Below are 143,022 nucleotides of genomic sequence, written 5' to 3' on the forward strand. Positions count from 1 at the left end.
ATAATGAAAACCTGCTAGACTTAAACAGTAAGAAGAGAATCCAGCAAACTGTGTAGCACTGTTTCAAAAGAAGTGGAGAAGCTGTGGGTACCTGAGGCACTCTTGAGAAATGAAGTGTGCTACAACCTAGCAGTTATGTTGAACACGGTTGATGTGTAGAGATCCTTCATCACAGGTTTTTCAATTATTGTCACTTTATACAAATAAGTGAGTGGGGTTATCAAGTCCATTCCATGCAGAACTCTCCATGCTGAACCGCAGTCTTGAAACACCATATACGTTCAAACTGCAGCTATTACAAATGAAAGTAACTTATCCAAATATGGATGCTCTTGTCATTCCTTGGATACAGTGGAAACAGCAGCAAAATAAGCTGTTTTGGGTGCCTTTGACAGTGTTTCAGCAGCGTATGTTGAGCCATGATGTCACCTGGCTCTTGAGTCCCTCATCCCTTCTCTTGCAGTTGTGGTATAGGTTTGATCACATGAGACCTCATTAGGAATCCAGGAAATTCCTGCTGAGCAGTAATCCTGTAATTGATTTCCCCTTCCCTTAAAATCATGTAAGAAAACAGATTTCCACCTTTGCTCTACTGTATATCCTCTTAGTATGATTTGCTGTAATTGCCATCAGTCTGATTTCTCCAGTAAATGAGTTTGTAACATGCTGCCTCTCATCAGTAACTCTAAGCCACTAAGAGAGTGTACTGCTGAAAGCACAGTTGCTCAACCAATAAACATAAGACTGACATTACACAGGAATGCGTATAAAAAAAAAAAAGGCATTCAAGCCTCTTTATACCTGACTTTGCAGCAATACAGGATTCTCTATATTGATCATAATGTGAGTTGTAGACAACAAAATGGCAGATTACTGCATGCTTGCTTGGCGGGGAAAAAAAAAGAAAGAAAAAAAGCCAAACACGATAAAGGACAGTGTCTGAAAATATTTACAAGCTGCAGACTTAACACAACAACTGTGTTGACAGTTGATAACGGCTGTCACAGCTTCCCAAAGAGCAGCACTGAATCAATTCACAATTTGGAGAATTCCTTCAACACTGAAAAGAGTTCAGTGTTGAATTAATTTTTTATAGTGAGGGTGGTGAGACACTGGCCCAGGTTGCTCAGAGAGGTAGTCGATGCCCCATCCCTGGAAACATTCAGGCCAGGTTGGATGGGGGTCCGAGCAACCTGATCTAGTTGAAAATGTCCCTGCTCACTGCAGAGGGGTTGGACTAGATGGCCTCTAAAGGTCCCTTCCAACCCAAACTATACTATGATTCTGATTTTCCATGACAGTTCACCTGTCTTTGATGTAGGATGCTAAGAGACATTTCTAATTGAGATAGTCAGGTCTTTATAAAAGATGTCTTGTCATTGGCTGCACTATGGTTTGGAAGGCTAAGCCCCCAGAGTATCAACACTGGTATCACAAATGCTCTCCCAGGTTTTGTTCCGTCTCTGGTTTTATCAACCCAGCCTGCTGTGCTGTAGACCAGTAGCATTTGTGAGTTTCTACACGCAATTATTGCATGAATCTTGTACTCCTTCATCTGCGTATGAAATTCCAAAAGTATGGGGCCATGTTTATCAGGGTCCAGATACATAACTGAAAATGTTCAAAAGTTCATTCTCAGCCTTTCTGTAGGTGGGTGACAACTGTGAACATGACTTCAACAAAAAGAGTTATAATTTAACTCTTGCCTGGAAGCATGCAAATTGTGGCAAATGTCACTGAAAATCAAGTAGCCCTTGCATCTCACTCAAGGCAGAAGCGTTTCAGGCTAATATTTGTCTCATCTGTTCTCTGGCACATCCAGAGGTGACAATTCCTTATACCTTCACGCAGTCAGTCCTGTACTTCATTTCTGGCCATTCAGGGTGTCCTTATCATATGATATTAATCTCTTTAGATTGTGTGAAACTATGCTTGGGCTTTATCATAAATATTTCTCTGTTGCTGGAGGTAACAGGGAATTGGGATGCCAGTTACCACAAGAACGGCTAAGACTACTGTTGTTCTGCATCCTTGTTTTTAAACATGGTATGAACATCTGTAAGTGGAATGAAGTTTGAGTGCTGCAGAGGGATTCTCAGAGATTGGGTTTGTGTAGCTATGGTTGGAGGTGGAGCTTTATCTTGCCAAATAAGTGCACAGTTAATACAAGAATTGAAATATGGCAATAATTCTCTTTCTGAGAATGCACGTTTCCAGGTTTTTCTTATTTTATAATCATAAAACCACACATTCTCATTAAATTAATTTCTTTAAATACTTCACTGCTTCCCAGTAGGTCATTGGTCACGTCAACGTGTCACATAGGCATAACAATAACGTGCAGGGAGAGAAATTATGTACACCTTTAAAATTTAAGTTACAGGCTTGGGTTTGTAGCTCTAAGTCTGGAATTCCAGATTCTTCAGTTAACAGCGTGATCAAGGTCAAGTGTGAATGCATCAAACTCATTTTCACTCTTCCACCCTCCCTTTTGAGACCTTTTTTAATGAACAGGCAAGAAATGTCAGTAATAAAACAGATCAGTGTCATGAAGGGTGAACCGGTAGTCTGGCTTCAGTCTTGGGAGCACAAAATAAAAATCAGCTGAAGGGATAAATGTGAAATAGATCGCATCAATATCTGCAAGACTAAATAAACCCTTCCCCCATAATGAATAGCTAAATGTTTATTAATAGAAATTTTCATCAAGGTCCATAGAGCTTTTAATGACAGCTGTTTGTCCCTCAGATTGGGTGTTACAGGTAGTCGTACCTTGTTCTTGGCAAGAATGTGCTTTAAGGTGTAGTCAGAGGAACTTCTAAGAGGGCTGGATATGGAAGAAATGTCAGCTCCAAAGATTGCTTTAAGAAGAAAGTTGTCAGTTTCAGAGCTCTTTGAAGGCATGCCAAGTCTTAGGCATGTTTGGAATTACCATATGCATTTATGAGACACTTTCAAACTTACTTGCAGTTTTGTTTTGTCAGTGGTAAAATAATGGCCGTCTCAATTAACCTGGAAATCCTGGATGAGCAGCAGCTTCATTTTGCCCTAGTTGCATTGTGTCACGTATGGTAAAGGTAAACAGCGCTTCTAAAGCAGATTTGTTATTTTTTTCCATTGCTTTAAGGCCACCAAAGAGCACAGGTGAGATTCAGCTCCAATTCTGTGTTTTTCTGTGCTTAAGAATACTGTGTGTTTCACTGATCTCCCTCCATCTCTCCTGTGATGACTGGCAGGTGCTGCCGCTGCTGTGTCAGATGCCTACATGATGGCACTATAAGTATTCCTTCATTGCCTCCCCCTGCTCCAGAACAAGTTGTCGTTATTTGGAGGACACGGGACAGTCAGGAGCCTGCCTTCTCCTTGACCTTTCAGATAACTGGCGATTCACGCAAATATTGCAAATATCTTGTTCTGGAGAGAGCAAAACAGTGTCACTGGAATATTGCTGTCCCATACTATGCCCACCTACCAGAGGGGGCCAAAAAGTGGCATACCAGTGATTATCAGGAATGGTCTCTGTCTCACTGCCTTCCACTTCACACAGGCTGGCACCATCATACCAGAAAGCATATCTTGCCTAGGTTTGGTTATTTCCACTGACGCTGTTTTACCATAACGCATTTTCTCTAGAGATCTGCTGCCCTTCTGTGCTGTTTACATGGAGGAAGCAAATGTCACGTCTGCTTTTTTGATTAAAGGACTAACTGCATGAGGGAAGGCAAGGGTGAAGGTGTGCCCTCTAGGATTTGGAAGAAACTAAGCTGAAAAACCGTAATGGTATTTGTTTTGAAACAGTTTCTGTGGTGGATAACAGCTGTTCTTCCAAAGGAAACAATGAGAGAAACTGCAGCTTTATTCAGTGTGCAGTGACTGAAACACCCATCACAGGTCTCAAGCTCCACTGTGTACTTCTAGAGACCAATGTTCCCCAACGCACAGAAAATATGAGCTTAAGGTTATTTTGGGGCTCCTTGCTAAAACACAGCCTCAGAGATTTTTTTTTTTAATGATTATTATTGCCTTCTATCATGTGGGAAAAGACTTGCTCCTTTGTCAAGTCCCCGTTGCCAAAATACTAGCTTGAGAGAATTTCCAAATTTTAATTATAAGCCACATGAACATTTTTACTTATATACGTATATTGACATTTGCAACCCCATCACTCTAATATAGCTCATAAGTAATGAGCTGTAAAATACCATTTTAATGCAAAAATACATACATCGAGATTCTACTCTTGTGTAGACGAACGTTCCAAAATACTTCAGAACGGATTGTTTTTTGCAGTGAAAATAATTCGGCAGTTATTAAAAACACACTAAAGGTCTTAGAAATTTATCTAGCAACATGAAGAACAAGTATTTCTACCAGGAGTTCATGAAGATGATTAATTATATAAGATTAATATCAATATGGATAATTAGTAAAACTGGAAGAAAGTTTTGAAAGGTCTTTTTCAGTTTCTTGGTAGTTGGACAAAACATTTCAATTTAAAAGAAACCTACAAGATTTTGACAGTAAACTGGTAGGTGTGAGGGAAATTATTTTGTTGTGGAAGAGAGCAACATGTGTAAAAACTGTGTGAAAAATGTTTTCCTTTTGTAGAATGGCAAGCAAAGATTGCTTGATGGCAGTGTGAAAACTTTAGAATTGTAGGGCTGAATGAGAGACTAAGGTGAACATCTTTTGAAGGGTTCTGCCAGTAAATAAACTGCAAAACGCGAAAGGTTTCCAAAAGAGTTTAATAAATAATGAGGTTCTTTCTGTACTGTATAAACTATAAATATACCATGCAGTCCTTTATAACTTAAAATAATTTACAGACTGAGGTAGGGGGGTAGGAGGATGTTGCCATGGGATTTAGATCCATCTCAGGGTCTCCCTGACTTCCTGCTGAGCACACACACACAGGCTGTGTCAATTCGAATAAATCGCCAGGCTGCTTGCTTGCCCTCCATTGTCAGTGCTTTGACAAAGGTGTGTGTTGTGGTGCAGTAAGAGTTCCAGTGCTTTGCGTCGATCCCTCGGCACCCACTGGAGACTGGCTTAGGGTCCCTGCACTTGGTCTCAAAAAAGTACTGCTTAAAAATGTTGTTGTTAATGTTGACTTCTCCCAACACTGTCACCTCTTTGCCTTTAATGTCAGTGGCTGTGGTTTTGTCCCCAACCCACATGCTGACGCTGTCACACACTGAGAACTCTCCCCGGTGTAATACGGGATGCGTGGTCCTCTTGGTCCTGGCAGTCCTGTTGAGAGAACCTGCGCTGCTGAGAAATCCCATGTTCTGTCCTTGCCCTGACACTGGGGGGGGCTGTGTGCTGAACAGCACCCGAGGAGACCGGAGACGCCTCTTCTTAAAAAGTTTTGGGTCCATGGTGATATTTATAGCTTCTCTTCTACCTATCGTCCAAGTAGAGTGGCTGTGGGATGTCTGTGGAGCTGCCTTGGGAATGTGGTGTCTGTTACTCCGGTGGGTATTGAGCAGGGAGTGTTCTGCAGGATACTCCAGTGGAGCATTGTCCTCTGACTTTGGAGCTGCCTGTGTGCCGATCAAAAAAGCTATAATCAGAGTGTAGTTCAGCATGGACATTACGCTATGCACCTAGAACAAAAGAAAAATGTAATGTTACTGTAAGCCGTGCTGGCACAAATGGATGCTGTTGCTGACAATAAATTTATAAGATACCCAGGATCATACAGATTTCATCTGGCATTCATGTGGGTGCCAGATGCTATTCTTCCGGAAGAGTCCATTCAGACAGCATAAATGTTCTTAATAAAGCGAGAACATTAGAAAATAATAGCTAGATTATTATTAATTCCTCTGGTATTTGTTATTAGAGCACTGTTTATGAAGCACTTGTTTGGTGTTATTAATGTGGAGAACATATGGCGACAGCATGTTCCCAGGAGTAAAATCTCTAGTGATTTTTGCAGCAATCTTTTTGGCCAGGGCTGGTCTCTTGGCTGCAAATACCCTGCAGAGTAGTGAGAGCAGAAGCAGTCGCTTGGCTAAAATAGCTGTCCATTCAGTTAATATGTCTGCAGAGGTGTCTTTGGGGCTGGGATGGGGACCACCAAGCTGGTATTTGTGGAAGGGGGGGAGCCCCACTGAATTGTGCTGTTGTCACACACTCAACACCCACGCTTACCTGCCGTGTGGACAGGCCCCACCACTCTGGCTGTCTCAGCAGCCTCCAGCAGCCTCCATCTATCCCATCTGCCCTTTTGGGACACACCTCATTTCTGATTTGGAGCAGATAAACCCCAGGCTCCTTCCCAGAAGAGCTCGGGCATCACATGTCACAAGGACAGATGGGAATTTTCCATGTTCAAGCTTCCTGTTAGAACAAACATGGGTATTACATAGGAGCTCTGTGGGTGGTGGGCTACTTTGGGGTTGGCATCTTAGGTGTAGCAGGGATACAACTGTTGTGGCCATAGTACTGGGAATTATGTACAGGGACACACCTTCCTTTTTTTCAGTGTGCCATGAGCAAGAAGCTCCACAATTGACACTGCATAGCAGATCCAGTGCCAATGCTAGTCTGCCTTCAATCTGGACAATATGCACATCTGTTTGGGTGTGGAGAATGTCTAAAACTTTACTAAGAACAATTTTATGCCAGAAGACCAGCAGCAGTAATACCTTGTTAGGTAACTACCACATGTTGACTAACTCAGCCACATGTTGGGTTAACAAAGCAGCAGCAGGCATCCTGGAAATAAGAGACGTTCAGAAATGATCTGAAATTGCAGTTAGGGGCAGACATTGTATTTCCTCTCTGAAGACTTAATAAGCAGAGACAGGGTATAAACAGAAAAAAACTACCAAGCAAGGCTCCTCCCCTGTCTCTTTGCCTTGTTTTGCCTGACATGTCTCAGCTGGCCCCGAATTACGCTGTGTCCAGCCAGCGGGCAGGCAGCCGCACATAGACTGGACAAACAGGGTTTTGTAAAAGAGGAATCGGGCTCTGCAGTTCCACTGTGATTTCCCAGCATGTCTTCGTGTTTTTTCTGGGTGTGGGTCAATTACTGCTGAAGTTCCCCCTCTCTGTTCAGCTTTCTCAGGGTAGAATCCCAAGCAGTACTAAAGCCCTCATTGAGTGCTTTAGCTTTGCTAGAGCACAATCTTGTAGAAAATGCAGAACCCTGACATGTCACATAGGATCTTGTGTGGATAGTCTTATCTCAGACAAGAGCTGAAATGAAATAAACAGCAGTGTTTGTGCAGGGCTGGGGAAGCATTTAAGAAATCAGCAGGATATGCCAAGTGAAGGTAGTGACTGAAGAGGGTGAAGATGCTGCAATCCTGCATCAAGGGGAGAAGAGAAAGGCCAAAAGCCACGTTAGCAGTTGTCTGTGCAACAGTTGGACTGGAAGAGGGGTGTACAAAATGATGATGAGGACAGTTAAATCTCTCTCACAGAGAAAATCCTTACTGTTCTAAAGCTACTTTAATCTGCTGAAAACAAGGCTGAGGGTTGCTGCTTTCCCACATGCTGCTCGTGCTTGAGCAGTCACCATCATCTGTATAAGGAAACAGAGCTGGGTGTAGCTCAATAGCTTGGCTATGCACAATTCTGTGTAACCCCTTGTTCTACAACCAAATTAAAATCAGATGGTTCATTACATCTCTAAAGAGTTAGCTTTCCTAACAGAAATGTTAATGGAAAAGGTTTGCAGAACAAAATCCAGGCACAATTTAGACATGCCAATAGCAGCCTCAACCTATTGTGTTTATACATCAACCCTTTTTTTATTATTTCCTTCTATAGGAAAGAGACATTGCAATGTCAGCAAAGAGCTTTTTCTGGTTTTGTGCTATACAAGATTCACTGCTGGAAAATGCAGCTACATTTATCTCCCTTCTCTGAGTTTCTTATGTTGCATATTCTAAGATTATTGCTTGAAGGCCACTAACACAAAATCAGAAAGATCTCACCTGTGTGCTTTTTTTTTTTTTTTTTTAAAATACTTGCCTTGTATTTCCTCTCCTTGTGGTAAAGCATTCTCTGGGGAGTGTGGCCCAAACACAGACAAAATGTATTTGGAATACCTGGTAGTTTTCCTGAAGAGTCAAAATTGAATCTTTTAATCAATTATTAAATTAGTGGAGAATAGAAACAGGTTAAGAAAGTGGACTAGGCTTGATGACAACACAAGCAAAAGAAGTTAACATTTAAAGAATCGGTATGCCTTAGACTGTGAGGATTGTGGACTTTTTTGCTGACATGCATAAATATTTTATAGGGTATTTTGGGGGTTATTTCTAAACTTTGTCACATAATTACTAGGTCCTTTCATGGCGCTTTCTAGAAGCATTCACAGTGCATGCCAAGTGCAGCCAGTTGAACTTCCAGGGAGCTGCACAGCTGCCAATTCTAGTGCTGGTAGTACATGGGTGTCTGTAACATTGGCCACAAAGGTTATCACAGGCATTTCAACGCCAAAAATACAAAAACTCTACTAAAACAGAGGGTGTTTAATGAGAACTGTGACTTCTAAGTGGACCATCTCTCATTATAAGTAAACATTCCCCACAAAAGATACGATGCCTGGAGACAGAATAAAAGATGACAGAATAAGTGGAAACTCCCATTTTAGCCAGACAATAGCTAGTTAGCAGGTTATCAGTGAAGCAACTTGTTAAACAAGTCAAAGAGCTAAGCTTTTCCAAAAATAAGAGTATTAAATGCAAGCTATTGTTTGCATACTTTTGTTTGCATAATAATGTTTGCATGTAACGTTTATTAAATGCAAGTTTAAAGTTTATTAAAGTTTATTAAACTATTTATTTATTTACTTATTTATTACTTAACTAAGTAATAAATGCCCTCATCATTCTTTAGAAGACAGACCAATGATTTGTTCAGGATGACAACTCTGCCCCACTTGTATGCTGGTCAGGTGACACTTAAACACTTCTTCTGGTGCAGGTGTTCAGGCTACTTTGTGATACTGGTATTAGACGATTTCAGTCTGCCCTGAGGAGAGCGTGTACGTTGTGCTTACCTCTGAGTATACTGCACAAGCAACTGCTCCCCCAGCAAGGTCTTTATTTCATCCAGACACGGAGCTGGGGTTGGCTGCAGCATGCCATCGGGCCAGTTTGACTGCGTAGCTGAGTCTGGGAGTTGCTTATTCTGTGTTCCACTAGAAGTAGAAATATTTGTTTCAATAATTAGCCAGCAAATAAATGTTTTCAGTACCATTCCCCACTTGATAGCAGGAGTACAGGGGCAAATCCACTTGCTTGGCTTTCTGAACTGTGCCTTTTTTACTGTTGCAGTGTAGAAATTGTCTAAAGTGCAGTTCTCGACTTTGAAGAGCCGCACGTTTGTAAGACAGAGCTACCTTTATTCAGCACCTTTACCAGACCGTGGTTAACAATCCACTGCTCCTGATCCCTCTCTGCATCTTCCAGGCTCACCAGAAACAGGAGTGATGCGGCATAGGGAAGCAATACCTGCTGCTGTCACTATCTGAGCTCAGTTTGCTCAGTAGTGATAGACAAATCAGGGCTCAGACCTCACATCATCTTTGGACAGCAAGTCTGGTTACAAGTAAAGGCACCGCAAGTTGTGTGCCAGCAAATGCAGCCGATGTAAAACTCAGCGGCTACTCTGCTTGCTTGTCCAGGCTGGTCTAAATAGCACCATCACCAGCCCCGTGTCCTTTTTCTGTCACAGTACTTCAGAATGGAGTGCACCTATTAGCACTACTCAAACATTCAAAACCAGAGATGTTTGTAGTACCTGCAGGACACGAGCCTATCTATGCCCTATCCACAAATGTGCTATGCATGCATCTTAGTGCAGTTCATGCCCCAAACGCTGGAAGTCCTTTAGACACCCTGAAGGAGGGTTGCCGACATGCATACTGCTGTACATTCTGAGCAGCCAGTGGAAGGTAACTTTTGTTCCTCTTTTTTGTTTTTTGTCAACGCGTACAGTAACATTGCCAGTGACTGTAATGTTCTACATGGAATACCAGTTACCTGCAGGACAGTCCTAGCCTCCCCCATCCCCCCAGCACTGTTTGAGCTAGGTGTGAAGATGTGTGGTTGCAGCGTTGGCTGGGCTGTTTTGTACTAGTGTCACATTTAGTGAAAGCGAGTGGAGTTAAAAAGCGGACTGGAGTGATGAAACATCTCGCAGGTTGTCCAGCGACAGTGACTGGGCTCTGCTGATCATTTGGAACATGAGTTCCACTCGAGCAATTTCATAAGAGGCTGCTGAGGGTCTTTTCAGTGAAGAGATGATGCCTGAGATGTTTCATTCATGCATGGAAAAAGGAAAGAAAAAAATTAATTCTAAGGCTCTTATACTACCAGAACAAAAAGGCACTGTACTAGAAGCTAGCAAATTGGTATGTCTCAGTGCCGAATGTCTGCAATTTTAGGAGAAAAACAGAACATTAGTGTGCTGTACGAAATGAAACTGGGAGGCAGGCTTGGGATGACATTTTAGGGGGTGAACCAAGTGTGTCCTTATCTACCTGATGGAATCTCTTAAGACCTTTGGCAAACTAGGACTGGTGAGGTGAAAAGACAATGACTTACACTCTTTCTGTTCTAGGCAGGCTTCCTTTTTTTTACTAGTATTCAGGCAGGAATCAGGTGAGGGCCAGAAACATACTTGAGTCTTCCTGGCTTAGGAGAGAATCTGAAGACCTTTCACAGGTCAAAGGCCTTAAACTTTGGGTTGGTTTTTTTTTTTTTTGGTATGTAACTCAAAGTGGGTCCAAATGAGCTGTTTGGCTGGGATACTCTTTTCATTGAGGCAATATAAACTGTAGAGCTGCTCCCAGATTTAGGAGAAATTGGCCAGAAGATGGGGGTAACTGTTGAAGCCTAGCGAAGAAGCGGAGAGCAATGGGCTGAAAGCAACAGCTACAATAACAGGGAAATCTCTTCGTCAGTTCAGCAGAGAATCAGGACAATAACAGATCACCATTTGTTGGCAGAGAATTATCTGATCATAGTTGATATTTGAGAAGTGATGATACAAAACTTGGAGGCACATGAAAGCACATACTTAAATGCTTGTCCTCTGGCTACTGTAAAGGCAGAAATAACTCCAGTCTTAATTACTACACTATGAATGGTCATATAGACCCCAAATCAAAGGAAAACCATTGGTTTTTTTCACCGGTTAAGTCCAGCATGCTGACACCTTCTCAGCAGAGAACATTTCTGATTGTAAATTCATGAGTGCCATTGAAAGTGATAGAAATAGTACTTTATTAATCTTAAATATTTAGATAGCTTATCTGTTCCATTTAATAAGGTAAATAAGGGTTGTGTAATGTACTTCTGTACTGCAAAAGATCCTGCTGGATTCCGTGTGGAGATTGAAGTGCATTTACTAAGGAGAACATGCTGCTAATGACAAAGCATGAACTGGATTCATTTTACACCTGCACAATTTCTGTCCACAGGAGACCTGGCTGCCAGTAACTATAGCTACTGGGTTTGTCTCCTACCAAGATCCAAACACAAGCTACTTAATTTTAAAAAATCTAACTGAAATCTTCCAACCCCATTTTCAAGCAGTGCAGGGCACAGGCGTCGATCTGTTATGTGCTCATTGTATGGTGCTGCGCAATGCTTCTGCAATGATTTGGGCACTCTTTGGATTTGCTGCTGTCTGTAGATCGGGGCTCATGTTCTACTGTACCTGTGTGGTTGAAGTATTTAGGGGCTAGGCTAGTTACGGTGGTATGAATGTGTCAGAAAGGTCGAACAAAGTTCTAAAACCCAGAGCTTCATGCTACCAGACTGAGTATGCTATATTTTTGCAAGAATGTACTAGTAAAGTAATAACCCTTTCAGTGGACTCTTGTCAGTTTAGTAACTGTAATGATAGAGCTACAATATGCTGGTCACTGCCAAAAATAATCCAACAACTTTTCCGACTGTTCTGCCACCCTAAGAAAACACTGCTTCAGTTCCAACTGGCTAGTTTTTAACCACAAAAGAATTTATTTTCAGCAGGGTTGTTTTTTTTTTTTTAAAGTTCTTTTACTGTCTTCTTCCCGGATTCCCGGTTGTGGTAGAATCCAGTAAATGATGCAGTGTAATTTAAATGATGCTGAAGACAGCATCTATATACTATTCCTTTCTACCTACTGTTCCCAGGGATTAATAAAATACCCTACCGGAGTATTTCTTCAGAATTTACATGCATTCAGGATTACAGACCTGGGGGGGTAAAAAACCCCCACTTCATTTTTATTTCTTAGTCTTGGCACATACTGTAGGAGTGGTGGCACATTATAAATATATAAAATGCTAATTGCACATGAATGCTTCATAGGGGTTTACAGTAAAGCATGCAGTATTTACCAACTGATCTAAGGGCTGTCTGAAAAAGGAAATAATTGAAATATAAATGATCAGTCTCCTTATTTCTTTGCTTGTTTGGCAATCACGCAATAAAGACCACTAGTAAAACCTGAACAGTCTAAAGCAATGTTACAAGGGGCATAATGTAAGAGTGGAGAAATGGATCACATCAAAAAGCAAGTGGTTCTGTGTTTTGAAAAAATTTTTGCTTGCAGGCACCTCTAAGTGAAACAAGTGCCAAACAAAACAAGTATATATAGGGAATTCCCATTTTTTAAACAGTTATGCCACAGAATCTGAGGAAGAATGGACAAGAAGGGTATGTTGCCTGGAAACTTATTTAGAACTGAAAATTTAGTAGATTTACTAAATTAATTGCTTCCAATAATAGCAGTGCTTAAAATTATTGCCAAATCTCTGTGTAGATCTCTGTTCTATGTAAAGTGCACAAACTTCTAAATCTTGATTCCAGTGCAGATGAATTTCAATTCAGACTGCAGTACTTGGACAGTTAACAACTGGGTTATAAAGCATGTAAAGATATTTGCAAGACTTTTAGAATTCTAAGAGCAATTTATAGATTTGACACTTCTCTGTGAAAACTGGGGTTGAATTCTGGCCTCTGTGTTTTTGCTAGGGTACAGAAATATAGTTCTTTTAAACCTGGAAGCATTGATAACGTTATCATTACGGTGGGGAGAAAAAATGGTGTACTACGTTGAAGTAGTTCCATTTCATGACTGCCACTTGTATAACTGGAAGTACAGCATAGAAGATTGGACCCCAGGACATCACCACTCTTTCTCCCCAGGACACTGAATAGTGCAGCTTCTTCTCGTTCAAGAATGTTAATGTCTTATTTTAAACTTTCTGGAGGAGAGGAAATGGAAGCTTGATTTAGTGCAGCTCCAGCAGACCAGTAGTGGTGATGTCTAACCAGCATAGACTCCTCCCTCAGGTATTCAGCTCTGTCAGGACAAATCAGAAACACTTCTTTTGCACATCTTTCACAATCCTAATGTTTTAAATAGCTTTTCTGGGGGGTGTATTTTAAACAGAAGTGACAGGACTTAACCAACCCTGGAGGTTCCCTTCCAGTTATGTATTCTTCTAAAATCAGCTGTTTTCTCAGAATAATATTATATATACTTGATGGTAACTGGCAAAACATCAACACCATGTTTTGCTCTATTTCAGGGGTATTTTTATGTTTGTGTTTAAAATGGATTGACTTTGCTCTTTCATTGACTCAGTAGGAAAGGCTGGGGGAGACAGAAGAAAACCTGCTACTTCAAATTTACTTGAAAAACATATAATTACATTGCAGAAGGTTCATGGTCTTCTAATGTTTCTTATTTCTGGTTACACTTGACCATGATGTCATGAACCATGGACAGCTTTCTGGTAGGGAAGTTTGCTTTGGGGCTTATAAGAGCTTCCCAGTATCCATTAGTCCCAGGGCATTCAGATCACTGAGAAGAATCATGCTTGAGGTTAAGAACAGTTTTCTTTTTTCTTATACCTATAGAACGAAGAGAAGCAGCTGCTTTCTTCTTTGTAGTGCAGTTAAGATATATTTACATCTTAAAGGAACATGATTTCTAATAATTAAGTTTCCTGCAGAAATTGTAGTCTCACTGCACTGCCTTGTTTCTACTAGAAACCGAACTCAGAAACCGGTCATCCAGGTTTTTTTGTAGGATCAACAATAATGCTGTTCTTTTATACAGTGTGGTACCTCTAGAACAGTCATTGTGAGGTGAAGCAAAATCACAGAATCCCAGACTGGCGGGGGCTGGAAGGGCCCTCTGGAGCTCATCCCACCCACCCCCTGCGTGAGCAGGCACCCCCAGAGCAGGGGGCACAGGAACACATCCAGGCGGGGTGTGAATGTCTCCAGGGAAGGGACCCCACAGCCTCTCTGGGCAGCCTGTGCCCCTGCTCTGGCACCCGCACAGGGAAGGGGCTTGTCCTCATGTTCAGGTGGAACTTCCCGTGTTCCAGCTTGTGCCCGTTGCCCCTTGGCCTGGCGTTGGGCACCACTGAAAAGTCAAGTCTCATCCTCTTGACACCCGCCCTTCAGATATTTATAATCATTGATGAGATCCCCCCTCAGTCTTCTCTCCTCCAGGCTGAACATACTCCTTTTTGTTATGACCAAGCACAACAGAAGCTTTAGCCACAAGCGTATACAAAGCTTCCCTGCTAGGCCAGCTGACAGTCAGCCAGCACTTCAGTAGTGATAACCTCTAAAGTTTAGTTTACAAATATTGCACTAATACGATGAAGGACTCCTACTGTCAGATCACAGACTTGTCCTTTAGGGCAAATCCCTACCTTGCAGTGTCTCTTACACTTCTACAAATATGATTTATCCCTTCCTGGTGTTGGTATATTGGCGGAGTCCCCAGATGCCGTAAGTTAAAAAAAGGGATTCAGTCATTAACAGTCAGACTACACTAGGGCAGAATTTAACACATTTTCTTGAGACAAATAGGAGTGATCATTTTCACTTTTACTTTTTTTTTTTGAAGTTGCAAGTGGTTTAGATCCAGCCACCAAACTTTACAGGTTAAAAAAAAATTAGTTTGGTAGAGATTAATATACGCTCTGTGTATTAAAAGTGTGTAATTCCATCATATCTGGTTGGAATGTATTCTTGCTTTCCTTGAAGAATGCCATTTTTTTTCCTTTGAAGTTTTTGTTTAGCATTATACAGTTCTGTAAATATGGTGAGTGTATTACTTTGTGAAATCTCATTATGTGAGACTTAGAAGACCAGGAAAATAAATAAAAACCTGGTGGAGAAATCAGGAATTAAAGCCATACCGCTGTGGTACAGTTCTATCAGCGTGAAGTGGAAACTTAGACCAAGCCTTGATTTTATACCAGGATACCTCTGACACCTCACGCAATTACTGTCAGAGTACTACACAGGTGGGAGAACCCTCATCTTGCGTGAAGTGTGCTCCTGCTTGAATTGAAGGAACAAAATTTTCCAAAATGCTTTGGCAATTCTTTTTGTTGTTTGTTGTCCATAATGCACCAGTAAAGCTTTAATTATGTCTCATTTTTTATTCTGGATACCTACTATATACAGCACACAGAGCACAGAAACCAATGATAATACATAAGACCTGTCTGTCTTGTAGGTCTTGAGGTTCTTGGGTGTCCTGCTGCTCCCAGTAATGCCTGACTAGGTAAAGTGAAGCACTAGCATTGAATTGGGCTATCAATGTGGTATTGCTATCTGTAAATGTTAGTAAAAATGAAGCATGTTTGTCTGTAATGCAGACTATTTTTAGTGCCTCGTTTTAATAGAGAAGAAATTGCACATTCACCAGATTCCATTAAAGTAGCTCCTACGCTACGAGAGAAAAGATAAATTAATGCTCAGTTTGGCTCAATCAAATACAGCAAGTAAATTATTTTCTAAATAAAAATAAACATAGGCATAGAATGTTGTAATCCAAAGCATGATACAATTTGGAATGTTGCTTTCTGTCATTTGTGAGGTTGTTGGAATATTTTAGAGATGTGCAAAAAATAAACAGAAAGGATATTTGAATCTTTTTGTCTTTGTGATTACAGAAATACCGATATATCTTGAATTTATGAAATGACACATATTTCAGAAGTGAGCTCCATAGTGCAAAAAACCGAGTTACTCTCAAGTCTCATGCAGTTAATGCAGAAGGTCTGGAAGAACAAGGGATTAGGCTTGTGAGAACACACATCTGATTTACCAGTTTTGTAATTCAGAGTACAGGAGATAGAGGAAAACCAACATCATAGTAGTAGGAAATAATATTTTTCAGAGTATTGAGTGAGCCAATAGAGTCCCCAAAGTATTTGATTAGACTTCTCCATTTCAGAGGTGAGAAGTGGTTGGGTTGCTTTATTCAATAATGACAAAAAAAGAAGTTCAGAGTATATAGGGTTTGACCCAGCAGTGAAGTTTGTGCAGTTCTTTCCAGTGACACAGCATGGAGCATGTGTGCTGTGCTAGGACTCCTGGTAGCAGACAGTTTGCAGCCAGTAAACTGCTGCTTGTTTTCTGGTATTATTTGCAATGATGGATGATATGCTTGGCTGTCTCTGCAGCAAATGGGATCATGGAGGTCACCAAAATAAGCAACAAGTAGCATAATAGTTTTATTTTGCCGCCTCTGGTAGTAAGAAATGAAATGATGGAGGCAGTTGCTGCTGAAGTTGCTGTTAAAGAGAAGCTGTCTGCTGGCACATCTTCCTCACTGAAACATTTGAACAGGTATATGAATTAAAATTTAGCAATAGCAATGCAGGGAAAAAATTTCTGAGGCCTGCGAGGCCTTGAAGGGAATCCTTAAGCCATTATGACTAAGCACAGTGTCAGAGGCATTGCGTTTCAGCTTTCCCTTGATCTTAGCTGATGAGCAAGGAAATGGGAATTTCTAATGGACTCAAGTTTTCATTCCTCTATTATATCTACAGTGAGTCATCCTGTAAATAAGAGCTTTATGTATGCCGAAGAGCCAGTGGGAAGCTACCTGTGTCTCATACACTTCCTTTGTTCCAAATGCCTCCAGTACTGAACTGTTCCTTTGAGTATTTCTAGGGAGAGCAGTAGACTGAGAAGAATGCTGCCCTGCAGCAATGAGCATGCATCATGTCACCATGATCATCACCATCACAGGATGTGCAACAAATATCTACCTCTAGATTTCTGACTCAAGTTTAGTCTAGGCAATGGTAATGCTTGATAGCCTGTGACGCATCTGTCCGTTTTGGTTACTTAAGGGGAAATAGCACTATGAGTCTTGACCTGCAGGGTAGGGATTCACCAAATCAGAAATCAATAAGGCTTTAGAAAACACTTCTTAGGGTTTATTTTATGCTTATTGAGCATAAGTATGAATGTAATAAGTATATATACGTAATATACATTTATTACATTTTATACTTCTAGTATATAAATATATACTTATTGGTATATTGTACATAAGTATATATATAAGTAATGTATGTGTAAGTAAGAATGTCTTATTTGCAGGAGCCTAATTTTATCACTTCTATCCTCCTGATCCGCTACATAAATATTTCAATTCCTAGTGCCTCTGCAGAGAAGCCCAAAAAGAGGAAAACAAGTCTATCTCCCACCACCTTCATTGACACTCCATTCCCTCAGGGCACAGGGTGCCAGGTGAAGCTACCTGATGGGACAGGTCCAGCCTGCAGCAACAGGTGGTGATTTCTTGCAGTAGGTGATGGAGACTTGTGACATAGGACAGAGAGAGCTCAGCTTTAAAAGGCTCACTTTGTAACTACTGTGTTGTAAAACATAATTGAGACTTCTATTTCTAAGAATGTAATGTTTGGCATCATGATACTCTCACATGTAGAATACACTCATGGGAATTTAGAGTCATCAACAGTCATCTAAAATGTGGCTTCCTTTGGAAAACATGATCTTCAGGTCGTGATGGCCATACCAGTAAAAACCTGCAATGGGATGCAGCTCTTATTGTGACAGGTTGGTTGTTAGCACAGTACTGAACATGCACAGAGCCACCCTGACAGAAGATAGCAAAGACAAACTGACAATCATTAAATAAAAGATACAGAAACTGTCTCTGTCAGGATAAAAATCTCTTTAAATACCGTGAAGTAAAAAAGGAGTTAAAGGTAACTTATCAAAACTAGTGAGAAATCTCTCTGAAAATAAATGACAGAAAACAGCCTTAGAAGGAGCATGTGAATCTAATTCTCCTGAAGTCAATGGCCTCAGTGGCATAAAGCTGGTAAAATCAAGTGAGCTAGAAATAAAGAATGCTGGCTAGAAATAAGTTATCTGAGCATACTACAGTTGTATATCATCCCTATATTATAATGTATAAAGCAAATCTTAAAATTAATGATTGACATGATGATTACTTTGGAACTTTCAAACCATATATATATTTGATAGGACTCCAGGGTTTCATAAATCCTAACTCACTGGCACAAAGGAGTGACTAAAGATCTCAGGCACTAACTGACAGGAGGACTACTGCAGCGTAAATAGGATAAATCCATCCCACCCGTATACAGCTGGATGCCTTGAGGTCTGGGGAAACAGATTCCTCCATCCTCCCCAACTACCAGCCGACCTGAAAGATTGCTGCTCACCTGCAGTTCCTGTCCAAACATGAGGAGTCGTTCCCTAGTTGCCACTTAAAACAGGAAGTCTGAAAGAACTGCATGAGGGTGGGCACGTGGCCTGTCCTCTCCCTCTACACCTTTCCCAAATTGATCTTGAGCTGGTTCTGCAAAGTGTCTAGCTTGCTGTATTTGGTCCTGAAGTTTCCAATATGAAATGACCAGAAATGAAAGAAGTGGAATTTCAGACTTCATGAAACTACAAAAATCAAACTGGAATTCATCTGGGAAAAGAAAGTATGAGGGCAATCAGACTACGACGTTACTATCCCATCTTACAGCCAAAAGTAGCTAAGACAGAAAAATACACTAACTTTAAGGGCCAGTAAACTTTTCCAACTAGTGATCTTATTCCAGCTATTCAGAAGGGAATATAACTCCTGATTCTTGTCCAAGCCCTGATTAATAACAACCAGCTGAATCCTAACAGCAATGCTAGCATTTAATTTTTATTCAAGATAATAATTTTCATTTTTGTTCTAATTTTTCACTTATTTACCACTGTGCAAAGAATTCTGAAACAAATGAGATTTTTAGCTATTGGACGTGTATTGTAGTGTAATGCATAAAAAGCAGTGACTCCAAAAATGATGTAGAAAATAAAATGAGCTGATATGTCATGATCAGATTCCCAGAGATAGATTCCATCATCTGTAATGTTTCTCTAGACCTTGAATTTGGAAAACAACATTATGTAAGTACAAAGAGCATCCAGAAATTACAGCCAAGGTCCTCATGACATTTGATACTTGATGCCTGTGTATTTCAGGCTTTCCTGTTCTACTCATTCTTCACATCCAACAGGAATTTTATCTTCTTCAAATCTTCGAGTGCTTTTACAACTATTTTAAAAGCCTGAACAGTATTTTAATTGGGCAAGAATTCTGAAAACACAAAAGGGGAGTTGAAGTGTGTCGGTACTTGGCAAGTCAAAATACAGGAAGGATGCAGCAAAGAAGGCTAGAGTTGAGAGAACTTTGAAACGTGTGTTTTACTGAAGCTGAGGATCTGGCTGCACTTGATAAAAAATTTTGTAGCTGGAAGAGTTCAGAATGATGTGTTGGATTTTTTTCCATTAAAAACCCCTTAAGAATATAGACTAAGGATTGCAAAATAAAACTCCCACCTTACGAAATGGAGATGTTTGTGTGTTCATTCAGACATTTCTGAGATAGCAGAGAAGTAGTCAATACTGAAACAGAATATTACTTTGCATTTGTAGGATTTTCCATCCAAAAATATCATTTTGCAAGCACTTAATCAAAAGGGCCTCGCCACTCGCTTATGGTCTATCAGTAGAAGTTAGTTCTGTAGTAAGTGAAGAACCTGAAGAATAGCAGGATTCTTGCCAAGCAGTAGCTATGTTCCTTTTCTCCCTTGTCGTTTTTTTTTCTTTCTTTTTTTTTTTTTAAACTTCTAGGATATTCTTTCCTATTTCTAAATCTGTTTCGCCTTCATGAGACCTATGGAATTCAATTACCTTCTTAGTGATTGAATTCCATTTCTAATGATTTACTTTATGTGACAATATGGATATTGTGACAAGAAAACTCAAATGAGAGCTTTAGAAATTTACTTCCATCTTTTTGTTACAGTTGAAAATGGGTATTGACTCCACGGCAGTCACATTCATTCTGTGCCTGCCTCATTGTAACTACATTTACCTCATTTTGTTGAAACGCCACATAAGGTGTGGGAGTAATACTTTCAATTAACTTAAAATGTTAATATTTTTCTTTAAATCAACGTGCCCCAAATTCAATTGAATATATAAAAAACTAAATAATTGGGCAGTTGCGCAGTAGTGGTTTGACTTCTGTATTCTTTGACATATCCTGTAAATTTGAGAAGTGTATCATTTCTAGGTGACCACTGGACATAAGCAATGGAGAGCAGCGAGCTGTGTCCTGCTATACGTGGGCAGGTATTTGGGCAGGTATTTGTATAGCTTTTCACTGCAAAGCCTGAGCTTGTTCTGAAGATTGTAAGGATGTAGTAATGCTCAAACTCCTGTATTCCACCTGCTCTCCCGTTTAATTTGCATTCAAAACAATTTCCTTAGAAATCTAAGTACTCTACTACAGAGGTGTGGAATACGGTGGGTTTTGCCATCTAAAATAAGCAAATAGTTTAGCTGGGTGCAAGAAAAACTTTCGCCTTTAAAGGCTTTTTAGTACTTTCTGGTGACTTAAAAATTGAAAGTTACTGAAGAGGTGGAAAAAAGGGTTTTCATTCTCTGCACAGCAAGACCCTTTCAAATCTGGTGCAGTTTTGAAATGTGAGGGTAAAATCTCCTAAGCACAGGGACTGTAGTAGAGCTGTCCACAGAAATATCTGAAAACACTGCCAAATAAGACAAAGTAAAGCACAGAAACACTGAAAGAGTTATCAGATTGCAGTATCATCTGTGCAACTGGTGTAATGTTCTCCAGAAGCACAAGTAGTTCCTACAGGAGAGGTAAGAATCTCCTGACATCTAGGGTAGTTTACCAAGAAAAACATGAGGTTCTTACTATTGCTTAGACCTTTAAGCCATTTGTTCTAATATTTTGGCTCATCTAGACATGATCAGAAAAAGGAAAGAAGCAAATAGGATTTAATCTTTGAGTTCTAGCACTTAAAAGCAATGATGCTCCATCATTTTCTATGAAGAGACGGTACTGTTTTGTAACCTGTGGTGCTGCTGGAACTTTTACCCATGTGCTTTTGTACTTCATATGTTTGTACTCGGTACTTAGGATTAAAGTATGGTGTCTGTGTAAATGTGTTGACGTTATGCAAAATGCTCCACACCAACATTTTTTTTTCCTGTATGTTTTCTGTTCTGAACTGTTTTCAGCCTAGAAGATTGTCTTGTTTAATTGGCAGCAGAGTAAACCATTGCAAAGCTGATCTGCATAAGTGTTCAGGATGTTTGGGAAACAAATCCTATTTCTTCCCACTCTTTTATTTGCCTTATTGTCCTTATTTGTTCATTGTATTTGTGTGTGTGTGTGCCTCAAGTAGTAGAAAAACAAGTGTGTGTTTGTCAGTGTTTGTAATCCCTATGAGTACCAGTTCTTTCTCTCTTTACCGTAATCCTTTTCTGCACCTTTCTTTCTGGAATGAGTGGATTAAAAAGCAGTAGAAGAATGGGATTGCTGTCTCCAAGTCCAGCCTGTGTCTGCTACTATGACTAAGTAGTACAGCAGCAAACACAGAGGATATGCACTTGTACTAAAGCACTCCGTCAGGGCCAGGCAGACCCATGCATTCCGTCTAAACAGAACAGCTGTTCTGTGCAGCAGTTGTGCTGATTTGATAATGATTTGCTGGGCAGCACACTCAAGGATCAAGCAATAAATTCCTGCTGGTAAAATCTCATGTTTTCTGGAACTCAGTCCTGCCCCTGGTCATGCCTGTGCCTTGACATATTCTTTTTTGTTTTCTCTCCAGCTCCAAGTGCTGTCTGCTCCACATGCTTTCTGACTGTGTCCACTCCTTTATTTGCAAGTCTCCCTGCCTTCTACTTCCACACATTGAGGCCAGCTGCTTCAGGGTTGCTGCCTTAACCAGTCTTCACTGCAGTGCACATTGGACCTCTTGTCGTCTTAAGCATCCTGGCTTTCATCTTCTGTGGAAGGTATTTACTCATTACTGTATTAACCCGCTCACTGCACAGTGACTTGTGGAGTTGCAATGCTAGACAACTGCTGACAACCATAAAGAGATGTAGTAACAAAATTGAGTGGATTCTGTACATTAGCAACAAAATATATGTTCAGAAAAACTAATTCAAACTGCATTTCCTTGTACTGAATAAGTAAGTACAGTGACTTGATTTCGGAGGTTACTTCATTCCTATGCTCTGAGAGTCTCAGCTCTGCTTTAGTTGAGACCATGACACTAAACCTATGAGGCCAGAAAAATAAAGTCCAAACTAATGCTCTATGCAAAGCTCCCAGCATCCTGAGTGTGTCAGGCAGCTGCTGCACAAAAAATCTGACTAATGCTCCCAGAGAGCAAAGATAGTTTGAACTGGGTTCATATTTTAGCTGTATGGTGTGGGCTTCTGGGCACAGACCCAGTGAGCAGTGGGCGAGTAGGAGTTTTCTGTCTTTGTATTATGTCAGAGTTTGAGGGGAGGCAGCTGCTGTGAATGTTTTAAGATAGGAGGTTTTTCCTCCCCACCCAGACATTTAAGGTGAAATGAAATTTAAGATGAAATTTAAATGTGGGAAGGGGTTTGTCGGGATCTCGAACCAGCAGCCTCTGGAGCCTAACCGCTCTGCAACATCCTTACCTCGCACAAAGCTTCAACAACGATCAGTGTAGTATGCAGAGAATTGCATGATGATGCAGTGTGCAAGATGTCCTCCCTTGCTGGGAGTCCACAGCTGCCTCTGAAATAAATGTCTGTGTCTTTGAACACTTCTGGTCATACAGTTATTCAGTGCAAAAGGTCAGTTAAACAGAGAAGTGTTTGTAAAGAAAAGATGGGATCGTTTCTCGTACTGTTCACTCCCTTATACGTGGGAATCCTTTAAGCAAAGAACAAAGTGCAGAGAAGTTTAAATGAAGTTCAGGCTTCAGCAACCTCTGCTTAAGAAGAGGAAACAGGGAGTTGGACTAACCTGTCAGCCTTAGCAATTCTTGTAAATCTGCATTTGGCAACACACTTGTATTAGGAACATTTGTAGGGTTCTTAACATGTTCGTTTTCGTTTCCTGGCGTCATTGGGTTGCTGAATGCAGTTTTTTTACTACAGTCAAAAAGTACAATGGGGAAGATGTCTCCCTCTCCTTTTAATTGTGCACTTGCATGCTTCTACTGCTTTTTCTAGAACTCTCTTTGGCCTTGTTCTAAGTCTGAATAAATCTGAATGCCTAAATGGCAAAGCGATGCTAATCACTGATGTCATTGCATGTCTTTATGCTGTTCACACTTCAGCTTTCTCTGGGGTTCACTGACTTCCCTGGTATGCAGAGTTTGAAATGTGGGAATTGTAATAAAAGTAGGCCAGGATTAGAAGATTACTGTCACTGCGTTTACCGGCATATTATTTTCCTTGCTGTCTTTTATTGTATTAGGTATGAGCCTTTTTTCCATTTCCATAGTGAGAGCAATCAATTGAATTGTGATTGAATGTGTGAACTCTTGGAACTGGGGATGACTAAACTGCTGTAACAAGCTTTCTCACCCTACATCCATCATAACAATCTTGCAGAAGCTGATTAAACAAGAGCTTATTTTAGTACTATAGCGCATACCTTATGGAAGATACGGAGGAAGGAGCCAGAGTGGGAGGAGATACTTCTGAAAGTTGTGGAATGGCAACTTGCTATAGGAATGAGAAGCTATAGAAATAATAATTGAAGGCTACAGCTGGTAAGTGCAGTACAGCTTGTAGTTCAGATCATGCTTCTTCCAATTTAATAAGGGAAAAATGTTACAGACAAAAGCACGTATGTTCCTAGCATGACAGGATGTGAAGAGCCTTTGGTTGCTTGAACTACTGAGAAGGATGGCAATTCCAAAACCTGTAAAGTCATCAGCTTGAGGTAGTGCTGCAGCTATAGTATGCAAACGCTGTTGATACCACTACTACAAAGTGGAGCATGTTATTCAAACCAGTGTGGATAAAGAGTTACGGCCTCCATGGAAGAGTGCTATCTTTGTGCAAACTTTCATGTTAAAAAATGGTAACTAGAACTCACAGATATACTGATTACCTTTCTAAAAGATTGCCATCTCTTCCCGGAATTACAGCATTTTAATTAGAAGAATGCGAACAAAGTCTTAATCTTATTAATAGGGATAGACACTGATAAGGCAGAGACAAAATCCACAGCAGCATAGCCTAAACATGAAAAACAGTGGCTTAGACCTAGTAACAGCAATGCTACAGCAACAAAACTGCTCCCTGTCCTTACTTTTCATACAAGACAAAGCTTGACAGTGAATAATTTGGATAAAATACCTCTTCTGCCTTGTAACATTTAGCTACATCACACATGGATATTTGAAAATGTATAGCTGAAATGTAGGGAAAAGTATTTTAAATTTACAAACCAAATCCACAGATATATGATTATTTTCTTTAAATTTCCTTTTAGGCATTCTAAATTCTTGTGACATTCAAGGATCAATAAGAATCTCATCTGTAGCTGATTCTGACGGATGTTAATCTTCCCCTTGGATTTGCAGTCTGCTTGAAGTAGTACTTGTTTCTTCATGTCAAGCCTCTGGCAATACTTACTGGAGTTAGGATTACAGTCTCCAGTGAATCCCATTTTTACTGTCATTAACTTTCTAAAGTGTTCCCCGTAGCTGGCAACCTTTCCATGCCTGGAGACCTACTTAGTGGGAGGCTGGGAGAGCGATGTTTTTTGTCTGTCTGGAATCATTGTGCCTTTAATTGAGATTTTTTTAACTTTGTCATTAAGTCCATTTACGTTGTAAGCATTTCATGACAATGATCACATGCTTCACTTCTACACTGCCAGCGTTTCTCTTGTGATTTACCTATTAATTAAAGAAAAAAAAAAGCTTAATGTTTACTTAAGATTTTTACAAGTAGCTTTTTTTTTTCCCCTTCCATTAAGTGGTTAATGAATTCAGAAGATTTTTGGATTGGAAATTAGAAACATGGCTCACCTGCAGATTCTGTGCTATGTTCTAGCTAAGGAAGCAGCTAGATTTATTTAGAAAATTACAGGTGCTCTGTTTTGAGTAGCTACTGTCTAGATAGCAATCGATACCACTGTCAGAACCCATAAACCCTGGGTTTATGGTGATTCCAGATTAGGGACAAATCTTGATCAGAAAGCAACAGGAATGGAAACATTTCTCCCCCAAGTGGCAAGGACTTTATGGTGAATAGAAAGCACTGGGTGCAGTATTGCTAGTTCTGTTTATCGGTCATATAGCAGTGTAACAGCTCGTGGATTACAGGCTACGTTCCTGCTCTAAGAATGTGAGTTATAACATGAGCATGACAATGATCACTTTAGCAGTTGGGGAAGCAAAATACTTGCTTCTTAATAAGAAAAAAACCCAAACTGATTAATCAGCTGAGTCATCCTGCTCTACTGCAGTGTCAGTATGAATGGCATTCCCTATGGATCAGCCTACACAGAGGGGAATTCCAAATCGTAATCAAGAGTGAGTGGCCGAGTTCAACCAAATGTTTCAAAATACCACCTGTGAGTTTTAGATAAAATAAAAAGTAGGGATATTCTCAGTCAAGCAGTTAATTGCTTCCTGAAAACTTATACTGTTCTTTGCAATAATTTGAAGATTTTCACTAGGGTTCCCTCCAAGTAGAACTTTATTTCCATTTTATAGGTTTACATTAGATTGCACTGTAATATACAGATTAACAGACTGGAACGTGGCACCTGCCCTCTCACATTCTTCTTTTTGAATGATGCTGCGATGCTGCAATGCTGCCTTGTTTCTGGGACAGAGAATTTGCAGAGCCTCTAAGAATTAAATCGAGTTTTTAGAAGCTTTTAAAAAGATAAATAACACCAACCTACCCAACCTCTTGCAGATACTACTCCTAGCAGCAAAAATCACACCTGGAAGAGAAATGGGGTATTTTAGAGTTAAGTCAGTAGGTTTTTCAGTTACTATTGTTGGAGAATTAATCCCAAAAGGATATTTCTATGGGTTTTGTTCCTTGCATCTAGCAAAAATGGTTTCAAATAGGAGCTGAAGACAGGTTATGTCAAATTTTTTGCAAGAGTTTGTCCAGTTTAAAATAACGGTGATTGTTTAAATACTTGTCTGGTTCCTTATGTGCCCCAGGTTTTGTGCAACAAGGAAATATTTATCATCATCAGGTCTGTAAATGAATCATCTTTTTCCTGTACCACATGGTTGCACAATTTTACTGACTGCTTGCTTTGATGAATATTTGATGTTTGTCATGTGAAGCTATTCCATCGCATTTTAATATCGGAAATTCCAAGCACACTTAATACCTTAATACGAAGTCACAGTTAATGTATTCATAATAATTTTGTGACCCAATACGACTCAGTAGTCTTCTTTAATTACCAATCATATGGAGATAAAAGTTACAACACAGACATCTGGCTGCAAATCATGCGCCTGGATTAAACATTTTCTCATCTGGCTGTACTATAGTGTGTGGCACAGACTGTGCAAAGCAGGTGGTAGAACCTTAGGTAAGATCCATTATTGCCAAGTAAGCAATTGCTTTTCTTTCTCTCTCTCTTTTTTTCTTTTTTGCTTTTCTTCAGTGGATCAAGATTATAGGTTTATCTCACGCTGATAAGGCTTCACTCAGCACAAATGCTGGAAATGGAAGATTCTTCCTTTTTATTTGATTTGTTGAGTGATGGCATTGCTGGGAGAGACTGAATAAAGCTATAGGAAACAGGAGGAGGAGGTTAAGGGGTTTTGTCAGAGCTCTTGGGAGTTCAGTTCTGTTACTTCCCCTTTGTGCCTTACCATGAGTCCATGCTGCATTGCTTCTAGAACAGGTAATTTGGAGCTCTCCCGTATGAGTGGGGAAGGTAGAAAGGGATATAAATTCTCATTCCAGATTCACACTGGACCTTTTACTAACAAGTAAAACTTGTTACTAACTCATTCACTCAGAGTTTTTAATACTAATTTTCGACCCTGGTTTTCTGTGCTGGGTAATGTAAACCAAAAATTGTTTCTTTTTCTACCTTTATGTTCAACCCTGCAATGAACAGTATTTGTATTTCATAAAGAATTTAGGGACATTTACTCCAAATTTCATATAGTGCACCTACAACTTGTGGTCAGCTGGGATCGTGCCGGTGATACACAAGAGCTATCTGATAGGGTTTTGGTCTTCGTTGTCTAGTCATTAGTCACAATAATAGTCACAATAATAACACATAATAAAATCCATAATCCTTTCTCCACATAATTACGACTCTAGTTTGTTTCAGTTTAGTGCAGATCACTCAGTAGTGTGCAGGACAGAATGAGAATAACTGCCTGAACAGAATATGTAGAAGTATTTTCCCATAGTGAAAAATAGAAATTGCTTCCTTTATGAAATGTGTGCATTTGCACAGTCGATGAAGAGCCACTCTACACATACACAAAGTCTTTGGCACCCCTCTGCAGGCAGGGCAACAAGCATGTCTGGACTGTACACACTCCCTAGCTCCACAAAAAGCATTAAGAAAAGTTGGATTTCAAATGTGTATTTCCATGTTTTGTGTGCCGATATTAACTAGTTCAAATAACCTGACAGGTTTGATATTCACTGTCATTAAATCACTTAACACTGTATGTAACCACGTATTTCCTTTGGATATTTGATGTGCACCTCATCATATTGTGTTAATGCTTTTGTCTGTTGAATCGGTTGTCGGGAACAATCATAACAGCTACAAAGAAGCAATTTTATTCTGAACTGGGAGGAAGGTAGTCTGCATGACCATATAGTGGAAGTAGACAGAAGATAACACTTGTAGCCAGATGGGATCTATAGTATGAAAATCCTAAATGCTGTTGAAGAGTGGGACTCCCCAGACTGTTGTCATAATCATGGCATTAGGAATAGATTTTTCTTTGGTATTTGCCTATTTTTACTATAGTTTTCGTCAGATGATGAATACATGACAATTTTAGACTAACACAAGAAAAATAAGCTTTTTTAAAAATAACATATGCCTAGCAGGTTTCCGACTTAAAAATCTTTTTAAAGAGGCCTACTGTGTTTGCGTTTAGCATATTTCCAGTTTTCTGTGGGGATTTTTGGGATGAATATTAGGTTAAAAGCAGATAATCAAGTTATACACCTTACAAGATCATTTTCTGCCTGCTTAAAATCAAAGCCAGAGGGAAGTACCTAGTTTCTGTGCACAACGTCAGATTTTAAATATATGTCACTTGGAAATGAGCTTTTGCAATTATTTCAGAAGCAGAGAGATGGATTTTAAATCTGGGCAACGGTATTATGTCAGTTTGTCTGTGGTATTGGAAGCGTGTTATTTTCTTAGAAAGTGCTTCCTTTCAAGTGGTGGCATGATCGTGGGTCAAGTGCTGAAGACTGAATTCAAATTACTTGAATTCTTTTAAAAATTGGAAATATTGAAGAAAGGCAAGAAATTCCACCGTTTATTAAATAGTTTTCTAATTTCTTTGCTTTCAAATAGAAAAGGAGAGTGGGAGAAATGAGAAGGAAAGGGCCATGCGCTTTTCTCTCTCAAAACACACAGCGAAAAAAGTGGCCTTTAAGTACAGTCCTTCACAACACTCGTCTCTTTTACAAAGCCAGTTTACAGTGCAGGAATGTGCATCTAGGGAGAGCTCATGGATCAAAGTCCCTCTAGTGCATGTGATTCTTCATGCTTTGGCGAAGCCAGGAACTCACACTTTTGGCGTGTATAACGTGTCCTGGAACGTGAGGCTGAGCAGTGAACCTTTGCACTCTTCTGTTTACAGCATGCGCCTGAGAAAATGATGAGAGGAAGGTTTGGCAAGAATGACTGGGGCAGGGAGGATTTGGATCTAGGCAGAACAGCAACAGAGATGTTGAATATTTTTAGCATTGATAAAACCCACCAATAGGAGAGGAATGGAAAGGGTTCTTGACATGGAAAATAAAAGCTGCCTAGTTTCTGTGGCTTGACAGTTCTGTAAATAAAACATGAACTACTGCACAAATGCAGTGTATAACTGAGTACACAGTTCTTGGTTGCCGTTGCCGCAAAGACTTCAAACTGGGTTCAGCAAAGAGCATCACCTGGTTTTAGTCTGTTTTAATACAGGAAGGACACTTGTGAAATGACACTGTCTGGTGAACCCTTGACCCAATGACGCTTGAGATTGTTGAGGGTTGATCACATCTGACAGAAGGTTAGAGGTTTTATAGCTAATAAGTTTCTACATAAAGATAATATGTTAAAGCTAATATGTTTCTACAGGTTTGATGAAAATGTAGGTAAGTAGAGATCCTGACTACAATGAAAGCTGAGGTGTTAAGAGGTCCATTTGATTAGGGAATTTATGTTAGGGCAAACATGTACCTGTATGTCCTAGTTATTCAAACCTCAGAGGTGCTTGCAAATTTAGTAGACACCAGAATCTCTGACCACCACAGAGAACAAGATTTCAGTATTGAACCTGCTTGTTTCACTGCTTGTTTTAATGTGGTGAAGGGACTGAAGTAAAAATACAAACCCAGAGGAACAGATAAGGGTAGACGCTGAGCTATTGAACATGTGTGTCTGTGACCTACAGCAAGAAATGATATTTGCAATTAATGGAAAAGTATGACAAACAAAGAAGAGGAAAAAGCTTTTCATAGAGCATTATGGATCACTTGGTAAACTGAGCACGAGCAAACACACGTTATGAAACAGCCAGTATGTGGTAGGAATATAGAGGAATGTCATCCACAGATGAACAAAGAATACTAGCCTTGTTTACAGGACTGGAGTCTTTATTATGGGAAGAAGTGAGTATAAAACAACCCTGAATGAATGTTAGATAATTAATTGAAAAATAACTGGCTCCATGCTGTACCCACAGTAAAAAAAGTTAAAACAGGATGAAGAGGCAGTTATCTCTCTGTACTTATTTATTTCTCTTGACACACTTTGTATACTTTTTCCTTCCTGGTAAGAAGTGCAGTTAGTACGATCAGTTTTGCTGAGGGAAATGAAAAGAATTGCGAACACTGTGATCAGAAGAAAGAAAAATGAACTTGTCCTTATTAAAGACAACCCCTTTAACATACTATCAATACATACAAATGACCGTGTTGGACCAGATGAAAGGCACATCTTGTCGTTCGATCTCTGACAGAGGCAAATGGAAGATCCTTAAGGAAGTGTCTAAGAGCAAGGTAAGCATGTAGTGGTACTTTCCCAACCACTCTCCTATCTTTCTGCAGTGTTTGGGTGAGCAGCTTTCTGTGCCAGAGGAGTTTTCTGTGCATTTAAAATCTTCAGTATATTTCCCTTGTGTGTACCTGTCTAGCTATTCCTTGAATCCATTTACATTTCTAGGAGCAAAATACTTTGTGACTAGGAGTTCTGCAGCTTAAATACATGGTGTGCAAAAAAGTGCTTTCTGTTGGTATTGAACATGTCATCAGGTGGTTCCCTTTGATGCACTTAGCTTTTGGAGTGGAAGAGGCACCAAGCATCTGAGCCTGTGGAAGGATATCTTTCTTATAGGTGAAGGAAGGCCTTAACTCGAACTCTTGGTCAAAGGCAATATAAGATAAAAGAGAAGATACCTAAGCTGATGACTGCAAACTGCAGCGAGCTGGAAAGGAAAAGCAAAAGGGAAACCCCTAAACCAAAACCAAACCCCCCCAAACTGACTGAGAGAAAGAATGGTTGGCTTCTCATATGGAAAAACTTGTGGGTGTCAAAACAGTAATAAATACACAACGTTATCACACAGACACCATCCTTCATCAGTGGAGCCAATCTGAATCTCATCTAGGAGACTGAATGTCCCCCATAACGCTGTTCCTTGGTTCTGAGTTCCTTAAAGAGCTGCTGTATGGCTGTACGCTGCTCATCCCCAGAATTCTGCACTGATCACATCTATCCAAGGAAATAATATTGCAGAATGTTTGCTGCTTGCTATTGTCTGCCCAGTCCTTGTCTTCTGGTAAATGGTATGTAGATCCTCCTTTGAGTAGGAAATTGGACAGGTGACCTCCTGAGGTCCTTTCCCATTTGATTTATTCTTTGATTCTACACTTGTCAATATTTGAAGGCCATCTTCCTCTCAGGGAACCCTGTATAACTGACTTGGTTAATGTGTTCTGTATACTGTTTTTTTAAACAAAGCTTTAGTTATGTTGTCACTTTGAAGTATTTTCCGCGTTGGAGGCCCAACACAAACCTTAGTCCTTTTCTAGATGTGTGAAGATGGTAGCAATAGCTTAAAAAAAAAAAAAGGAAGCTGTGACTGTGCATTTTTTTCTCATGTTACTTAAGAATCAGAAACAAACAGAGAAGTACACAAGCGTGACATTTTCTGGTGATCAGCAGTCTGAACAAACTTGTCAAACATGATGCTGTAGGTGGTGTCCATAATTCTACTTGTGTTCATGAAGTGCTAGCACACACACACAAAAATACAGGAAGTCATGGAAAACTTAAGTTACCCTCTACGTTATTAATTTTGGATGCGGATTTCCTGTTCTCTTACTGGTACACAAAGAGCATATATCCATTGACCACAAAAGACTCTTATGAGATTTTCTTAATTCGCACAGAAGGCTGTAACTTCTACAGTTGCAAAGCGTTACCACTGTCAGTGGGCAAGGTAGACAGGAGGGAGTGCTCCCTTCATTGCTGTGGGGCATGTGGCAACATCATTCTCCAGGAAGGCGTCTGGTAGAAAATGGAAGTGAAATAAGCCTGTACTTGGGTTACTGAAGTTATAACCAAGCAAACCTATGGAAGCTTGATCTATTAGCACAAACCAGAATAAAGTCAGTGGTTAGTTGGGAATCCATTGCCTTTCTAGAGAATTCAAAAATCACTCAAATTTAATGAAATGTAGCTATACAAACAATCCCTATATCCACGTGCATATTTAGTTAAAAAGAATTAATGTGTTAATGTAATTCAAAACATTTAAATCCCCCTAAGATTACATGCATGTTTGTCTCTTAAGTTTTGAGCAATCCACACTCATAGTGTACTTGATTCCTTGAGATCTGTAGAATAAACCAGCAGTAAAATTTGAATGGAGTATGAAACTACTTAATGTGAATTATTATAAAGCATTTCTTTTGTTTCTAACTTACTAAAACCTTAGGAACAAATGGATACAAATTAAACACAGAAGCAGCGTGTACAGTTTGTTTCCTAGGGACCTCCAGAAATGCAAGCAGAAGCTGATACGGAATGCAGTGTAAGTAACGTACTTCTCTTAGCAAGTGCCCTACAGAACACATTATTTGTGGGTATCTCAGTTTTTAGATGCCCAGTTTTCAGTTCCTGGGATCAAATTTCCAAAGCTGTTGTGCTCTCAGATTCCATATTGATTTTCAGATGCTTCAGAACCTGCTAAGTGGGTTCTAAATATGACACACAGACACAGTGCAACTGGAAATTAGTAAGTGCTTTGGAAAAAAAACCCAGCCCTTTCTTTTGTAGATCATCCTGCCCTGAAGCAAATTGTCCTATGAAGTCACAAATCTCTGAGCACCTGCTGCCTGCAGACTGTGCAATGTAGCAGTCCATCAATTGCAGTTAGTTTGCTTCATATATCTAAATACAATGAAAAATCTGTAAATTTTCAGAGATGGCTATTCTATGCCCCCTTGCCTGTTATTAATAGGGAAAATGCCATTGTTGAAAGGCTGCTGTCTAGAAGTGTTAATTTTCAGTCTGAAATATGAAAGCACCATAAAATTAAGGATATGTACAGCTGCAGTGACAAAAGACATCCGTTCTTGCACAGCTTGGCAGTTAATTCTTGCCTACTGACCCACTGCAGCTGACGTGCCCTGCTGACGCTCCCTAAAGGCCACAGTGTAATCATTTCCGTGATTAGTGAAAGTACAGTTCCTAAGTAGGACTGAATTTGTAGTTACGTTCATCAGAATTGTGAGTTGTTCTTGAAACATGTTAAGCGGTGAATAGTTCAAATGAACGATTTTTTATGGCTGTGGTAATGCACGCGGCTTAAACACCTCGCTGCTCTGAGGCTGGTACATAGAGCCTCTCAAAAGGATCGCGAAATAATCGGCAGGAAATGATGCATTTTGGAAAATGCAGGCTGTGTCATCCACCACAGGGCAAATCTCTTTGTGAACAAGCACAGGTCTTTTTTCATACCTGAGTCATCCAGCGCATAAAGGCTTCAGAAAATTTAAAGATATGTTTCAAAATAGAAAAACAGCTATTCCGTGAGCCAGAGCGGCTAAACATATCATAACCAAAGTAATACATAGCAGTGAGGTGGCTGGCAGATCTCCATTACAAAAATTTCTGAAGAAGTGTTTTGGTTTTTTTTTTAAAAGCCTGGATCACATATGGTTGTGTAAAGAACAAAATAAAGACAATCAAAGTAAATCAGTGAACCAGACCACAAAAAAAAATCTTTGTCACCTTTATACACACACAATGCAGAGGGAAAAATATGAAACGAAGAAAATCAAAATAGTAGTTTTTAGACTAGCAAAGCCATACTTAACAAATAGAAAGCTGTCAAAGAAATAACCTGCTTCCCAGCAGTATTTATACTGGGCTAATTTACTCATTTTTAAGTCAGAACTGTCAGAAACAGTCTAATCTTTTATTAGATTTCTGAGCAGTTAACAACTAACTGAGGTAAATTAATTTTTGTTGCATACTGTTTCATGCACAACATTTCTCACCAATATGGCAGTTCAAATTAAATGACCAGCCCTGAGTGTAAGAAGCAGATTAATTTTATCAATTATTCATTCATTTCTTTCATTTTATTCCTGGAAGGAGCTTCATATTTACATAACATAAATGGTCATTATGATTTTGTCCATAATATGTAAACTAAGGCCCAAAACAAAGAATTGTCTTACCTTTTATTTGATTTTTTTCTTTGTGCTTGAATCTTTTTCCAGTGAAATCAGTGAGAGTTTTGATACATAACAAGTCAATCGGAGCAGAATCTGATGTTTTATTAGCACATTGTTATGGACCCTATGGGAACAAGAAATTTGATTTTGGAGCCAGGAATGTAAATTAGGGAAAGATTTTTTTGATTCAGTTTAATGATCTCTGTTCCGTGTTCAGCTTTACAAAATCCCTGAACAAAGGAAGTCTTGAACTACATCAAGTGGCCTGGTTACTGCAGGTATGATTTCTGACAGTGATCAGAGTTGTGTTCAGAAAATATTGGTAGGGACTGTCAGACTGAGGGGAGACTGTTAGGGTTTGGGTTGTAAAGTCCAGGCCAGGGAATTCCTCAGGGTTTTTCTTATGCATTGTCACCATCTAACAGTTTCTTCCAGGGAGTACGACTATGAAATGAGGAAGCCATGTTCATGTGATAAAACTGATCCCAGCAACAGAGAATGAGAGCCTGATAGATCTTGATTTGGGTCATCTGATAGTGCCAACTGCTATGCCATAAAATCTCAAAGTATTGTTGTGAATGCAAGAGCCTAGGTAAAAAAGAAGAAAGGCTCTTTACTGGGAAATAAACATTACCTCCAAAATAAGGAAAAGTCAAAAGTGTTTCATTCATTGAACAATGGCACAGGAAATTCGAATGATGCTACAGAAGCCTGGCAGTAAAGCCATCAAGCATGTTATTTCAAACTAAGTTGTGCAGTCGTTTTAATTTTGGATTAGATAAAATGCCAGAGAAGTGTCATTCATGTACATGTGTATATAGGGCCTGATTGCTACAGGCATACAGCAATTTTCATCTTAATAGCTGTATGCAGGCTAAAATATTGAGCAGCGCTTCGCATATTTTCTATTGATGTACAGTTAATGGTGTAATCTAAATGTCTTTCACATGAATCTGGTCACACAGACATTATGCCTGAAGGTGGTCGAGTACTGTATCATTCTGTCTCATTCTTCTAAACACATGGAAGTAACCGTGCCGTGTGGTGTACTTGGGTGTGCTTCATCTGGAGGTAATGCATTCAGAGACGTGCCGACTAGTGAATTGCTGTAGCCAACTCTCTATATCTTTGGTGACTTCCCAACTCTCTGCCAATGCATTCAGCATCTTACAGCTTCATGTGTGTATCCATTAAATTTTATTTCATCCCTTCTCCTCTATCTCTGTAATGGTTTACAAATGCCAGGTGTTAATGTTCCAGTACATTGTAACTCATTTGCAAACACTTCATACTCTCAGAGGATCAAAATTTGTGGGCACAAAATCCCACTTTTACACACAGGAAGTTCTGTATAATTGCAGTGTTTCTTTATACATGCTACAGGCTGAAAAACACATTTAGTGCATCAACAGCAAGTCAGCTAACCTGGGGATAGGTTAGCAAAGTCAGGTTGATCTCTCACTTCTCTGCCTTTCAACCTCACAATATGCCAGCGGTTCTTGGCATTCAGGTTTCACTGATTGCGTTGCCATTCTCTGGACTGTTGCATTTCGCAGGGTGATGCAGTTCTCAGAGTTAAAGATATATTGTCAGTGTAATTAATAATGTAACATTACCATGCTACTTTTTACTTAGATGTATGTATATTTTTAGTGAAAGCAGTTAGAAAAGTATGAGTTCAGTAATGAGTTCCAAATAAGGTATCAGCTCCACAAATAAACAGGCCACAAGGATATGAGATAAAATTGTCTTTTCCCATTTGCAGTATATCGCAGTGAATTTCACAAGATCAACCAGTTGTGTATTTTCATAGGCCTTTCTCCAATATCTCAGTCATAATCTCTTTAGTCATTGATTTACCTGAATAGCTGTAAATCTCAGCATTAATGTCTTTCTGTAGTGGAAACTTACATGAACACATGCCTACACCTAATTCTTCAACAAAAATGAAAATAAAGAATGCTGTCTTTACCTTTTCGTTTTGCCAGAACGCCATTCTTTCATCAGCGAACTAGCAACCCATAATAAATATTACATATTCACGTTTCTTCTTGCTAGGATTAGTCAAGTATTTGCCAGGCTAAAACACTGAGGAGAAGGTTGGGGTGTCTGAACAGAAGTTCATCCAGGCCAGTATTCTGCCTCCTGCAGTAGCTACTAATGTTTAGGGAGTGATGTATGAATAGGGCAACCATATGGTGATCATCTCCTTCGTGTTCTCTCCCACTCAGCAGTCATTTTTGAATCACAGATTTCCTGAACCACAGGTAGTGTCTTTGCTTTTAGTATGTCTGATTACTTCCTGAATCCCTGCGAATTCCGTAGCTCAGTTATGCATGGAGAGAGCAACCGCCTTCTTTTGTTGGCCTTGCACTCGCCACCTGCTAGCTTTATTTCTCGCTCCTCAGCTTTTGAACTGGGAGATGAGACAGCAGCCATTTCCTTTGTAATATGTCGGGGACAATTATGACTCTAAGTATCTTTGTTATAACCCCCCTCGGACATCTCTTTTCCAGACCTAGAAATCATAATCTATATAGTTTCTCTAAATAAGGAAAATGTTCCAGGCCTTTCATCAATCTGCACCTTTTCTTGTTTTACTTTATTCTTTTTCTGAGGTGTAAACGATGACCAGAACTACATGCAATATTCAGGATGTGGGGACAGTATAGGTTTATATCAGGCGCCTGAGATTTTCTTCCCACCAATGAAGTTATACAGCTTTAGTATTAGCGGGACTGGGCAGGTAAGAGTGCACGTAACTCACATTCATAGATACTATGATCTCTTGGCAAGAGCAAAACCGATCTTGCTTTGCTTGGCCACGTAATTTTTGGTATAAATACACATGCAAATATTTAATGAATTTGGCAGATCTGCACAAAGGGTGTTGCGTCAGGAGAACAAGCCACACTCATCCCTTAGGACATCTATCCCAGAGCAGGAGATGCTTCTGTCATAGAAATGCTCTTAAATACATTTGCCTCTGTGAACAGGTTCAAGTCAAATTCAGCATAGGGAGAATTTCCTTCTTACTGTGAAAGAAATGCAGTTGTAGTAGCACTGTTATGTGTGCCTTTCACTTTCTTTACCGTGCACCAAGTTTTGTGGGAAGAGGTGTTAATTTACATTTCTCTAAGTGTATCAGCTGATCTAATAAATGTTGTAGTTCAGGGTCACTTTCTGAGTAAGCCCTTAAACCTTCTTTCCATGAGAGGGCAGGTGCCAGCAGAGGTCACCATTGCTGTAGCCAGTTTCAAAGGAGTTGAGTTTCACTAGCTTTTATTGGACTTCGATTTGAAGGATAGACAAGTATTTCTAAACCCACCAATCCAACATGGCTTTTGGTGTTAGAATACTGAATCTTTTGGAATTAAAACCTTAATTTTATTAGCCCTCTATTTTTTATCAGCAGAGTTTGTTCTTAAAGTATAGACTAAAAAAAGGGCAGAATTACGTTAACTTCTTAAAATTACCAATGTTTTTTCCACATGCCTTTAATTTAAGTCAATTAATGCTAATTAATATGTATTTAATATTCTGTTAGTCCTGAAAGCATTTTGTAAAGAAACAGAAAAGCGATTAATAGAATTTGTATTTAAAGGAACATTTTTACATGGCCAAAGCCATGGGGCAGTTGGGGAACTCATGGAACTTATTCTAGTGATTGAAATAATGTAGTATTTAAATGTGTTCTGTATGACCTTTGTTCTAGGTATCCCATTGAAGAAAGACATTTTATACTTGCAAATGCTAAATCTGGATACATTTTTTAGGTATTTTTCTAACCTGATTTTTAAAATTAACATCTTACGGTGATTACATAGACTGTCTAGTTATTCTACGTAGCAATTGTTTACTTAGCATATGGGTTAGAATGATTCGTTGTGCTCATTGTAATTCTCCACTGAACTTAAATGAAGACATCTGAAAAAATAATTTAAGCTTTTGGTTGAGAAAATAGACACTACTTAGCTACGAGGGTGAGAAAAAGAAAGGCACAGTTACTTTCTTTACTACCTTATCGTGAGACTGACAGACCCCTTTAGGGTGAATGGCTGGGATCGATGAAGATGTGAAGTCACTGTTACTGTGCTGCACAGATTCGTCAGGAGGGCTCCTCTCCCGACCTTGCTGAGATTTGTTAGACAATGATTCATATATATAATTATTAATGTATTTAAAGGCCAAATCTTTTTTATTGTACTCATGTGGATGCTCCAGTTTATTTCGTTCTTCCATCACTCTAATCTCCTTGTGAAAGTGTGGAAAATATTGTAACCTTGTGAGTTTGAGACAGATGTCTGAAATGGTAGTCGCCAGAGTTATTTTTAAAGTCTGTTTTCCATAATATCTGGAACAGCTCAGAAGTGCAAAGAGTATGAACGTACAGGCAAGTTAGCTTCCTCTCTCTTTTTGCAAATAATTGTGACATCTCATTTTGGGTTAGCAAAAAAGTGCCCAAAAGACTTCATTGTGATACTCTAATGCATGAAAACACCCATAAATTATCTGTCTAACAGTTACAATGCAACTTCGAAGTTGTGACAACTTGGAAAAACCAGCCTGACAAGCACGCTCACTTTCGCTGTTTTTCTAAAACTTCTTGAGCATATAAGGAGAATTTAAAGTGAAGAAAGCAACTGAAGCGCAAACACTTTTTGTCCTCAGCACACAAATTCTTTCTGTCTCCCTTACTGGGGTCCCTTTTTTGTGTCTCTGACTAGTGTATCAGATAAAACAGTGTATCACCCGGTATAAATCAATAAGCATTGTTAGTTTCATCGTGTCGCTAACAGGCAGGCAGCAGGGAGTTTGTAAGCTATTCCAAGTGGACATCCTAGAGGGTACAAAGTCTCTACTGAGCTACTGCTCTGCCTGTAGCTAAAAGGTTTCTGCCTTGGGCCAGTCATGTTTTGATTTACTAGAATTCCTATTTATTTATATTAGTAAAGAAAAAAAGGAGTTCTTATCTGGAGTAAAATTATCACAGAAAAAAAAAATTGTTAAGTAAGCCTTAATATTCAGAACAAAGACAGTAAAGAATTTTCATATAGGTGTAACTGCTGTACAATGCGAATAAAACTAAATTCTCATATACCTGGATAAAAAGAATGAGAATAATACTTATGTTTCTCTAAGATTAAGTTGTTCTTACTAAAGATGTTTTCAAGCTTTAAGCTTAAACAGAAATCCTTTATGAACACCTTCCAGATGTGTGTGCAGTTTAACCTGCATTAATAGATGCAATTTTCAGTTTCAATAGACCACACTTTTCTTGCAATTTTCATGTTATTTTTAAGGAACGAGTACTCCGTATTTCAAAGGCATCTGATCTGTTCCTCCTCAAGAGAGCAAAAATCACTGCACAGCAAAAACACACTGGCTAATTTTGAAGATATCAAACTTCCACAACTGGTGCAACAGCCGCGTTACTTGCTTTGTGAAAACTGACTGTAGTGGGGTCACTCACCTCAGAGCAGTATCACTGGACACCAGGGGTACAGGGAATCCACACAGTTGTCCAAGCTGTTTTGTAGTCCGCAGCACCCCAGTCCGTGGACACTTTCCCAAGCCAGAAGAGCCATTCACATTCCCTCTGCCTTTCCAGCCTCATTCACTGCTCTCAGGGCTCAGCTAGCTGCACTGACTCACAGAAATTAAGCTCCCTCTGGGTCCTAGTGCTGTAAATGTGTGGGAGCTGCACGGACTCGTAGGAATTCAGCTTTTGGCTTGGTGCCTAGTCCATGCAGTGATGCACAGATGTGCAGTGAAAGTTTCAAAGCGTGCACTGGTTGTATGACTGTGCATACATAATACAGAGAAAAACCTCCAACTTCCTGGTTCCACTGTCAAGAACTGAAACCCTCTTTAAGGGATGTTTTGTCTTCAGCCTTTCTACTTTCCATCATAATCCTTGTACTCAATTTAAAGATGAGAGCTCACAGAAAGAAACTCCAAGCTCCCCGATGAATGGGTCCTTTTGAAAATCATCTCTAGAGCCCTTTACTCATTTCACGAGTCTATAAACAAACCTGTAGGAACACTAATAGTTAACTGGTGAAGCAGTGGACTGCGTTCCCTGCAAAAATTGTGCATTCCCCATTATCAGCTGTCTTTATCAGGGGTCAGCCAAACACTGATCTAGAGTAGCAAAGAAATATATGACCCTGACTTGGGGCAGAGGAATAGATTATATAAGAACCCTTCCAGACATAATATTTTGTGTTTAACATGCTTACCTTAAGCATCAAAGAGCTATGGAAATTTTTTCCATTATGTTTGTGGAGGAGGATTAAATACTTTACAAAGAAACAACAGTGTGTTTTAAGCACTGATAAATATAGGAAAGAAATGCAAATGTGAAAAATTTTGTAAGGTAGCAAAAAAGAAAAAAGCGCAAGTTGGCTAAATACTCCAAAAAAAGTTGGCTAACTGTTGAGAATTATAAAGCAGCCCCATAGAATTTCTTAGTTCTCATTCTGGCATAGTGTAACCTTTGTGATTACACAGACATGAGGAAAAAATTTAAATCGTCCTCCATTGAAAAGCAGACCACTGCATTTCATCTATGTGGAAATAATCAAACGGGTTTTGATTCCATCCAGAAGAGGGCAGCCATCTGGAGAGACTTGTCCTTAAAATCCTTTGGGGAAGGGAAGGATGTGTCGAAGGTACTATGTAAAGGCGTAGAGCAAGAACGCAAAACAGCTTTGAGGTAATAATGTTTCTTATTTGCCACATGGATATGCTGCTTCCTGAACCTGAAGCAAGCATATCTTCATGTTTTATTAAAACTAGTAGAGAAACGTTAAATTTCTTTCCCACAGTGCCAAAGATAACGGTGGCTTCAATGCTAGACAGCTTCTTGGAGGTGGTGTGCATTTAAAATTGCCTGAAATATCCTTAAGGAAATTGCAGCACAAAATGCTTGATGCAGATGCTAAAATTACCTTCCCAATGTGCCAGGATTTTGCAGATTGCTTTGTTTTTCTAAAACAAAAATGCTTTCAACACACGATAGCGGTCGCAGGCCAAAGTGTGATGTCTTCATTTACACAGCCAGCCATCAGAGTTTCTGAAAGTTTTGCCTGTAAAACTTGACCTCTGGATTTGGCCTTAGCTTCATATTTCATTGCAGAAATGCCTGGCTATTGTGTTGAGCATTTGTCTCGCTTCATTAGAATATCCTCAGATTAGAACTTTGTGCTGGAAAATTTGAAAGACCATTATAGCCCATTGTGACTATAGCAAGCAGCATCAAAATAGATATAAAAAGATAAGCTTTTTTTTCTTTACTTGGAAGTTAGTGCCCACTTCTGCTTAGCATCTCTACAATTGATTTCTCTGCGAGAACTGCCTGTTTTTGCTTAAAATGGTAGTCAGAAAAGGTCATTTGGACAGAAGCACTTATTTCTTTCATGAAGAAATTCTCCTCTTCTACCTTATTCTTGTACTTCTTGAGTTTTTAACACCAGCAGGCTGACAGAAGCGAGCATGTAAGACAGCTGCCACAGTCCCTGGGAAAAAAGCACTAGCTTGTATTCTGTTTTCTTGTGTTCCCACCTAACCCAAGCAAACACTGTTTCTAGCTTTTGGAGTAGGTGTGGCCCTACAGGCACACTAGCAATGCACAGAAGAATGCCTAATCCCAGGTGGACTACTACACCCTGAGCTGAGTGGCTGAAAGCGTTGCACAGAGGTCACATATCTTTCTCTTTTAGCAGAGAATCTGAACCACAGATTTAAAGAGAAAAGTCTTATTACGTGCATGGTTGCTTAACTTTTATCCTCCATGAGCTCAGGATCTTCTTGCTTTGGCAGGTCACTGCATGCAAGGTGAGGGTCTGGTAATGTTAGGGTGAGTAAGGAAAAGATGTACTATGGAATCAGAGGAGCAGCTGCATAAAGAGAAGTTCTGGTAGCACAGAACTAATGAATCCTGGTTTCCTACAGATTTGCATCCAGTTATTTCTCTGCCTCTACTACAGTACTTTCAAGTCTCCCATGATCTCTTGTATGAGCTTCCTTAAACAATATTTCCAGTTCCCCCTAAGAGTAAATCAATCCAGTGTGTGTCTGAGTACTGCCATGTAGTGCACTAATACATTTCATTTCAGGAAAACAAAAGTTCTCAGACCAAAACGAGGAGCAGCACTGTTGAGAGTGATGACTACAGGTGAAATGTTTTGTGCTCTCCTGACTGTAAGGCTGCCTGTTCTGACTCTTAGGCCGAGTTCAGTGTTGCCCAAAGCTCCACAGCAGCAACTGTGGATTGTCACAGCCTCTTCCTTCCCCATCAGCACTTCTGTCCAAGAAAGCTGGAGGCTGGAGGAGGCACAATGTATGAAAAAGTGCCTTATGCTTATGTGGTATGTTTAGGAATGTAAGAGGGCTTGAGGACTGTAGGTGGATTCCTCCTGGAGTCAGTGTCTTTTGTGCTGCCGAAAGTCTCAGGGAAGGTGTTTGAGAAGAAGCAACGCTCCTGAACAGCAGGAAAAAAGCTGCCCAAAATTATAAAAGTCTTAATTTATTTCTGAAATCGTTGTGTGTTTGGAAGTAACACAGGTGAGTACAGCTGCTCTTCGTAAAATCTTGGCACTTTGAGAGGTGTTGTGTCACTGAGAAAGGGGCCCACAGAGCATCAAACAGTTTTCAGAGATCCTGTAAAAGTACAGGGGGATGGAATGAGGTTAACAAGTTTTGTTTTCTTCAGAGACACTTACTTACACATGTGTGTGCAAACAGTTACATTCAATACGTCCTTGTAATACTAAGTCTCTACATGAAAAAAAGATGTATCAGAAATAACCCACCTCCCCTAGCTGTCCTGGAGGTGCTTTGATGTGAATGCAGGAAAACTTCTACGCTTCTCAAATGAGGCATTCAAGGTGTAAGACAGTATCTGTTTTACCTAGAAGAATATTTATCATTTCCAGATTTAAAAATTTCCAGGAAATAAAACATAGTTATCTTGTGTAAACTTGTCTGAAAGCTCTTGTCCTAAGGCTAAATTGAATGTAAAGAGATATTAAATTCTTCCTGTAACGCTCAGCTTGGGGAAGCTGACCCATGTGTGTCTAGGTAGAAGTTAATTAAGAGGTTGAAAGGAATTACCACAATGCAAATTCTCTTCTTGCGTTAGTTACAAAAAATGAAAAAGTTGATACACGATTAAGTGGTCTATTTTGTCTTTGTTAATGTGTATAGCGTTACTTTTTAGTATTATGTGTATGGTGGAAGTTACTAGAAAAAAGCAGAATCTCACTTATGGGTCATGAATAAATAGGTCAGACAAACAAGTTCATTACTGATTTACTGTAGGATTCAGTCTCCTGTAAATATTTTCTTAACTGTTTCTGCCACATGGCTCCACAGTTGAGTCGATAACACATACAGAATGTAGCTTGGGTGCGTTGGAAAATTGATCTGTACATGATGCATTTCCAATAGACTGCAATTCAAACCAAGCAGTGATTAGAAGCATTCATTTATGGTGAATTATGGAAGTGATTGCACTAATCTTTTCTTTCTCTTTTGGTTAGTTATGTAGTGCACAGTAGAAAGAAACCATTTCACATCTCAGAAGCCTGAGCTTACTGAAAGCAAAATGTCTGTTGATTGTTCAAGTGCTGTTACAAAGAATATAATTCTAATGGCAATAACATATAGACAGAGCGGAGCTATGAGAAAAACTTTACATTACTCCAGACTCAGCAGAGATTTTGCCTCATAGTTGTTGGGAAATATACAGTAATACAAATATTTCTGGAATACACGAGGCCTGCACTTCTGTCAGAATGCCTTTTTTATTAATGCTCAGCTATTGGTTGACAGTGAAGGTCAGACGAGAGTGTATATGCTATTTAAAATATTAAAGGAGCTATGGATTTTGAAGATCAGCACCCAGATGTTTATTCCATGCTCTTCTGTGAGAGGATAAAAAGTTCTAAGATGCTGTGCTTTAGCTGCAAAGTTTTTTCGCCAATGTAGCTTTTTGCACGTGGCTGAACCAAATCTGAGTTAAAGTCTGAAGAGTTCGTCAGTCAGAGTTCACTAGTTGTGGACTTTTGTATGAGGTCGCTTTCCGTGGACAAAAGCTCCTTTGATATGGTTTTATAAGGAGCACACATGGTCTGGTGTACCTTTCATATTCATCTCTGTGACAGGAGCATTTCAAGAGCTAGTAAAATGCATGCTTCCCCTGTTTTGGGTTGGGTTTTTTTTACCAGTTATATGCTACTAACACTGTGCTAGCATTAATCTTTCTCAGATCCACAGAGTCTGACAGGGTATCCTTTTTTGGGGGTATTAGCGTTGTCAGTAAAGTTCATAGCTGTTTAAAGTCTTACTCACCCAATGTCAGCACGAAATGAGACCATTCTTCAGGACGCCTGGACATGACACCTGTTGCTGGATAGCGAAGCTATCATTTGCAGATTCCCTGAGAAACCATGGCTTCCAGCGCTGCTGCTCTGCTTGCTGCAGAGGATTTGGGATCAGAGAGGAATATCAACTCAGACGTAGAATGACCCCTCTCTGGACTGATCTATGTAATGGGCCTCATGTTTTCTCTTCTTGCTATCTGCCGCTCTTCTGCCATGCTCTAATAGAAACTGTGTCTCCTTGTCAAAGTCTGGCTTCATCACATGTGCATAATACATGCTGAGATAATAATTCGCCAGTACGGCCATACTTTGCTCATGAACTTTGGAAGTTGGCAGCTGCTTAAGAAATTTTGTATCCACGGGGGATGAGTATTATAATTTGATCCTTTTTCCCATCTTCCAGGGCAAATGACATACGATCATATCAGAATTTTTCCTTCTTTCAGGCTTGCTGTACTGAATTTTCATATATGGCAGCAGGTCTCACCAGAGGCACAGGTGCATTGAACACAACGTGTATCAGAGTCTGACCTCCAGGCAATCTCCACAAGGCAGCGTATGGTACTTGTTCTTAAGGGAGGCTTCAGTAGCCCTGAATAGCAAGCAGCTTCGGAACATCACAGGAACTATGAGAACTGTGCCAAAGATTCTTCCACAGAAGTACCTTCTTTTTTCAGTGTGCCCTAAAACGTTTCAGGGTGCCCCTTGACCTTCTGTCATAAAGTAGACCACAAGAGGAGAACTCGATGTAATCAGGGAAGGTTGCCTTGTTGCTTAAATCTTGTGAAGAAGGTGGGACAAACAATTTGGCGTTTAAGTTGCTGGTGTATAATTTTTTTTCTAAGTGTAAAATTAGGCTTTTAATTAAATATCTTTTGCTGCTCTTTTGTCTGAACACGGTCATGAGAGGTCCAGCTTGCTTGGCCCACCTCTTTTTCTATAAACATGCTGCCTAAAATTTCTTTGTCAGGGGCACCAGTTTTGCTGGAAGTTTTTAAGAGAATATTTGTGCTGCCACAGAGGAGGCTGAAGTACTAACTAGCAAAATTTTGCCAAGCTGTGGAGTTGAGGTGAAAAAAGTAATTTGGTAGAGTTAGCAATTACTCTGTGATAACAGGTTTTACATGGCTGCTTTAAAGTTCATCTGGGATTTGTCCAGGCTCTGGTACCAGGACAGGCTTTACAGTATCAGCGAATTTATTCAAACACTTATGCACTGCAAAAGTTTTCAAGCTACCCGTGCTTTACCATAAATCACGTACCGTGCTAGAGGCCTTACTTTGGGCAGAACCACAGATTGCCTCCCAGTCATTCAAGATCTGATTTCCTTAGGCTGAATTCAGTCTTTGAAAAAAAAATCCCATCTGCAGGATTCTCCCTGACCAGTGCTTCTCTGTGTGTCTGAGGAGGAGCTCACTTAGGAGTTGCTGTAGGACATGGTTCTCTGTTCCTAACACTGGCATGGCAGTAATTAAAACCAGTATTGTTGTTCACCCTTTATATATCAACACCTGAAAGCATTAGATTTTTTAGTCTGTATTCTATGGTAAATGTACTGGTTTTGGTGTTTTGGGTTTTTTTTTTTCCATTGAAGCTTTAGGAACAGAAGAGTGTTTAATGGCTGCAGCAGAACTAGATGAATAAAAACTGCATTTTGTTCCCAGAAGTGGCAGCAGGAGGTAAGATTTACTCACAGTCATCGAAGTAGGGATGTTGAAAGCACACCCCTACCCTAATTCCATTTACATCTGGGTGAACCTTTTGTCTGTGAACCTGTCTGGTTCTTTTTTTCAGCTGACAGGCACTCTTTGCTTCTACAACCTTTTGCAGCAATAGTATCCAGAAGTTCCCTACCATCTCTTTATAGTACTTTTTTGTACGTGTTCTGAACCAGACGTTTCATATGAGTTTCAATGGATGTCCACAAGTTTCAGTAACGTCAGGTTTTGTGAACAGCAGTTCCATATTCACCTTGTCCACCAACTTCATTTTCTAAACCTTCATCCTGCCCCACCTTCTTCCTCCCCAAACCAAGGAGTCACAGTCTTTCTAGTCTCTTTTCATAAGGCAGGTGTTTCATAATCTTAGTCTCTTTACATGCCCTTCTATGAACTTCTTCTAACTCCACTCTGCCGTTCCTGAGACTAGAACTGTACACAGACTCAGCATGTGGATGCAGAGAGGTGCCCCAAGGTTTGTGCAGGTGATTTGAGGCGTACGTATTTTCTGAGGTGTCTGACATTTGCAAGCAGTGGTGACATCTGATAAAACGATTTTTATGTCCACAGTAGCCAAGCCATCTGTTGCACTGAATGTTCATAAAAAACCCAAGGAACCCCTTCGCTCATGTGGAGAAATAATTTTGATATTCTGCAAGAGTGTATTTCAGCTCATTAGTATTGTTTTATGCAAGACCTTACAAGCTAATCGTTGCAGGTGCTGTCCTGTCATTCATGTCACAGGGCGATTTTATTATCAAAATGTTACTTTAATTAAAAAGGAAAATGTGCCTGAAGAGACTGCCATTTTCTGGGGACACATGGGCTTGCATAACCTGATAGAGAGAAACCGTCCAAACCTAGAGACCGGATTCACAACAATGAAGTGTAAAATGTCTCTTTTCTGCAGTGGCTTTTATTCACTGAAAAAAGCAGTCCTATCGCTTTGTCAGGCTGATTCCTAGTTTTTCTGCTGGCTCAAATTCTGCAGATATTGACAAGGCCTTTCTTCTTTCACAGTACTAAGATCAGACCTTGACTGCAGTTCTCCTTCAGGCATGTGAATTATGTCTCAGACTGGACACCAGGCCACCCTACCGAACACCACGCCACATTGCTGAGAGAAGCTAGTTCTGTCTCTTTTGGAGGGAGGCCATTTTTTTAAGGCAGTCGTCACTAATAATTTTTTAAACTGTCTTTCTCTTACTAGATATCAGAATATGAATATTATCTTAAAGCATGAGGGTTATCCCCTGCATTTATGAGTATTCTCTCACTATGTGTTTGTGTACACACACAAAGGAAAAATTTCAGTGTTTAGCTATGACTGACCCTAGCTTCTGCACTTAGTTGTAGTCCCTTCAGTACTATCTGGGGGAGGTACAAAGGATGTAGTAGGAAGTCCTGCTATGCAGTTAGGAGCATAGGCTTAACATCAAACTTGGAGTGAGATGCATTGGACTCTTGAGGGTGGGACATATTTTAAAATAGCCTAAAGAATGTGCTCAGTTGGAGGGACCCTGTCCTGACACCAAAATACTCGAAGGATGGACTTGCTCTTCATCATCTCTGTGTCCAGTATCTTCTTGCCTTTAGTGATAAACCTTAAAGAGTCTTTGGGGGAAGGCTGGAAAGAAGTGCAAATGATTGCATTTAAAGCACTGCTCTAAAAGTATTTCATATGATACTTGTCTTCCAGGACCTGAGCTCTGTATTGTGTAACAACAATGGAACTGGTGGAAGTGTAAAAAGCTGGGACTCCCTGCCAATGTTACAACTTGTCTTTACTACTAAAAAAGGCAGTAAACTGGGAGGGTATATCAAAGAGTGAATTGCTCTGCACTTGCCCTGTTTCTTGCAGTTGTTCTCTACGCATCTTCTGGACACTGTTGGAGACAGAACTGCAGGCCAGAATGACCTTTGGACTGAGCCAGTGTGGGAGTGCTTATGTGTGTTAAGTTGTTCTGCAGTAAAAGGCATAGTTCTGTGTGTGAGAAGTATTCTAAAAACTGAAAAGTATTCTGAAAACTGATTGAAGGCACAGCTTTTCAGTTTTGCTGTGAGGAAAACCGTGCATGGAGTCAACCCCTGTTAGGACTGTAATATTCATGTACCGGGTTTTTCTTTCAATAATACAGACATAGTCTCATCTTCACCATGATTTTTACCTCTGTATTGCTGGGTAAATCTTCTCAGAGTCTGCAAAATTAAAATCCCTCAGCCTTTATCAGCAGTGAAGTTCTCAACTGACTCACTTTTATGTATCCTGGACTTTCTTGCCTTGTGCGCTAATGTGGGACCACAAGTATTAACAGGGAGGTGGGGAGACTGGGGAATACAAAGCTTTAAGGAGAAATAGTGAAACAGCTGTAGTAGAGATGTGGGACGCAGCAGAGGATGAGGTGAAGTAGTAGCGAGAGGCCAGGTGAGATGGGGAGAGAGGCACTCGGGGGAAGCAGAAGGCTGCTAGTAACCACAAGTCTGTGTTGGCACAGGGAGAAATTAAAAATGTGCGTGTGCTGAATTATATTTTTGCATGCTGCACAGATATACTTAAATAACAGTACATTCAGTGGGTTGGCAGGAAGAAGGAGAATCTTGGGGAAACCCCCTTTTTTTTTTTGCCAATCAAGGTAGTGGATCAAGCCTTGAAAACAGGAACAGCTATGCTTTTCAGGCACACTTTCACACACACCCCCTCCTAGGGGTACCATGAAGAGGCTCTGTGGCATTGTCAGTAGACTTGCAATACTGTAAAGTGAAAGTACATCTGTGAAAGTCAACCATACAAAACCAAAATGCAGGTTAAAGACATGCAGCTGTAGCATTATTTGAAAACGCTCTCTGCATGCACAGGAGGAATCCAAACCAATTTGGGTTTGAAGAAAGCAGGGTTTACTCCAGGACACAATGTGCAGTGTTTGCAGATCATTGGACAGCTCAGTCTAGTACAGATCATGCCTTTTTATGGGGACATTCCAGCTCCAAAGAAAGCAAATTCTTCTGAAACACATTGTCTTAGTTAAACTTTTAATATGTTTTGATATTGCTAGCAGCAGCTTTATATGATGCAGTCATGTAGTGCTCAGCAAACAAAAACTTACTTTGCGTGCTGTTGGAGAAATTGGAAACTACAGATGAAGTGGATATATTACCACTATGAGATCTGCACAGTATTTTATACCTGGAATCAATGGGTTAATTACCTTGCCAGCACTACCTCGTGTCTGGTGAAGTACAGAGTGTTTCAATGAGAATGCTGTTCTGGGAGCAGTGGTAGAAGGCACGTGTTTTGGCTAGCTCATCTTGAGCCTGGGTAACGAAACTCATGTGGGGCCTCTTTGGATGGCAGGAAGAACCCCACTAGACCAGACAATCCCCAAATGAGAGATAGTTACTGGTTCTAACCTGGGTATCGACCTTATTCCTCCTTTCCTTAATGCAATGCACATGTCATATCCTCTTTCCAAACATGAAGAGGGTAAGACTAGAGCAGTCATTGCCATAAAAAGGGGGGTTGATTGTCCCTGCTATGATTGCTGTTTAGAAACATGCAGATAATGACTATTGCTGAAGACTCTTGCCTCATTTTGTCTTCATTCTTGTAATCTGAAAAACCATACAGTGTAGTTGGTGACTGGACATGGATGTGTAGCTGCCTTGTAGGTAGCATCATGCCTGGCTTCTGCATGAATATCCAAGATCTGTAGTGTTAAAGGCTTGGCGCTGCATGAGTTCCTGCAATTCTGCTATGTGTCTTGGCACCATTCTCATTGCTATGCTGTGATTCTTTTGAAATCCTGAACCGCATTGTCTTAAAACTATTCTTCATTATACAAGAAGAGAGAATTGATATTTTGGGTTTTCCTCTTCTTACTGTTCTCCTCAGGACATGCAACTACAATTTTATGTTTCATTTGTCATTTGATAGGCCTTTCCAAAATTTGTATCATTCCAAATACAAGCTGTCAGATGGGTGAAGTAATTCTGCTTGGAAATTAACCTAGGAATTGTTACTACATTAAGAGGAGAACTCAAACTTAAAAATCTCATGTAACACATATTCTTAATGTTTCCCTGTAAAGAACAGCTATTAAGGAGTTCTGGAGGTTCAGGGTAACTTACAGGATATTCAGAGAGTGCCTTCCTTATTCTTCAGCTCTAATCTTGATTTTATGCATGCAGCACTTTAGTGGGCTCTTAGTCACTGTGCAACCTTGTGGTCGGTGTGGAAAGTTGTGCGCATGCCTGGGTGGTTTTTTTTGTTTGTTTGTTTTTTTCATTATATATTTTCTGTGTACATATGGTCTATCAGTTCCTTAGGCACTTGAACTTCTTCAAAAGTATACAGCACTGTTCACACACTGTCCTTTTGGAATGAAACCATGCTTTTGTGATGGCTCTGCTAAAGAGGAAAGGGCATTAGTTACCTGCAGTTTGCATGCAATGCGGGAGAATAGGGAGGGATGGATCTTATAATCCATAGTTTTGGTTGTTAGTAAATTGTCAAACAAATAACCATCCCTGTTTGTAAATGTGAACTCCTAGATTCTTAAAGGCTTTCTCCAGGTAAAGCAGAGAAAGAGTGGTGCAGGTCCATGTTCTCAAGGTAGTGGAAAACACTATTACTTGACTGAAGCTTCAGTTAAGCACAGGGGAGGCAGGGCATGTAAAGACTCTGCCCAGTGCTAGAGTGGAAGCAGACTGCTCACCTCTATTTTTAAATGTCTCCTGTTCTTTTAGAATTATATTTAACATTGTACTGCCTTTAGATGTCCAGCATTTAAATTATTACCATTTACATAGTGCATTGATGAGGGACTGCAAACCAAATTCTAGCATGCCTGGCAAAGAAAGTATTTATGTAAGAGGTGACTGACAGCAATTTGTCCCACTCTGCTAAGTTTCTTCTGTGACTTCTGTGTCAAAAGCGAGTTCTTCAAAACCTCCAGCTCCCTTAATTTTTTAACCTGCTTGCTGGGAACAAGAAAATTCCTCTTTCCCAGCATTCTCCTTTTCACATTGCCCTTATTGCAAGGAAGAGCTGAGTGAAAAGGAGAAAAACCCAAACCAGAACAAAAAAACCCCAACGCAACCTTCATTCCAGAGTCAAATTTGCAATGAGAATCTTTGAGTCTATTTTTGTCCAATTCCATTTGGACAAAATTCAAGAATTTGATTTTTCCCATTGCTTTACTTTGTACTCTAGTTGACTCAGAAAGCACAGGCTGAAACCAATGCTGAACCACAAAATTCAATTAAAACACAGGGAGTAAGCAGGGAGAAGAAATCAATGGGTGGATTATTCTATCAGCTGCTGTTCCCATGATCTTCTTATCTTATCCCGCACTACTAGAAAAGCTGTTGGGAAGTGGAGTCATTGTAAAATCAGATCAAACTGCTGTGCCCTCTCAGCACGTAGCAGAAGATTGGATCAATAGCATGAGCCTATTCTTTGCTTTTCTTCTAAGCAGCTGGACTGCCAAATCCCTCCGTAGTATGGAGGCTAATCTCTTTTTTAATCCTCTACTCTCCCACTATGAAGTTAAACAACAGTGCCTGAGATAAGCATAAATCAGTACAGATGCCAGGCTTCTTAGGTATATGTTTTACTGCTGTTACATGCATCTAGCAACTAAGTCAGACATTTGGAACAGAAATGTTTGTCAATCACGAAGTGACCTATGTGTCTGTCAAAAAAGAATCTCAGGCAGGAGGGAAATGTTCTAAATGTTCTAAATTTGCAATATTTACAATATTTTTTTTTTCTTGTTCCTACTTCTATCATATAGTGTCACTTTTCCATGTAGATTATAATAGCAGCACTTCTAAAGTTTCACATCAAGGCTCCTAGAAACCAGTGGAAGTTAACAGAAACAGAACACGTTCTGTATGAGCTGTTTTAAAAACTGCCTATTGGTATAGGGATTTTCATTTAAATAGATTGACAGTCTTCATTTTGAAAAGGCAATGAGCCAAATGTGCTCTCTTTTTTTCTCTTTCTTTTGTATTCACTGATTATATTGAATTGGTTTACTGGTAGAAAACAAATCGTGTAAGCGTGTATGGATAGTCCTAAATTATGGAATGGCCAGATCACTGGAGGAAAAATGGATTGCCTATGACTCCCTTGAAAACCTTGCTATTATGTATCTGCACTGTGCCACAGAGCAGCAGACTTCATGTGTCTTTGGTGATAAACAAACTGAAACATTTCACTCTCAGAAATGCAATTCAGCAACTTCATGTACCTGGAATAATTGTTACATCACAATACCTATGTTGTAGTTATACAGTGCTAGTTCTGATCCTTCGCTCCGTACTTGAAACTTGGTCTCTGAAAGTTTGATATTTTTAACTGGGTTCAAGGGGTAGATACCAGTCTTTTGCTGTTGAAGTGGGAGCTGTAAGGTATTTGGGATGTGAGATTGCCTGTGACATTGCATAGTGATGTACTCCATCCACAGACTCCCCTGTGTACTCAGGAAGCATGCCAGTGAAAGTAATCTCACTGTCTGCTTACAGAAATAAATGGATAGACATAATCAACATTGCTGTAGGTAGTTTGAATGGCTTCCTGACCGTTCATCATAATAGTACATTGTCTCTCTTAAGCACCTACAAGCAACCATAAACATGTTTTCCTTTCCGCACTTTCAATATATTTATTTTTGTAACAGAAGGGGAGAGATGGAAAATCCTCTGTGCAGTAGCCACAGAAGCTGATCTTCCACTGAGCAGGCACATGGCCAACTGGATGCATGGGCATATATGCCGACAGCCGAAAGGACAGATGTATCAAATCAGATTTATGAGGTCAGTTTTCCCAGCCAATAAAGTGCAGATTGCTGTCTGCCCTGTTATAACCTTCCTGTGTTTAAATGGATGTGAAACAGATAATCCAGCCTTTGGCGGGAACAACACTGATAAAACACAAACATTATTTCTGTAGCCACATAAGATTATTTTTCCAATTCAGCAGAAAGTATTGGCTTAAAGATTGTTAAAGAGGTCACAGTATTTTTATACTGGTTGTGTGTGAATAAAAATTTTCTCAGTCCAGGGAAGGGACCATGTATGCTTATTGAATAGACTGTAGCAGCAGGGAAATTTACATCTTGCTGTAATGCAGCAATGGCAGATATGTCCTGAGCAAACATATCAACTCCTCAGACACTGAAAATCAGCCCATGCTGTTGTGAGCTTTGTGAGCAGTAGGGACAAAATGCCAATTACAATTTTGTAAGCAAAGTGTACTTGAAGTGTAAATGAAAGAACCATTTGTCTGTCTGTGGCACAGACTATGCCACTGCTGTACTCTCAGGTGGAATCGATTCCATCTTGCTAGGTGTTTGAGTTTTGTAGGTATGAAGATCTAGAACAGATTGTGAGAGCACTGAACTCAAATGCCCTTGGCATGAAGAATGGTCCTGAGCCCTGGAACAGGCTGGTGTTTCTTCCAGATGTGAGCCTGAATGTTCCCACTGCATCACACTGCAACTGTGACAGCAGAACACAGGACTATGTGATGTGTGATCCCTCGCAAGCATGCTGCTGAAACATTGCGGGAAAATTGGGTGGCGTGGGTTTAGCCACACTAATGCTAGGCCAGGAGATGCCAGTTTCATGGAAAAATGGCACGTGCACACAGATCTACACAGACAGCCTCTTGAAGGGCCAGTTGTAGCCATTAAAGAGATTGTTCTAGAGAACGGGACAATATTTTAAGATCTTTTCATCCTACCATTTATAATGATGACTGAGCATGTTATTTTCCCATACCTATCTATACAATTAAATGCAAATGTCCCATTATGATGGTGCTGTATCAGTTATCTCCAGTATAGGCTTCTGAAACATAAAGTTGCATTTTTGCCTTTATTTTTGGTAAAACAAAACTGTTTTCCATTCTATAAAATTCTTTCTCTCAGCAAACAACCCTAAATTCTTTCAATATTGTTGTTTGAATCTTTATTTACTTATCCTATGGGAAAAAAATGCAAATTAAAATATGAACATTATATGCAAGACACTTCAAGCAGATACTGAAATTGAATAGTAAAAATAGCTCTCTGATGGGAATATATTAAATAACATTGAACATAAAGGCTCCTTGGCAGTGTCAGTTGCCAGCTGCAAAAACATACGGTATTAGGATGGGAAACATACTAGGAAGAAGCAGGCACTTGGGAAGAATACATTAGTAAAAATGCTATTTTTATTTAAAGGTCTATACAGTCAAAGTTCATCTTCCAGCGTTTCCTAAAGACTAGGATGTGAGTGACATGAAACTTTGGAGCAAACACGTTCCTGGAATCATATTATCCTCACTAGAATCAAACGAGAATAAATTAATGCATTTTATTCAAACTTGTTGTGGACTTCATAAACTATTTTTTTCCTCAGATTTTTTTTTGCATTGTAAAACTGCAGAAGGAAGTGATAATTAATGTCCATAGAAAGTGGCAGTTTATGTTGATTGTTAAAGCCAGTAGGCCACACTGGAAACTATTATAGAAAAGAAAAATAAAGACAGCTAATTCAGATTTTAAGTTTTACAAAAATGACACTAAAGTGAAATGTTTACTGTGGCACCGTCACAGTCAAAATGCATTGCTTGGCAAAACTGGACCGTGCCCGTTTTCTGTTGTAGCTCGTGCAATGTGAAGAATGGATTTGGCTGACATTAGAAACACTTTCACAGGCAACTTGGCTCATGCCTTCTTTTATCATGCTGGACCTTGTGTCAGATCTGTGACAGATTCCTCACCTAAACTAGCGTTTTCCTTTACCTGCTGCAAAGAGGGCTTCCAACACTTCTCTTTGCGAGAGTTGCCGGGTGTGACTTTCTCCAGTTTCTCTGAGCAGAGGAGGCTCCTGTAATATCTTCTGAGCACTTTCTAACATTCAGAGTTCTTTTGTACTGAGATAGAATGTGCTAAATGGAAGCATTTGCATAACTTTTGAAACAGCTTTAGATTAAAATGCATTTATATTAAAAATTAGAGCTCTGCCTGTACTTCTCAGTCTGTGCTCTGTAGCAGGCACTTTCAGAAGACCATGTTCTTTCAAGCTGCCATCTCTGGAAAATTAGTAGAATAGAGTACTTTTTAAAGTGAGATGTGGCTTTCCATAGTGTTCCCTCACAATAGGTAACACCTTGTAAGTGGTTGCGTCTTGTCATAATTTCAGAAAAGCTTCCATGAGCCTCAATATCAAAAAAGAGGCAGTATTTACTCCTGCTCATTTCCTCACTTCTGAGGTTTTCAAGGACACTTCTCAATTTAGCATTGAGTGTGTTTCAGAGAGGATGTTTGAAAACTAAATTAGTACCTTCACATTAGCTCCCAGCTAACAAAAAAGCAAGCAAGCTGTCTTTTCTTACTTAAATTTTATCTTGATCCTAGGATGTAAGCCTCAACTTCTGTTGCCTAAACAACCGTAGGTGTTGACTAAAATACGCCACATGAATAAGATTGCATTTAGTACCCTATCGTGTTTGATGTCTTTTTTGGGGCTACTACTGATAACCTTCTGCCATTATGAAGGAGGTTTTGGTCTGATTTCTCCATTATGTTGTGATTTCCGTCAAAGTCGTAGAGGTCTGTCAGCCTTCAAGCACTGGATGCTGTCGCTACTTTGTTGGAAGATGTCCATGAAGCAGCATTGCTTATTCATTGGAATTCAACTTCCTTTAAAGGTTTGACCTTTTCAGTCCTTTCATGCAGGAGGTTGACTGTGCTTTTGGATCTAGGTGATCATGTACCACATTTTCAGGCCGTCCCTTGCAATTACTTTGCAACTTGTTGACATAAATTGATACATATAAAAAAAGTTCCATATTAAATTGGTGTAATTAAAATAGCCACAAGTTATCCCCACCCCTCTCTGTTAAAGGCATACAATGCTATGCTGCAGTTTTTGGTTTGTGGATGTGAATAACAAAACAGGATCCAGATCCTTCAATCCTTCCAGATCTAGCAATGTGCGCTGGCAGCCCAGGAAGCCAACCGTGCCCTGGGCTGCATCCCCAGCAGCGTGGGCAGCCGGGTGAGGGAGGGGGTGCTGCCCCTCTGCCCCGCTCTGTGAGACCCCCCTGCAGCGCCGCCTCCAGCTCGGGGCTCCTCAGCACAAGGACATGGACCTGTTGGAGCGGGGCCAGAGGGGGCACAGAAATGCTCCGGGGGCTGGAGCCCCTCTGCTGCGAGGCCGGGCTGGGAGAGCTGGGGTTGTTCAGCTGGAGAAGAGAAGGCTGCGGGGAGACCTTATTGCCGCCTTTTAAAGGGGGACTGTAGGATGGATGAGGGCAATCTCTTTGGCACGGCCTGTCGTGACAGGACAAGGGGTGATGGTTTTACACTAAAGGAGGGTAGATTTAGACTGGATATGAGGAAGAAATTTTTCACAATGAGGGTGGTGAAGCGCTGGAACAGGTTGCACAGAGAGGCTGTGGAGGCCCCATCACTAGAGACACTCAAGGCCAGGCTGGACGGGGCTCTGAGCAGCCTGATCTAGTTGAAGATATCACTGGTCACTGCAGGGGGGTTGCACTCGATGACCTCTAAAGGTCCCTTCCAACCCAAACCATTCTATGATTTTCTGAGATGTTTTATTCGCTCACATTAAAATGTCACCGTTACACAATGGTAAAAAGGCTCTGAATGTAACATGGACTGTTTGACACAGAACTGAGTGCCTATTCAAAGATCTCCTGTTGCAAAGTGAATTTTGAAAGCTGACCACAAAAAATATTGCAGTTTTCACACTTCAGGGTCCAATTCTACCTCAGAGAAATAGATGGCATGACTGACTGTGGACTTCATGGCAGGCAGGCGAGCTTCCAGTTCGCTAGAAGGCAAACTCCATTAAGCTACAATAACCTGTACAGATGTTCAAAACATTTGGGTTTCCAACCCAAACCTTTCTATGATTCTATGATGCTATGATTTATCATGGTGGAAAGAGCAAGTGCTTAGAATGTGATGCACAGCTTCATCCAGGGAAGTCAAAGATAGCTGTCTTAGCAAACTTTAGCTAGAAGCTGGGTTGCTGGCATCTTGGAAGAGAATAGGAAATAAATCTCATGCAGTTGGGAAAAGAATCAGTGACAAATTCTGTGTGAGAAGGTGGTTGCACTACAGAGGAAAAAGAGTTTCTGTCCTTTATCTTGTGTGCCTGCAGTTACAGTTATTCCATTAATTTTTGTGATGTAGATGTTAACCACATGCTGAAGATTACTTCAGGAGTCTGACCTTTTCCAATGTCTTATTTCCCTCCCTTTAGTTGAATGGGAGAGGTAGTTACGGAATTGCCAACAAACCCTGTGAGGACCAGATAACAACAAGGTTATGGTACACAAATGTTAGACTTCATCAAATTAATCCCAGGACAGTCACCCACATGCATTTATTGCATATAATCTTAACACAAACATACGTTTTATCTCTGTCATGGTGACTCAGTAGCAGGTGCTGAATGCATCCATTTTAATCTTAAAGCAAAGTATCAGCACCTGTTACAGAGATGTTTAAGACGATGCTTTGAAGGTATTGCTTTTATTTTATTTTACAATTGCAATCACATTTCACAATATTCAACTGTCTCTTGAAATTCTTAAGAGTAAGAACAGTAAGCAGTGTAAAACATGGAGTAATTTCAGATGCAGTCAGAGCAATTAAGGAAGTTAAGGATAGTAAACCTGAGGTACAGCATTCTCTGGTTTTCTTTGGATGCTGTTTCTGGTAAAGTCTGTTGTCTAGAGTATACCTGTGGCTCTTCAAAAATTATTACACTGAAATGTAAATATCTGCTTATGTATCACAGGTTGCTTGAGTCTCTTTCGTCTTTTTATTGTAAGTGAAGTGGCTCTGTGGTCTGCAGCTCTCCAGACACAGCAGCTGTGGATTTTTGTTCCTTTTCTTGGATACTGTGAAGTTATGCTTCTTATTTGCAAATTCTGTTTAATGAAGGGAATTCTGCGGTGTCTTCCACTTACAAAAACAAAGGGTGATTGCTTCTGTTTAAAGTCTGCACTTGTCCTTACAGGCAAGAAAAACGAAGTAGGAGAGGGGCATTCCTGAGGAGTTGATATCCTGAGGAACAGTGGCTTTCCTTTTACAAAATTAAACTGCAGTGTAGTAGATCACCAGGTTCAACTTTTGATAGACTGGTATATTTTAACCATCTAGCATTAGCAAATAATTCCGTATAGTCATTCCCTTGAGAAGAAAAACAAGGTTTTCTGACTGCCACTAGGAGATGAGAAGAAATTCCGTGTAGCTCCTGAAATGTTGCCCGCTGATCCGTCAAAGTAACATTTACTCTCAGACAGTGTCATGTTTCACCTTTATTGCTCATATGATTGTTTTCAAATTTTAGGCTTTAACTATGCCAGGACAGTTGATCTGTAGGCTCAGGGGATTACTAAGTTCTCTAAAGAGGGGTAAAGAAAACCAAGCTTCAGTCTTGGGGTGGGGCATTACTCCATGTCACAAAAAAGAAACTGCATATTAATTCAAATACCGAACAAAACCACGGCAGAAAGTTCTCAAACCAAAACTCCCAGAGGGCACGGACACATAACTACAAAATAAATGCTAAGGAATCTTGGACATAAAGAAGTTCTATAAAAATACAATGCTGCCAAAAATACCACGTCCCATCCAGCCCAGATAGCAGGTTACATTTGTTTGTGGGCTTTCATATTCAAAAGATACACACACATACACATATATATGTGTGTGTGTGTACATATAAATATATAAATATACACATAAAGAACCAGATTTAAAGTTCAGAATAGTCAGAGGGCTACACTTGGTCACCTAATTTTAAAATAAGAATGTGGAAAAACCTCTGCATATCTACTGCAATACTATCAACTGTCATCTTACTCTTAAAGTTAATTAAGTCCCTAGAGATGCAGCAATCTTGGAAAGACGTAGCTGTTTAGTACACAGAGCCGTGAGGCTCTGAAATGAAGTGGTTGCCTTCCCTGAGCTTCTCCATAGGTAGACTGGATCAGATTCTAGAAATGTGGTGATCACCTTCCGCGATCCCAGAGGGATTGCATCCAGCAAATGTTCTCAGAATATGGTTAATGCTGGCCTGTAGGTTGGAGGTCTGTAGAAACAATGGGGTGGGCTTTGCTTTGCTCTGCTCTGCACTAATGCCCAGCCCTAACACGACAGGTTGGCAGTGAGAACACTCTCTCAGAAGATGGGTGATGCGGGTTGTAACATTTTTACGGAAAGAAGAAATTCACCTTGTTCCTCTTGCTTCCAGGATAGGTGCAATAAAAACTGAGGCAGTGTAGGGAATGAGTGCAGTACGCTGTAGTGCAGTTGCATTCGTTGCCACAATTCCAATGAATAGGGGCTACAGAGAAATTTTGAAATGAAGTTGCGGGTGCCTGCTATTGAGAGAGTGGTTCCAGGCTGTATATCCTATATGGTTCCTTACAGACTTGAAGAAAATACCCAATTCCCAGTGAGCAGTAATATTTCAGATATGCTCTAGCCTCATTGTCACTTCAGGCAGTCTTTGCTGGTTAGGCTGAGCCAGTTAAACTTCCCTCCACGTGGCGTGATCCTTGCTCTGGAGTGCCTTGTTCCCTGCGTATTGTGGTACATTTAATCTTAGGTTCTGAATTCCACAGTTGAGATCAACCATGCAAAACCTAAGTGTTTCAATCATTGATTTTAAATTGTCTGGAAAGATATGACGTGAAGACATAGAATTCAGCAGAACTATGATTATTTACATCAGCTGAGAGAGGAACATCCCTGGAAATTATTTGCAACGCTGGTAAATTTTGATATCATTATTTTTTATTAATTTAGTTGTTTAATGATTTAACTTCCTCTCAAAAATATGTGTAAATTCATAGCATAGAATTGAAGTTCGTAATCTTTATGTATTCTGTTTTCCTCACACAATGTAAGAGCAGAGAAAGCAAAGGAGCTCCACAATTCCTCTTCATTTTCCTCTCCTGTTTTTCTCCTCTGTTCCCCTTGCCCTTCCCCTTGCCCTTTCCCTTCCCCTTTCTTTCTGCCACAGTATATGAACTACAGCTGTAGACTGTGGAGGAATACAAGTGTCTTCCTCTGAGGAGACACCATTAGCTTCCACTTACTGACAAAGCGTAGTTCAGAGACTTTGTGCAATGTGCAGATTTATGAATCAGCTGTAAAACCATTTATCTTCAGTAGAAATTATCCCTCAGTCTCTCTGACTAGAAACAAGAAATTTACTATTTGTTTTAGTTAGTGACAAAAGCAATCTACTGCTAAAGCTTGTTTTCTTCTTCTGGTTTTAGGGAACTTTCAATAAAAATTTCACTTGTCCTTAGTGTGATGTCTCCATGAACCAAACCTATTCTGGTGACAGGTAAACTGTAACTGCATAGCTATAAATATTTAATTTTGCTGTATAAACTATAACTACATACAGTGGTACATGCCTGTCTCTTGCTGATGTGTTTAGTTAGGTTAGTTCTGTAACATATCTGTATAAATTGAAACTACAACAAATTTGGTTGGGTGAACATTCCCTAGTTATATTTCTCTTCAGTGTACTTGAATTCTGCATTTGCAGCATGCTGAGGCTATCCTTCAATAGAAGCCTTTAGCATTGAGGACAGAACTAGAGAGAAGGGAATAAGCTACCTTGTTACCTTGCTTGTTTGGAGGAAAAGTCATGTAGTTACTGCAGAACAACTGATGTGCAAAATCCTGTTTATGCTAAAGCCTGATAATGGGAAATGAACTAAATAAAATAAATATTTTTAATAAGAACATTATAATTTTTTTCTAGGCTGAAATTATATCAAAATCATAATGATATATTTCAGAAACTGCATTTCAGTCATGAAACTGCGAGGCTGTCACAGTCTATGAGAGTAGAGTCCTTATGCATTGCAATGAATGGTTTAGAAGGTAGGCAACAAGACACGATGAAATAGTCAATGTCCAGGAAATCCTGCAGGGCTCTTGATCCCAGGATCATCAGCATTCATAAGTGATTGGGAATGGGGAAATAATGAGTAGACTACATTTTGTGGTGGGCTCTAGCCTTCAGTCTCTCCGAGGAATTACAGGAGAATGTTTTTACATTATGTGTCAAATGAAATGAAGGATAAAGGTCTATGCAGGTAATGTGAAGTGATGGACGAGGGTTTTAAAAAAAACCCAAACCCTTGAAAACCTAATTTTGCATTTATAGTACTTGGCTCTGAGCGGACTATTAACAGTCAGGAAAAATACCTGTAGTGGTCATCGGAGGTTTTTGCTTTTAGTTAGTCTGGAATGGTAAAAAAAAGCAAGGTGACTTGCAGAATAAATTCTGTCACTGTAAAAATTCCCCATGCACACATATGCAGTTTTCATTCCACTGCTCCGGAAGGAAGGTAGTTGAACTGGAAAAGGTTTATAGAAGGGTGTGAAGGACAATGAAGAGTATGCAATTAAGTTTCATGCAGAAGCAGCCTAGTAAATTGAACACTTTAGTCTGGAAAAGAGTAAAATAATGGGTGAAAAGGGAGAGATTTGATAGAATTCTGTTAAGTCATGAGAAACATAGCAAAGGTAATGCTAGTGTGCTTTCTACAACATGAGAAGTAGGGGGCAACAAAAGCCACTCTCAGAGTAAAGAGAAGATTTCTTCTCTTGCTGTTCTTCCCACTGCCGCAGAATGTTCTGAACATGGGAAATTTGTACGGGTTCAAGGGAAAACAAACACATCCCTGAAGAGGAAACCCAGGGAGGACCAATGCTGCCTTCTGGTTTAAGAAACCCCTAAGATGCAGGTTTCTGGAGGGTGAGAGAATATTCTGGAGCCTTTAATACATGTATGTCATAATCTTATATTCTTCCATGATTACCCTTTAGACATTATTGTAGGAAGCAACGTATTTAGCTAAACAGATGTTTGGTCTGATTCACTACTTGCATGAAAGCACTTTGTGTTGGAGGGAAGTTAAATATTTCTTACATTTACTTGCCACAGTGTAGTATGGAATTTTTTGAAAAAGGAAGTCCAGTTACAAATTTTGTGGCTTTTACATTGAACAAAACAGTTGGAAGTGGACATTTTCTTTCCATTCGAGTTTTTTGCCTTTTTGCCTCCGCAGGGGGTTGAGTGGAGAAAGGAAACCCTGCTTTCGTGTTGCGTATTTACATGCGGCTTTTATACTATTCAGTTCTGGACAAACTGTACCAGCACTTAAAGCTGTAAGCAGAGAGCAGTTGGCTACCTGAGATACCTATGGCTCTCAGTGTAAGCACAAAGAAGAGTAAAAGGCTACAGGAAAATAGCAGATCCTGACTGTAGTGAGGATTTTGAAGAGTGAGATAGTATATACATCCTGTTATATTTATTGTGATTACATATATGTAATATATAATATATAACATATCTCAACACATATCACATATCATATTATACATTAAATATACACTACATATATATAATTGTATTTCTGGGTGATGCTGTTAGTCATATTTAGTTTTATATAGTTGTGCGTGGAGCAGGGAGTTGGACTTGATGATCCGTATGGGTCCCTTCCAATTTGAGATATTCTGTGATTATTTAAGGAAAAATATTGTGACTTGTATGCAGTCCCAGCCCAGAGCAGGCTTGTGTTATGGCTTGTGCTGTACTCTTATCAGACATTTTGAGACCAGGCTTTTCCCTCCTGGGGTGAGAGCCCACCGAGCAGAGCATGCAGACTATGGATTTTGTCATGTTTCTTCACACATTCATGCAGTGAAGTCTATTATAATTTCAGACCTCCATGCACATAACGCAGCTGCCCCCAGGAGCTCGTGGGATAGTGGCTTGTTAAGGCCTCTTCCAATACAAGCACTGGGTAGGTCTAGCAGCACCAGCAGGAAGTAGTTTTAAAACAAGCGGAGGAGATGCTCGCGGTGCGGAGGCTGGAACTGTGCTGCTGAAGGAACGTTAGCCTACCTGTGTTTCTAGGACAGCAGTTCCAAACCTTCCGTGAATTTTGTGCCAAGAGTGCATTTTACCCATTCAAAACACACCTGGAGCTCCCTGCTAGCAGCTGCTTCCCCTCTTGCTGATGCAGGCATCAGTGGCTCACTAGGTGGTGCAAAATCTCTAAACCTCACATCCTCCCTGTGCAGAACCTGTGACAGAAATTAGAAGCAGTCACAAAAATTGGATAGGCAAACTGTTTTGTAGGTTTCACTGAAAAAAGGTTAATCATAACCCAACAACTAGTGAAATGAACAAAAAAAATAGGGTACTGCATTTTTAGTTTATTGAAAAATTCTCCATATTTATCAGTTTTACCTTGGTCTGTGGTGACTTAGATACTAACCAGGAGTTTTTTTCCAAGAAACAATACGGTTATCATTAGCCTTCAAAAAGCCTTACATAATAGTCATAAATCCAAAAATTTTTGACGAAAATACACCATTAATGAAATGCCATGGACATTTGTATGAATGGTGGGAATGAGAGGATCAGAACACTTGCTAAGTGCTGATGTTACTCAGTTTAAACAGGTTTACACACATGTGCTTCACAGATGCGTGGATCACCAGGGATCACTCCGAACACCGAAGGTCTAAGCATGAAGGCTAGGGCCCTGCTGACGGGGCAGTGTTAGACTCTCTGCATGTCTGGGCATTTACGCTCTGCTGTGGGAAACCCTTAGTGAGTGACATATATTTTTTTAATTCACTTTTTTCTTTCTGGGTTCCATGCCTCATTGGACTGATGCGTGGCTTTGTGGAAGAGAGCGTGTCCCTGGAGGAGATTTCTAATTTTGCTCCCTGGGTGAGCAGAACTTTTACAGAGCAGGCTGCAGACTGATACTGGTGGAGGAGGGCTGGGAAAGGTCAGGGACCCCTGAATCTTGGCTCTTTTTTCAGAAACTTTGCTGGTAAAGTCCCATAGACATTCTCCTAGGCTCTCTGCTTAAGACAAGAGACAGATCATTTCCCCCTCTAGATTTATAAGACTGTTTAAGGTTATGGCATCCTTAGGACCCATGAGGCAGCCAGGATCTATGGAAATAGCTGGGAAAACTGTGAACATAAAAAAATGAATGAAAGTAACATCGGTCTCAACTTCTCTCACCAAGCCACTTTGGCAGAAGGCACACCTGTTTGCTGCAGGCATAAGCTTGAACAATCTATACTTGGAAGGCAAAATCCTGGAAATTTCATTTCTCTAACTCCAAATCATTCTAGGTTTGCTCTTTGGTTTTATCAACATATAGTCCTTTTTGAGACATAGATAAATATAGTGATGCTCCTTCTGTATCTCATATATAATATCAGCAAACTAGCTGTCAGATTGCTTAAATGAATGTTCTGTGTAGCAGTAGATTTATTAAATTGTTCCAACTTGTTTTTAAATAAATTTTAAAATGTGATTTTTTGGAAATCAAAACTTTCACAGCAGGGTGGGGTTTTTTTTGTTCTCTTAAATTGGTGAGATGGAGCATTTAACTTGAAAAATTACCTCTTCTGACAATCGTAGGAGAGTTTATATGAACAGAGCATTTAATTTTAAAGTAGAAAATCTAAATTGTGTAAGTAATGTCATCGATTTTCATACTGTGTACAGTCTTGCAGGCTACCAAAGTACATTTTCCGGAATGTTGAACTTAGTCAGTTTTCTTTTATACCAGAGACAGATGAGGGGAAATACTGGATCTCTGCTAGGAGATCTCTTTGTGGCCTCGTGCCCCTCTCCCCCAACACACACTCAGGCAATGGTGCCTGTAATGGTGGAGGATCCAGCAACCCCAGGAAGGCCTTATTTGCAGTGCAAGGTTAAAACACACCAAGTTTCACTTAATATTCCACTGTTTTTTGTGGCAAGTGAAACAGATGGAATAGACAAAGGGATGGTAATCATGTATCTAACGCTAACCAGAGGGAGAAAAAAAACAAAGCAGCTATTCCCACATTGGCGTTTGCCTTTTCTTCTTGAAGATGTTCATGCAGTTCAACATTTGTTCTAAAAAACTTAATGAGCACATTCATATCTCTTGGCTGCTGGCCTGACAATGAATTACACATGGTTAATCAGAAAATAATATTATTTTGTCCAAGACTTTTATGTATTGGAGAGGAAATTACCTTTCTTGGTAGTTACAAGGAAAAGGTGACAGGAAGCACTATGCTGCAGAAGTTTCTACTGTCACTGAAATATATTAAAAGAGCTCGCATAGATGTCAAGAACAGTAATACCGAAAACGTCTGTAATCAAGAATCAGTGAATGAATTATAACAACACATAAACAGTGTATCTGAATGACAAAAACACCTAGTTTTTCTTATGAAGGAAATATTTTTTGGCACATGTAAGGTATGTGTCATAAATAAATGTTTTTTTAAAAAAATACATGCATAACTGCTGTATTATACTAAATTATTTTTCTTAATCCATCCTATTGAATTGCATTATTCCTGGGTCTGTTAATATTGGAGCCCAGGTTTTGTTGCAGCGGATTTCTTTTTCTTTTACCGCCTGCTTATACATTTCATCCTTGTGAGTAAGGCTTTTTCCACATCCAGAATGCTTCCTGAGAATAGTTCATTTCCTTTGTACCATGTGGGTACCGGCACACCAGTCAGACAGATGAATTTTATCTGTTCTCAACAGCAGGAAAATTAGTTTTAAGAATTCTGTCTAAAGCAGTTCAGCATGCAATGTAGTTCTTCTATGTTTGTATTGACTCATTAATTACTAAGATGAAACTTATGAATTGTCCAAAGCCAAGACTTCCATCCCTCTTTTGCTATTTTCATTTTTTTCTTAACTGTGTCGTATCATACACCCCATTGCTGCTCAACATTTATATGTATTTGGACTTCATCTGACCAGACGTTGTTTGATTTGACAGATTCCGTATTTGTGACATCAAAATATGTTGCTATGGAAAAAGTTACGAGTTCTAATTAAAAATGCAGAGGTCACAAGTTTCCCAGAACCAGTAGGGCATAGATCCTAGGAGAAAAGAATCACAACATAAAAAATCCAAAGATATGTCAATCTGCAACTTACCAGATCTGAAAGCAAAACAGCAAGCATTCAGAAAAAAACATGAGGCTGAAATTTTGATCAAGCTCCCTTGCTTTCATTCAGACGCCGTATGTCTCCCTTCCCACTGGCACAGGTTGCTTCTGGAATTCATGCAGAGCGCTGATATTTGAAATGTCATCCCAATACAAATTAGAAAGAGGAGAGGTAGAAATTAGATGGGAATTAGTAGATAGAGAATTTAGACCTGCCTGGTCAACCTTTCAAATCAAATACCAATATTGAAATGATCTGTATGTAATGGTGTTGAATGTTTTGTCAACTATACATGTCCATCACTTCCTTTGAAAGTTCGTCCATGTTCAGTTGCCTCACTGATTTCTCTTCAATACCTCTTCAGTTGTTTAACTGTTTACAGTTTCCCCTTGTATAAATTTTTATTTGTAAACAATTATTCTGTCTTTCCACTCCTTTTGCTCCAGTTTAGCCAAACTACAAGAATTGTCTGTACAAGTGCAGGCTTGAGTTATGGGTGCCTGAGCTGTCTACACCTGTGACGATATGTACCCACACAGTATCTTAATCAGAGCACAGGATTTAAGAGCAGCTCAGCTGTGACAAACTCCTGCTGAATAACACACCGATATGACCACACCTGTTCTGTGCTATGTTGGAGATTTCTGCAGTACGTTAGGTGACTTAGTCAAAGGATAACCATTTTGCTCAAAAGATATTCAGCTTCTAATCTTTTTAGCATTGGACCTCCCAGTGCTTCCACTGCAGTCATTCTTTGGTTTTTTTTAAATGACAAATACTGTGTAATTGTCTTCTAAGTTTGTGCTCTCTGCCCTCCAGTAGTAGGGCAAAGCAGTTTGTCTCTTTGAACTCGGTTCTGCAATTCAAAAGCAGTGATGTGTTGCTACTGCAGCGCGGTGCCAAGTTATCTCCAGTTTCCTCTCTGGATGGCTGCTAAGTATATTTCTGTGTTATGGAGATGGGAAGCTTCCAGTCTGATGGGTCCTGCTCACCCAATTACTCTTCTAGATACAAAAAAAAAAAAAATTAAATGTCATTTCACTGATGACTGAGCTTGCCAAAGTACAAAATGCCTGTGAGCACAGCACTTTGTTCTCCAGTGGGAAGCTGCTGTTGAACAGCAGGTCTCATTATGCACATGTGCAGCTTCTTGTAATCAGCCAAGACTCAGCCTGAGATTCACGTGGCCCATAGAGGATCATTCTCGTGACTGAAGGGCAATCAGAAATGTTTCTTGTAGGTAAGCAGCAATTGTTTTTATGCATGTTTTGATAAACCATATGTGAACTTTTGCTTAAGGTTTCAGTTATCTGCTAAAGATCGTAGAAAAAGTACAGCATGAGGCTCATGAGGTAGACTTACCATTCCAATTTAATGCATGTATGCATATGGGATTTGTTTTTTCCCCCAGTTCCTACGAGAATGCTATACTTGTTTTATTGCCAGTGTTATATATAGCTCACTGTCATGACTGTGGCCTCAGGCCACATCCCTTAAACTGAGGAGACAGACAGTCAAGTGGAATACCAGAACATGAAACTGACTTTGTTGTTAGCATGGCCCTTTTTTCATAACTACTGGGATTATGTATTTCAAAGCCTATATGCATCATCTTAGTCTAATAGAAAATGCCATAACTGATAAATCAACAATAGATATCTGTCGTTCGCCCCCCCCCCTTTTCAGCTTTTAAGCTACCATATCTAATTTGGATGAGGGATATATGCCTTCATGAGGGCTTACAAATGCTGATCTACAGTTTTATGAATGTAGAAAATTTCATTCTTCTTTATTTAATGAATCTTGTTTATATTTTTGAAGTCTATGAACTGAACTAATGACCATGAAAAATTCTAGGCAGCTATCTTGAAAGTCTTTTACTAGCTATTTCCTTTTACCATTCTTTGTTTTTTAATAAGGCAAGAAGTTTTCAGACAGTTACAGAATATAATCAGGATCAGGATCCATAACCAATGTCTTTCTATTGAACTGAAGCAACATCAGAACTTCCTTACTTCAATTCTAAGCCACACTAGATGAGAGGCATTCATTCTGAATTCAGATGGCAGTTTAGAGGGCAACCATGTTTCTGAGAAGGTATAAACTTTACCCATTTCTACATTAATAATTTCCTTTATGCTTTTTAATAACAGTATGAATTAAGCTCATAATTTACAAATCCTTCCTGTATCATGTAATATTAGAGATTGAAAATAGTAATTTTCTCATTTTGGTGCGCAGATAGTACAGCTCTGTTTTCTATTATAAAGCAAAAAACCCCAACGTACTACAGTCATTTTAAATAAGTGGGGTATTTCCATGTTCCCATGTTAATTGTGGAGGTATTTGTATTGCTATCTTTCTTTCCTCTGAATTTATTTTTTGAAAAAACAAGCAAGATACTGTGAAAGAGCAGTATCCTGAAGGGAAGCTGTGGAGGTCTTTCCTTGAGTTGAGTCTCCTGAAAAATTTCTCAGTCCTGAAGATCTCTAAAAGGCAAGAAGCCTGAGTGAAAGTGTTGCAACGAGCTTGGAATAACAGGATAGGCTCCATAAACTGATTTTGTACTAAAAATTCTGGTTCAGAGTGTTGCTAAGTGCAAACAGAAATATTTTTCTGTTAGTTGCCAAACAAGCGAAAGGCTTTCTGAGTTTCTTTTCACCATTTGGAATTATAGAAGGGGCGGGGGCGGGGGGGCAGGGGGTGGGATTCTGCCTACCCTATCAGGGTCTGGTTCCCTTACCAGGCTTGTTTTAACCCTCTCTGAGTTTCTCCAGAAAGGGTGTAAAACCAGCATCAAAACAGCAGTCTAATGATTGGGACTCATTTTATTCAAGGACAAGGCAACAGAACAACATGAGGTGCTAAGCAAGGCATTCTGTCTTCTAAAACAGGCTAGGATATATACTGGAAATTAAAATAAAACAAAAAGACACTTAGTTATAATTCCATGTGAAGATTTTCACAGCAAAGTTGGGCCAAAGACATTTCTCGTGCACTGATTATTTCGGTTAATGAAGATAATTATATGAAAATGTTTTTATGTGATTATAGAATGAAAAAAACCTGTGAAGTCATTAAAAGAACCTTCCATTTCAGAACAAACCTTATAAGGCGCATAGAATTCTCCCATGCTGACATAGACTTGGCAGTAGACCAGCACTTAAAGAAAAAGGCTCCTTAAAACAGAGAAGTAACTGTCCTTCCTTTTGTGCTTCCCTGACCCGGCTTTCAGCAGTGTTTCTTTTATGAGTATTTTTACACCTCTGTTCTGTGTCTGTGTGTTCTAAGGTCTGTTACATCTATTAGCAGGTTTTTGAAGGCCCTAAGGCTAAGGAATGCCATGCCGGTATTTTCACTTGACCTACTGAATGAGGTAATGTTCAAGCCATATGCTTAAAAAACCTTGCCAATGGGTACTGAGTGGCTCTCGTTGCCCCTTTCGGCTGCACCTGGAAGGAACAGGCATACCTGAAGATGACTAGCTCTGCTCTTGAAAAGGGAGCTGGAAAACTCATTTAATGCATGTTCAGAATGGAAGGTAGCTGTGGGTGGCAGATTTGCATCTAGACAGCCCTCAGAGAGGCATTAGTTCCAGGTAGAGAGACCTTGAAAGGGCATTGGTGGCAAGGGCAAGCTTTTTTAGTATCACAACTTCTTGGATTTAATTCTGACCTTATTAACAACTAGAATACCTGGGTATAAACTGTGGCCCATAGCTCTCATGCTCCTCTGGAGGGGAAGGACTCTGGAACTTGGGTTTAGTTGAAGTGTATTCTTAAAACAGTGCTGCTGTTATCCCAAAGCCATGGTGGTTTTGGCCTAGAAAACTAGCTTTGTGGGAGACAGTTAGCCTTCCTGCTGGAATGCATGCCTGGAAGGTTAAATTGTAGAAAACAGCTGTAAGAGCTCTATCAATACTTAGAGGAGGCGGCAGGTGAATTATGACAAAGATATGGTAAGAAGACTTCTGGGCTTGGGAGAAACTGGTTGAGCCCTAGCTCTAAGTCTAGACAATAAGGAGCATGGCAAGAGCAGGCTTTTGTGGCACTGTGGTCAAATGAGAAGGCTATTTAATGAAAGAGGAGTTATCTGCAATATGCATAAGGTCTGTCTGGATTAAAGGGGTATACAGTAGGTGTGTACCAGTTAGCAGATTGCTTCTCTGGCTCTGTATGTTTCTTGTCAGTGGTGCACCTCTGACAGCAATCCTGCAGGTGCTCTTGCTCCAGACTCTCGAGTGCATTTCTATTACTTTGTCCCTGGATGGTCCATGCTGTACTGCCAAATGGAATTGACAGACAGGAGCATGAGTTTGTATTGATTTCTATGCTGTGACAGATTGTGCCACAGGCTAGTTTCAGTGTAAGGGCTAGAAATAAAATCTGGGAACTTCCCTTATCATAATGCAAGTATGGATCCTAGAAGAATCTGGCAAGTGTCTTGGTTAAACATGTTGATATTAAATAAGTCTTTGCCAACCTTTAAAAATGAAAGCATGCTTACACAGAACTGTAACCAAAACCCATTCTTTGCTTATAAGCTATGAGTCAATTTAGTAATGTCAGACTATGGATTAGATACAACTTGCCAAAAACAACTATCAAAGCAGGTCACCGTGGTGCATATGAGACAAGTTTTTCCAGAGGCGCTAATGCTATTGTGGTATTCTGTGTTGGTTGTGTGAATTAAATAGACCGTAAGCTCATTGTAATTTAGGACAAATTAAGTGTCTTTTTACTATGCCTTTACATACTATCCTACCTGAGCAGACTGGTTGTTTGTGGCTGCTAGTTTAAACACACACACTTTTTGAGAAACTGTGCGCTTGCTGGAGCAGTGGCCTATGTTCAGATCAGTTGATTGGAAAAAGCAATTTAGCCTTGTATTTGCTGTCTGCCAAAGCTGATCTGGTATGCCGCAGTCAAGTTGACTTCCTGAAAAACCTCCCAGTTTCTTTAAATTTAATCAGTAATTTTGGATTAACCAGCATGCTGATCTTCATGTTCTGAGCTATGTACAAGTTAAACGTATCTCTCTGATAGACTTTCAACAAACCTTGCAATGAAAAGAGCAGTGTTTTCATTATGGTGCTCAAGCTTTATTCTGCCAGTGACATTGCTCCTTTGTCATCATCCTGTATAAGAAATTATGAATAAATACATGCTTATAGGTGCAGTTAAGAAAGGACACAGAGTAGTTTACCAGTACATACTCCCAGTAGCACACCCCAAACTCCCGAAGCCCTGTTGCTTTCTGTAACCCTAACACTGACTGGACTAAAATCTGTATGAAGCGGTCCTTAGTTGCAGTGCTTCCTAAAAAAGGTCGGAGCCAACTCTCATGCACCAAAGGTATTGAGCACCTGTGGCCCTGTTTTTCATCAGTGCCAGTTTAGCATAATGTCATGAACTACAGGAAGAGACAAGTGGTTTGGTTTTGTTTCTTTTTTATGCAACAGCTACAAAAACTGTATGGAGTTACTACTGAGAAGATGATGGGGGAATTTAAATAGCTCCTATAAACATATTGGATTTGAAAATAGAAACCAACAGGAAGTTTACTTAGTTTCTTGGTATATCTCATATAAAATGTAGCAACGTTTATTGCAAGGCTTAGCAATGAGGTTACATCTACTCATTACGCATGCACATATGTGTATTTGAAAACAGGTTGGGAGTAAGAATTGAAGTTTCTTGCACTGTGACTCAGTGTCCTATTGGACAGGTTAGTTCCTGCTTTTGCAAGCTTTAGTAGCACTTTAATTTACATAGAGCACAGTGCAAGGTTTTCAGTGACTTAAAATCTGGTCACTGTCTGGTTGGTCAGTGTGACAGATAGGCATAGCTAATTCCCAGGTGACAAACGCATTTTCACATATATAAATATTTTAGGATACATATCTCACAAATGTTCATCCTAGTTAGCAATGAGAGAAGAAAATTATCATGTTGTCTTTCTGTCTGACACTCGGGAGAAGAAACAAAAAGTCATTCCCTTTCAATCACTTTTTCCTGAATAGTTTTGAATATAATGTTACATACGTAAAGGTCTTTGAAATAAAAGAGTAAACTCATTGCTCTTGTAAGTGGATTTACTGTGATAGCCAGCAGGAGACACCACCTTGCTGAGGCAAAAATGTATTGATGTGTGTTCTGAAGTGTATTTGTCACAAATGAAAGTAAACAAAGCAGTGAAATATTTTCATCCTCTGTGAGCTTGTCTAATCGCAGTGTGTGTTATTTTCAGGGGAGAGACGTACACAAAGAAGCCCGTCTCTCCCAGAAAGAGGCAGATACCCCAGCAACAAAGGAGTTTCCTAGGGCTGATTGTACATAAGTTATTCTTTACGTCTGTTTGCAAAAGCAGCATCCAAGGGGAGGAGCATGCAATTCTGTCTGCCTGGCTAAGGTCACTTTAATATATCTGCGTGGATGTTGAACTTCTTTTTGAAAGAATAAATGCATTATTTAAACATACATAGTGCCCCTTGCTCCTATAGGGCAAAATAAAGAGGAAAATATCCTTTGCACTCTTTCAAGTTAACTTAAATTGATGCTGTAATGTGTGTGAGTGCCTTGGGCAGCAGGGTGTTACAGAGTATTCTCGAGACTTTCACACAAGGCTGGCTTTTGTCTTTGCTTTGAGTCATCCACTGATTTCCAGCAGGGAATCGGCCTGCTGAAACCATACAATAGAGTAACTCATGTTCTAGAATATACAGCTCAACCTCTGGAGATGGAAAGCAAATAACTTAGGTTAAGCAATAGGACTAGTATGTGGTAAAGCAGTATTTATGTTCTTCAGAAATTGACATGATACATAAATATGCATTTAGCATCCATCTCTGTACCCTTATATGAAGATTCTTTTTTTCCCTACTTCTTAGGCTTACGGTCTTATTTTATTCCCATTAAGAAAATCAGTATTTTTCTAGCTGCATGTTTAAACTGACTAATCCAAACTCTATATCTTGAGGGGGTGGGGACAAGGAGTGCTTTCAGAGTAGAGCTGGAGGTAGTTAGAACCTTCCTGTTAGATTTCAGGGTTTTTGCTTGCTTGCTTGTTTTGTCTGTCAGAGGAATTATAATACTATGTAATGTTTCATTTACTTAGGGCTCCGATACTTCAGAAAGTTATGGTGAAAAATTACCTTCTAAGTGGACATTCTCACATGGATGGGGTCGCTTTCTAGAATCAAGCTAGCATTACGTAATTAACTAATATCTCATCTCTCACTTCCATATCAAGGGACTAGATTATCAGGCCTGTACAAGTAGAGAAAAAAGATTCTTTGAGCTCTGTTATTAGAACTGATGTTGGCTATGATCAAATCAATATAACAAGATGTAACATTTTCTCCACCCTTAAGAATTTGTGTTGCAACTTTCTAAAACATGGTCTGACAGGTTCTCTATTAAAGAAAAATGTATACAATAATTATACAATATGTAGTAAACTTTTTATTTTCCTAGTTTTATTGTCAAAACTCAAGGGGTATAGGGGATCAGTGTTGAACCTCAGGGCTGTAGTAACAAATTCTCATGGCAACTAGGAAATATATTTGCTAATAGGACACTGTTCTACTGTAATAAACATCCATTAATATGAAATTATCTTTCAGCATTCCATTTGGCATAAGACTTATAGGCCCTTGCCGGAGCACATTCCTGTTTCCTTTTGGGAGTCTGTGGCTTTTTCAGTATAGAATCATCTGGGATTCACAGGTGGCACTGTTAAAATGATATAAAAATATAACAAATGCCACTGGTATTTTTTTTTCCATATCAGAATGAGAGCAAGGCAATGATACATGGCAAAAGTATGTGGTGTCCACAGGATAAACTGACACGGATGCTTATGCAGTCCTGCAGTGTTGTTGGGAAGCAACCTGCAGGAGCTGATGCTTCATCTGTTACTTATTGCAAAAGTCACACAGCTGTGCTTTTACTCCTGATGCAGTCCAGCTAAACCAGAAGTGGGTTGTTGCAGGATTGGGCTGTGCTAGTGGAGAGCACTCTCAGGTTTCCCTCTGAGAGAGAGATGGAGAGAGACCAGCAAGGGACCACTGAGGTGATTAAGGGACTGGAGCATCTCTCCTGTGAGGAGAGGCTGAGACAACTGGGACCGTGTAGAGAAGGGACGGCTCAAGGGGCATCTCATCAATGTGTACAAATATCCAAAAGGAGGCAGTAAAGAAGACCCAGTCAGGCTCTTCAGTGGTGCCCAGTGACGGGACCATAGGTGATGGACACAGACTGAAACACAGTTGTCAGTAAGTTAGATGTCTGAACATCAGGAAACACTTTTTCACTGTGAGGGCGACTGAGCACTGGCACAGGTTGCCCAAGGATGTTGCAGAGTCTCTATCCTTGGAGATATTCAAAAGCCATCTGGACGCAGTCCTGGGCAGCCTGCTGTAGGTGGCCCTGCTTGAGCAGGGGGTTGGACAAGGTGACCCCCAAAGGTCCCTTCCAACCGCAACCATTCTTTGATTCTATCAAAGGACTCATTGACCAGCCAGTGTCCCTCAAGGAAGCTGAGCTACTGAGTAACATTGGTCCTTTTCTAAACTTCAGGTTTTAGATATTTATAGTTCCTTGTATGTCATTGTCTTGAACATTGTATGCCATAATAATGGGTGGCCCATCTTAAAAATAGTATTTCAGAACTAAGAAAGCTGTACAGGATCAATGACAAGGGTGATCAGAGCTATAAGACCGAGATGGTTAAGTCAGTGAACACAGAGAAGGTAAAAGTGGGGAGCAATTATTTCTGTAATTATTGCAGTGCAAGAAATACAAGCTCCTGTCTAAATTGTCTGGTAGGTGATTAAAACAAGCAAATGGAAGTGTAATAGGTATTCTGTTGCCAGAGGGTACTGTGAAAGGTAAAAGTAAAAGTAAAAACCGGTACAAAGAAGTGTTAGGCCACGGAAGAGTAGTACAGTGAATGTTCTTGAGCGCAATCAGCTTGGCTCACAACAGAGAAAAAAGCTCAACTGTTTTGTTACTGCATTATTCTCTATAAAAGTATTACCGTTCATGCCAGAGGTTAATTCAGTCCAGTTTTTTTCAAAATAACTTGGATCAGTATGAGATGTGCAAGGTCCTCCTCCTGTTCGTTGTCCACCACTCAAGAGTTTGCAGTGAATGCAAAGATACAGATAATTCCAGAGCCTGTGAGTCAGAAGTTAAACAATTTGTCCAATTCTGTTTCTATATTTTCCTGCTTGTTACTGCCTTATGCTACCAAGAGCATCAGGAAAGGAACAGTCTACTGACAGGGAGCTATGCAGAGCAGAAAGCACTTGTGCTCCTGTAAAAATAGATTTTATTCCAAACAAAACCTCTTAGCATTGATTATACGTATCAGAATAGCAATGCTGTGTGCAAAAGATTAGATGAGAAGGGCAAATTCCTGTTTCCACACGCTAAGGAGCAATAGGGTATGTCCCTCACATGCTTCAGTCTCTCTCATTCGTGCTCTGAAACTGCAGTCTTTGGGATGCTTGTCAAAAGGGACACAAAGGAGGCAGGTTCTCACCCTGCTTATCGTTTCCAAATCATGCTACTACAGAACATCAGTTTGAAACAGCAGAATTCAGATTATTTCCTCAAAGAACCATGGGTTAAAGCAACAGTTGTCACAAATATAAATCTTTAATTTTCTATTGTACTTTAATGTTGCTCTCTAAAGCATTTAGTAAATGAAAAAATGTATTAAAGCAGTACTTTGTCATCAAAACACTGAGAGGCAAAAGATCACTTTTCAAATTTGTCAGCATTAGGTTATTTTAATGAATGTCACAAATAATAGCAAGCTGTATTTCTTTTTTTTCCCCCAGATGTTAAGTCTGTTTTCCTATTAATATATATGACTTCCTTTACAAGGGATTTTAAATAATTTGAACCAAATAAATTAATACAGGTGACAAATGACTGCTGGAAATGTACTTTTAAGGTTAGTTCTCTACAGTCTTTTAAGCAGTGGCAGTGGTGTAATCAAGGAGGAAGGGGTATTTTGCCCCTTGGTTTTCTTTTAGAGGTTGTTTTCTTGAATTCCTTTTCACAAGCTCCAAGTATCTCGTTCTGACCTTATTCCTGCTTTGAGCAGGACCCTAGAGACCTCCTTAGGTCCTTTCCAACCTGAACTTTCCTATGATCCTAAGAACAAACACAAATAAGGTTCCATTACATTTCTATGAATGTAAGTAGGTCAAATAAAAGTGCAAGGTCCTGCCCCTGGGGAGGAACAACCCCACACACCAGTACAGGTTGGGGGCTGACCTACTGGAAAGTGGCTCTGTTGAGAAGGACCTGGGAGTGCTGGGGAGCAGCGAGGTGACCCTGAGCCAGCACCGGGCCCTTGTGGCCAAGAAGGCCAACGGTGTCCGGGGGGGCATTAAAAGGAGTATGGCCAGTAGATCGAGAGAGGTTATCCTCCCACTCTACTCTGCCCCAGTGAGACCGCATCTGGAGTACTGCGTCCAGCTTTGGGCTCCCCAGTTCAAGAAGGATGTGGAACTGCTTGAGCAAATCCAGTGGAGAGCTACCAAGATGATCAGGGGACTGGAGCATCTCTCTTGTGAGGAAAGGCTGAAAGACTTGGGTTGGTTTAGCCTGGAGAAGACTGAGGGGGTAGATCTCATCAATGCTTATAAATATCTAAAGGGTGGGTGTCAGGATGAAGGGACTAGACTCTTTTCAATAGTGCCCAATGACAGGACAAGGGGCAATGGGCACAAGTTGGAACATGGGAAGTTCCAGCTAAACATGAGAAAAAATTTATTTACTGTGCGGGTGCCAGAGCAGTGGCACAGGCTGCCCAGGGAGGTTGTGGAGTCCCTTCCCTGGAGACATTCAAAACCCGCCTGGATGTGTTCCTGTGCCCCCTGCTCTGGGTGTGCAGGCTCAAGCACGCGGGGTTCGACAAGAAGATCTCCAGAGGTCCATTCCAACCCCTACCATTCTGTGATTCTGTGAAATTTATGGCAGCTACACTGCAATGATTTTTCTACATGATAGAAGGTCTTATTCATGTTTCTAACTTGCAATCATTTAACTGGCCTAAAGGGATTCGTTGATTGAATTTGAAGTTGAAATTTCAATGTCCTTTTATGCACTGGCCACATATAACAACCTAATGTTTAAAAATGAAACCTGGCTTTGAAACAGGGTATGGCCTCTGCCCCAAACTGTATTCTCTACGGACAGTGAGCCATACTATTGACGTGATGGTCGACCCACTTTTCTCCAGGCGTTCAAATTGTCTGTTTCTTCCTCATACTGGTTCATGTAATTTAGTAATTTTAGGTAGAAACTGGGTGATGAAACACTCACAGTTTAGCACAGTTTACTTCTTATACTTCAGTTATTTAAAGATACGCAACTCTATCTTACATAAGCCCCTTAATGTAGAAGAGATGTCCCACTGAGGACCACATGGGAGGAGATACGCACAGATTTTTACTCAAAAAAACCCAGTTTTCTCAATTCACTTGACAATAATGTGTCAAGAAACCTCAGTTTAGCTGTCGTGCTACAGAATGCAGGAGGCCTTTTAAAGACTTAAAAATGCAACATAATCTTAAGCAAAGACCATCAGATACCCTTATGCTTGGAGGTTGGGGAACTGAAGACGCTGTCTAAGAAACATTCTTACCGTCATCGCTTTGCCTCAGCCTCACTGAATCCTAAGTGACTTTATGAAGTATTTTTGGTTTTGCCATGCTAGAACCACCTTTTGTAATTATTTCTAGATGTAATTCTGACATTATTCAGAATTGGAAGAGTGATCTATTGACAATTTCAGTGTCCCATTGAAAGCTGAAACAGTCTAAGGAGCTGGTTTTACAGAAGAGATAGCCTAGTGATTTTTTTGAGGTGGATTCTGTCATTTGAGGTCCATGTTGCCACTGGTTTTGAGCAGACAGACATTGACTTAAAACAACTACAGCTAGGCGATCTGGTTCTGTACCACTCTCTCAGATGACACTAGAGCTTTGCATGGAAAAAATCCTCAGCACAGAACAGTGAAATGAAGCTGTCATTAGTGACCTTTAAGAACTAAAAAATTTCAGTGCCTGAGAGTGCCTTGCTGAGCTCAAGAGTGTTTTTGTATGATAGACACTTGAATGCAGTCAGTGATATCTGGATGCGTCACAAGTGTGTATTTACTCTTAAAATACTGAGAGAATAGCCAATTTAGATTGGCAGAGCAAAGACATCTGTGAATAGAATGTGTGCATGCAATTTACTACAGATAATATTTCAGAAAAGTGCTCTTGCACTGCTATTCAGTGAGATTTGCATGCCTGCAAAATGTCATATTATCTTCCTGATTCCTTTTCTCTTTCTCTCATGAATGAGGCACTCTCCGTATTTCCCTCAATGAAGGCTTTGTTTCTGTCTTCCAACATTCAGCACGAACTTTCTGGTGATCAGAATGAAAAATGCTATCATAACAGAGATTTTTTCTTCTCAGACTGCCAGTTTAGGAATATTGCTTACTGGCAGATGGAGCTGAGCATTTACTGAAAGCATTTGGATAAATCCATTAGCTTTTTCTTCTACAGGGCCTGATGTGTGTGTCCCACCAATAATGGTTTTGGAAAGATTATTCTGATGCTATGTGTAAGGCTTGAGGACTTTTGACTTTTCTTTTGGATGCTTGGGTGTGTCGTATTGCATACTTTTTTTTTTTGCTCCACACAGGACAAATAGGGAGGCTTGTCGAAGGCCACAAAGCATGAATGACAGTGCTCAGTAGTACTGCTGTGTTTTACTGACAGTCCAAAAAGAAGGGAAGAAGACCAGCCTAACATTGCAACACTGGGTATTATAATCTGTCATACTGATAGCCAATTTGGGATTACACGCTCAGAGATCAAGAGCACCTAATAGGGAAGTATGCAGATGGCCCCATCTCTGCCAAAAAAAGCTTGTAAATATGCACAAATCATGTAAACAGTTAGGTTTAACTTCCAATGACAGTTGTTCAAAACAAATAAAAGAACCCTACATGTTTCTCCTTTCTTCCCATACCTTCCCCCTCAGCTGGGATTCAGGGTTCTCCAAAAGAAAATCTCATGTTTTCACCCATCATGCCAGGCACTTGTGGATAACTCAATAGGAAGCGCTAGGCATCTACTCTACCAGAGGTCCAGGAAATATTTTCTAAATTGTATCACAGTAGAACGAAAACCTTCCTTGAGCTGTAGGGTCTAAGAGAAAGGAGGTTATATATGGCATTATTTTTCTGCTCTCTAATGGAAACTATTGTCTGACTTTGCTACAGCTATGGTTTTCTAATTGTTAGAAGCAATTTGCCCAGATTAATGCTCTCAGTTCAATTCATTTAATGTGACTTAATTTCATAACACTACAGGCTTTATCAGTAGTCAAAATAACCCCTGGAAAACCCCAGGAGGCAAAAATGCTTGTCGAGTTTAGCTGTTGAGGCTGGATGATGCCACTTTGTGAAAAATGAAGTAATTGTTTTGAGGGAAAGAACCATCAGAAAATGACTGCGTCTGTCAGAACTCTTTGTATTTCATCAGATGTGTTATTTGGTCATAACTTGGCTTTTAGTTTTATGTTTATCACAATGCCTTTTTTTGTGTCTCTGATAATATGGGAGTACTGTGAGACTTCCCTAAGCCCATACTACAAAGTATCATACAGTTATTTACTTATTAAAAAACCTTGACCTAATTTTTCTCTTGGACTGAATTTAGGCTATTACCTATTGCAAAAATGCGCATAAAGGCACGGTTATTTTCTGTTTCAACTTCATGTTCAAAGTGTCAGCTTACCTAAGATCATAAAAGCTGTTGTGTTGTTTGGTGTTTGTTTGTGGGTTTTTTTCCCTAAAGAGAATTGCTTTCTAATATGTACAAGTATCCTTAAGTGTCCTTCTCTGCAGGGCCAGTATGGTTGTTGTCGTTAGCCTTCTCTACATACTGTGTCTAGTTGGTTGCAATAGCTATAGCTAAGGAATTCTGTGTAGTTAGCAACGTCCTCTGTAATATCTTTTCTCCTACAATCACATCTCCTTAGATGTGGTAACACATACTCCCAGTTCTGCCCTGGAAGCCATCTACACCAGCAATAGCTATCAGTCAGTCAACTGTCTTGCCTTTGAGTAATCAGTCTGCTGATTCTGAATGCTAAAACTAACATTTTATTTGAGTTAATATTATCTGACATGTAATTCAGCATTGTTTTGACCCCTTTTTTCCTGAGGCTGGTCATACGAAGCACAGTTCAATGTCTTTATTCAGGATAGGAAAAGGTCTTTGGAATTGTAAACACATTAAACATGTTAATAGTGTATGAGACTTCTCAGAAATACCATTTTGCAGTCAGAAGCTACTATTCTGACCACCCCCACCCCCCCAAAAAAAAATGTTGTTTTTTTTTAAAACTATAACAGTGTTCCCAGGTTTTCACACGGCTTTAGTGATTATTGCTTAGGGTTGATGGTTTAGCCTTTGGTGTTTGCCATATATTGCCAGGAGTTTATGATTTACAGCATATCTCTATGATCAAGGGCTAATGGTTTATCAGTCACTGTAATCTCAGGCCTCATGCTTTATCATTTAGGATTCATGCTCCATGTTTAGCGTTTTGTGGTTTGCTAAAGTAAATTATAAACTCCTGAAAGATACAACTCTCAAACTCTAACCCTTAAGTAAAATTTGTAATCTTCTTCCCTCACTATCCAGCGTTCATCTCTCTGTGGTCTGATTCAAGACCTGGTTTTGATAGCTTCATTACATGCACTCAAACTTCTCAGGAAATTGCAAAGCTGTTGGAGAGAGCTGTGAAGAAGTATATACCGTATAGCCATGCAAGATAGTGGAAGCACAGGCATGTGAGCCTGAAATGGGGCTGAGTAGTACCTCAAGGATTTGAGAAAGAGGGTTCGTGGTGGTTACCTACCCACAGGGACCCACAGAAGGCATTGAAATAGTAAAAATCTCAATAATTTTGAAGGAAAACTTGGGGATTGGAAGATAGCATCTCAGAAACACCAGGAGCAGAAGCTAATCCTTCTCTGACCAATAGTTGCCTGGGCAGTGGCAATTCTTTGGATTTTGTCAGCGTGGTCATGGGGAAAACAGACAGTGGGCATATTAATGCCTATCCTGCTAGCCCATTAAATCCTAGTTCTTGTTTGTATGTGATGATTCTGCTTTATACTTCTGACTTGTATATATGCTTCTTGTGTGCTGCTTGCACACCGTAAAAGTTGTCCTGGACAAGCTGTCCTGCAGACAAGGTTATGCAGCATCTCTGAGGCCACTAAGGGTTGTAGGAGGGAGTGCTTCCAGGATCTGTTGGATTACTGAGGGTTCCTGGGGATCCTTTGGTATCTTTGGTTGGGGGGAGTGGGCTGGAATCAAGATAACACATATCAACACCCCCACTCCAACCAATGTTTTCTCCTGCTGTGTCAGGGATCTTGTGTTAATTGATACTGGGACTCCTCTTAATTTAGCTAATGAGGCCCACAGGATAGATCAGACGCTGGAGAGAGGGAAGGGGTGGGTGGGAAGGGGTCAGAAGGGACATCCCTGTGTAAACCCAGCCTAGGTATTTCTCTCTTAAGAAGTGCTCCTGGGCAGAGAAAGGAGAGGCAAGAGACTCTCCTACCTCCTGAGATTCCCCTTCCGCTTTCAGTAGTCATATTCAAATCGGTACATACTATAGTATGCCAGCAAGCACAAAGCATTCAAAATCGAACCTTGCCAGAGCTTATGGTGAGTTTTTCCTTGCCTGTGGTGGATAAGGGCCATGGCAAGCACATTCCTCTCTGTCTCCGGGATTTCTCTTGCCCGCCCACTGAGGATGACCCTGCCAGAAGGTGCTAGGGAAAGGGGAGGATGACACCGCCTGGCAATGGCTGCAGGCAGCCTCGGGTAGGCCTGTATGGCCTATTTGATCCTCCCCAGCTTTCCACCCTCCTTCTGGGCCGGTGCATGTGCTTTTGGTCCTGCAGATGCAGACACCTTGGAGCTGTGAGGAGGGAGTCAGACCCACAAGCAGGCTTTTGGCACGTCAGTGAGGGGAGAGCCCTCTGTGCTGGGTAGGTGAAGGGCGAGCAGGTTTGGAGCGTGGCTTGGAGTGGTCTGAGCTGTCTGATCAGGGTCAAGCATGGAAGGAGGGGAAAGGAAGGACATCTGATGGAATATGGGGTGGATTTCTGTGCAGGAGTAGCATTTTGGAGAGGGTATAGAGGCAGTGGTTTTGAGCTTACTCAACCCAACTCACTGGTGATGATTTCCTTATGCTCATTATTTCTTAAGGAGACAGAAAAAAATCTGTATACATGAGGACCAAAATTTTTATAGTATATTTCCTAAGCACTGAAGGTGGTGCACGCAAACAACATACTAAAAAACTAGCAACCTCAAAGTCAACCACAAAGAGATTCTGAGCAGAGCCTTGTCAACAGCTGACAACAACTGACAGTAAATTCAAAATGCATACAGCATTGTCTGATAAAGCACTAGGATGTCTACCAGACCACTCACCTCTACTAGAAAAAACAATTTTATTTTCTGTTTAGTCTGTGTCTTACCTTGGAAATTATTTAATAGATTTCTTCTCTGCACTAACATGAGATTTTTATTGCACAAGTTTTTCACAAAATCTAGGCATAACTGCTGTCACAGTAACCCTGTGAGACAGGCAGTGTAACAGAAGAAATATTTGTAGAGTGTGAGTGGATGACTCAAAAGTGAGCGTAGCATGAGACACACCTTCCAAGGTCTTAATTTCTTCCTCCACAAACTTTATGTCAGCAGCAGGACTGCAGAATGACAAGCTGATTTGTAATGAGAAACCAGAAGAATCTCCTAACACTGAAAAGGGCATTAGAACTTACTGTTGCCTTATTGTCTCTTCAAGGTAAAGGCTGAGGTCACTTTTGATGCTTGGCTTCCACTTGGCATACATATTTTCTGTCTATGCTTTTAATTTAATTAGGAGAGATGACCATCTAGCACTTGCCCTGCACAGTGTTAGTGCTGATATCCATTAAAAAAATTAAAGAACAGAATCTCTGCGTAGGTAATAATACATTAGACAAAAGTTCAGAGATCTCATTGGGAACATCTGTTTTCGAGTCAAATGATGGTCACAGCAACACTGGTGGTTTTAGGGTACCACTTCGGAAATGAGCATCTAGCTTGCAGCCTACAGTGCAGCAAAGCAGAAAAGAAACAGCTTTTCAAGCAGGAGATGGGTAAAACCTTACACCCTGATACCTGTCTAGTACCTCACAGCACCAGAAGACCAGCCTGGAAGCGTAGCCCCTTCCTGCCTTCAGAGCTCTGGCATCCCTTGGTCACAACTCCACCGCTGCTCCTGGAGACTTTGAATCCCCTATATCTTCGTTTCCTTACCCCTCCCAGCATCTCCCACCAAGTTGCAGGCTGAGAGCCATCTGTCGCTGTCTTGAGACATGCAGCCAGCGTTTTCTCACGGCATCCCATGCTGATTTCTCAAAGACATTCTCAAACGACATTATCATCTTCGAACTTTGAACAAATCTTCTTCCCTTGGAATCGCTCAAAAACTGTTCGTCCCCGCTTCTTCAAAATTGTCACAAAGGTCGCTCTTCCTTTCTGTAGCGCCGCGGGGCCGAGAGCAGCCAGGCGGCGGCGGAGGCACCAGGCGCCGGCCCCAGGAGCGCAGCGCCCCGACCCCCCACCCCGGCGGCCCCCCGAGCGCAACGCCCCGACCCCAAACCCCGGCGGGCCCCCGGCTCCACCCCGGCCCCCCGAGCACAGCGCTCCGATCCCCTACGCCGGCGGCCCCCCGAGCGCAGCGCCCCGACCCCCCACCCCGGCGGCCCCCCCAGCACAGCGCCCCGGCGCGGGAGGCGGGCGGGCGGCCCGGAGCCGCGGGGCGGGGGCAGGAGCTCCCGCTCCCGGCGGCGCCTCGGGTTCCCGCAGCGCCCTCCCGCCCCGCGCTTCGCCGTTCGTTGCCGCCGCGCCCCGGCCTCGGTCCCACAGGTTTCTTCTCCTAGGAGCTTGTTTTCTTGTCTTTCATTCACTTCTCACCCGCCTTCTTGCCCTCTTCCCTTCTTCTCTCCCCTTCTCTCCACCTTTTCCCCACTCAATTTCTTACTTCCGTCCTTGTTTCCTTTCCCTAACCCATCCCCATTTTTCCTGCCATCCTTTCTTTTCTCACTCCTTCCCCTTCTTTCCTCTCACACTTGCCCCCCATTTCTCCTTCTACCCCCTTCCTCCCTGTCTTATAAATTCACCTTAACTTGTCCATCCTATCCATCTTTTCTGTTTTCTTTCTTCCCCCTCTTTCCCCCTTCCTGCCACCCCTCCCTTCAGATCTCCAGGCCTCCAGGCGTAGACAGCCAGGGACCACCCCACACCCATGTACAGACTGGAGGTGCCAGCTAAGGTGAGCACCAACTAAACCCTGCCCCAAAACACCTAAGACATCATCAAACCCCACCTCATTGCTCCCAAACTAATTCTGTAACAGTGATATGAGGCTGGATAGATTTGTTACTTTTGCAGGGTAATCCTCTGAGGACCAAAAACTTGGAAGAGAAGCAAAGTGACCTGATTTGTTCATTTCAGTGATGTTTTTCTAAGGAAGTACGTAAATATAGAAGGGGCCTAGGAGGGGTAGCAAACAGGAAAGGAGAGAGCGAGTAGCGTTTGAGAGAGGAACAGCTAAGCGCATCAGCATTTAAGTAATTAAAAGCTGAAGGAATGGTGGTTAAGCATTCTTTATAGGAAGGTCTGAGAGGGCATAACACATGAGGAGTGGAAAAATGCCATGGCTGAACTCAAGGTTCTGCCTCAGGCCTGCAAGCGGGCTTTTGGCATGGAGTCCTTGTGCTGCTGAGCCCAGGCACGTCAGTGTCGGGAGGGCCCTGTGTGCTGGGCGAGTGGGGGGTGAGTAAGGCTAGATCTGACAAACGCATATGGAGGGGAATGGGAGATGGGTCTGAAGGAATAAAAGGTGGGGGTTTTTCATCTCCAGTGAGGTCTGTGAGGTCTCCACTGGGGTCCCCTGCCATGTCCTTGAAGACAATGCTTCTTCTGGGGTCCCCCAGGGCTTCTCCAGCAATGTCACTAGCCACAGGTAGTACCCAATGCACTGTCACCCACACACACTTAGAACCCCTCTGGTAGATAGCCCCCACCCTGACCTGCTGCTTGTAAACTCGGTCAGCCTGGGGGCTCTGCAGGTGCCACTCAAACCAGCTCTCAAAGGCCCTAGTCACTAAAACCTGCCCCAAGACCATCAACAACCTCTGAAGCCCCTGGACCACAAAACCAGCCCCAAACCTGAATCAACCCCCTCCTGCAATCTCGAAACACCCCTTAAGGCCTGCCCAAGACCACCAATGCCTCTGACAGCACACCCCAAACCTGCCTTCGTTCCCCTTAAGCCCACCCCCGAACAACGCTTCAGTACTCACAGCAGTTGAGTTGGCCTCTTGGTGCCCACATGGTCCTGTGTGCCCTTGGTTCTGTGCTGCGGGAGAACGGGATGGCTGGCTGGACATGGCTGGGACTGAGGCACAGAGCATTCAGAGACCCAGCAGAAGATGAGTTCCCTCCTCAGGGTTCACCAACATTTCCTTTTCCCATTACAGTAAGACAAGCCCAAGCTAGCTTTAACTTCACTTCTTTTGTCAGTTAATGCTGATGTTAGATGACATCAGGGGAAAGAATGAGGCTCAGCCAGGTGTCTCCCAGCCTGTTTGACGCCGACATAGGCCCTTCTGGAGGCTGATGTGCTTCCCACTATGCTCAGACTGTGTCAGGGGTTCTCCCTGCTGCCTGCAGCATGACTCTGCACAGCTATGTTTTGCTGGATGAGCATGGGGCTGTCAGAGGCAGAGGGGAGCAGAGTATAATCCTTTGCTTCTCTGCAAGGTGCGATTTCTCTCAGCCTAGCCTGTTCCCTGCAGTGTTACTCTGGCTGCCTGTGGTCAGTCATCTCTCTCCTGGCAGCACCTCCCCGGCCCGGGAAGGAGATTAAAAAAAAACACATTGAAACCAACAGCAGCTTCTGGATTCATTAGTCAGCTGTCTTCAAGAATCACACCTGCTCTAGTTGTGCACCATCAGGCCTTTGGGTACAGAAGGAGCAGGCAGGGTGTGAGGAAGGATGGAGGCTGCAAGTAGGAGCTCCAAGGGGTCAGTGGAGTTACCTGAGCAGGTTGTTCAGTGGGTGAGATCTGGGCTGCTTGGATCTGTAGTTGGGTCTTGGGTGCAGGTTTGTGGTTACCTGTGCATGTGGCAAGAGGTTCCTGGGGATACTGGGTGGAGGAGACGGGATGCTGTGTGCATGTGTCTGGGCTTGGGCGCGTTGTGGTGCTGAGCGGAGCGCGTGCACATGCCTGCAGGATTACTGCACAGTGCCTTCTTCCATGCTGGTGTCTGTGTTCTCAGCTGTAGCAGTGTTCGTGGACTAGTGCACGTGCATGTGAGGGGTGAGGCTGTTACACCTGTGGTACCGTACCCATCCCTCTTCCCCTGGTTACGGCATCTGTCTGTCAGACAGGTGGATAAGTTAACACTCTGGGTGGGTGTATGTGCCTGTGTTTGTGCTGGCTGTGAGGCAGAGCTGCTCCCCCGCTGGGACTACGCCTGGGGTGCAGGACATGTGCCTGCATGCGTGTGTGCGTGCATGTGCATGTATGTGCTTGCATGCTTTATGGTGTAAGGGTCTCTCCCCCAACTCTTTGTGCCTGTGGAGGTGTTTTGGGGTCTGCAAAGCAGGTTTTTCCAGGTTATCTGGTTCTTTTTGCTTCCAGAGAGCCTGGGATCCCTGAAGTGCTCTGGGTACCTGTGTCGGGCTGTTTCAGGGACTGTTGGGTCTGCGGGTATTGTGATTTCTCTCTGGGACTTTTTCAGAGTCTGTGGGATGTTTGCAGGGGCCCCTGGGACTTTTACTCACCTTTGAGCTCTGTCCTCATTGTGGGGAAGCTCAAGTGGGCGTCTGCAGGGCAGTTCTTACCACTTTGCTGCCATATTTGGACTACTGCAGGGGTCATCTTGGGTGTCTGAAGCTTTTCGTGGTTTCCTAGGGCTTTGGCAGGTGCCTTGAAGTCTTTGCAATGTTTTTTTGGACAGCGTGGCGATGCCCAGAGCTGGTCTCTCTCGGGAGAGTTGTTTCAGAGTCTTTGAGTTCTTTCACACAGGTTTGTTGAGCAAACAAATGTTAAGTATGGAGGGCTGTTTGCTGAAGTGAGCTTCACTGCCAATCTGTGAATGCTGACTGAAGCAAACAAAGTGGGGAAATTAAAAAAATGCTGACTGTCATAACCAGCATTTTGAAGGGCACAAGGCTTGCCCTGCCTTAGGCAGCAGGAGAGGTGTATTTGGGAACCTTTTAAGCATTAATTGTTTTTGAGAGCCAGTGATCAGTGAGACCTTCATCTTAGCCTAACTGGCATCCACAGCGGAGCAGCAGTGACCTGGGAGTGTTAAGGCTGGACTTTGCTCTGCCTCATCTCCTGTCAGTGCCTTCTTTCGCTGTCTTTCTATCGGAGAGGCATCCAGCATCTAGACTCAGCACAGTAAGGGCAAATGCAAGGACTGAGGGAAGAAGGGCGTTTTATGAGTGGCTGTCCGGCCTTCTGCCAGCAGCCCAAGCCCGGATAGGCAAACTGGTTCCCAGACATGTTCTGTGCATACAAGCTGGAGAAATGGACTGACAGGAACACCATGAAGTTCAGCAAGGGGAAGTGCAAAGTCTTACACCTGGGGAGGAACAACCCCATTCACCAGTATATATTGATGGCCCCCAGCTAGAAAGCAACATGAGCCAACGATGTGCCCTTGCTGCAAAGAAGGCTGAGGGTATCCTGAGTTGCACTAGGCAAAGTATTGTCAGCGGGACAAGGGCGGTGATCCTTCCCCTCTGCTCAGCATTGGTGAGGCCACACCTGGAGTGCTGTGTCCAGTTCTGGGCTCCACAGTGCAAAAGAGAGTCCAACGAAGGGCCACAGGGATGATTAAGGGACTGGAGCATCTCTCCTTTGAGGAGAGGCTGAGAGAAATGGGACTGCTTAGCCTAGAGAACAGAAGGCTTAGGGGTGGACACCTCATCAATGTATATAAATACCAGCAGAAGGAGGTGCAAAGAGGACCCATCCAGGCTCTCTTCAGTGGTGCCCAGTGACAGAACCAGAGGTGATAGACACAGATGGAAGTACAGGAGGCTCTGTGTGAACATCAGGAAACACTTTTTCACTGTGAGGGTGCCCAAGCACAGGCACAAGTTACCCAGGGAGGTTGTGGGGTCCCCGTCCTTGGGAATATTTAAATACCATCTGGATGCGGTCCTGGGCAACCTGCTGTAAGTGTACCTGCTTGAGCAGAGAGTTGGACAAGGTGACCTCCAGAGGCCCCTTCCCACCTCAACCACTCTGTGAGTCCATGATACGAGCACCCTGCAACCACAGTGTGGGCTCCTGCACAGGGCATGGGGCTCCTGGTGGAGCATCAGAGCAGCATGCTTGGCTGCATGGCTGATGTCACAGGCATGACCTCGGCCTCGCTTGCGGCTGCTCCCAGGGGCTTACCTGGCCACAGCGCAGGCAGCTGTGTACCCTGCTGCTGTGTGTGCTGCAGCCATTGCTCTTGAAAAGCCCAGCACTGAAGTACACCGGCTCACTCCTGTGCACTGCAGCCCCAATAGTTGCTGCTGCCCTCCTTTGGTCCTCATGGACCAGAAGCACAGGCTGTCTTTGGCTGCTGCCTTTTCCCAGCGTCTGCAAGATGGTCTGTGCAGTCTTGTTGCGCTTGAGTCTGTCAACATCATGGAGCAGCCTGCCCATCCCCGGGGCACTGTGCAGGAGCAGCGGGCACAGGAGTGGTACACCGTGACTTGGGGACTTAGGGTGCTCCTACACATGTGAGTGAGCAGAGCTCTTCGGAGCCCGCGCGTAACTGTACTGCTGTACTGCAGCCAGCAAGCTCCGGTCTGTGCAGCCCAGCGCACTCGCAGCTGCCCTCACTCCGTCGGAGCCCAGCAGGCACACATGTGCAGCACCGCACACCGTGCTCATGGGTGCCATTGCGCCATCAGAAGTCGGCGCTGCAGGCACTTGGATGATGCGTGCACATTTTCACTGAGGACGCCCACTGCTTCCCTTCCTCCTCTGTGCTCTGGTGCTGCGCCACCGTCCCATGGCACAGGAGGCATGTCATCTGGTTGGCCTGCTCTTCCCATCACGTGGTTTTTACGCAGCTCTGCAGCTGGGCGGCATGGGCGTGACACGTGCACGCAGCGCTGCCTTTCCCTGGGTGCACGTCAGCACTGCAGCCAGCTGGTTTACACATGCGCACAGTGGCCTGCGGTGCTCAGCTGCTCTCACTTGATTACGGCCTAACAGTGTAGATGCTTGTGTTTTCCCAAAAAGCGGGTTCATTCGCCCAGTGTGCAAAATGCCAAACTACACACAGAGCAGAGGTATTTTATTAATTTCATGGGTGCTGGGTGGTAACTCCGCAAAGCTAGCACCCCGCACCAAGAAACTACAAGGTATTTATACAGTTCAATGTGTCAGTCACAGCCAATATCCCCACCCCCCCAAGCTGATCATTGGTTAGTTTGTTTCTCACTTCACCTTAAAGGTACGGCTCCCTTTAAATTTACCACGCATGCTCAGAGAGTAAGGGGCTTATTTGAGTAAGGGGCCTTTCTGACCTATGGGTGTGATTTGTAGTATTATAATGAGGATAGTTCATCTGAAGGACACGTAGTTTTTGTTCTTATCAACATGCATAAACCTCCCAATCAGTTGTCCTCCCTGACCTCACACTTTATCAACCACCTTTCAGTGCCTTCTGAGGCAGGATGTTCCCTTTTATCTCTCAGTTCTTCAAGGATATAGTAATAAAACAAATGCTTCCCTATCTCTCTGTGCCTTCCTCTGACCACCAGATTCTGTTTTGCCAGGCTCACATGGTCCATTGGTATTACTCAGTGGAAAACTGCATTTTCCACAGACCATAATTTTTTCCCCCCTTTGAGACTATGAGGCCTTTTTCATGAGTCTCATAAGTCTCACTGCTTTTCATAAGCAGTATATAATTTCAGTAACTTGTCTATCATACTTTTAATGCATCAAAGGAATATAGAAGCAATCACAATCACAACTACAACGTTGTAACAAGCTTTGCAATCACCCAGTAAGGGAGAATGGACGTTACATAATACTGTAAACATCCCATTTAATAGGAATTACTATTTTTATAGGCGGTACCGCTCCAGAGCACGCACCCAGCCTTGCGTAAACACGCCAGTGAAATCCCTCCGCTCCTTGCGGAGCCGGGCGCGCGAGCCCGCTCTGGGGCCGTGACAGCAGAACGCATGCGCGCCGCAGCCGCCCGCGCCACGGCCGCTGGACAGCGCTTGGGACCCGGCGGCGCGCTTTGCGCGAGCTCCCCGGCCTTGCGGGAGCAGGTGAGGTGAGGCTCGGTGCTCGGTGGCCGTCAGCAGAGCCTGTCTGTGTTCGCTGCTGCCGGGCCCCCATCCCCCATCCCCCATCCCCCGCGCTGCGGGCGGCTCGCGGCTCGGGCACCGGCCGGTCTCTACTGCCCCCCACTGCCGCGGTGCGGCTCTGCGGCCTGTCAGAGGCGTCAGTCGCCGCATTGCGCATGCGCGGGCCGGCGGCGGCCCCGCCCGGCGCTGGGCGGGGCCTGCAGGGGCCCCGGGCGGCGCGTGGCGTGGGGGACCGCCTGGCGCAAATCTTCACTTTGGCGTGCTGGAAGAATCTCGCTTAGGCCACGTCGTGCTGCCCGTGTGCAGCTGTGCGACGCTTGGTGCCCGCAAGGTACGGAAGCGTGCTTTTGTGCCATCTTGTCGCAGTTGTGGATTCTTCCTGTGTATTTTAGTGCGTGTGCCTGTGGTCCTAGGGCTATCTTTTGGTTCTTTTCTTTTTTGGTAGGAAAAGGTGATTTTCCTAATCTCACAACACCAACAAAAAAAGGACTGTAAACAGCACCTGCAGTGTGAGTCATCATGTTGACATTCATAGTTTCTCTGTGCTGCACTTTTAGAGGAAATGAACTAATATGTTTAGTCTGTTGCTTTTTAAACAGTTTCGTGTTTTACAATGATGAATCTTGAAAATAATTATGCATGTCCTACAGTAATATAAGTACTGAAAATTTGCAGGTGTGCCCCATATGCTCCTTTGGTGCTCAATTATGGACACATTTAAAAACTATCAACAAACCATTTTGTGGAAAAGGACAAAACACATGCCAAAGAAACACACCCATGTGTGAAATTCTCAGGCTGGCCAGCTTGCTATAATTATAGACAAACCCTTAGGTAATCGCTTGAACCATACAGCATCATGGCCACAACAACCCCGTGCAACACTCCAGGCTTGGGGCAGAGTTGCTGGAAAGCTGCGCAGTGGAGAGTGCCCTAGGGGTTCTGGCTGATTTCTGACCTATATTATGTTTAGGGACTCAAAAATTTACAGATATGTCTTCCCCTGCAATATAATTATGGCATTCCTAATCATTTCAGGGTTTCAAACATTGGGATTGGCATTTACTGCTTCAGTGGAGAAAGGTCTACGATACAAGGAAACTGATTCAGAAGAACGGTCCACAAGACAGAGGCTGTCAAAGTAATTAAAACATCACTTGTCCATTCCATTCTTCTCTGTATCACATGTCCTAAGAACATACAGAAAATCCTACTGTGCTGGAGCTATTGCTGTATGTCTACACCAGCATTTTGTCCCTAACACTGGGAAAAGGAGATGCTATTTAGGAGGAGCACATACCTCTTGCCTCTTTCTGCAGTCCATTCCTCTCATGCCCTGCAGTGTTAGGGATGTTAGAAACTGCAGGCTGTTTAGGCTCACCATATACAAGATAGTAGCTTTGTACCATTCCAGCTCAAAACTTTGCCCTTCATAAGATGTGGAGAATGTGACAGCATACAGTACTGAGAATGAGGATTCACCAAGGTTTTCTGGAGATGTGAAACAGTAGCTTCTTGTCCTATCATTGGCCATATCCCTCCTGGTAATGCCCAGGACTTTTTCAGACTTTTTTTTTTTTTTTTTCAATTCCCCAGCAGCCACTGCACATCTGGCAAGGCAAGTAAATTAAAGCCAGTTACTAAAAAGTGGGAGCTTTCATGCTGTCCTTGCTTGAGATATTCGATAATGAAGGTGAGGATAAAGTGGTGGGAACAATGCCAACAAGGTGGAAGAGAGAAACAGGCAGGCAGGCAGACACACACATGATAAAGCTGTAGAGATATATGCCTTATGGTTTTCCACTTGCCTTCCCATACTCCCCAGGGCCTTGTACTTGCCCTGCAGGAACCACCTTTTTCATCTAGGTGCACCATAGGGCTCCCTGGCTTGCTTTCTGATGTCCTGAAATTTGGAGGCATACGTTTTTGTATACGTTTTACTGTTTGCATTTCTGGTATACCCCAGAACTCTCAGTTCACATTTTGTGCCCTGAGCCCTCCATGTACCTTCTGGTGAGCCTCTGTGCCCTGTGCTTGTCCTGCAGAGGGCTTCAAAGTCCTCCATTTAGGATTTTTCTCATCTCCCAGAGTTTTCTGGGTGCTTTTTGGTGCTCTTCACAATCAGCTGGTTTCGGTTTGCCCCAGGAGTCATCCTTTGCCTTTTGGTGACCCAGAAAAGGGATCTGCAGCCCATTGCTCCAGGAGCTGACATGGTGGCCCCAGAGCAGACTTGCTCCTGAGACTTGTTATGTGTGCAGCTGAATAAACACTCATCGTCTCCTTTGCCCTCAGGGCTGCGTTTGCGCTGCCTTTGCGTGGGGCAAGGGGCTGTGATGGAGCCCAGGGGAGGAGGTGGTGCACTGTGGGGGTGAGGGGAGGGGGACCCCCGTTGCTGCTGCGCCTCAGCTGTGGGCGGGGTCTGGATGGAGGAGCCCCAGGTGCGGGCAGTGGGGCTGATGGTGCCAGCTCCTCCCTGGAAAAGGGGTGGTGCCCTACCCTGGGTGGCTGTGGAGGGGGTTAGTGTGAGCCTAGGGAGGAGCAGAGGCTGAGTATCACCAGGCTGTGGCTGTACCAAGGGAGAAGGTGAGCAGGGCTGGGTGACCCTTGGACCTCAGACATCTAGGGCTGTGTGGGAGCCAGGGGAGTCCTTGAGTGACAGGTGTGCAAGCTTTCTCTGTGATTCCCTTTTTGTGTTTTTCCTTGCATGTCCAATGAGACTTGCTCCAGTATCGGTGATGGTAGTTATGCTCTCCTCATTTATCTGTTGTGTGTTTAGCACTAGTTCTGTAGTTGCAAGGTGTCTGAGATCTCTGAGTCGCTGTGTCATGCCATCGAGTGAAGGTGAGCAGAGGGTATCATGGGTTGTGATGGAGGAGGCTAGTTGGTTGTTTTGGTTTAGTGTTTTTGGGGTCTCTGTGTTGCCAAGTGAGACAGCCAAAGGGATGTGTCTGTTTTGCATGCTGGACTCTTGCTTTTGGAAAGCAATATACAACATCTGTGTGCCTCTCCCTATTTGTCTTGAGGTGGGCCTGGGATCGAAGGTTAAGGTCCCTGAGTCATTGGAGATGGACTAACTATATGAGGGTTGTGCCTGATGTGGCCACTTAACCCAGAGGCAGGGCTCAGGAGGTGAGGGAAGCCGTGTGAGAGTGCTAGGGGAAAGGATGAGTGTGGGATGTGGCTATTAGGGTAGGCAAAAGAAGAGGGAAGGGTGTATACTTACAAGTATTACTGTGTGTAGTCTTCTGGGACTCTCTGATGATGACTTAACATCACAGATGGGAGTGCAAAGGAAGGATTTGCCAGGTTAGTGGAGTGGGGAAGTCAAATGGGCAAGGTTTGCTGTTAGTTAAGATATTTGCCAGCATCCCGTTGACTTGGTTTTCTTGTTGCTGCAGTTGCACAGTAGGGAGCCGGACACAGGAGGCAGGGGGCAACAGAGTGTCATGAGAAGGTAGGTCGGCACGTGACTGTGGAGAGATTGTGTTGCTGTGAGCAGCTACATGACTAGTTAATGCTCTGCTTTGAAGGTGTGAAGGGTCTCACAAAACTACATGCAAAGCGGGATGTCTGCCCCGAGCTTGTCGGGCAAGGTGAGCGATGAACAGGAAACCGTAGCAGCGGTCACTTTTGAGGTGTGGAATTGTTTGTGAGCGGGCGGCCGCTTCCAGGCGCAGGGGTCACCTTGTCTCTCTGGTTCTCTAGGCACCGTAGGTGGTGGCGGCCACGACATCCAGCCTCATTAGAGCGTGGGGGAGCGGGAGCTCACGGCGCTTCCGAGGGGCTGTCGTTGCGGAAGAGGTCAGAGTTGAGTGGTGTGACGCTGAGTGATGGCACTCTATGTTTGCAGATGATGAAGAGGATCTGGGTGATTGCTGCGCCATCCTATGTAGCCTATAAGGCCTTTTTAAAGGAGCCCTTTAAAAAGAAGCACAGACTTAGTCTGTGTTACCATGTGGTTTTGTAGTTTGTCTTATGTGTCCCATACCATACCTTACTCAGGTCTCGATGTCTCTATTGTTTGATCTGTCCGTTAGGCACATCAGTAGCAATATTGAGGCTCTCATGAGCCTTGGCTCATCAGCATAATGCTGAGAGCTTGCTTGCTTGCATTATTTGTCTAATGCACAGATCTATCTTCTGTGTCTCGAATATTAGAACTTTATAGATGGTCATCTTTCTGTGGTGGTGATTAAGGCAGCCTCAGCATTGCTGTAGAAGAGAAGTCTCGATTATCTGGAGCCCTTTTCACAGAATCACAGAATGGTAGGGGTTGGAATGGACCTCTGGAGATCTTCTTGTCGAACCCCGCATGCTTGAGCCTGCACACCCAGAGCAGGGGGCACAGGAACACATCCAGGCGGGTTTTGAATGTCTCCAGGGAAGGGACTCCACAACCTCCCTGGGCAGCCTGTGCCACTGCTCTGGCACCCGCACAGTAAATAAATTTTTTCTCATGTTTAGCTGGAACTTCCCATGTTCCAACTTGTGCCCATTGCCCCTTGTCCTGTCATTGGGCACTATTGAAAAGAGTCTAGTCCCTTCATCCTGACACCCACCCTTTAGATATTTATAAGCATTGATGAGATCTACCCCCTCAGTCTTCTCCAGGCTAAACCAACCCAAGTCTTTCAGCCTTTCCTCACAAGAGAGATGCTCCAGTCCCCTGATCATCTTGGTAGCTCTCCACTGGATTTGCTCAAGCAGTTCCACATCCTTCTTGAACTGGGGAGCCCAAAGCTGGACGCAGTACTCCAGATGCGGTCTCACTGGGGCAGAGTAGAGTGGGAGGATAACCTCTCTCGATCTACTGGCCATATTCCTTTTAATGCCCCCCCGGACACCGTTGGCCTTCTTGGCCACAAGGGCCCAGTGCTGGCTCAGGGTCACCTCGCTGCCCCCCAGCACTCCCAGGTCCTTCTCAACAGAGCCACTTTCCAGTAGGTCAGCCCCCAACCTGTACTGGTGTGTGGGGTTGTTCCTCCCCAGGGGCAGGGCCTTGCACTTGCTCTTGCTGAATTCCATGAGGTTCCCCTCAGCCCAGCTCTCCAGCCTGGCCAGGTCTCGCTGGATGCCAGCACAGCCCTCTGGTGTATCAGCCGCTCCTCCCAGCTTGGTATCATCAGCAAACTTGCTGAGGTTACACTCTATCCCATCATCCATCTTCCCTTTTCTGGGACTTCTTCCCTACATCTTAACGTTCTTAGGTCTTTAAGCCTGGCTTGTCATGCATGTGTCCTCCTGGTTTTGGACTTCTTGTTTACTCACAGGCGATTATGTGCAATTTCTTTGTGGATGCTGTAGATCCTTCTTCATGGCCCCATCGATCTTCTCGCCTGATGGTGTCTCCAGGAGTCAGTCTTCTTGGTGAAAGTTTTCTTACGTGTCTGGGTCACAAGATTTGTAGTTTTTTGCTGTGTTGGTCTCTGCACGTCTGTGTCAGAGTTGCTCCAGGTGGGGGTGTTGCGATGCTAGAGTTAGGGAAAGAGTAGCTATAAGAGCGTATGGTTAATCTTAATACACATAGGCTGTTCTGGCAAAGCCCATACAACCCTTGTCGGACCGAGTAGCTGTTGGCAGCGGGTGAGGACAATGATTTTTGTAGTGTTTTGTGGATGCCGAGGGGGTGACCATAGCTGTCTGGGAGAGGCAGCTAGAGTGCTAGCTGAGCAGAGGGCATCTCAAAGCCATTTGAGCTTGTATGTGCGTAGGGCTTAATGTTCGATTTAATGTATTTCTTTCAATGGCAGGCTATAGTTGGGCTCTAGATGGTGTTCCTACATGGGCTTAAGACCTGTGGAATTTGTTATGCTGTCTGTGTGTCTACATGTGGGTGACTTGTTCAATTGTACTGTTTTTGCAGATGCTGCAGGATGTGTGGGGTGTCAGAACAGAGCCTAGTAGAGCACCGTAAAAAGGTGAGTTGTGGTGTTGTGTGTGTATATAGAGGGAAAATGTGACTAATGGCTCTATGTCTCCATTATGGTGTTTTCATTTGAGGGTGCCATGTGATGAGTGAAGTGTGATCTGGGCACTGGAGGCGAGTGGTGATGGGTGGGCTGAAGAGGCTCTTTCTGAGGTGTTGCGTTGCTGGTGAAGTTATGAGCAACGCATGTTTGGGTTTTGCAGGTGGTGGGCAAGGCTGAACGTGGCAATCAGAGCTGATGGAGGCCAGGCAGGTGAGCTGTCGGGGTAAAGGTGTGTGAGATGGCGATTGGTGTGGGGATCCTGAGACTTCTGCAGTATCTCAGCAGGTGCCTTTTTGCTTGGGTTTTGTAGGTGCTCCACAGAGGCTTCAGAGGGGAGGCATGGGTGGCATGCTGATAAGAAGTCCGAGAAGGTGAGGCAGTTGTGGGCGAGGATGTTGTTTTTAACAAGGTTTTTATGACAATTCCATTGAAGCATTTATCTTCAGTTTTGCAGGTTCTGTGCTGGCTGCCTGTTGAAGAATTTCTCAAGATCGCGGGTGCCACTAGGTTTGCTTTACGAACCACAACTCAGAGTTGGGCCACCTCAGTGTGTGGCAACTAACAAGACACAGCCTTCAGGTTATATAGGTTTCCCTGACAATTATGTCATTGTCAAAGTCCATCGTAAGCTGCCACTGTGTTCTCAACTCCTCTCTTTTCTGGTCAGTTAGAAGTTCTTATTTTTCCACCTTCAGCAAGTTCTTGTCATCCTCGTCTCGGTTCTGCTTCTGGTCACGAGCCTTATTGGTCCATTGTTGGTCCTTTGATCTTCTTGTTAGAATGTGCACGCGATGTCTTGTTTAACTTTCCTGATTTCTTAGAAGTTGACCTTCCAACCCTTATTCATCTACTTATTCATCTACATACCTCATCTATATACCTATATTTAGTTAACAGAGATATTACAGTCAGCAATTAATCTTCGTGTCCAACTATAGTTCTCTGTATTTATTCTTTCTATTGATAAGCTTTGCTGGTGATTAATCCAGCCATGGCTGGGGCTGTAGAGGGGCCAGAACGAGCAGTAGTCTGCATGGACCGAAAAGAATAGGTATACACCTGTGATCACACAACTGGTATAACAATATTGAACAGATTCATCTCTTTCCTATTCTAAACACCTATTCTAAATATCTAAGTCTAATATCTCTTAACATTCCCTCCTTTTGTGTTTATTGCATCCCTGCAATTATCTATATTTCCACATTCTCTTTTCGCATCAGGTAATTGATTTAGTCATACAAGTAATCGTACATTGGAAGATAACAATTAAACAAACAATTGCGAGGATTACAACCACAATAATGGCTAATGCCTCCTTAAGCCATATGGATAGATTCGGAAACCAAGAGGTCAGCCAAGCCAGTGTTTCTGAAAATCCCCAAGAGGTGTCATCCTTTTGTATCTCTTGCATTGTAGCACTAACTTCCCAGATTTTATGTACGTCAGTTAATAACTCTCCTGAACAGTCAGTATACATACAACAGCTAGTATTTAGGATAGTGCAAACTCTTCCTTGAGAAGCTAAAATCATGTCTAATGCCATACGGTTCTGCAGGGTAATTTTAGACAACTCTGCAACACCTTTTTGCAGTGTTAATAACCAACGTGCTATAAAATTTGCTAATTTCTCTGTCTTTCCAGATATATTGAATATAGCTTTTTCAAGTTCACTTACTCCTAGGGAAGGGATAAACCATCTCACAAAGGAGTGGAATCCAGTTGGTCTTTCTATGAGAGGATTCAGTGTCCATTTAAATCTACCAAAAAAATTTCTATGTCAAGTTTCCTTCATTACAATTTACTAGGTGTATTTAAGCAGTTACGTATTTGTTGTAAATCTTCAACAAGAGAGGTGACTGAATGTTTTGGGTTTTTTTTTCCCCCTGATATTCTGAGGGAGTGCTCTTAAGTATTTTATTTCTGTCTTGCTATCGATGCGTGTTTTCCTGGCAGTTTAGCAGCAGTTCTGCTGGGGGGCTGCAGCTGTTTGGGGGGCTGCCCCACCTTTTAGGTTTTAGCAGAGCTCCCCTTTTTTTGGGGGGTGGGGTGGGAGGGGCGTGTGTGTGTATCTTTGTAAATGGCACTATTAAAGTAATGAGCTGCAGGTTGGAGCAGATTCCCTTGTTCAGTGCCCCGCTTGGGGGTGAAAAAAATAGGGGGAGTCCCGGGGGTGTGTGATGATGTCATGTGGGGCACCCTGGCGTCACTGGGGGAGCTGATAATGCATCAAAGGAACAGGTCAGTGTGTGTGTGGGTCATCTAGGGGTTCCCCCCCAAAAGGGGAGTTGCAGCCCAAAAAATGCCTGAAGATTCAGGGGGGTATTACAAGAAATCTTAAAAACAGTAAATATGGGCATGAGGCACTGAACTATCGAAGAACCTCTTATTTTATATATATTGAAAAATAATATTTATAGATGTATAAAGGGATTTTAAGATAAAACCTTATCTCTCCTATATTACATAATGGATTTCAGGATATAAAAAATTCTACATCGAGATATAGGGTTTTAAAACACAAAAGTAACTTGACTGTCTACATTTCTAAATTAAAAATAAAGGAGTTTAAAATTAAGAAAAAGGATAGATGAAGGAATTCAAAACAGAAGAAAGTCTGACTAGAGCGAGCATCTACACTTACTGTGTGTTACATAGTCTAAGTAGATGTGTAATCTAAATAGAGGTTATACAGAGTGAAATAAGTCTGAATAGGTATAATTGTAAGTAGATGTCTAAATAGAGAAGTCAAAAAAGATTGAAGTATCAAAAAGTATAAGTAAGCAGATAGCTAGTCTAAATAGGTGTTTTATATATGTATTGATACGGAAGTCTATAAACAGGTATGTGCAAATAGATATTCTGTGTAAGTGTAAATAGCCTAAATAGGTGTAAGTGTACATATAATAGCTAAGTTTAAACAGGTATTATATGGAAATGTAAATAGATAGTTGTCATGGTTTTAGCTGGGATTGAGTTAATTTTCTTCACTCTAGCTGGTATAGTGCTGTGCTTTGAAATTAGCATGGAAAAAAAACCAACAGCCTGTTGAGATAACACACAGATGTTTAGGCTGTTGCTGGGTAGCGCTTGTACTAGTCAAGGACATGTCCAGCCTCCCATGCTCTGCGGGGGGCACAAGAAGCTGGGAGGGGAGGGGGCACAGCTAAGAGAGCGGATTCAAACTGACCAAAGGGATATTCCGTATCATGTAACGTCATGCCCAGTATGTTAACTGGGAGGGGCTGGCCAGGGGAGGGAGGAAGCAATCGCGGCTCGGGGACGGGCAGCGTCGGTCGGCGGGTGGTGAGCGGCTGTATCGTTCGTGTTTCCGTGGGTTTTTTTCCTGTTTTCCCTTTCCCTTCCTTTTCCCTTTTATTATATTAACATTATTGTCATTATTATCATAATCATGTATCGTTATCATTTTATTGTAATCATTAAACTGTGCTTATCTCAACCCACAAGTTCTTTTGCTCATCCAATTCTCTTCCCCATCCCACAGGGGTGGGGGGGGGGCGAGCGAGCGGCTGCGTGGTGTTCAGTTGCCAGCTGAGGCTGAACCACGACAGTCTATTTTTGGCGCCCAACGTGGGTCACGAAGGGTTTGAGATAATAACAGTTGCTGGTCACAGCATTGATTCATCTGCTCTCAGTATTAGTTTGTCCAGTCATTACCATGCTGATTGTAAAGTACATGTTAAAACTTGCTGTTGGTTTTGTCAGTTTGCTGTGCTCTGCAGTGATTAGAGATATTTTGCCTAGGAGACTTGTTATTAAAACACTGGCCTTGACCGTTATCGGTTATTTAGGTTTTGCGTGGAAGCCGTTACTGTACTACAGCTACCACCTCATGGAGGCAATTAGCAATTATACCTCCTCCTCTGAGGAGTTTTTTATGGAGGAAATACAGAATGGCACCGTAGCTACTATCTTATGTAATGTCTCCTCCTTCATTACAACAACTTCTCAGTATCTTGAACATCCTTGTGTAGTTAAGATACATCTGTTGATACTGCTTGGGCGGGGGGTATCAGATCTGTCTAAGGTTAGTAAGCAAGGTAAGAATATAATCCAGAGATTGGTCCCAAGGCTCGATAGCTATGCGTGGCAGGGTATGTGGGAAAGTATGGGCAAATGCCTAAGACGGTGGGCACCCCCCGTGGTGTGGGACTTTACCCCTGAACAAGTGCAGAATCCTGAAAAATTAGTAGAACATTTGGAGGAAGTATGTTGTCACCCTGGCAATTCCAGAGAGATACAAATCACTGCCATGTGCTGGGGTCTGGCTTATGCCTATCGAGCCCTATTTAACACTATTCAGTACCCCCAGGGGAAAGAGAAGGGAGCTACTCCAACCCCCGCGACAAGCACTGCGGCCACTCAAACCCCCACGACAGATACTGCAGCTGCTCCAACCCCAGTGACAAGCACTGCGGCCACCCAAACCCGCCGCGACAGACGCCGCAGCTGCCCCAACCCCCGCGACAAGCACTGCGGCCACCCAAACCCCCGCGACAGACGCTGCAGCTACTCAAACCCCAGTGCCAAGCGTTGCAGCTAAACCAGAGGACCAACCTGTGCCAGTATCAGTCGCCCCTATACGCAAGAAGAAATCATGGAAGAGAATGTCAACTCGTTTAGAAAGAGATTACGAGGAACCAGGGCCATCGCGAGAAGAGGAGGAGGAGGAAGCATGTGTACAAGAAACGGAAACTACCCGATCTCTATCCTTGAGTGAGTTGCGGGATATACGGAAAGATTTCGGGCGTCATTCAGGTGAACACGTTATCACCTGGCTGCTCCGATGCTGGGATAATGGCACCAGTAGTTTGGAATTAGAGGGGAAGGAAGCCAAACAACTGGGATCCCTCTCTAGGGAAGGGGGCATTGATAAAGCAATTGGAAAAGGAACACAAGCCCTCAGCCTCTGGAGGCGGCTCCTGTCCACGGTGAGAGAGAGGTATCCCTTCAAAGAAGATATTGTATTTCGCCTAGGAAAATGGATGACCACGGAGAAAGGCATTCAGCATCTAAGGGAATTAGCCGTGCTTGAGGTGGTTTATGGTGACCTGGACGATCAACGGTCCTCCAAAGATCCAGATGAAGCTGAGTGCACACGACCCATGTGGCGGAAGTTTGTATGGAGCGCACCATCCTCGTATGAAAACTCATTGGCAGTGATGTCCTGGAAAGATGACGAGACACCAACGGTGGCTGACTTGATTGATAAACTCCGGGAATATGAAGCGAATCTCTCTTCCTCGCTCGTCTCTGCTGTTGAGAAACTGTCCCGAGAGTTCCAGCAACTCAAAGAAGGTATGTCCTACTCCCCACCAGTACGGACCAGTATCTCAGCCATTAGGAGTAAGCGTCCCTTGGCTCAAGAGAAGGGATACACACGACGGGGCGCCCTATGGTTTTACCTGCGTGATCACGGAGAGGACATGAAGAAGTGGGATGGAAAACCTACCTCAGCCTTAGAGGCACGGGTACGTGAGCTGCAAGGGAGAACAATTACTCGGGAGTTTCTCCAGGAGAGCTGCTGCTCCAGTTTCCCGTAAGCAATTCTCCAGACAGAGGAGCAGAAGTGCTGATGGCCTGACTGATCTTAACAGAGACACCCGTGATTCATATTTACCGGGAGTGAGTGATGAATACTATGATCAGGACTAGGGGGGCCCTGCCTCCCGCCAGGTGGAGGAAAGGGATAACCGGGTTTACTGGACTGTGTGGATCCGATGGCCTGGCACATCTGACCCACAGGAGTATAAAGCTTTAGTGGACACTGGCGCGCAGTGCACCTTAATGCCATCAAACTGTATAGGGGCAGAACCCATCAGCATTGCTGGAGTGACAGGGGGATCCCAAGAGCTAACTGTACTGGAGGCCGAAGTGAGCCTCACTGGCAATGAGTGGCAGAAGCACCCCATTGTGACTGGCCCAGAGGCTCCGTGCATCCTTGGCATAGACTACCTCAGGAGAGGGTATTTCAAGGACCCAAAAGGTTACAAGTGGGCTTTTGGTGTAGCCGCCTTGGAGACAGCGGAAATTAAACAGCTGTCTACCTTGCCCGGTCTCTCGAAGGACCCTTCTGTTGTAGGGTTGCTGAAGGTCAAAGAACAACAGGTGCCGATCGCCACCACAACAGTGCACCGGCGGCAATATCGCACCAACAGAGACTCTCTGATCCCCATCCACGGGCTCATTCGTCAACTGGAGAGCCAAGGAGTCATCAGTAAAACCCACTCACCCTTTAACAGTCCCATATGGCCAGTCCAGAAGTCTAATGGAGAGTGGAGACTAACAGTAGACTATCGTGGCCTGAACGAAGTCACTCCACCGTTGAGTGCTGCTGTGCCAGACATGCTAGAACTTCAATACGAACTGGAGTCCAAGGCAGCCAAGTGGTATGCCACAATTGATATCGTTAATGCATTCTTCTCAATCCCTCTGGCAGCAGAGTGCAGGCCACAGTTTGCTTTTACTTGGAGGGGGGTCCAGTACACCTGGAATCGACTGCCCCAGGGGTGGAAACACAGCCCTACCATTTGCCATGGACTGATCCATAATGCTTTGGAACAAGGTGGAGCTCCCGAACACCTACAATACATTGATGACATCATTGTGTGGGGCAATACAGCGGAAGAAGTTTTTGAGAAAGGAAAGGAAATAGTTCAAATCCTCCTGAAAGCTGGTTTCGCCATAAAACAAAGTAAAGTAAAGGGACCTGCACGAGAAATCCAGTTCTTGGGAATAAAATGGCAAGATGATCGTCGTCAGATCCCCATGGATGTGATCAACAAAATAACAGCCATGTCTCCACCAACCAGCAAAAAGGAAACACAAGCTTTTTTGGACGTCGTGGGTTTTTGGAGAATGCATATTCCACACTACAGTCTGATCGTGAGCCCTCTCTATCAAGTGACCTGGAAAAAGAATGATTTCAAATGGGGCCCTGAGCAACAACAAGCCTTTGAACAGATTAAACGAGAAATAGTTCATGCAGTAGCTCTTGGGCCAGTCCGGGCAGGACAAGATATAAAAAATGTGCTCTACACTGCAGCTGGGGAGAATGGCCCTACCTGGAGCCTCTGGCAGAAAGCACCTGGGGAGACCCGGGGTCGACCCCTAGGGTTTTGGAGTCGGGGATACAGAGGGTCTGAAGCCCGGAATACCCCAACTGAAAAAGAGATATTGGCAGCATATGAAGGGGTCCGAGCTCCTTCAGAAGTGGTTGGTACTGAGGCACAGTTGCTCCTGGCACCCCGACTGCCAGTGCTGGGCTGGATGTTCAGAGGGAACGTCCCCTCCACACACCATGCAACTGATGCTACGTGGAGTAAATGGGTCGCACTGATCACCCAGCGGGCTCGAGTAGGAAACCCCAGTCGCCCAGGAATCTTGGAAGTGATTATGGACTGGCCAGAAGGCAAAGACTTTGGAATATCACCAGAGGAGGGGGTGCCACGTGCTGAAGAGGCCACACTGTATAACAAACTGCCAGAAAATGAGAAGCAGTATGCCCTGTTTACTGATGGGTCCTGTCGCCTTGTGGGAAAGCACCGGAGATGGAAGGCTGCTGTATGGAGTCCTACACGGACAAGTCGCAGAACCTGCTGAAGGAGAAGGTGAATCGAGCCAGTTTGCAGAGGTAGAGGCCATCCAGCTGGCCTTAGACATCGCTGAACGGGAAAAGTGGCCAGTGCTCTATCTCTATACTGACTCTTGGATGGTGGCAAATGCCTTGTGGGGCTGGCTGCAGCAGTGGAAGCAAAGCAACTGGCAGCGCAGAGGCAAACCCATCTGGGCTGCCACATTGTGGCAAGATATTGCTGCCCAGGAAGAGAACCTGGTTGTAAAGGTACGGCATGTGGATGCTCACGTCCCCAAGAGTCGGGCCACTGAAGAGCATTGAAACAACCAGCAGGTAGATCAGGCTGCCAAGATTGAAGTGGCTGAGGTGGATCTGGACTGGCAGCATAAGGGTGAACTATTTCTAGCTCGGTGGGCCCATGACACCTCAGGCCATCAAGGGAGAGATGCAACATACAGGTGGGCTCGTGATCGAGGGTTGGACTTGACCATGGACATTATTGCGCAGGTTATCCACGAATGTGACACATGTGCTGCAATCAAGCAAGCGAAGCGGGTAAAGCCTCTGTGGTGTGGGGGACAATGGCTGAAATACAAATACGGGGAGATTGACTATGGGGAGATTGACTGGCACATTGACTATATCACACTCCCACAGACCCGCCAAAGCAAGCGCCATGTTCTCACCATGGTAGAAGCAACCACCGGCTGGCTGGAAACATCTCCTGTCCCCCACGCCACTGCCTGGAACGCTCTCCTGGGTCTCGAAAAACAAGTCCTGTGGCGACATGGCACCCCAGAGAGAACTGAGTCAGACAACGGGACTCATTTCCGAAATAACCTCATAGACACCTGGGCCAAAGAGCATGGCATTGAGTGGGTGTATCACATCCCCTACCACGCACCAGCCTCTGGGAAAATTGAAAGATACAATGGACTATTGAAGATGACACTGAGAGCAATGGGGGGTGGAACATTTAAACACTGGGATACACATTTAGCAAAAGCTACCTGGTTAGTCAACACGAGGGGATCTGCCAGGCGAGCTGGCCCTGCCCAATCAGAATCCTTACGTACTGTGGAAGGGGATAGAGTCCCTGTAGTGCACATAAAAAATATGCTGGGCAAGACAGTCTGGGTTATTCCTGTTTCCAGCAGAGGCAAACCCACTCGTGGGATTGCATTTGCTCGAGGACCTGGGTGCACTTGGTGGGTGATGAGGGAGGATGGAGGAGTCCGGTGTGTACCTCAGGGGGATTTAATTTTGGGTGAAAACAGCCAATGAACTGAATAATATGCTGTTAATTGCTATATGATGTTGTATGTCATCACTACTATGGTTGCTATACGCCATATCAATGGAATGTTATCATGGTGGGAATCTCCCAATTGATAATAATAGCAAATGAACTTTTAATGGAACCGAGCAAAGTGCAGCAGTGAGAGAACAAGAACTACCAGTGCAGCGGTGATGGAACAAGGACTGACATGCAACAATCTGACCCCACGCACACCGCCTCTCAGAAGGACCCTTACAAGAGATGAAATCCAGAGTCATGGACTAAATGAACTCAATGGACATTTCACAGGCATTTTACAGGGGTGTTCCATAGACTAGGGGAATGATAAATGAAAAATCTGTGTATATATATATATTGTTAAAGGATGAGAAGATGGATAGGGATTATTGAATTTGTACTGAATAGTATGGGACCTGAGCATGATGTCAATGATATGGAATAAGGGGTGGATACTGTCATGGTTTCAGCTGGGATAGAGTTAATTTTCTTCACTCTAGCTGGTATAGTGCTGTGCTTTGAAATTAGCATGGAAAAAAAAACAAAACCTGTTGAGATAACACACAGATGTTTGGGCTGTTGCTGGGTAGCGCTTATACTAGTCAAGGACATGTCCAGCCTCCCATGCTCTGCGGGGGGCACAAGAAGCTGGGAGGGGAGGGGGCACAGCTAAGAGAGCGGATTCAAACTGACCAAAGGGATATTCCGTATCATGTAACGTCATGCCCAGTATGCTACCTGGGAGGGGCTGGCCAGGGGAGGGGGGAGCAATCGCGGCTCGGGGACGGGCAGCGTCGGTCGGCGGGTGGTGAGCGGCTGTATCGTTCGTGTTTCCGTGGGTTTTTTTCCTGTTTTCCCTTTCCCTTCCTTTTCCCTTTTATTATATTAACATTATTGTCATTATTATCATAATCATGTATCGTTATCATTTTATTGTAATCATTAAACTGTGCTTATGTCAGCACACAAGTTCTTTTGCTCATCCGATTCTCTTCCCCATCCCACAGGGGTGGGGTGGGGGGTGTGAGCGAGCGGCTGCGTGGTGTTCAGTTGCCAGCTGAGGCTGAACGACGACAATAGTATATATAAAATATAGATGTGCTCTGTAAGGATGTGTAAGTAGACACACAAGTGCAAATGTCTATGCTATATAAGGTTTTTAAAATGGAAAGAAACCATGTTGATAGAGATGTTTATAGAGAGGATTTAAAAATTAGACACACACCCCACCCCCACTCCCCCAAGCAACTGAAGGCACAAAAGCGTTTTCAAATGCTGCCCCTTCCCCGTTCTCCTTCTCCCATCCTGATTTGGGGCCGATTCCTCCAAATGGGGACTTCCCCCTCTGGGGCTGCGTAGGCAGCCTGGGAGCTGCTGCCAGGGCAGACAAACGCCCCAGAGCCCCTGAGTCTGGGTCTGCAATGGGGGGTGAAAAACCCCAAACAGACAAAACACCCAAACGGGTTTGGGGGAAAGAAAACAATTCGGGGCTCCTGGGAAAGCCCACTCCTGCTGGGTTTGTGCAGCTGGAAAGGAGGGGGGAAAAAAAAGCGGGGTGGAACCCCGCTAACCATTCTCATGCACAAAACCAGGAGCAAAAATCACCGATTTCTGTGTTGTGGAAAGGGCCAAAGAGACCCAGAAGTGAACCGTTTGGAAAAGCAATCCCAACTTTGACCTTATGGAAAAGCAAAAAAAGCCAAAGGAACAAACCCCCAAAAACCCCAACAACAAAAAAAGCCAAGCCATCCAACCAGAAATCACCACCACCAAACGACCGCCCCAAAAACCCCAAATTGGGGAAAATTTGGGGTGAAACACTGGCAGTTTGAGGGGCATTGCTGGGGCTTATCTGGAATGGATTCTCCGGAGTGGGTCAGTTATCTGGAGCGGATCATCTGCTGCAGGTTAGCCCAGGTGAGTTGCCCGTTGTGGATTATTCTGGGGGGACCCCCTGGTGTCAGTCATCCCCATGCATGTTCCCCATGGCGTGTCTGCCCAGACATGCCCCGGTCCAGCGGTGTCCACCTCCTCCCCCGCCCTCCCTCTGCGTGTGTCTGTGCCCTCCCAAACGCTTTCCCCTGACATGGCCCCCCCGCATGACTTTTTTTCCCCGGTGACGTCCTCCCTCTCCCTGGCCTCCTGTTCTGTGCTCGCTGAAGCCTTGTGCTGACGCAGGATGAGCAGAGCAGGGTCCTGGCAGTGCAGAGGTGAGGCGAGGCGCTGCCAAGCCAACGAAGCCCAAGGCTCAGCAGTGCACAAGTCCTTTGCAGGTCAGCCACTGGCACCTGGTCTGCCTGGCTGCCCCGTGCCCTGACGCACAGCTGCCCCCCTCACCCCAGGCAGCCTGCCTTCGGAAGGGCAGCTGTGTTCCCCTGATTGATTTTCTTCTTTAACCCTCTAGGACCTGTTGACTTGCTGCTCTCCCTGTCACAGCCCTGATGCCGCAGGCCTACAGCAACTGATGGGGCTCACTCCGGGGGGGTGGGAGGTGGGAAAGGGGACCTTTCTCCCCAGGTCGTTTGTGCTGCTTCTCCTCCCTAGGGCGTGGGGTGGGGGTGAGTGGGGCAGGAGGGAGGACGGTAACGGCCACCTGATTTTTAAAGCAGTCGAGACGGAAGGACTAAAATGCTCGAGGCACTTTGGTGGTGGGCGGTGCGGAGGCAACGACTGACACTGCTGGGGCTGCGGGAGTGGGGAAGGTGCAGAGAAACATGAGCTCTGCGCACGCAGTAACAGTTCCGTTATCCCGGCGAACGTGACCCAGAGCCGGCGCGGGTCTTGCCCCAGAGAAGAGTCACGGACGTCGTGCCGCTGCCGCCGTGCTGTGCTACGGCAGCCGGGAATCGCGCATGCGGAGTGGCGATGGTGGACCCTGCTGACACCGTGCGGCCAAAGTGCGGTACCGCACCCGGAACAGACGCATGCGCAGTGGCGACGATGTGTCACTGCTCGCTGCTGCCACCGAGCGACCGAACCGCGGAACAGCAGGCGGGAGCTGCGCTACCCTGGTGGAGAGTTCCCTCGCTAGCGGCTGTCACCGATCGAGCATAATCGGGTCCTGCAGATGGGGAGACGCCCGTTCCACATGACGAGGTTTTTTTCGCTGGTCGCTGCTGCCACCGTGCAAGCAGATGCCGGTACTGCAGCCAGGCAGTTCCGTATGCGCGGTGGCGCTTTATTTTCTGCCCCTGCTTCCACCGACCGCCCAAACGCTTGCAGTCCAGGTGGGCAGCCGCGCATGCGCAGTGGCGCCCTTTTAGCTCGCTGCTGTCACCGTGTGACCAAACTGCGGTACTGCAGCCAGCAGCCGTGCACGGGCTGTAGCGACGTTTTGCCGCGCTCAATTCTCCACGCAATTAGTGACACCCCCCGCCCCCGGTACCTGGTGAAGGCACCATGGGGGGCGGAACCGTGCAGGCACAGCCCTTAGCCACAGGTCCTGACCCTTTGCGATAGCCCGGTGAGGGTGGTGCTGATATCCCTAGCCCCGCTCGTAGCTACGGGCCCCGCCCCTGGCGACGGGCGGGCTGATGTCTGACCCCTCTGGCCCCACCCACCTTTGCGACAGGCCCCGCCATCTGGCGAGGGCCTGGGGGGGCGGGGCCGTGCTCCTGTGCCCCCCAGCACCCCCAGTTAGCAACAGGTCCCACCCTCTGGTGACAGCCTGGGGGTGTTGCTGGTGCTGCCTGGCCCCACCCTCCATAGCAAGAGGCCCTGCCCGTGGTGATGGTTCACGGGGCATTGCCAGCGTCCCTTTGGACACACCCCCTTAGTGACAGGCCCCACCCCCTGGCAACGGCCCGGGGGGGCGGTACCAGCAGCTCCTCGTAATGACAGGCCCCACCCCCTGGCAACGGCCCGGGGGGCGGTGCCGGCTCTCTCCCCTTAGCGACAGGCCCCGCCCCCCGGCAACAGCCCAAGCCTTTGTTTGCTCCGCTCGGGGGGCTCGGTTTGGGTGTTTTCTCTCCCCCCTCCCTCCCGTGCCGGGAACTCCAGGCGGCTCTCGTACGGCTCCCGGGGCCTTCACCCCCCGGAGGGCTCGGCCCGCCCCTTTCGCGGGGCGCTGTGGGAAGGGCGGGGGCGGGGCCCGGGGGTCGAAGAGCCCCAGCCTGGGCTCGGGCAGCTCTTGCTGCCCCTGGGCTTCTCTGCCGTCGGTGCTCCCGTGTTCCCTCGGGCGGTCGCAGCTTTGGGGCTGTCTCAGCCCCCCGGGCAGGCGTGCTCTGGCGTTTAGAGAAGCGGAGGCGTTGCCTGAGGTAAGGATTCCAGAGCTTGGCACTCTTTGGCAGCATCTGTACTAGAAAGGTCCCTTGTGGCCTGCTTTGCTTTTTTTCTCCCGGGATGTTGTTTCGGGCGCTGAGGGGGCGGTGAGACGGTTTAGTGGTATGGTGTTCTGTTTGGGGTTTGGTTTTTGCTTTGCTGGTTTTCTTCCCCCTTGTGAGATCATTTCATTCATTTATCATTTCATATTATCATTTACCCCGCGCCATTTCCATCCCCTTTGGGCAGCAGCGGATCTGCTGCCGCTTCAGGTGGCCGCTTTCTCGAGGGCGAGGAGCTGGGACGACAACGGGCCGCTGCAGGCTCTGGTCAGGGTAAGAGGCTGTTCCCTGGGGAGCCGGCGCAGGGGGAGCGGAGGTACGCACGGGCACTTGTCGGTGCCCCTGACCGGTAAAGGGAAGGTTAAATTGTTAGAGTGCAAATAAATACATTTTATTTAGGGATGAGTCGTGACTAAATTTAATCGCAGCTATTACTGAGCAAACCAGGCAGTCATTATTCCTAATCTGTAATTAAAAAAAAATAAAGGCAGTCCTTTTTTATGCCATAAATAGAGTTGCGAGTCATTAATAGCTCAATCTAAATACAGCCATTACTAAATCAACTGCAGGCATTAATGACTCCTGATCAGAAACAAAATAAGGAAATTTTAGAATCTAGAATGAAAATCGACTGGAAAGCTAAACTGGGAGCGGGTAGTACTGAAATTGTAACAGGGCTGTTAGAAAGTTCAGAGGCAGCGACAGCTCCTGCTTCCAACCCAAGCAGTAAACGAAGCTTTAGATTCTTAAATGAAGAGAAATAAAGGTGAGCTGTTAAGCAGTGGCTGGGTTCAAGCGTAGGCATTAAGAAAATTTGCAGGTGCGGGTGATTCCTGACCAGAACTAACAATTCCAGAAGATTTAGATTTAAAATGACAAAGCTAATGGAGTGCCACAACCGCCCGGATGTAACTGCAGCCGCTTTGGGGGAATGCCCCAGCCCCCCCAGCCACCGCTATTAATTACTGCCAAGGAGAGCGAAAGTGAAAGTAGAAGCAGTGCAGGTGAAATGCGAGCAGTACGCTTTTCCTAAGTCATCTCTTCGTGTCAGGAGAGGAAAGAAAATGGAAAGAAGATGTTTGCAGGGGGTCTGTGCTGGGTTGCCTGCGCGTCTCTTCCGTGCATCCTTGAGGAGACATTTAGCTCCTGTTGGGCGCTCGCAGGTGGAGACAGGGCGAGCTGGAGGCAGGATCGGTGCCGGCACTGATAAAGGGATGGGCAACGAGCTGAGAGAAGAGGGGGCAAGGGCTGAAAAAGGGTCACCAGTTCTGCAGGGAAGGCAGCGGGATGTGACTCGGCAACCGCTCTGAGGAGTGCAGGGTCATTCGCTGCGATGAAGTCAGGGTCTGCGGCTGGCCCGGAGAGGCAGCAGAAATCCCAAACTCTTTGCAGGGGTACCGGCCAGATTAAGGCAACACCTGAACAGTAAAACCATTTAGGGGAAGCAGAGCTGGGCTGCACCACGTGGCCAACCTCCCTCTTCTCCGTGAGTCCCAAAGGGGCAGCTCCAAGAATGTGCTGAGAATTCATCCCTTGCGCTAAAAATGAGACGCAAGTAGCACCCACCCGTGAATTTTATTTTCTCTCTCGCTCTGCGGCTCCTGCCTGCTTGTCTCTCCTCAGTGCTCACCTGCACCCGTGCTCGGATGGGGCAGCTGAGGGAAGGTGCTGCCATCTCCCCAGCCCCGACGGACCGCCCCTCAGCTGTGTCCTCTGTCAGGGAGCGTTGTCATCTCTCCTGCCTCCCAGAGCGTGTCCTGTAGTGGCAGACGCGCGGGCTTTTCCCTGCACGCGCATACGGGAAGGGAAGGGAAGCACAGTGAGAGCTGGGCTTGTCAAAGAGTAATGGGGGTGGTGGGAAGCGTAGCTAGAACCGGAGAGCTACAGCGCAAAAGCGAAGCGGACGGGACACAAAAGTAAAATGGTGCACAGGAATGCTGAGGCGAGAACTCCCGCAGCACACAGGAAATCAGTGTCAGAATCTATTGTCTTCTGACTGCCAAATTAAAAATAATGGCACGCTTTGCAACGCTAAGCTCGCTCTAATCGTCTGAACTGTTTCTTTCCAACCCCCACCGCCCCCAGCACACCGTTCAGCCTCCTCAGCCTGAAATGCCTTGTTTTCCTTCTTTTTTTTTTTTAATGACAGGGCAACTTCTGTTCCCGAGGTGGTGCCTACAGTACAGCTATCTCTTCGAAGACAGTTTGGTTTAGGTCAGAGAATGTTTAGCCTGGACTGAATCAGCCTCTGTTTCTATTTCTGGAAATCGTCGGTCCTGTGCATCAAGCCCGGAAAAAAGGAAATATGAACCAAAGGACGTGGGGCCTGCAGGGGTAGGAAAATATTTGAGAAGAGGTTCAGTGGGGAAATGACTGTTTGTCTGTGGGGCGTCCAGGCAAGCAACCCAGCTGCTAGAAAGCAGCGCTGTCCCCAGGATGGCCTCGGCGGTCCCGTCGGAGTCGGGGGAACAAGGACAAGGCAGGGTGAAGCATCTGACCTGCCGTGTGGAACGTGACTGTACAAAGCACGTGTGATGCACTGCAAGTTCATTTGTTTAAACTGTGAGTTAAAGAAGGTGTGCAGTTGCTTTGTAAACAGCCGACGCTCTAAAGCTACACCCGTCTAACCGCTAGCTGTATTAAATCTATCGTATTGCTGTTTCTGCATTAAAAAAAGTAACAAACCAACACACCTATGTAAGCACGTCTAAGTACAATGGAAAACCACTGTTTAACGCGTGGCATGTGTGGGTTGTTTTTTTGGGGTGGGAGGGTGGGGTGTATGACAAAAACCTGCGAGAGACTCACGCACACATGCACATGTCATGTTTAGCGCTCACCTAAACCCAAAAAAGAAAATCCACTCTTTATTTTGCAGCATTAGCATTAGCTTCCAGCGCACAGCCTGAGCGCGTACCTCTGCTCTCACCATCTGCTCCCTCTTCAACCGTGTGTGGCTGTCATCATCAGCTTGCACAGGCTTTGCTCGTGCAAGTTTCCGCGACAGCTTACGAGAAGGCAGGGAAACCAACCCAGCAAGACGCATAGTGCCTTCCTCTATGGGCTCCGTCCAGCCTTTGTTAAAATGAGCAGAAAAGAAATCTGCTGCTGCCTTTACCCTGACTCGCTCTTACAGAGAGCATCTGACTTGACCCGCAGCAAAGCGATGCCCCAGGCAGCAGCACGTATTGGCGCGGACCGCGGTTTCACCCACCTGTTTTACTGCGCCGGTCCTTTCCCACGGCCAATGCCGCAGATGTGGCGCGCCCCACCCCCAAACCTCTTTACGAGGGTTCCCTGGGCTCTGCAAGTCGCCTGCTGGACGTGTTGCTGATTCAGGCACGGGCAAAGTCAGCTTCTTCGCTGGCCTCGGGCCAGGGCAGCCACATACTCGAGGGAAACAGAGAATATCTCCAGCGAGATCTCACCGGGAGGCTGGGACCTCGTCAGTAGGGGAGAAAGCCAAGCGACTGACACTGAAAGGGAGCTCTTTGCTAGGCTGTAGATCGTAAAGTTAAAAAAGAAAACAAACCTGCCTTTTTAAAAATGCCCCCTTTTGAGTCTGCCACGTTTGATACAGATTTTTTAAATTGCAGGGTATATCTCCTACAGGCCTCGTGCAAAGGGAAGTGAGTACCTCTGGCTCTCAGGACAAGGGGGTCCCTCAGGAGCCCAGGCGCTCACGCCAGCCGGCATCTGGCACAGCACAGGGCAGGAGCTTTGGCAGTAGTACGTGAGCTGAGAATGAGAGTCAGGCAGCACTGCACGCTTCTCCTGTGAGCCGCCGAGGCTCGCGCGCTGTACCTTCCACAAATAAAAGGCCAGAAGAGTCAGCATTTCTGCTAGTTCCAGCCTCATCCGTACCCTCGTTAGTGTAACTGTAAGCGAGCGTCCCGTAGCGACTGGGAGCGTGGCAGCTGGGCTTCCTGCGCTGTCTTAGGTTGTGCCCTTGGAGAGACCCTTCTCCGAGCCCCATGAGCCCCGGGGTGGCTGGACTGCGGTGCCGTTCAACGCTGAATAGGCACGAAGGCCTGTAAACAAAATGTATTTATATTGCACCCATACCCGGCAGCCAACCGCCGCTTTATTTACGTATTCTGCACCTCCTGCCGACGCTTTTAAACTTAGCCGATATTGCTGCAGTTTTCACTGACGGGGCAGGGGACTGCCACGCAGCAGGGGGAGTTTCTGGGTGCCTCCCACGGACACAGACGTCCTCAGCTGGGTAGGGACAGGGTGAGAGCTGGAACAACTCTGCTGACATGTAAGGGCCGTCCCAGGGCAAGGCTCCTCGGTCTGGGGGCTGAAAGGTGAGCTGCGCTGGGTGGTTGGTGTGGGAGTTGTGGAGCAAGTAGGGGAAAAAAAAGCAACAAGAAAAAACCATCCAAATGTTTCACAGCAGGTAGAAAGCTTGGCAGAAAGCAAACTGAATGCTGTAAAGACAAAAGCTGAAAGCCGGCTATGGACTGTACGAAAAGAGTCAGTGCCACGGAAGGAGGTTATTTCTTCAACTGACCATAGGAGGCTTTTTGTGAGAAAACACAACACCTCTTCTTTCTGCTACGGCGCGGCACCGCAGCAGTAATGGGCCAGAGCGTGCGAGCGCCTTTGGCAGGATCGGTAACGGCCGGGGCACGGCCGACCGGCCAGCCCACCTTCCGCACAAGGAAAACACCATTTCCCTAGAACGCCACGCAGACCCAGGACGGGTAAGGCGGAGGCCGAGCCCAGGCGCCCCCATTGCCAAGGACCACCTTGGCCTTGCAGCGTCTCACGCTTCGGGGTGTTCTGCTGGCCGTGGCTAAGCTCAGGCCCTCTGCTCGTGGCTGCCCCCGGTCCCCCGGCGCCGGTCGGGCCCCAGCCCCCAGCGCGGTGCGGCGCAGGGCAGTGACCCAGCAGGGCGGCCCCACGGGCCCCAGCCCCCCACCCCCCGCCGTGCCTGCGGCCAGGGCCCCGCGGCCGCCGGCCCCTTCCTCCTCTGCTCGCTCCCGTCGCGGACGGCTCGGTATGTGTCACGAGGGGCAGCCCCGTTGAGCAGCTCTCGGAGGGCGCGCGGCTCTGCCCGGCCGTGACCGGGGCCCGCAGGGGTTTCCCGCTCGCCCCGAAAGGAGCTGGCCCCGAGCCGGCGCGTCCCCCCCAGCCCGGCCCACGGCGCCCTCGCGAGCTGAGCGCGGCCCGGCCAGCAGGGGGCGCTGGCGCTCAACGGCTGGGCGCGGGGGCGGTCCGGCGCGGGGGAGGGGCCGGTGGGGGCCGGTCCTTCCGGCCGCCCTCTAAGGGCCGCCCCGCGGGGCTCCGGCTTCCGGTGGCGCAGCGCGGCGCGGCGGAGCGGGGGCGGGAGCGGTGCGTGTGGAGGCCGAAGGGCCAGTGCGTCCCGGTCGCGAGGCGTCCGTGTGCGGTGCCGGGGCCACTCTGCGGCCCGGCGTGGGAAGGCCGCGGCCGGCGGAGCCTGCTCGGAGCTGGGCGGGGAGCGCCGCGGCGGTCCGGCCGCCGGCAGCCATCCCCTGCGGTGGCCGGCAGCCCCTCGGGAAGCCTGGAGGCCTGGCGGTGCCCGAGCCTCGCCTGCGGCAGCCGCCTGAAGAGAGCAGCGCGGCCGTGGCCGGGGGCCGGAGAGCGCTGGTGGGTGAGTTCGGGCAGGGGGGAGGGGGGCTCTGTGCGGGGCGGGCCCGGGCGCGGGCCGGGGGGGTGGGGGAGGGGGCCGGGGCCCGGGCGCGGGCCGGGGGGGGTGGGGGAGGGGGCCGGGCCCCGCAGAGAAGCCCTGGTCGGGCATCGTTCGCTTTTGCACAATGTAGGGCTCTCCCCGGTTATTTTTTGTGTACTGTGTTTTGGGTCACCTGAAACCCTTTGGCCGGTTATGTTTGTCTCCTCTCTCCGCGGGTAGATGGCAGGTCTGGAGCCTGAAAGATCTCTGGTGGGGGGTGGGGGAGGTATTTCATGCCTTAAAACTCTGAGCCCACCTCGTGTGTCATGTCGTGAGTCTCGTGACTCTGGCAAATGGCTCAGTCGGGCGTTTTCTGATAAAAAATTTCTGAACGTGTGCGTGTGTAGGCACGGGGAGATTTGTGCAGGGTGACAGAGCCCCTTGTGCTTCTGTCTACCTGTTCTAGACCTCCAGTGTTGGAAAGCCTTTGTTTAGTGCCTAGTTGTGCCTGCGTAACAAATGTTTTAGCTGCTGATGTGTTATACCTCTGCTGTGAACTTTTTCCTGGGTGGCTTGATTGTTTCTGGTTGTCCGTGTAAATCTAGGCAGCTATTTTCTGCCCGGTGGTGAAGCCTATCGCTTTGGATAACAAAGGGCAGGAGAGCAATAAAGAAAAAGGTGATTCGTCTGCTGCAGCTCCTTGGAAACGATTCGTTCCTTATTTTCTGCCGTTGGGGAGGTGTTGTGCTTTCCAGATAATGCAGCCTCTCCTGTGCCTGTCCACGCCGTGCATTTTTGTCCTGCCCTTGCTTGAAAAGGCTCTCCTTGCCTTCCTCTCTGCTGCAGTTGGCTTAATCTCTCACTGCTGCTGCTGCTGGAAGAGGGATAAAGGGAGTGTTGTCGATCGGGTTGTTAAAAGCTTTTTCGCGGGCTGTAACGCGCGGGAGGGGGTGGGCGGGGGGGGGGGCGACTCAGTACGGGGGAGGGGGGAGGATCAGGCTGCGGGGAAAATGGGAAACTAACATCACCCTTCCCTCCTACGGCGCAGCCCGGCTGCACGGCTCCCCGGGGATGCCCCTGCCCCGCGGGTGTACCGTGTGTGCGCCCCCCGCGTGGGGCGGGGGGGGACGACACACACCCTCACACCGTCGGCGGCACTGGGGCAACCCCTGCCCCAGGGCTCCGCGCTCGTACCCGGCTCTCCCCGCTCCGGCACGGCACGGGGCTGGACGCACCGAGGAGACCCCGGGGCGGCTTCTCGCGTCCGGGCGAGAACAGGGCCTGGCCCCGAGCAGCCGAGCGGGCACCGCCGGTAGCTCGGAGGAGCGGGGCCGGCTCGGCTCGAGGCGTCAGAGCGAAAAGGGACGAGAACCGTCCCGGAGCGTCCGGGGGGGGGGGGTGGGGTGGGGGGGCGGCGGATGGTCCGGTGGCCGGGTTCGGCTCCGTGCCGGGCCGTGGGGCAGCCGGAGCCGCGCCGGGGGGCAGGTGAGGAGCCGCGTGGCCGGGCGCGCTGTGGGTCGGCGGGTTTCGGCTGTGGGGTCTCCCGGTCCGCGGAGCCCCCGGGGGGGTGGGAGTGCGGGCAGCAGCGGCCCCGGGCCGAGCGCTTTTGTGGGTCGGTGGTTGGGTTTTGGGGCCGAGCCCGTGCCCGGCCGTGGGGAAGTAGGGGCAGCCCCACCCGGCTCTCGGCTGCTCCTCGTTGGGGTCGGGCGGCGGCGGCGACCCCGGCGGGGGCTCCTGTGGTGCCGGGCGGGTCCCCCCTTGCCCGCGAGGCAGGCAGGGACCCCGGCTGCTGCCGCCGCGGTTTGCTGGAGGCGGGCTGGGCCCGGCCCCCTGTGGGGTTGGGGTGCGGGCCCGGCGCTGCCGGGGAAACGCGGCCTGCGAGAGCAGGAAGAAAGCGCTGCCGGGCCGGTGCTGGGCTGCCCCGCCGGGGTGCGGGGCCGGGCCCGCGCAGTTCAGTTCCCAAGGCCTCCCCGACAGTGCCCGCGTGGGCCGTGGGGGTGCAGGGCTGTGGGGTGGCTGCGCTCTCCGCGCCCCTGAGCGTTGCCGTGGGGACTGCGGAGGGGGCCGGGACGCAGCCAGGCTCAGCTGGTTTGGTCCCTGAACGGGGAGAGCACAGCTCTTCTGTTCCTGGGCCTTGAGAGCAGGCTCCTGTGGCTGACGCCGGGGCCCTGAAACAGATCGAGTCGTGCGTTTTGAGGGCCTGAGCGAGGGGACTAAGTCGTGTGGTTTTGGGCTGAGGAGCAGAGGTCAAGTGCTGCATTTTTGGGACTTGAGAACAGGCTCAGCAGCTGGGCTTTTTGGCTCAGAAACGGTCCCAAAGTGAGCTGGTTTGGGGGCCAAAAGCAGCAGCCGGTTTGGCTGCTTGTGCAGGCTGGGGGGTTGGGGTGGAGTGAGGGCATTGGGGGCTGCAGGGGAAAGCAGGGGTTGGGCAGGGTACGAGGACCCTCCCCGGAGGTGGGGGTCCGGTCACATCGGACCCCGAAGTTCGGGAGGCCGGCATGCACCAGAGCGAACTCGCCACCTGAGGCGGGTCTCTGGAGGAAGGGTGCTTTTTGGATCCAGCGCAGCGCACCCTCTTTGGGTCCAGCTCTTCTTTCTGTGCTGCTTAGGAGAGTTATTAACCAATTAATTAATCATACAAACTAAGTCACAACAGCTCTATCGGCTCCATCGTGGTTCGGAGCTCTGAATCAGTTTCATTTGGTGTCTAACACGTTTTTTCCCCAAGGAGAGGCTAAGTTTCAAAGTTAATTAGTTCTCACAAGTGTGTGTCAGTCGATAAAATTGAGTTATGATTATTAAAACCACAAAGGTGACAGGAGTCTCACAGATCTGGTCTATTTCTGAAAATGTATTCATCCCATGCAAATGTCATCGGGATACAGATCATCTGCACTTCATGCTCTGACAAGACAAGATGCTGAGACAGGGATGAGCTCCAAAAGGACTGCTGAAAAGAAAAAAAACGCATTCCACAGTCATGGGGTTTTTTTGTTTGCATTTGGGGGGGGCGGGGTGGCTTTAACAAAAGAGTGCAGTGTTGGCCGGCAGCAGCCTGCAGAGCATTTTTGCTGCCTGATCTCTCCTTTTCTTCTCTTCCACTCCTCTTTCAGGGCTGTAATTGTCATTTGGATAGTTTTAGAAGAGCAGTTAAGTTCCTCGCCTGTGTCAATGTGCTGGTAATACCAGGAAGGTGAATGCTTGAACCGGTCGGGCAGGTGGGAATAACTTGGCTGCAGGTAGAACTTCTGAGGGAAGACCAGCAAAACCAGGAAGCAAATAGCAAGTTCCCAAAAAACGTGCGGGTGTCAAACACATAAAAGTTTCATTGCCGAATGTTTTTGGGAATATGTTCCCAGTGGCTATTTTTGGTAAACATAAATTTTCAGGAGATTCAGGGTTGTGCGTGGCAAAACATGTCCCTCTGTTTTTGTGTCCTGCCGCACAAACGGCCGGCGGCAGGGCTCTTGTTCCCTGCTCTCGATATTGCCACAGCAGGGCTGCGATATTTAGACCTAAGTGGGGATGGGTTTAGGAATGGAAGGAGAGAGAACGCCTGTGTTCTGTAAGGGCTATGAATGCTGACCCTTTGTCTCCGTCTGCTGCTTTTCCTGTGCGGGTGATGAAGCTGTTTTACTTTTCTCTGTTGTTCCAGGTCTAAATAGCTGCGAAGCTGTCGCCGCTGTGGGTGCGCAATTTGTGTTGCTGTGTTTCTGTGGAGTTCTAGCTACGGCTCGCTTCTAGTGTGGCCAAGCGTCAAGGTAGGGCTTTCAGTTTAAAGCTTCAGAAGCGCTGCGCGCCGAGATGGGTGTAGGTGAAACTGCTGTTGCGCCTGCAGCTGTGCTCGCAGGGATGCTGGGTGGCTCTGCATCAAACCGGCGAGGTGCGCGTGGACCTCCGTCGGGCTGCGCCCTGGGTGCGCGAGCGTGCGGTGTTTTTGCTGTTCCGGCTTGCATGTGCGAGGGCTTAACGTTTGATTTAATGCATTTCCTTTAACGGCAGGCTGTAGTTGGGCTCTAGACGGTATTCCTACGTGGGCACAAGAGCTGTGGAATGGTTAAGCTGTTGCTGTGCCTCCAGGTGACTTGTTCAGTAACGCTGTTTTTCCAGGTGCAGATGGATGAGTCGTGCAGGGCAACGGAGGAGGGCCCAGGGGAGCGCTGTAAGAAGGTGAGTCTGTGTAGTACTGGAGGGAAGATGTGACTGATGGCTATAGGGCTCCATTATGGGTTTTACTCTTTTTTTTTTTTGTGATCTGAGGGTGCTAAGCGATGAGCCGAGCGTGATCTGGGCCCTGGAGGTGAGTCAGGCAAGGTGACCGGTGCTTGGTGGGCTGGAGTAGGTGTTCTTTTTCAGGTTATTCAGGGTTTTTTCTCCTTCTCTTCACTTTCCCACGCCAATTTGGGGCCGATTCCCTCAAATGGGGACTTCCCCCTGCGGGGCTGCTTATGCAGCCTGGGAGCTGCTGCCTGGGCACAAAAATACCTCACCCCCGACTCTGGGTCTGCAATGGGGGGTGAAAAAACAGAAAGAATTCTGGTGGAAAGAAAACAACTTGGGGCTTCTGGGAAAGCCAACTCCAGCTGGATTTGTGCAGCTGGAAAGTAAAAAAAGGGTGGTGGTGGGGAAGGAACAACCACCTAAAAGCACCCACCAACCATTCTCATGCACAAAACCGAAAGTGAAAATGACCATTTTTTGTAGGGCAAAAGCACGAAAAATCCCCACAGAACTCAGTAGTTTGGAAAAGCAACCCCAATTATTACATTATGTAAAGAAGGCGGGGGAAAAAAAAAGAAAACCAAAACCCTATCACAACCCTGATGCCACATGCCTACAAGCAGTTCCTGGGGCTTATTCTGCGGGGGTGGGGAACCCAACCTTGTTCCCCAGGTTTGCTGTGCTGCTTCTCCTCCCTCGGGCATGGGGGGTGGGGCAGTGGCAAGCACCAGATATTTTTAAGCAGTCGAGAGGAAAGGACTGAAATGTTCGAGACGCTTTGCTGTTTGGTGCAGAGGCAATGAACGGTGCTGCTGGGGCTGCGAGGGGGAAAGGTGCAGAGGAATAGAAGCTCTGTGGATGCAGCCAAGTTACGGTTTCTGGATGGTATTAATCGAGAAGAGTAATTCAGATAATGCTGCTGCCCAGCGACCAGAATTGGGTACTGAGCCCGGGAGCCGCGCACGCGCGGTGGCGTCCCTGTGATCCCCATTGCTCTCTCCGCAGGTAACAGCCCTGCGATGCTGCGGTGCCTGCGAGGTGATGCCGCCGTGCTCGTTGCTGCTTCCTGGTAAGGAAAGGCCTCCTCCGCTCCTGCTGCAGGGTGGTGGTGTGTCGGACACGATTCCCTGTGTTGGGTGAGGCCTAGGGCTGCCGGCGAGGTGAGCGAGCGCCTTTGGTGGGTGCAGGGGTGTCTCCTTGTGTGCCTGTACTACTGGGGCTGGTGGGATGGGAAGCTTCAAATGACCCGCCGAGGCAGGCTTCTGGTATGCTAAAGGCGAGCAGGTGAGGGCAGCCCCAGGAGTTACCCGGGAGCTGATAGAAGGGAAGAGGGAAAGGAGGAGGAGGATGATGATGTTTTCCCCCTGCCCAGGGTGCAGAAGATGGCCGACTCCCCAGCTCACCAGAGCTCCCCCTCAGCCTCCCCTGGCCCCCCTTGCCCCGTGCGCCTGCTCCCAGCTCCAGCACGAGCGAGCTAGGCTACGTGCCTAGGAAGCCTCATCTCGTAAGAGCTGTAAGACACCCTTGTATTCTCTTCAGGTGGAGGATGGCCTAGAGTCTGGAGCTGCAGAAGAGGCCGGGAGGAGAGGAGGGGAAAGAAGCATCTGAACGGCTAAATTGTGCCAGCAGCGCTGAGAGCGAGAGTCGCGGTGAGTCCTGGGCCACTAGGGCCCCGTTGTCTCTCTTGTGCGTCCTGGGCCCTCCCTGTCTCTCCCCCGGCCCCCTCTCTTTCCTTACCTGCCGCAAAATTTTTTTTTTGCGCCCCCCCCGCACCTTCTTTCTCCATCTCGCTCCGAGTGGCTCCCTGCCTCCCCGTCTTTTCAGTCCTCCCTCTCTCTGTCCTGTAGCCTGTGGCTACTTGTTCTTTCTCCGCCTCTCTCTGCCTGGCTCTGGCTCCGTTTTTTTTTTATTTCTCCTGCTCTGTCCTGTAGCCTGTCGGTATTTTGTCTTTCTCTGGCCCTCTTGGTCTGACTCCCTGTGTTACCGAAAAACGCGGTAAAATCGGAAACAACTCTTCAATGCCAATTTAGTATTAAAGAGCAGGCGTTGTTTATTCACGGCGCCAGACGCACGGGGGATCGCTCCTCCTGGCGTGCGTACCTCACGCACCTTTCCCGTACAATTTGTAGATCAAAATTTTACGTATTCATACATAGTCATTATTGTCCTGTCTGCTGATCGGTACAAACTTGCTTGTTCCGTATGTAAATTGCTGCGCAGGCTCGGTGGTGGTCCGTGAGTCGGTGGTCGCGATCTCCCCCTGCCAGAATTGCCTTTTGCCTTCTTGGCTCTTAATCTTGGCGGTCTTGGCTAGTTTTCTCAGTCCGCTCCACGAAACCGCGTTTTGTCATCCTTTTCTGACAGAAGCACGTTGTCTGTTGTTCTGTTGACATTAACGATCGCCTAGTGACTAAAATGCAGATCGACAGACACACCGATTCGTACGCTCCATGTTCCCATAATGGAACACCGTCTCTGGTTGGTTGATTTCATCGCTTTGGTTACACCTGTTCCTGTTGTTCAGTTTCTTCTTTTTTGGCTTTGTTTGATTCTCTCTGTGATTCTGTTTTTCTCTGCCTCGCTTTTCCCAGCTCCCCGTCCCTCACTTTGAATGCCCGTTATCCTTCAGCAGCTCACTCTCCCTTGGTTGCCATCCCCGTTTCTGAATTCCTTCTGCTTTGCCACGTAGCCCGTGACTTTTTTCTTAATCTCTCTGTCTGCCTCAACGCTCCCGCCGCGCTTTTTAATTCGTCTGCTCTGCTCTGTACCCTGCTACTGTTCTTGCCTTTCTGAGTTCTTCTCTGTCCAGCTCCCTTTCCCTGTTCATGAATTCCTGTTCTTCCTGCACCCGCCGCTGTTCCCTGTGATCTCCGTCTCTCTCTGTCCAGCTCCCTGTCCCTAGGTTTTAATTCCTGCCTCTGCCCGCTGTAGCCCGTCTAGATTTTTCTCTCGGCCTCTCTCTCTGTCCGGCTCCCTCTCTCTGTGTTCTAATTCCACGTTCTCTGTCACGTAGACCCGTGCTATTTGTTTGTCCTCATCTCTCTCTGTCCAGCTCCTTGCTGCTATGTTTTATTTCTTCCCTCTCTCTCTGTCTTTGTAGCCCATTGCTGTTGTTGTGTTTTTGGTTTTTTTTTTCCACTTGTTTCTTCGTTTGTCTCTGTCTGCCTCCCAGTGCCTGATCTTTAATTCCTCCTTCCCTGTTGGACCGCTGTTCCTTTTTTCCATTCTACGTTGTGTTCTCTTTGGTCTCCTGTTCTTATTCATCGGTTCCCTCCTCGCCGCCCTGTGGCTTGTCCCCATTTTAGTGTTGCCTCTCTCTCCCTCTCTCTGGCTTCTTGCCCCTGTTTTTAAAATTCCTCCCTCTCTTCTCTCTTCCCTGTTGGCCGTGTGATCTTCAGCCTTTCTCCACCTCTTTCTGCCCAGCTCTGTGTCTATTCATTAATTCTTCCCTCTCTGCCCTGTAGCCTGTAGCTTTTGTCCTTTCTCCATCTTGCTGTCCCTGGCTTCCCCATGACCCTATTTTAGAATTGTTTCTCTCTTCTTTCTGTACGCATTGCGATTCCTTTTGCTCCCCATCTCCCTTTGTTTTGGGTGTTGTTTTGTTGTTGTTTTTCTGGCTCCCTGTCCCTAATTCTTAATTCTCTGCCTTCTCGTGCTCTGTACCACGTAGCCCCGTGGTTTGTTTTGTGGTGTTCCCTCCCCGGCCCCTTCCCTCTGTCGTTGGCTGTCTTGGCTCCCTGTCCCCGTGGCTTCATTCTTCCCTTTCTGCCCTGTTCTTGTCGCTTATCTTGTCTTTCTCCATCGCGCTCGGTCCAGCTTCCTGCCCCTATTCTTCTTTCCTCCCTCGCTGTCGTGCTGCCTGCCCCAGGTTCTTTGTGCGTCTCCAGCCTGCTCCTCTTCCTTCTTTGTTGGTCTGTGTCCTGCTCTTCCCCTCTCTCTGCTGCTTTTATCTCCACCTCCGTCAGGCTCCCTGTCCCTCTCTGGCCGTCCTGTTCCCTGCCTCGTGCCTTCTCGCTACACGCACACACGCCCCCCTGCCCCCGGTCCAGCCGGGTGCCGCTCTTCTCTTCTCTCTTCCTACTGTCCCGTGCCCTGCTCCTCACCTTTGGTGGCCTCCCCTTCTGCCCAGCAGCCCATCGCTCCAGGAGCCAGGCGACAGACGGTCCGTTCCCTACCAAACCAGGACAAGCGCGTGCTGTGGCTTAGCCCCAGCTGGAAACTCTGCACCAGGGAGCTGCTTGCTCACTCCACCCTCAGTGGGCTGGGGGAGAGAGCTGGAAGGGTAAGAGTGAGAAAAATCATGGGTTGAGATCAAGACTGTTTAATAGGTAAAGCAAAAGCTGTGCGTGGAAGCAAAGCAAGGAATTAATTCACTCCTACTTTTCGGCAGGCAGGTGTTGAGCCACCTCTGGGAAAGCAGGGCTCTGTCATGTGTAATGGTTACTTAGGGAGAGAAATGCCGTAGCCCCTGCCCCCCCCCCCCCCCCCCCAAGGACTCCCCCTTCTTCCCCCAGCTGCGTGTGCTGAGCATGATGTCAAATGGTATGGAATATCCCTTTGGTCAGTTAGCTGGGAAAGCTTTCCCAGCTGTGTCCTCTCCCAGCCTACTTGCTGGTGGGGCACTGAGAGAACCAGAAGAGGCCCTGACTGTGGAAGCAGTGCTCAGCAAGAACCAAAACATCTCTACATTATTAAAGGTGTTTTGAGCATAAATCCAAAACGTATCCCTTCCTAGCTACTGTGGAGAAAATGAGCACTATCGCAGCCAACACCAGCTCCGTGCGGCTGCGGCAACGGCGGCCGAGGTGGCCTTGGGGCAGGGGGGGAGCGTTGGGGACCCTGACCCACGAATGGCTCCTGGGACTTGTTACGTGCGCGCCTGCACAAACACCTGCCCTCTCCTTTGCCCTCAGGGCTGCGTTTGCGCTGCCTTTGCGTGGGGCAAGGGGCTGTGATGGAGCCCAGGGGAGGAGGTGGTGCACTGTGGGGGTGAGGGGAGGGGGACCCCCGTTGCTGCTGCGCCTCAGCTGATGGCGGGGTCTGGATGGAGGAGCCCCAGGTGCGGGCGGTGGGGCTGATGGTGCCGGCTCCTCCCTGGAAAAGGGGTGGTGCCCTGCTCCGGGGGGCCAGTGTGAGCCGAGGGCGGAGCGGAGCGGAGCTGTGGCCGAGCGTCAGCGGGCTGCGACTGTAGCGAGGGAGGAGGTGAGCGGGGGCTGGGTGGTGGACCGCTGTGTCCCGGGTAAAGCCCCGAGGAGGGCTGCGGCGGGGCAGCGCCGGGTCGGAGCCGGAGCGGGCGGTGGGGAGAGCGAGGCTGTGCTGAGGGCTCGGTGGGGCTTCCGGGTGCATCGGCGGGAGGGACGGTGGCCTGCAGGGTCCGAGAGCGGGGAGGGCGGGCTGGCGGCGTGCGGGGAGCTGTGGTGGTGCGCCTGGCGGCTGGCCGTGCGGCCGTGTTGTGGCGCAGAGCATGCCGGGAGGTGTAGTCCTTGCGGCGCGCGGCTGCCGGGCGGCCGTGTTGTGGCGCAGAGCATGCCGGGAGGTGTAGTCCTTGCGGCGCGCGGCTGCCGGGCGGCCGTGTTGTGGCGCAGAGCATGCCGGGAGGTGTAGTCCTTGCGGCGCGCGGCTGCCGGGCGGCCGTGTTGTGGCGCAGAGCATGCCGGGAGGTGTAGTCCTTGCGGCGCGCGGCTGCCGGGCGGCCGTGTTGTGGCGCAGAGCATGCCGGGAGGTGTAGTCCTTGCGGCGCGCGGCTGCCGGGCGGCCGTGTTGTGGCGCAGAGCATGCCGGGAGGTGTAGTCCTTGCGGCGCGCGGCTGCCCGGCGGCCGTGTTGTGGCGCAGAGCATGCCGGGAGGTGTAGTCCTTGCGGCGCGGGGCTGCCGGGCGGCCGTGTTGTGGCGCAGAGCATGCCGGGAGGTGTAGTCCTGGCGCAGTGGCTGCCGGCCCTGTCACGTGGTTCGCCGTGCCGCGTACGGTAGGCGCGGTGTATTTTTGGGGTTGGATTCGTGTTGATTTCTGGGGGCTTCCAGGTGCGGCCGCTCCCCGAGAAGCGGTGAGTTCCCCGGGAGCTGACAGAAGGGAAGAGGGAAAGGAGGAGGACCTTTTCCCCCTGCCCAGGGCGCAGATGGTGGCCGCCTCCCCGGCTCGCCGGACCTCCCGCTCAGCCTCCCCTGGCCCCCCCTTGCCCCGTGCGCCTGCCCCCAGCCCCGGCACCTCCCCTGAAGCGTGCTGCGTAGCCCTTGGCCGCCCCCAGGCCCTGTCGTGAAGGCAGCGAGCCGGCCCTCAAGCGCACTGGATTCCCCCTCGGCGCAGGGGCCCGTAGCAGTAGCGCGGGGAAGGGGCGGTGTGTCCGGAAGCCCCTGCGCAAGGAGAGGCTTTGGTCAGGGTCGATCGACGGTAATGACGGTCGCTGTTTTTTCTTTCCCTCTCCCAGAGACCGTGCTGAGGACGTGGTTGTCTGTCCTTCCCCCGGGGACGCCGTCGACTGCGGCCGTCTCAGGCTTGCGTGGCTTCTCTCTGCCCGGCTTTGCCATCCTCGCAGCGCCGGGGCGAAAAGGGACACACAGAGCCCTTCCCGGCTGTGGACAGGAGCTGCCTCGGCTGAAGCTGGAGACGCCAACGAAAGGTAAAGCAGAAGAAACTGAAGGCGCTCTGGCTGCCAGCTGCCTTCCTGCTGCAGGCAAGAGAGAGCCTGTCCCTGCAGGTGAGGGAGGAAGGATCCCCCTTCATAGTCCGCAGCGGGCCAGGCCACCAACGTGCACCGCAGGGTCCGTACGCGTAACCCGGAGTTGGGTACGGGCGTGTAGGGCACGAGCAAGCTAGGCTACGTGCCTAGGAAGCCTCATCTCGTAAGAGCGGTAAGACACCCACGTATCCTCTTTAGGTGGAGGTCGGCCTAGAGTCTGGAGCTGCAGAAGAGGCCGGGAGGAGAGGAGGGGAAAGAAGCATCTGAACGGCTAAATTGTGCCAGCAGCGCTGAGAGCGAGAGTCGCGGTGAGTCCTGGGCCAGTGGGGCCCCGTTGCCTCTCTTGTGCGTCCTGGGCCCTCCCTGTCTCTCCCCCGGCCCCCTCTCTTTCCTTACCTGCTGCAAAATTTTTTTTTTTTTTGCGCCCCCCCGCACCTTCTTTCTCCATCTCGCTCTGAGTGGCTCCCTGCCTCCCCGTCTTTTCAGTCCTCCCTCTCTCTGTCCTGTAGCCTGTGGCTACTCTTCTTTTCTCTACCTTTCTCTGCCTGCACTGGATTCCCCCTCGGCGCAGGGGCCCGTAGCAGTAGCGCGGGGAAGGAGCGGTGTGTCCAGAAGCCCCTGTGGAAGGAGGCTTTGGTCAGGGTTGATCTGCGGTAATAACAGTTGCTGTTTCCTCTTTCCCTCTCCCAGAGGCTGTGCTCAGGATGGGGTTGTCTGTCCTTCCTGTTCATCTCTTCCTCTCTCTATTCCTTTGCGCTGGTCCCTCTCCCTATTGTTTATTGTTTTGCTTCTCTGAACCGTTTTTTATTCCCAGCGTTTTCCCGTGACAGGAGCAGCAAAGAAGGGAGCGGAGCATCGGGGTATCCATGGAGAGAGCATTGGGCGTTCTCCTGTCTTTGTGGGGCTGACCCTGAGGAAGTGTGGTACGTGGGTCGGTAGCATGAATATATATATTTTGTGGGTGCACAAACCCGTTTCAGAGTGTCAGAGGGTAAGGGTTTTGTTCTGTTCAGTGTAAACATTGTTCTGTTTGGTGAATTTGTCGAAGATGAGAGTTCAGTGGGGGAGGAAGTCAGCTCTCTGGCTGGTTTGAGGGTAAGGTGGGCTGTACGTGTTTGTCGGTCATCTCTCACCTGCCAGATGTTTTGAACTAGTTGTATCTGGTTTTCGTAGGGAGTCACGAAGGGGTTTGGGGCTCCCCAGTGGCGGGTGCTGTGGCCAAAAGAGAAAGCAGGGTCACAGAGTGCTTCATTTACGGGGCTGGCCTCGGCCATCTACTGCACAAACTTCTGGTATGTAGCAATCGGGACTCGATTTCCTGAAGGAGGAGAGGATGATGGAGCTCGTTATAAGAGCATAATCGTTTTGTCTTCTTTTGGCAGTACGGGCACCCGAGGACCAGCTTGCTTTTGAGGAACGGCACGAGGATGTTGGTGTCGACGCTCAGCAGAGGAAGGAAGCTTCTTTTGGAGGCCAAGAAGATGAAGTAGACTGCTTATTTGTTGTGTTTGATTTTCATTGCGGGGATGGGGAGGGGTGGAACATGCAAAACGCGGTCCTGGGCAGGGGAGGTTTCTGACGTGGGAGGCCGTGAGAGAGATCATGGACGCTGCTGGACAGGCGTTAGAACCCGTTGCTCAGGTTGGACGGACCCGGCAGAACCACCGCACCATCTTAAGTAATGCCTGCTCACGTACTGAGATTTTAGTAGTTGCCCCCGCATCAGCTTTGGCTTTTCCTCGTCGAGCTTGTGTTTTGGCAAGAAGCATCTTTCGTTAAGCGTTTGGGTCTAAGGGGTGTCCGTGAGGCTACGTGGTGCCCATCCCCATGAGATTTTGTGACCATCAAGTGATATTCAGCGTCCATCTTGTGCCCGTCTCCTGTAACTACTCTGCAGTTTTCGCTTAAGGCTTGATAGCGCAGCGTTAGCTGAGGGCGGCATTTCCCCCGCTGGCCCCTTCACGCTGACGGCGTTTCCCCTGCCGGCCGCTGTCCGTTCCCTGTAACTGTGACTCTTGTCCCGGCAGAACCTTTGCCAAAGCCACCTTTGTGCTCCACAGCAGTCTGTTTTCTGTCTCGAGTATGTTTCTTTTCGGTATCCGATACCCCAGAGCTGTGTACCGTTGGCTCAGGTCTCTTCTTGAGCTTCTGCGAGAAGAGAGAGCCTTCATCTGTTTTAATCCATGTGTCTCCTGGGGTGTTTTTTTGTTGTCCTTTACAATTTAGTTTTGCCCCAGCTACTGAGGTGTTAATTTAGCTGCTTCATACGGTTCCCGATACGCTTGTGTATTTCCACGTTTCTTTTCGTGTTTTTTGTCCTTTGAGACTGATCTAGTTCTGTTAAGGGACTGAGCGAGAGAGAGCGTTGAGGTGACTCCGAATGGTTGATGGCTTTACAATAAATGATTTACTTTATAACCAGAGATATTTTTTGAGAAGGGGTTCTTAAAAGATTGCGTTCTGCTTTGCCATTCCGCTGGGGTAGATGAGCCCCAGCCTTTTTTCGGGAGGCTCATTCTGCTCCTGGGCTTCTCTGGTACTGTTCCTTGAGTTGGTTGCAGGTTTTGAGCTGTCTAAGCTCTTTGGGTAGGTGTGTTTTGACATTCAGAGATGGGGAGGTTTCTGGTTGAGGTAAGAGACTAAGGAGCAGTCAAAGTTGAGCAGCAGATATATATTAGGAAGTACACTTGTACGAGCTTTTGTTTTCCCTTGGGTCAGTAAGTTTTTGTTGGGTGTTCAGGGGTAGCAAGATGGTCTAATAGTGTGTTTTGGATTATTTGGTTTTGTGGGGGTGTTATGGTTTTGTCTGGGTTTTTTTGTTTGTGGTTTGTTGGGTTTTTTTGTGTGTGGTAGGTTTTTTGTTTGTTTTGTCTTGTTTTCCAGGAATTTTGACTTGACTGAAGGTAGAACCTTATATTTTTTCCACCAGTTTTGCCTGTGTTGTGCAAGTTGTTGACGTTATCTCTCAATAGGACTGATGGTGAGATGCTGCGGTAGGGGTTAGGGTGAGTGTGTTGTACACATCTGTATATGGAGCTCTAGCCTTCCTTCAGAAAGCAGCAGGGACGTAACGCATAGTGTGTGTCGGTGTACGGGACTGCTCGTCGCCTTTCCCGATCGCCCGCAGAGTACCACGTTGTCCCGAGAACCTTTGCAGCTTGCGGCAGGTCCCTTGTAGATTATAAGCATCAGGGCTTCTGTTATTTTGTGGGCCTGTAGAGAGCACGGAGTCTGCGGGAAGCCGGAAGGTGGGAGGTGCTCGCAGAACGCGGGGCAGAGGTGGGAAGGGCGGCTCCCGAGGAGCGGCTGACAGAGGGGCTTTAGGGGTGCAAATACAGGGCAGGAGCTGTCGGGAAGGAGTGAGGTTCCTTCCCTGACAGTTCAGGAGGAGAGGAGGGGTTTTTGAAGTCTTGGTACCGGGGAATGGTTGGGAAAGGGGTGTTTAAGTGTTAGCTAATGGTCGTGTTCTGTGTGCAAGCAGCCTCCGGTAGCCCAGTCTCCTTCCCCGTATGTGTCAGCGCGGCCACTCGAGCGTGCTGTCTGCTGAGAGGTTCTCCACGCGGCTGTTCATGGAGTCGCTCAGGAGTGAGTTACCTACAAAAGGAGTGTGTCGCTGCACCAGCCACGCCTGTTTGCTTCCCATACTGCTTTTGGTGTTTGGCCTATCAGTGTCCGCCTGCGCTTGAGTCATCTGACACGAACTGTGATTTTTGTGTGTTGCGTGGTTTGACTTTTTCTTGCAGTTTAAGTAACAGGACGAGGGTTAAGCAGGACAGTCGAGCGAGGCGTGACGGCAAAGGCGAGCAGATGGCGTCGTGTGCTGTGACGGGGCGGGCTGTGAGGTCACTCGTCTGGGATTTCTGCCTTTGGGGTCTCTGTGTTGCCGAACAAGTCGGTCAAAAGGATTTGTTAGTTTGTTTTGCGTGGTGAGCTCTTGCTTTTGGAAAGCAGTGTCCACCATCTGTGTGCCTCTCCGTATTTCCCCAGAAGTGGGCCCGGCATTGAAGGTGACGGTTCCCCAGCCATCGGGGACGGACCGAGAATGCGAGCAGGCACCTGACGTGGCCACTGACCCGGGAGGCACAGACTGGGAGGTGAGCGGAGCCGTGTTGGCACGGTAGGGGAAAGGATGAGTCTGGAATGTGGCTGTTGGTGCAGATGCGCGGTAGGGAGCCGGACCCGGAAGGGAGGGGGCGAACAGAGCATCGTGAGAAGGTAGGTCAGCACGTGACAACGGAGGGGTCGTGCAGTGTGAGCACCTATGTGACTAGTTAATGAAGGGACTCACAAAACTATATGCAAAGCGGGATGTCTGCCCCGAGCTCGTTGGGCAAGGTGAGCGATGAACAGGGAGCCGTAGCAGCTGTTATTTTTGAGGTGTGGAATTGTTTGTGAGCGGGCGGCCGCTTCCAGGCGCAGGGGTCGCCTTGTCTCTCTGGTTCTCTAGGCACCGTAGGTGGCGGCGGCCACGACATCCAGCCTCATTAGAGCGTGGGGGAGCGGAAGTTCACGGCGCTTCCGAGGAGGCTGTTGTTGCGGAAGTGGCCGGCGTTGAGTGGTGCGATGCTGAGTGATGGCACCGCACATTTGGAGATGAAGAGTATCTGTGTGACCGCAGCCCCATCCTACGTAGCCTGTGTGGCCTTTTTAAAGGATGGCTTTTGAGCCCCCAGATTTGGAAGGGAAGCTGAGGGGCCGATGCGGTCTTTGTGCGGGTGGCCGGTCGGTTGGGGGAAGCGCAGGTGGGGCAGGCAGGGGTTGTAAAATCAGCGGAGGGTACCGTTCAGAGACCGGACACGTTTGGGCCGAGAGAGGTTGTGGTGTCCTTTCTGCAAAACAGAAGCATCTGCCAGGCAGGGGAGTTCCTGCCTGTGCTTGTGCTGTTGTGTGGATTTTGTAGTCTGTCTTTGTTCCTTACTGTACTCGGGTCTCGATGTGTCTGTTGTTCTCTGTGCTGAGCAGGCACCTAGGTAGCAATATTGAGGGTTTTGCAAGCCCTGGCTCATCGGCATAATGGTAACCGAGAGCTTCCTTTCTCGCATTTTAAGTCTACTGCATAGATTTGTCTTGTGTCTGAAATATTAGACCTTTATAGAAGGTCATCTTTTTGCAGCGGTGATTAAGGTGGCCTCAATACTGCTGCTGAAGAGCAGTCTGAATACGCAGAGCCCTTTTCTGGGACCTGTTCCCTGCACCTGAACGTTCTGAGGTCTTTAAGAGTGGCTTGTCGCTCGTACATCGTCCTAGTTGTGGGTATATGGTTTTATTGCAGGTGATGATGGTACGTGACTTCTCTGCGGATGCTATAGCTTCTTCCTCGCTGCCGTATAGATCTTCTCGCCCGGTGGCATCTCTGGGCCGGAAGTCCGTCGTCTCGGTGAGAGTTTTCTTAGGTGCCTCGATCGCGTCGCTTGTAGTATTTGTGAGCGGTGTCGGTCCGTGCACGTCGATGCCTGTGTCAGAGCTGCTCCGCCTGGGGGTGTAGCAATGGTAGAGCGGGGGAAAGAATAGCAATAAGAGTATATGGTTAATGTTAATATGCATAGACTGTTTTGGCAACGCCCGTACAACCCTCGTCGGAGCGAGTGGCCGTTGGCAGCAGGCGAGGATGGTAATTTCCGGGGCGTTTTGTGGGTGCCGAGGGGATGACCGTAGCTGCCTGGGAGAGGCAGCTAGAGTGCTAGCTGAGCAGAGGGCACCTCTCAGCTGTTCAAGCTTGTACGTGCGTGGGGCTTAACATTTGATTGAAGGTATTTCCTTTAATGGCATGCAGTAGTTGGGCTCTAGATGGTATTCCTACGTGGAAGCAAGTCCTGTGGAATGGTTAAGCTGTTGCTGTGCGTCCAGGTGACTTGTTCTATCATGCTGTTCTTGCAGAGGATGAAGATGGAGCTGTGCAGGGTGATGGAGCAGAGCTGAGTAGAGCACACTAAGGCAGCGGGTCCGTGTGCGGGATTAAAGGGAAGATGCGACCGAAGGCTATTTGAGGAGCATTTCAGGCGAGCTGGGTCGCAGTGAGGGGGCGCATGGGGCTGGTGACCTTGTTCTCTTTGCTCTCAGGAGCACAGCGCTATCCCTAGGGGCTGGCAAGGTTCTAATTGTGGGGCCGGCGCCCATCGGGTGCTTCTTCTTGCGTTACAGTTTAAAGCGTGGATCGCTCTGATGTTTGAGGAGTTCCTGGGCAGTTGTCGTCTGCGGCGTCGTTCCCAGATGCGTGAACAGCTCTGCTCTGTCGCTGTCTGTTTTCAGGGAGCGTGATTTCTTCCCTGCATCCTTACGTTCTTAGGTCTTGTAGCTGGGCTTCTTGTGCCTCCTCCCTCTCAGTTTTGAGAGGAACTTCTTGTCACGGGCCCTGACGCTCTTCTAATCATTTTGGATCTCGTTAGGGCCTCCTTGCATCACTGTCAGGGTTCTGCAGGTCTTGTTGCTGGACGAGCTCTTCCGTCCAGTTGTCTCTGTGTTTGCCGAGAGCGTTCTCTCGTCTTGGAGGCGCGCAGTTTGTAGTGTTTCTCATAGCGTTGGTGTGTGCGTTTTGTGAGTTTGGCTCGGAGCCGCCTTGCTGGCCGTGTAGAGTCGGGTAGGTGGCACAGCGATGAGAGCTTAGGGTTCATCTGTTGCTATGCTAAGGCTGTTGGGGGAAAGGTGGTACCGTCATCTCGGATGGAGTGGCCCTCCTCAGCAGGCAAGGACCGTAACCACCGTGACGTTTTGTGGGCTCGGAGGCCGTGACCGCGGCTATCTGGGAGAGGCAGCTAGAGTTCAGCTGAGCAGATTACCTCTGCAGGGTGTTCAAGCTTGTACGTGCGTAGGGCTTCATGTTTGATGTCATATGTTTGTTTTTAATGGCAGGTTATAGTCGGTGTTCAGGAACAGTTAAGGTACTGCTGTGCAACCAGGCGACTTGTTTCGTATTGGTTTTGGAGATGCCGAGGGACGAGTCGTGCAGGGCGACGGAGGGGAACTGAGGGGACCGATGTAAGCGGGTGAGTCGGTGCGTGGTGTATATAGAGGGAAGATGTGACCGATGCCTCTATGACTCCGTTGCTCCTTGCGTTTGTCTTTTGTTTTGGTTTTGAAGTAGCGTAGCAATGAGCAAAGGAGGCAAGTCGAGCAAGGCAAGTGGTGATTGGTGGGCTGAAGTAGCAGCTCTTTTCTGAGGTGTTGCTGGTGAAGTTATAAGCAACGCGTGTCGTTTGGGTGTTACGGACGGCGGGCGAGGTGCCGTGTTCAGCTGCAAGTGACATAGGCCGGGTGGGAGGCTGTCGAGGGAAAGGGGTGCGAGACGGGGATCGGTGCGGGCAGGCTGTGGCATCGGGCAGCATCTCAGGAGGTGCCTTTTTGCTTGGCTTTTTGCAGGTGCCGCTGGCAGGCTCGGAGTGCTGCTGCCGCACGCCTATGAGAGGTCTGAGAAGGTGGGGCAGCGGCCAGCATCTAAGACCAGAGAATGCCGTGGTCCGTCATCGAGCTCTTCAGTTTTGTAGGTAACACGTGGGCCGTCTTTGGAACGGCGTATGAGCATTAGAAGTGAGCTGGGTAGTAATGAGGAAGTCACGGGGCGGTGATTTCTCACGAGCGTAACGGTAGTTTACTGTGTGTTGATACGTTTGGTGCCACAAGCGATGACGGAAGCGGGGTGTGATGCTGGAATCTGTGCAGAGCAGGTGAGCCGATGGGCATGTTCGTTTTGATGAGGGGGGTGCTCTGGAAGAGATCTGTGTTGACCTGTGTGATACTTATTGCTGGCTCTGGGTTTTTTCCTTTTTTACATGATGAAGAGGCACCTGGCCACTGCAAGAATATCCTGGTTAGCTGGTGTGTTTCTTGTTGTGAAAGGATGCATAATCTGACCCATCTGAAAGCCCCACAGTGTGACTTTTGTTAGGAAGAGATTTTGAAAAATTGAGATATTTCTTATTCAGTGAGGTTGCATTCTATGAACTTGCCATCAGAGTGCATCTTAGAGACAGTGTCTTTGTCAGCAGAACTCATCAGCACAAGACTTGCAAAGTATTGCTTTTTTTTAAAGACAAAAAAATCCATGGTCCTTGCGGAGATCCAAGCACAGCACATACTCCAAAGGTTGATGGCATTGGTAGTGCTTGGGTTCTCAGTTGTAACAGTCGAGATACCATAAAATGCGGTTCCCCTGCATGCTTCGGTACAGCCGAACGCATTAGCAGGTCTGCCGGTCCTTCTTGGTAGCCCCGTGTATTGCAACACTGGGGATTTGATTTGTGTGGTTTTTTGTTGTGGTATTATTTTTTTCCCCCCCCAAAAAAGTAAAACTGTATCGGGGATCTCTTCACTCACCGATTCTTCTGTCATAAATGAAAGTTTAAAAAAAAGCTAACATCGTCTGATTTACGACGTGACTTGCGCTCTTTCAGCTGTAACTGCCAAGCAGATGTAGGGTACGATTTGTTAGGTGTACTTAAGCAGGTAGGTATTTGTTGTAAATATTTAATGAGGGGCGACTGAATGTTGTGGGGGGGTGTTTCCTGCCGGTATTTTGAGGGAGCGCTCTTAAGTACTTTATTTCAGTCTCGCTTTCGACGCGCGTTTCCCTGGCAGTTCAGCAGCATCTCTTGGGCGGGGCAGCCGGGCGGACGTCCCTCCCGACTCCGTAACACGCCAAAACCCCCCAGTCACGTTGCTGCTGTGTATTTTGGAGATAGATAATCTTATGGCGGGCGTGAACGGCTGTGCGAGTTGAATGAACGCAGAAGGAAAATGGAAAGCTTTTAGAGCCTAGACGCTCATATTGGATGTGCGTAAACACGCGCCCGCCTTCTCAGCACAAAGTGAATTACTGAGATTTATTCTTAATTTTTTACGTTACTCTTTCAAGTTTGACACGCTTCACTTCAGGCTTCGTGGAGCCAGGCAGCAAGACGTGCGGCGGCAGGGCGAGGGCTGTAGCTGCTGCGGTGGGTCTGTAAGCGGAGGTTCCGGTTCCGGTACAACTTTGCCCCGCAGCCTCACGGGGTTATCTCCCCGCAGCGGTGCCGTAAGGAAGGGATGAGACGTTTTCCAGCACCAGCCAGAGCGTTCAGTGTTACGCGAAGGATCTGTTCAAAATGGTATCGGTTAGTCTTAATACCGTTTTCAAGCGTTCCAATCACTCTAGCTTTTAAAGGATGTGTTGTGTTTTGACGTGACCCGTTTGCCTGGAATCTTGCTGCGGCTCAATTTCCTTCCTACCCCTTATGCTGACTGAGCTCCTCCATTTTCTTCTGTGCTATTTTATTAACGTGCTGAAATATAGTTTGGGATTTCTGTTTTTCAGATGTCGTCTAAGTGTCTCGTGATGCTCAAGAGATGCCTGCCGGTCGTTAAGCGTGGTGAAGGTAAGGGGCCATCCCTCGGCCTGGAGGCTCCTGGCTCTGTCTCCAGCGGGTGCCCCGCAGGTGCGGCCGCGAGGGCTGCCCGGTGGGGAGAGTCGGGGCCCCCAGGGACCGGGGCTGTTTGTCACCCCGGGGAGCCCATCCCAGTGCGGGAACATGTCCGAGCGGAGCCCGAGAGAGACGTGACACCGTCCTCTGGCACGCTCCTGCTCTGCCGTGGGGCAGCCGCCAGCCTGCGGACAGGGGCTGGGGGGGCTGCAGCTGTTTGGGGGGCTGCCCCACCTTTTAGATTTTAGCAGAGCTCCCCCTTTTCTGGGGGGTGTGGGAGGGGTGTGCGTGTACCTTTGTAAATGGCACTATTAAAGTAATGAGCTGCAGGTTGGAGCAGGTTCCCTTGTTTAGTGCCCTTCTTGGGGGTGAATAAAATTGGGGGAGTCCTGGGGGGGGTGTGATGATGTCACGTGGGGTGCCCCGGTGTCACTGGGGGAGCTGATAATGCGTCAGAGGAACAGGTGAGTGGGGGCGTCATGTAGGGGTTCCCCCCCAAAAAGGGGGGTTACAGCCCCAAAATGCCTGAAAATTCAGGGGGGCTATTACAAAAACCTCTTATATATATTGACATGTGTAATATTAATTTATAGATGCATAAAGGGATTTTGAGATAAGAACTTATCTCTCCTATATTATATAACGGATTTCGGGATACAAAAATTCTGCATCGAGATGCCGGGTTTTAAAACACAAAAGTAACTCGACCGTCTATATATCTAGATCAAAAAATAAAGGAGTTTAAAGTGAAAAGGATAGATGAAGGAATTCAAAGCAGAAGAAAGTCTGACTAGAGCGAGCATCTACGCTTAGTGTGTGTTACATAGTCTAAGTAGATTTGTAATCTAAATAGAGGTTATATAGAGTGAAATAAGCCGAGGTATAACTGTAAGTAGATGTCTAAATAGAGAAGTCGAAAAAGATTGAAGTGTCAAAGGGTAAGTAAGCAGATAGCTAGCCTAAATAGCTGTTTTATGTACGTGTTAATATGGAAGTCTAAACAGGTATGTGTAAAGAGATATTCTGTGTAAGTGTAAATAGCCTAAATAGGTGTAAGTGTAAATATAATAGCTAAGTCTAAACAGATGTTGTATGTAAATGTAAAACAGATAGTATATATAAAATATAGATGTACTCCGTAAGGATGTGTAAGTAGACACATAGTGCAAATGTCTATGCTATGTAAGGTTTTAAAATGCAAAGAAACCACGTTGATAGAGATGTTTATAGAGAAGATTTAAAAATTAGACACACAGCCCACCCCCCAATCAACTGAAGGCACAAAAGCGCTTTCAAATGCTGCCCCTTCCCCGTTCTCCTTCTCCCATCCCGATTTGGGGCCGATTCCCCCAAATGGGGACTTTCCCCTCTGGGGCTGCGTAGGCAGCCTGGGAGCTGCTGCCAGGGCAGACACACACTCCAAAGCCCCTGAGTCTGGGTCTGCAATGGGGGGTGAAAAACCCCAAACAGGTTTGGGGGAAAGAAAACAATTTGGGGCTCTTGGGAAAGCCCACTCCTGCTGGGTTTGTGCAGTTGGAAAGGAGGGGGGTAAAAAAAGCGGGGGTGGGGGGGCGGAACCCTGCTAACCATTCTCATGCACAAAAGCAAAAAATCGCCAATTTCAATGTTGTGGAAAGGGTGAAAAAAACCCGGAAGTGAACCGTTTGGAAAAGCAATCCCAACTTTTACCTTATGGAAAAGCAAAAAAAAAAAAAAACCCCAAACGGACAAAACCAAAGTAACCCGAACAACAACAAAAAAAGCCAAACCATCCAACCGGAAATCACCAAAACTAAATAAACCCACCGAAAACCCTAAACTGGGGAAAATTTGGGGTGAAACACCGGCAGTTTGAGGGGCATTGCTGGGGCTTATCTGGAATGGATTCGCCGGAGCGGGTCAGTTATCTGGAGCGGATCATCTGCTGCAGGTTAGCCCAGGTGAGTTGCCCGTTGTGGATTATCCTGGGGGGACCCCCTGGTGTCAGTCATCCCCATGCATGTTCCCTGTGGCGTGTCTGCCCAGACATGCCCCTGTCCAGCGGTGTCCACCTCCTCCCCCGCCCTCCCTCTGCGTGTGTCTGTGCCCTCCCAAACGCTTTCCCCTGACATGGCCCCCCCGCATGACTCTTTTTTCCCCGGTGACGTCCTCCCTCTCCCTGGCCTCCTGTTCTGTGCTCGCTGAAGCCTTGTGCTGACGCAGGATGAGCAGAGCAGGGTCCTGGCAGTGCAGAGGCGAGGCGAGGCGCTGCCAAGCCAACGAAGCCCAAGGCTCAGCAGTGCACAAGTCCTTTGCAGGTCAGCCACTGGCACCTGGTCTGCCTGGCTGCCCCGTGCCCTGACGCACAGCTGCCCCCCTCACCCCAGGCAGCCTGCCTTCGGAAGGGCAGCTGTGTTCCCCTGATTGATTTTCTTCTTTAACCCTCTAGGACCTGTTGACTTGCTGCTCTCCCTGTCACAGCCCTGATGCCGCAGGCCTACAGCAACTGATGGGGCTCACTCCGGGGGGGTGGGGGGTGGGAAAGGGGACCCTTCTCCCCAGGTCATTTGCGCTGCTTCTCCTCCCTAGGGCGTGGGGTGGGGGTGAGTGGGGCAGGAGGGAGGACGGTAACGGCCACCTGATTTTTAAAGCAGTCGAGACGGAAGGACTAAAATGCTCGAGGCACTTTGGTGGTGGGCGGTGCGGAGGCAATGACTGACACTGCTGGGGCTGCGGGAGTGGGGAAGGTGCAGAGAAACATGAGCTCTGCGCACGCAGTAACAGTTCCGTTATCCCGGCGAACGTGACCCAGAGCCGGCGCGGGTCTTGCCCCAGAGAAGAGTCAGGGACATCGTGCCGCTGCCGCCGTGCCGCTGCTACGGCAGCCGGGAATCGCGCATGCGGAGTGGCGATGGTGGACCCTGCTGACACCGTGCGGCCAAAGTGCGGTACTGCACCCGGAACAGACGCATGCGCAGTGGCGACGATGTGTCACTGCTCGCTGCTGCCACCGAGCGACCGAACCGCGGAACAGCGGGGGCCAGCTGCGCCACCCTGCTCGCGGCAGTCACCGAGCGCTCAAAACCGGGTACTGCAGACGGGCAGCCGCCCGTTCCCGAGGGTGAAGTTTTTTCGCTGGTCGCTGCTGCCACCGTGCAAGCAGATGCCGGTACTGCAGCCAGGCAGTTCCGTATGCACAGGGGCGCTTTACTTTCTGCCCCTGCTTCCACCGACCGCCCAAACGCTTGCAGTGCAGGTGGGCAGCCGCGCATGCGCAGTGGGCCTTTTTGCTCTCTGCTGTCACCGTGTGACCAGACCGCGGTACTGCAGGTGGGCAGCCGCGCATGCGCAGTGGCGTCTTTTCTGCTCTCTGCTGCCACCGTGCGACCAGAACGCGGTACTGCAGGTGGGCGACCGCGCATGCGCAGTGGCGCCTTTTCTGCTCTCTGGTGCCACCGGGCGAGCAAACCCGGGTACTGCAGGTGGGCGGCCGCGCATGCGCAGTGGACCTTTTTGTTCTCTGCTGCCACCGTGCGACCAAACAGCGGTACTGCAGGTGGGAAGCCGCGCATGCGCAGTGGCGCCTTTTGTGGTCGCTGCTGCCACCGAGCGATCAAACCGCGGTACTGCAGGTGGGCAGCCGCGCATGCGCAGTGGCGCGTTTTCTGCTCTGCTGCCACCGGGCGATCAGACCGCGGTACTGCAGGTGGGCAGCCGCGCATGCGCAGTGGCGCCTTTCTGCTCTCTCCTGCCACCGTGCGATCAGACCGCGGTACTGCAGGTGGGCAGCCGCGCATGCGCAGTGGCCACCCTTTGTTTTCTGCTCGGTGCTTCCACCAAGCGACCGCACCCCGGGACTGCAGGCGGGAGCTGCGCTACCCTGGTAGAGATTTCCACCCGCCCCTTACCCGATCGCGGCAGTCACCGGTCGATCAAAACCGGGTACTGCAGACGGGAAGCTGCCCGTTCCCCAGGCTGAAGTTTTCCTCTGGTCGCTGCTGCCACCGTGCAAGCAGATGCCGGTACTGCAGCCAGGCAGTTCCGTAGGCACAGTGGCGCTTTACTTTCTGCCCCTGCTTCCACCGACCGCCCAAACGCTCGTAGTGCATGTGGGCAGCCGCGCATGCGCAGTGGCGCCTTTTTGTGGTCGCTGCTGCCACCGAGCGATCAAACCGCGGTACTGCAGGTGGGCAGCCGCGCATGCGCAGTGGGCCTTTTCTGCTCTCTGCTGCCACCAAGCGACCAAACCGCGGTACTGCAGGTAGACAGCCGCGCATGCGCAGTGGCGCCTCTTTCTGCTCTCTGCTGCCACCGTGCGACCAGACCGCGGTACTGCAGGTGGACGGCCCCGCATGCGCAGTGGCGCCTCTTTCTGCTCTCTGCTGCCACCTTGCGACCAAACAGCGGTACTGCAGGTGGACGGCCGCGCATGCGCAGTGGCGCCTCTTTCTGCTCTCTCCCGCCACCGTGCGATCAGACCGCGGTACTGCAGGTGGGCAGCCGCGCATGCGCAGTGGCGCCTTTTCTGCTCTCTGCTGCCACCGTGCGATCAAACCGCGGTACTGCAGGTGGGCAGCCGCGCATGCGCAGTGGCGCCTTTTCTGCTCTCTGCTGCCACCGTGCGATCAAACCGCGGTACTGCAGGTGGGCAGCCGCGCATGCGCAGTGGCGCCTTTCTGCTCTCTGCTGCCACCGTGCGATCAGACCGCGGTACTGCAGGTGGGCAGCCGCGCATGCGCAGTGGCCACCCTTTGTTTTCTGCTCGGTGCTTCCACCAAGCGACCGCACCCCGGGACTGCAGGCGGGAGCTGCGCTACCCTGGTAGAGATTTCCACCCGCCCCTTACCCGATCGCGGCAGTCACCGGTCGATCAAAACCGGGTACTGCAGACGGGAAGCTGCCCGTTCCCCAGGCTGAAGTTTTCCTCTGGTCGCTGCTCCCACCGTGCAAGCAGATGCCGGTACTGCAGCCAGGCAGTTCCGTATGCGCGGTGGCGCTTTATTTTCTGCCCCCTACTTCCACCGAGCGCCCAAACCCTCGTACTGCAGGTGGGCAGCCGCGCATGCGCAGTGGCGACCTTTTAGCTCTCTGCTGCCACCGTGCGACCAAACTGCGGTACTGCAGCCAGCAGCCGTGCACGGGCTGTAGCGACATTTTGCCGCGCTCACTTCTCCACGCCACTTAGTGACCCCCCGCACGCTACGTGGTGACGTCACCGTGGGGGCCGGAACCGTGTAGGCACAGCCCCTAGCGACAGGTGTTGACCCCTTGCGATAGCCCGTTGAGGGCGGTCCTGATACCCCTCGCCACGCTCTTAGCAACGGGCCCTGCCCCCGGCGATGGGCAGGCGGGCCGTCTGATGTCCGACCCACCTGGCCCCACCCACCCACTTTGGTGCTGTGCGGTGCACTCTGCTCTCTGCTGCCACCCTGCGAGCCTTCATCCCTCGGGGGGGCTCGGCCCGCCCCTTTTGCGGGGCGCTGTGGGAAGGGCGGGGGCGGGGCCCGGGGGTCGAAGAGCCCCAGCCGGGGCTCGGGCAGCTCTTGCTGCCCCTGGGCTTCTCTGCCGTCGGTGCTCCCGTGTTCCCTCGGGCGGTCGCAGCTTTGGGGCTGTCTCAGCCCCCCGGGCAGGCGTGCTCTGGCGTTTAGAGAAGCGGAGGCGTTGCCTGAGGTAAGGATTCCAGAGCTTGGCACTCTTTGGCAGCATCTGTACTAGAAAGGTCCCTTGTGGCCTGCTTTGCTTTTTTTCTCCCGGGATGTTGTTTTGGGCGCTGAGGGGGCGGTGAGACGGTTTAGTGGTATGGTGTTCTGTTTGGGGTTTGGTTTTTGCTTTGCTGGTTTTCTTCCCCCTTGTGAGATCATTTCATTCATTTATCATTTCATATTATCATTTACCCCGCGCCATTTCCGTCCCCTTTGGGCAGCAGCGGATCTGCTGCCGCTTCAGGTGGCCGCTTTCTCGAGGGCGAGGAGCTGGGACGACAACGGGCCGCTGCAGGCTCTGGTCAGGGTAAGAGGCTGTTCCCTGGGGAGCCGGCGCAGGGGGAGCGGAGGTACGCACGGGCACTTGTCGGTGCCCCTGACCGGTAAAGGGAAGGTTAAATTGTTAGAGTGCAAATAAATACATTTTATTTAGGGAGGAGTCGTGACTAAATTTAATCGCAGCTATTACTGAGCAAACCAGGCAGTCATTATTCCTAATCTGTAATTAAAAAAAAAAATAAAGGCAGTCCTTTTTTATGCCATAAATAGAGTTGCGAGTCATTAATAGCTCAATCTAAATACAGCCGTTATTACATCAACTGCAGGCATTAATGACTCCTGATCAGAAACAAAATAAGGAAAGTTTTAGAATCTACAGTGAAAATTGAACTGGAAAGCTAAATTGGGAGTGGGTAATACTGAAATTGTAACAGGGCTGTTAGAAAGTTCAGAGGCAGCGACAGCTCCTGCTTCCAACCCAAGCAGTAAACGAAGCTTTAGATTCTTAAATGAACAGAAATAAAGGTGAGCTGTTAAACAGTGGCTGGGTTCAAGCGTAGGCATTAAGAAAATTTGCAGGTGCGGGTGATTCCTGACGAGAACTAACAATTCCAGAAGATTTAGATTTAAAATGACAAAGCTAATGGAGTGCCACAACCGCCCGGATGTAACTGCAGCCGCTTTGGGGGAATGCCCCAGCCCTCCCCAACCACCGCTATTAATTACTGCCAAGGAGAGCGAAAGTGAAAGTAGAAGCAGTGCAGGTGAAATGCGAGCAGTACGCTTTTCCTAAGTCATCTCTTCGTGTCAGGAGAGGAAAGAAAATGGAAAGAAGATGTTTGCAGGGGGTCTGTGCTGGGTTGCCTGCGCGTCTCTTCCGTGCATCCTTGAGGAGACATTTAGCGCGTGTTGGGCGCTCGCAGGTGGAGACAGGGCGAGCTGGAGGCAGGATCGGTGCCGGCCCTGAAAAAGGGATGGGCAACGAGCTGAGAGAAGAGGGGGCAAGGGCTGAAAAAGGGTCTCCAGTTCTGCAGGGAAGGCAGCGGGATGTGACTCGGCAACCGCTCTGAGGAGTGCAGGGTCATTCGCTGCGATGAAGTCAGGGTCTGCGGCTGGCCCGGAGAGGCAGCAGAAATCCCAAACTCTTTGCAGGGGTACCGGCCAGATTAGGGCAACACCTGAACAGTAAAACCATTTAGGGGAAGCAGAGCTGGGCT

The 143,022-nt window shown here is 45.9% G+C and overlaps 1 protein-coding gene and 2 long non-coding RNA genes across 17 annotated transcripts; 2 read left to right on the top strand and 1 right to left on the bottom strand.

Annotated features, from left to right (window-relative positions):
• Positions 1–4,726: 4,726 nt before the first annotated feature.
• NGF (nerve growth factor) lies at positions 4,727–39,808 on the bottom strand. 3 transcript variants are annotated; one of them, XM_075115820.1, is made up of 5 exons: positions 39,536–39,808; positions 34,066–34,186; positions 9,020–9,160; positions 7,983–8,075; positions 4,727–5,539 (listed from the first exon to the last, which is right to left on the bottom strand). In XM_075115820.1, exons 4-5 carry the CDS (start codon positions 8,014–8,016, stop codon positions 4,875–4,877), a joined length of 699 nt encoding a protein of 232 aa, XP_074971921.1. In that variant the 5' UTR covers positions 8,017–8,075; positions 9,020–9,160; positions 34,066–34,186; positions 39,536–39,808; the 3' UTR covers positions 4,727–4,874. The 3 variants fall into 3 exon arrangements, with proteins under 3 accessions (XP_074971921.1, XP_074971919.1, XP_074971920.1); XM_075115818.1 differs by lacking the exon at positions 7,983–8,075 and having other exon boundaries at positions 4,727–5,606; positions 39,536–39,805; XM_075115819.1 differs by lacking the exons at positions 7,983–8,075; positions 34,066–34,186 and having other exon boundaries at positions 4,727–5,606; positions 39,536–39,805.
• Positions 22,024–100,779, top strand: LOC142067308 (uncharacterized). Of its 12 annotated transcripts, XR_012663974.1 has the most exons (7): positions 90,711–91,063; positions 91,771–91,873; positions 94,131–94,186; positions 96,596–96,650; positions 96,862–96,911; positions 97,012–97,072; positions 97,148–100,779. It is a non-coding gene; the product is annotated as an uncharacterized LOC142067308 (long non-coding RNA). The 12 variants fall into 12 exon arrangements; XR_012663976.1 differs by lacking the exons at positions 90,711–91,063; positions 91,771–91,873; positions 94,131–94,186 and adding exons at positions 22,024–22,152; positions 60,486–60,556; XR_012663972.1 differs by lacking the exons at positions 90,711–91,063; positions 94,131–94,186 and adding an exon at positions 90,518–90,698.
• Positions 100,780–107,154: 6,375 nt separating this feature from the next.
• LOC142067310 (uncharacterized) lies at positions 107,155–112,221 on the top strand. 2 transcript variants are annotated; one of them, XR_012663981.1, is made up of 2 exons: positions 107,155–107,512; positions 112,067–112,221. It is a non-coding gene; the product is annotated as an uncharacterized LOC142067310 (long non-coding RNA). The 2 variants fall into 2 exon arrangements; XR_012663982.1 differs by lacking the exon at positions 107,155–107,512 and adding an exon at positions 108,475–109,851.
• The last annotated feature ends 30,801 nt before the right edge of the window (positions 112,222–143,022 follow it).

Source organism: Phalacrocorax aristotelis, chromosome 21, assembly GCF_949628215.1.
Source record: "Phalacrocorax aristotelis chromosome 21, bGulAri2.1, whole genome shotgun sequence".
Taxonomy (NCBI): Eukaryota; Metazoa; Chordata; class Aves; order Suliformes; family Phalacrocoracidae; genus Phalacrocorax; species Phalacrocorax aristotelis.

What these genes read in the sequence shown, in the direction of transcription:
- NGF (XM_075115819.1), bottom strand. Translation starts at nt 5,594, where the DNA reads ATGTCCATGCTGAACTACACTCTGATTATAGCTTTTTTGATCGGCACA.